Source organism: Chaetodon auriga, chromosome 1, assembly GCF_051107435.1.
Source record: "Chaetodon auriga isolate fChaAug3 chromosome 1, fChaAug3.hap1, whole genome shotgun sequence".
In the NCBI taxonomy this organism is placed as follows: Eukaryota; Metazoa; Chordata; class Actinopteri; order Chaetodontiformes; family Chaetodontidae; genus Chaetodon; species Chaetodon auriga.
In genome coordinates, this window is record NC_135074.1 from 20,041,439 (window position 1) to 20,163,334 (window position 121,896).

Here is a 121,896-nt window from a genome sequence, read left to right on the forward strand (position 1 = left end):
CTCTACTCACCGGTGTCTGACTTCGTGCCTGGCTTGATCTGCTCTGTGACGCTTGATTCTTCTGGCATCCGTCAAAACTTTATATGGCATGTTTTCTCCACAGGGCATTGGTTCAGACAATACACGCACAGAGTAACGTACCAGTCGGGTAGGGTGGTACTTGGGAGCCGATTCGATATGTATTGCGATTCTACATGTATTGCAATTGAATATCATAATTTAATGAGATTTATGTTTGCTTTGTTAAGACTAGAACATGAGAAAAAAGTTGAATCATACACTTCTACAGACTGTATAACATGAGTCATATTTCCAAAAACAGTGCACTTCACACGTCAGTCAGCCTTTCTGAGTTTTACTTCAGCAGCATCTCTTCTAAACTGCATATAAGAGTGGTAAATGAAATACTTTTTGAAGTATACTCCTCCAATTACCTATTCCTGCTTATAAAACTAGGGGCATAAGAAAATAATACATAAAATGGGAATGGACTGCATTTGGTAAAAGACCTGCATTTATATAGCACTTCTCTAGTCTTCCGACCACTCAAAGCACTTTTCAACATGCGCTACATTCACACACACGTGCACAGCCATTGACACATCAATCGCACATCCATCAGGAGCAATCTGGGGTTAAGAATCTCTTTATTTTTGCAGGTAATTGGACAAAGTGTTGGACGAAAGGAAATTTTGACCAGTGGATGGTGCAGTCAGTCAGGAGATTATTACTGTTATTACAATTCATCCTCTGGGGACTATGAATGTGTGCACCAAATTTCAAAGCTAGCATCTCATAGTTTTTAAGAAGAGCACAACATACAGCAGAAACCATCTTCTGGAAACCGAGACTGTCTGCACCAAAATATTGTGTCAATCCATGTACTACATGTTGAGATACAGTATGCGTGAAAATTCCTTTTCTATCATCAGCTATCACCAAAGTCAGTGGGGGTCATCAACTGGGGACCATGAATGTCGGAACAAAACTTCAAAGCAAGCCATCGAATGTTTGTTAAGAAATTTCAGTCTGAACCAAAGTTAATTCAGGACAATATTGAATATATTACATTAAGTGGGTATATGTGGGATTTAACCTCTCAAAATCTAAAAGCTGCTGATCATCTAAAAAATAAGTGATGTTGGTGTATTTTTGTTTCTGTATGCACGCTGTTTATTATACAACAGTCTGAACGAATAATGTGCCAGTATGTTCTCTACTCCTGAGCCATTATGCTGTCCTTCAAACAGACAGCTGTGACCTTACAGCCTCAGACACAAAGCTACAGCATTTGTTTTAAAATGTAGCAAATACAGTTGATCTTAAATAAATGAAAATATGAGCAGAGATGCTAACTGTGGTCAAGTGACTATTATTCCCCTTGAAAATAAACTGAATATCACACCCACTCAAAAACTCCAACATATGTTCCATTGATGCCTAATGGGCCTGCCTGTGCTATTTGCAAGAGACTGGAGAGGGCAATTAGTTGCATGTGGCTTTGATTAGCACCGATTCCACAACAGTGCTTGAAGGAATATAGAAAAACAAAATACTAAATTACTGCTGAAGCTCTTTTTGACAGAATGCAATGAAATGGAAGAAACTATTAAACTTCATGGTAATAACAGGTAAATGTGAAGACATTAACTATAGCATGGTGCCCATGGCTAAGATTATGCATATTCTACCTACAAACAGCCTGTGCCAAGCAATGCATATAAAACTGAAATAAATGGCTACAGATGCATGAACTTGCCCTGAAAGAGGTTTGCTTACTCTGTGATCTCATTCTTAAATGAAACCAATTTGCCTAGAAATTGGTTCTAAGGCCTAATGCTGAACTCTGTACATCAGCTCCACCACACACACACACACACACACACACACACACACACACACACACACACACACACACTTTGCTTTTACAAACGCACTTTCACAGTCACACTGCTTCCACCCCTTCCCTCGCTGCAAATCATGTTTGACTTTGAAGTGCTAATTTTGGAAGTTTAGCCAATTTTTATTTGCTGCTTTGAAATGTATCCCCTAAGCTGCTGCACCAGCAATGAAATATACAGACCTTTACAATGAGGGATAAGTGACCAAAATGAGAAGCGCCTGGTTTTCTTCCTAACATTATATAACTGTGAATAATCCCCACATAGCATTTTCTCCTGTGCAATCACTGCCTCAATTTATATTCAAAAATATTATGCAGACTTTTTACTCATTCCTCAATCCCTACCTAAAGTTTGAGCTAATTTAGGATATCTACAGCACAATGCTGCAGACAAAAACCCTAAAACATTTCTCACGCAGTTGGTAACAAAAACATCAAGTAAAATAAGTGGAGTAAGACAGTAATCGGAGTAGATGGTTTCACTTTGGCAGTCTGGATTTTGATGCCAAGATACCTGGTGGATGTCTGATATTTGGAACATTGCTTCATTAGCATACTGTATTTCTGTGCAGGTGAAGAAACAGTGCAGGTCTTCACTATACCATAGTGATTCAATTGAGTAATGTCTAAACTCTGAAGCAAGGTCCACATTGTCCCTTGGCTGCTGTTTGAAACACTAACCCAAACACAGAAAAAAAAAGACCTTGATAATATACATAGCAGCATTTACCACTGTAATGGATGCAAGGATGACCTCAATCACAATCCTTTCTTACAATATCTGCTTTGAGCGGGAGCTGGAGCATAATATAGCGAAATAAGTTGATCAGATTGGCTCCACACCAAGCAGCCCAGCTAATAACATGGAAAGCTAAGAGCTTGAGGGAGAGAAGATTTGGTATGTGGGCCCCTCCACTTTCCAGCACTGCTCTGCTTTAACACAGTCCTGGACTTGGCAATAAATTGCTTTGGTAATCAGCTTTTTGAAAAGCTTATTTACTGCTTGTTTTGTGTTTATTGTAGTTCTCAGAATGAAATACAAAATTGGATTTTATTACATGTGCAATTTTCTCCTCTCGTAAAGAATAGAGAGAGAGAAGGCGCATCACCTTGTTGAGTATGGATGATCCAGAGAGGATGTATACAGTATATTATTTTTGATTATCTCTGTTCTGATGCAGTCTCCTTGCGCTCCTAAGGATACACATGATGGGATTGGGTGGAAACATTCCATGTATAAAATGTCCAAAAAAAAAAGGCTGAGAGATCAAAAAGTCTACTAGCTACACTGGGGTATATATCTGTATGTATGAGTGTGTGAATGTGAGTGACAGTGAGAGAGGAATATGAGAGTGTTGAGTAGTTCGTGCTGTACATAAGCACCGAATCAGTTTTGTATTCTGCTGCAAGTGAACAAAGTAACTGCTCATTCACTGTAAAACACAAGATTAATTTATCCACAGCTGTACTTAAAAATGCCCAAACATGTGCTTACATTTACTTTCCACAGCTCCATCATTATGTACAACACAATGTACTGTGTAGGCCAAGCACTATAAAGTTAATGTAAAGCTAATATAAACACGGGTGATAGTGTAGCCTGGCCTCACCCCAGTGGTTCTTTCAGTCTTGGTTGTCAGCACTCAGAGGCCCTTTTGGTTTTCACTTCATCTTATTAAGCTTTGTGGATGTTTTGCCATGACAGCACTCTGAAAAAGGGCTCATACAAATAATTGTAATTAGCGTTTGTCTTTTTTTGCTTATTCATGCAACTATGATATGATAAATCAATAGTTTAATACATATGTTTTGAAGGAGAAGAGCTATTTAGTGGCACTGAACATTCGCACATAAATCCATTATAGGAACAAGATGACATCATGAAAGAGTGCCAGTCAAACCTCAAACGGTGGAAAATTAGGCGGAAATAGTGATTGAAATATATTTCTGTCAGGGCTATCCAACTGTTTTTATGTAAGTGAATGGAAATTCAACCAATCACTGCATCATTCGCAATAATTCACAATTCATTTTTCCAATCTCACAATATTAGGACAAATGTTTTATTTTTTTCCAAACACCACCATTGTATTCAGAAATTAATCTGTCCCAGCCACCATCATGAGCTCAGGTTTAAATTAATCTGATGTTACTCTCAACAAAAACAACTTTCCCTTGGCAACTCATCCACACAAAAAACATTTTAGCCATGGTTTTCAGTCATCATCCTCCTGCATGTCTGACAGAACCGCTATGTTTCTGTTTTAAACAATCCAGCTATCCACACAGACTGTGTAATGGCTCGTGTCACACTATACATGAATACACACAACGCAAAGTGTATTTCAACGCTTCAAATCTATTTTCTTCAGTTTGACGCATGTCACTACAGTGATTGTGTTGAGCTCTGAGAACTCCCAAAAGGTGACCTACACTCAATACTGTGTCTGTACAAATCTGATGAATCCACAGATGGAAGGTGAAGCTGCTGCTACGCGATGGGGGCATGATAGGCATTAGTACTTACAAGATCTCTCATATTAAACACATTTTGAATGAAATATATAGCTGGCATTAAACAACTTAACTATACTTCACTCGAGCAGACACAGATTAGTTTGAACCATCAATTTCTATGTCATGCCATGTTAAATAATCAGAATTGAAGGTAATTAGAGAAGGAAAGACTCCCACTGTCCCTGCAAGAAAGCAATCGAGTTGTTACTGAAGTCAAACAGCATCTCCAGCTGAGACAAGCTGCTGGGAGTTAAGTCCAATCAGATCGTGGCTCACTTGTAAACAGCCTCTCAGGGCCAATTGAGGACTCTGCTATCACACCTACATGCAGGCTGGTCCCGCCTACATTAGTTAACCCTTTGCTGGTTGCATTTGAGACCTTTGACGAAAACTGATTGTTATCGGGTTAGAAAAGTAAGATATATCCCATGAGTAACGATGACTCGATTATTTTTTGGGAGTAGTGAATGACTACTCAAATGCAGCAGTTGTGACTACCCCAGTTACATTAGGCACTGTTGATAAATATACACCATACTGATTAAGTCAGTGATGTATGAGGTCGGCTTGCAACGGTATGAGAATTTCACAGTACAATAACATCTCAGAAAATATCCCTGTCACAGTGCCTTCCACTCTCCTCCCTGCTACCTTGTCTTCTCATCTGTTCACCTGTGCTGTCAGTACTTTTCCACTGTCACGCCCCTGCCAGCCATGCCCACCTGCCCACTCACCTGAGATTCATTTCCAATCAGTCCAGTATTTCAGCTGCTCTCCCACACTCTCTCATTGCCAGACTGTTCGTCGCACTATGCAAGATTTTCCAGCATTCATGTTCGTACTGACCTTTCGTTACCGGACCTGCGTGCCTTTGACTTGGCCTGACTTTCTGTTCTCTAGTAAACACCTCTGCTTTCAGTATCTGACTCAGTGTTTCATCCTGCACTTAGTGGATCTCTGCCTATCAGTGACTGTTGAATGTTTGGTTCGCCAAACATTTCAAGAAACTCTCAATAGTTCTGAACGGGACATTGTTCAGTACTACGGCTTATCCGTCTGTGTCACTCCCGTGATCAAAGTCAGTGAAAGCGGCTTCTATGTTCTGGTGGTACTGCAATTTGGTCTTAAACCAACCCCTTACAATCACGGTATTACACAATTTATTATTAAATGCATGAAAAGAGGCTGTTTTTTTAAGCTGAAGAAACACTTTATTATAATTTCAGAAAATATTATGTCCAGTATCTTTAGCAACAGTAATACAGTAGAATTCAATATTCTTAATAAGATTTTATGGGGTATAATTTAATGCATTCTTCTAGGAACAATAATATGGCAGAGTTCAATACTGTAGATAAGCAAATGTACATTGTGTGGTTAGTCAGCTTTCATACCACTGTATACCATGAAACCGGTATATCGCTGCAACCCTAGATAAGGATTGTCAAACTTTCTCCATCCTCTGCAGCTGTGTTACTACACAGTCAGTCTTAAACTTACAGCAGCCTGTATATAGTCTGATCTGTTGTGTCTCCATGTGTATCCCTGAGTGTCTGTGTGTAGCCTCCTGTCTGTTCCCACTTTCTTCCTCAGTTTAACGTTGCATTTGGGAAAGTGGGACAAACAAGAAACACAACAGGAGAGAGAATCAACGACGGTTTCACATTTTCACACTGACAATTTCACACTGTATCTACTTTTGTAATCCTAGAATCGATAAACCCTAACAACTTTTCCACAATCCCATCAATCAGCTTGGTGTATGAAAGGCGAGATACAGAAATACAGAAAAGCGTGCACTGCCAACCAGAGATGTGTTTTGTTTTTTTTTTCATTGTGTTATTGGACTCGCTTTTACAACTGGGAAAATTCTACAACTTGACTGGTTCACACCTGCTGTCAGATTTGCATTTAACAGTTATTAGCAAATTTTTAGGCAGACTGAAGTGTCATGTTGTTCCATTTCATCTTTTGTTTGGTCCAAACCAATCAGCAGCAACTGACATATGTATCTCATCAGTGTCATTTTCAGTCGGCACAGAGGCTGCGGCAGTTATTAGTGGTTAATATTTTTCCTCATTGATCAAAGAAATACGACAATTTAGTTATGTTGAAATAGCAACCCTATGCTGAAAATTGCTATTTCTTGTACAGCAGCATCAATCTTATCCAAGCTTGTTGCCATTATTCATGAACGTGGATTGGTATATGTTAAAGCAACTTGGCTTCCTAAAATTTCTGCCAACAACAAAAACTGACCTTTACCCTGCTACAATGAAGCAGTAGTAAATTATACAATGCAGTAACAGTGGTTCATATTCAGTACATTATGTCCAGCATAACTTCTAAAGCTAGTCCTATTCATATTCAGCAATTATTCTGGTGGCACATAGTTACAATGAAATCCAAATGAGATCTCTGTAGCACTGACATACTTTCTGCTAGCAGGTACAGGAAGCCTCATATATGATTAATTAATTGCGGCAGCCTGCCATCTGTGTTTTAACTGATTAAATAGCTCACAAAGTGGGATGCACCTTTTGATGTGAACCTTTGGGGAACTGGCTCTGTCTTTGTATTTCTACCTTGATTAAGCACAATACTCCAGCACTTCCTCCAGCCCTCTATTTCAAAGTCTCTTTAATTTGGGAGGAAAGGACACAAAGGCATTTGGGGTGCTTTAAAATGTTGCCCATTTCCAGTAGTCAAGGGGCTGTCTCCCCCGTTCCCTGTTTTTGTTTTTTTATAAAGTGAATGTTTCACACAGGGCTCGGCCAGTGAGCAAGCATCGAGCTTTCGGATAAAAATTGATTCCAGTAAATTCTCACCTGAGATCCATCACGGTGAAAGGCTTTAAAAGGTCACACATGTAATAAGTTCCTATGGTCTCAGTCCTTCCAATAATAGGCCTTTAGTCTGCCATGGAAGGCTGGTATATAGAAATAATTGAGTAATCTGTGGACCATTCAATTCAATCGTGAGACTCAGTGACAGTGCAAGCCCTGCTGGGCTGCGAAGAGGGTGTTCTGGAGAGTCTTTCTGCTGGCAGGGAAATGGTTTGTCCCCTAAAGCTATGCACCTTCATATTTGCAACGGCACAGTGGATCACTGACATTTTAGAGGTTCTTCTAGGCCTAAATTGTATGCGATTGTGTCAGCATTTCAACCTAGAAAGAGGAAAGAATATGACACAACAGAAAGGTACGCCTGAGAGCACTAATTATATTAAAATCTTTCTTGGTATCCTAAGTTAACATGTACCCCCAACATATAGTAAAATTACTGAATGCTTCTGTATCTGGAATAAGTTGAAGGAACAAAATAAAAATTTCAAGCAGGGCTCTGTAGGGGTTTGTTTTTGCTAACACACAGAAGTATAACTTACCATTCGCTAAGCCCCAGACCCTGTGCTGTTGCTACAGCCTGTCAAGCTTTCCGTTCCTGCCTTGCACAAACACAGTTTACAATGATAACTGTGGCAGATTTACCACTGCAAACCTGCAGTAATTCTTGAAACAAAGGATCTTTGATTCCAGACAGAGGTCAACAAAAGCAGATATTATATTTATATGTTTCTAACCAGCAGCCATTTATTTTGCCAGCTGAGCTGACAATTGTAGCTAGTAGATTTGACCAGCTGTTGTCAAAGTGGGCAAAAATGAAGTTCGATTACTCCTTCTAAAAAGAAACACACAGGTTTGAACTATTTGAATCTCCATTTTTGCACATGACGTCCACAAGAGGGAAAACCAATGACATGAGAGACATACTACTTGTATATATTTTAACATTAGCATGTTCGTAAAAGATGTACAGAGCTACAGATTCCAACAGAGCTACAGATTCCAATGTTAGCTGATTGTTTCAGTTTGACCTACATTTTATTTTCGATCATTAAAAGTGACGCTGTGTGCAGCGTTTCCAATTGGTGCCTGTAAACGTGTCCTGAAGATTTCAATGTCACAGAAAAAGGGAGAAATTCCAGTCACATATCATCTGATTATGGACCCTATTTTCACATGTGTTTTTTGGGTCAAAGACACGAATGAAGACAACAATTTTTGAAATTGGTCCAGAATTGAACAAGAGCGCTGAAGCCGGCAGCCACAAAATGGGCTGCAATGTAATGCTTCCAGGTGTTCACGCACCATCAAAGTACGTCCACTAAGAAGTGTTTGTTTTTACCGCTGACAGGCTCAGATTGTTATTCTAGGTGTCTGACAACGTCATGGAAAGGATCCTACAGAGACAGACCTTTTTTGTTGAAGAGTAAGATCATTTTTGTTTAACCAGAAACAGCCGCTACATCCCTCTTGCCAAAACCACCAGACCGACAGATTTACAGAAATTAAGCAATTTTAGTATTTTATCATCATAAAACACTTCATTCAAACGCAACAGAACAAAATAAAACTCAACAAAACCTTCTTGGTTCATCGTTCACTGATCCAACAATCACCATCGCACACACAGATATTTTATGGGAAAAAAAAAAGGTTATTACCAGATAAACTCTGCTTTTGTGACTCCTGCCTGTCATGCAGTGTATTCAGTGCAGCTGCTACAGAGGTGCTACTTTTTTCTCCACAACTTAATATTAATCTTCACAACTGCATGTCCGGATTTTTTATAATTCCATTACATATTCAAATTCAGAATATTCGTTGACAGCTCTAATCAGCTGTAGCTAGCTAATTAAGCTAACAGTGGCTCCTCAACCTGGTTGAAACCACAGTCTCTGACTGACTGTTTAACATTTCAAGCTGACTCATTCTAAAATGAGAACCTTGTAAAGGTGTGAAAAATCATATGCACTTGATGGCTGCATACAAGAAAAAAGCTGCATGCCCCCGTCAAAATCAGCATCCTTACTGGTCGATGATTCAAGTCAGGGATAAAGAAACAATATAGGTCTTGTATTGTAGCTAGTTTGTTAATTTAGTCAACTGTGTGCATGCAAAGCTGACAGTTGTCTCGTGAAAACACTGAAAGGCCTGGTTAAACATAAGACACAATCCTTATGAATTAAGAAAGTCAGTAATTGACTATAAAGCAATGTCAGATCTCTCAGTTCCTTCTGATACTGTCTGGCAGTTGAATAATCTTTTCATATTGCAATTCAATATGAGGCTTCTTACAACCCCAGCCTTTGAGTGAACCACATTACTCATCATTCCATCTCTTTATCTGTCGTACCACACTGCAGTCTTTTTCTCTATCTTTAAATAGTATCTATGTATCTGTATCCTTCCAACTCTGAAGACAGAAAAAGGATGAACCTTCAGTCTTGAGTTACACTGCAAACTGCATTAAATGCTTGGGTGTCCTTTACTTAACTTCCATCAGACGCATAATTTGTTGACTACACAGAGTTGTCAATATAGCAGTATTCCCATGCAACTGATGCCAGGCAATGTAACATGGACCTCTGTCTTGAAAAGTCTACAAATTGCAATAGCATTTCCATGTAAGTCACGGATGTCACAATAGTCTTTACACATCATTTTATTTTCAGCAAAAAACTGTTCCCACCCATCAAAGACGCGTTCTCCACACATACACATACACACAACATGACAGATTTAGAAATATGACTTAAACCAGAACAGATGGCCCTTAAAAGTAAAACACAGTAATTCAATCTGGCTAATGGGAGGAAAGCCACAAACTGCTCCATTCTCATTTCTTTGACTGAGAAACTCGGCTGAATTGCTTCTCCAGCTTTGATGCTCAACCCCTCTATCATAGTGTGTTTCTGTGTTCCCCATGCATATTATAAGACATTTAAAAGGAAAACAGTGTATATTTACGAGACATGCCTTACCATGTGCACAGACAGGAGCTATTAGTGCCTAGACACAGGGGGAAATGCATTGTAATTGATTGTTACAAAAGATTACCCTCTTCAAGAAGCATCAAGCTATTTCAGAACTGCATTTGACGCCTTAGAGCGCTCTGCGAAGATGGCTCTTTCAGCACCACACATTCACACTGGCATGCAGTTTGCAAAACAATTACCATGTGCTGTTGTTTGATCTTTGTCCCCACTTTGGTTCTTTATAAGTGCGAGTACAACTCACTTGCCAGCCACAAGGGCAATCATGACTTCTATCAGGGGATGTCAGTTACTGGCAAATGCAATGCATATTCCCTACACATGTCCAAAAAACTGCAATAAGCAGTTGCTTTCACCACTAAAATTATGTAGTTAAAATGAAAATGAATTATCGGAATGTTGTGGCTGCACATGTTCTTCTGTTATTTAAATCTTACAATGAGTCTCCAGAATGTTGGTTCGTTTGAAATATTAAATCCTAAATGTGTTTGAAGTGCTCCAAAACATGCATTAGGTTTGGTGTGGAAAAGGATTCAAACAAGCCAACTTAATAGACAATATAACATCCAACTGCAGGATACAAAGTCTTTTTTTAGGGAGTCTGTGAGGTTAAGTGAACCGTGGTCTTAGCCTTATGAGGACAAAAAAATTGCCGTGTCTGGAGTCGATTTAATTTCACTCACTCACTGTACGCTTATGAAAAAATCTCTAGTTACAGAGGAGCTGAATTCTCTCTAATTGTCCACTGAATCTGACTCTAGATTTCAGCTTTACAAACAGATCAACTGTGCATTCGGTATAGAAATTATGACAGACTTAACAACTGATTTGATGGGAAACAAACCTATGTCGATTAAGGATAAGTAATGTGTGTAAACAGGGGATGGGTATTGAATCTGGAATTGCCAACTAGCAATAAATTGGTTTCTGTATAGTAGCAATATAGCTAGGAAACTTCTAGGCAGTCTTTGGAGGAAATATATTAACCTGCTGGGCCATGGGCACAAACTTTCCAACCTCATTGTTGACAGGTTTTATGAGCCTAATGCACTTTGTGATGTATAGCATAATAACCCAGTCTATGACTGTAGGGCCTTACTCTTAATATCAGCTGCCGAGTGGATCAGGCAAAATTATTGTAATGAGACAAAATTTCCATACAACAGCAAAATGAGTTCATTACTCTAAGTTATATTGGTGAAGTAACCAAAAGAAATTGATGGTTTTATTAAGCTGGAATTGAATTTCAGCCATAAACAGAATTACGCAAACATGCCAGCATGTGACAGCAAAATGTAATAATAATTACATTAGTGTTATCAAAAAGGTTATCAGAATGGCTCCTGCTGCTTCATATTCATTGCTTTAAAATAGAGGTACTGGTTCCTCCTCTAGGATAGCTCTAGTTTCCTGGTCTGAGACCAGTACAGTTGTCTGTCCAAATTCATCACAACCCTGTACACCGCTGGAAAAATGCAGGTGGAACTCAAACACTTGTGACTAGTCAATTCCAGTCTTAAGGAGAGAGACATGACCCACAGTATGTGGATCAGTGTAGCAGGAACCAGAGTATCTCATATGTCCTTTTCCTCTCAGCTCTCACAGCTTGCTCTTGCTTTACCTGGGGGATTCCCAGGCACTTCCAGAATAGCTGGGAGATGTAGTCCCTCCAGCACATCCTGGGGTCTGTCCTGGGGTCTCTCCCAACCTGATTGCTTTCTGTACATATCCAAAGGGAGGCGCTTATAGGCCGTCACTCCTGTACAGATTTGGGATTATTATTCAGATTACTTTATCTTCAAAACATTTTAAGATGAATTTGTGTTGAAATGGTGAAGTCTAGAAAACAAAACTGACCTTGGATAGAGTGATTACAGTGTTTTTTAAATAATACAGCATGGCTACACTATTTTAATTACAATGACATAATTAAGAACACAATCTGCTTTAGGTGATTCCTGAAGCTGCAGCCCATATCTTACGTATCCATTAAACAAAGTATCAGTAGTCATTCCTCCCAAGGTTACCATCTCTCTCAGTAGCTGGCTGTACTCTCCAGCTGTCCACTGAAGACTGCTTCAGTGCATCCTCTACATCAGCTGATTATGCTATCTATCAAGCCCAGCTGTCACTGCCCATTTAAACCTTTGTCAAGTCCTCCGTGCAATGCAGCCTGCAGTAAACCAAGTAATTGCACTTTTGTAATCCAACACCTGAACATTGCTTGCCCTGTATATTTCTAAAACAGATAAGCAAGATGGTGCATTTAAAGAGCAATATTTTGGGAGTTGTGTTACATTGACGGAGGCACGGGGAATAGTCTTGATGACAAAAAACACTGGTATCGAAGAGAACATTTTTCTGTTTTTGTTGTAGTTACAGCGAGCTAATAGAAGGAAAAACAGATGCCAGCCGCCTTTTTCTTGTTGCCAAGGCACAAACAGGATGCTGGCAGCTACAAAGATTCAATTATAAAAAGTACAGAAAATAATTAGAAAAAATAATAGCACTTGAAAAAAATTGCCCCTCCAGAAATTGCGCATAACAATAAATCCGTTAATTAGCTCATTAATATTCAATTGGGGTCAGTGGACTTAATGGAACCTTTTTCATGGGCCAAGGAAATGTTTAACACTCACTTTTCCTCTGCCTGTTCTCATTATCAACTATGCACAGGCAGGCCTTATCAGCCCTCCAGATGGTGAGGAACAATGCAGCACCATTATCGTCTTACAGCAGCGTGTGTGCCTTGTAACCGGTGTGTGCCTGGGACAGTGAAGTATAGATACTGAGGCATTTAGTGTAATTGATATGTGGTATATATCGTATTGTTTAGGCCTGTTTGTTTGCTCTGCTGGTATTCAAGGCGAGAGGAGAGGCGAAGATTGATTTTCACCGCAGCCATTCCCGCTCTCACCACAGGTCACAGATAACTTGTCAACGCAGGTTTTTGGGCTGGTGTAAAATGCATCAAGGCTAAACTCTCTCGGGCATAGTGGAGGATAGGGAGTTTCATCTCTGCAAACACAGGCCCTCTCTCATTGCCGTTAACCTGTGCATGAGACAGATGTTTAAGTAAACAAGTACATGGGATAGTGAAATGTCCGAGCAAAAGCCCTTTTGCATCTCTGCTCTGTAAAGTTCCTAGTCGCCAAGTCATTTTTCTGCCTTGCAAATACAAACAAAGGTCATTTACTGTATTGATAGATATACATTTATTTTTCAACTATAAAATGCCTCTGTATTTTGGTTCGACTTCTTTAAAAACTATGTTAAGGGATCCTTATCAAAACTGTTCATGTTATGCGTTCAGATGTTTTTAACTCTCAAATGTTATTGATATTGGTATCAATCTAAAAACATCCAGAATATAGCGAAGACTACTGTTTCAAGTTAATGTACTAAATGACAGTATGAGTAATACAAGTCCTAATATACTGTCTTCACTATTGCTCTTATGTTTTATTTGATGAATACATATATTTCCTTCTTCAAAGCAGCCTTCATCATTCATTTTATCAGGGTATCTTACAGCCCGTCAATGTGATATTGCTTACTTCATTAAAGACACCTTGTGTGGTGGCACAGAGGATCTGTAAACCTGCTAGGCCCCTCTGCACTCTCTCTTTATAAGCTTCTCAAAGATTCAGATGACTTCGAGCTATTTTCGCCAACGTGCGGCATCGGCCTATCATCAGAAAGCAGACCAAGACAGAACCACTCATGCATACACAATTGGGCAGGAAATGACTGTGTCAAAGCCTATGGTAAAGCCGAGTTTAATTAATGTAGGTATGATGAAAGCTAAGTTGTCACTATGGGGCATTTTAAACCAATGACATTTACATTGGCTTTGTTGGGATCACTCCCAGAAATCAAGAACACCAAGTAATATGCTAGCAAGGATTTCACAGTTCTGTGATTTTCTGAGCAGAGTAAATAATACAATCTGCTAAGAAATCTTCATTCACTGACAGTCAAAAGGGAAATTGATGCCACTTGTTACAAATATTCAGTACATTTATTTTTTATCAGTATTTTCCATAACACTGTGGATTAATGTGCCTCAATTCGGAAGATGAACCGTGACATCGTCATTTTCCATTAACGCGCCCCATCTCTTGTATCCATCATTATATCTACAATAGTTAAATGTCAACCTTTTGAAAGCCAACATTTTCGGTCTCATCCAGGGTTATCCCCCTTTCAAAAGTAAGGCAAACATGAAAGCAAATAGTTTGTTTTTGTCTCTGTTTGAAGACAAGGCTGTGGATTTTTACAGAGATAAAGGTTGTTGCACTTGTTCTTAACATGTCAGTTTATTGACACCATTCTCCCAGCGAAGGGAGATTATTAGAAATGATAGATTATGGCTGGAAAAAAGAACACTTTTGTATCAATTCAGTGGTGCAGAAAAATACAGGGCTGGACTGAATGACTTAAAGGAGATTTTCACACATCTTCTTGTCAGCTAAGTGAAACAAAAGAAGGTACAAAATAAAATTGAATTCACCTGACTGAAACAATGTAGGTGGGAGGCTTTAACAGTGAAAGCATTTCTAAACAAATAACTGACAATGTCATTCAGCTGTGAGAGCTAATAGAGCACAATGGCTTGGGCTGAATGTGCTGAATCTGCTAAGGCTATCCCACAAATAGAGGTGATCCTAAATCATGTGCTTAAAGGTTGCAGCTTGAGAGCTCAGGTGTCATGGATAATTCCTACTCAGATATCTATAGCCCTCACTATCTCACCCCATTCTCTCTCCTAGCTTAACTTCACCTCTGTCACTCTGTCAAACAGGCAAACTGCCATCCTATTGATCCCCCCCAACCTCCAAACGCCGACCCCCCTCCTCAGGCCCAGGCATAAGGGCAGTCGCTAAACCTGTGGGCAAAGGGAAAGAGGACACTCCCCACTGAGTGCAATTGGGATTTGAGAAAGTTAAACACTTCTCAAGCACAAAATTTCAGCCTGGGCAGCAGAGAGGGGATTCTGTCCTCAGGCCCCCTCATGCTCACCTGATCAGAAGGTCAGTCCCATCACCATCGTCCTTCTTGCCCATCTTGCACTCTCGCCGCCTTTTAGTAGCTCTGGAGGGGGCTCAGCTTTCTCATTAACTTCAAAGACTGCTGTCAACAGTTTTTGCTGCTGTCCTTGACTCTAAAATGATACCGGATTCATATTTTTGAGAATGACACACTGCGGGGGTGAAGGGCAAAGGCGCAAAAAGGATGAAGGGGGATAGCAGATGAGGTCTTGATCTCTGATGGACAACGCAAAGCCATAAATACATAAACAATTCTCAAAGGCCATAAAGCAACAAAATGGCGAGACAAAGTTGGACCAAAATTGGTCATTAAGGTAGCCCTCTTAGGCCATTTAGGGTTTTAAGCAAAGTAGTTGTCATTCCATCCAACAGAGTGAAGCAATACAGGTATTGGACACTGAAGGTATTTATATATTCAGTTGCATCCCAGTATTTATTTATCAGATCATACTGTACTCTTTTCACTACAGTTAGTGTTCTTGTCATTGGTCAGGTTAAAACCCGAAAAATTCATTATAACTCAAAATGAAAATTTGCTCAAGTGCTCTGACCACACCAGTCAGCATATGGCATACACATTCAAAGCATATGACCACACCAAAATCCTCACTTAATGCACGAAAGATGCATGTAATAAACTGTAGATGGTTGACTGAGTAAAACAAATGCTCCATCTTGTACTCAACATGAAATATATAAAACATAATAAAAAGATATGTTTATGACAAAAAATATCCAAAATCATGAGGGGGGTTTCAGTGTAGCATTCAACACAATTTCCCCCATAAAAGTGGAAACTTAACACATTGAGCCTGAGAACCACACTCACCAACCTGATATTGGACTTCCTCACATACAGACTCCAGACAGTGCTCAACACCGGAGCCTCCGAGGGCTCTGTGTTCACTCCCCTCCTGTTCACGCCGTGCACCCATGAACGCAAACCCTGACATATAGAGAACTCTGTTGTGAAGTCTCAGTCATAAAAAAATTGTTTGGTTTTTTTTTTGACTTCTTTATTCATTTATAAAAAATTTGTGAGGTAACATAAAAGGATTACAATGAGCATTGTGTTATACAACCCTCTGTTGCTGAATGATAAATAAATAAACCTCATACTTGAAGGGACAAGGACACGCAATCAAGTGTATGTAGTCCAATGCAGGAAGGAATGCACAGATTTGTATATCGGTGAAAATAAACAACTATAAAACAAAGCCATGGCTCAACACAGGAGGGCCAACTCCAACTCAGTGGTTCACATACAACTGAAGGGTAAGGGACACTGTTTCAAGGATAACAATGTGCATGTTTTGGATGGGGGGGCGTGATTTGAAAGACAAGTGAAGGAGGCTACTTCCATCAAACTAGAGAAACCCTCCCTTAACAGAGGAGGTGGTCTATGACACAACTTATCCCCACCATCCCAGTAGACTTAAGAACCATTTACAGTTGGCCTCATGTGATGACTCCAACGACTGTCGTTTATACTTGGCCTCAGGTGACTCCAACGACTATAAGGTCCACTGTTACATAACCAGGAGCACTAACGACCCAAGTTGTTTCAATGACCTTGATAATGATCCCATAGAGGTTAAATCTAGAATCTAAAACAAACTCCAGATTCAACCCTACTTGGTGAATGGACTACAATCAATTTATTATTCTATTAACAAATTCTAATGCATGATATTGTATAAGGCAAATTACAGAAAATTACGTCAGTTATTGGTATGCTGCCCTGTCATTTCACCACATGCACCATCCACAATAAATGTCATTTTTAGATAGCTTTGTTTAAAATCCTTGAAGATGGATCCATACTAAATGTAGCTCTACTGATAATGTTAACAAAAGGTGCCTTACAGGTTACACAAACCTGAACAAGACAAAATGAAGGGGATAGATGCCAGGAGAGCACACAATAACCATTAAATATTAAGAGACATCCACTATACAAAATAAGACACAAAAGTACCCAGGACAAAGACAGGATGGGATGGGACGCAAATTGGTCCAACAGTCGAAGCCCAAGCCAGTGACAATGCCCATCCTTTTCTTGTAACACAACTGTCAAACAGATGAGACCAGATGGGTCAACAGCAGGCTCCGTGGATTGACTACAATGACTACAAGAAGTTTGCTGGTCCCCACAAATACTCCTGAATCTGTAGTTGAAAGGTTTCCATTGGACTTCCTCTTTTCTTCTCTCTTTTTTTGTAGCTGACACCCATGTTACCCATGTGCCCTTTATCTATTGAGACCTGTGGGTCTCCTGTAATACAACCTGCAAGAGTGAAGGAGGGGTATTTAAGGCCATATCACCGCTACAAAAAGAGCTGCATGTTAACAAGAACAAGACAAGCACATTACGTTCAAACAATGCAGCACTGCCTCCAATCCTGTGCTCTCTTTCACTCACTACATCCCACCCCCTCGGGGTTAGCAGACCTTCCTTCATGTTCAAAGATTATCTGTTAATCCAAAATGTGCAGGAGCATGAGACGGCAGGAAAGGGACCAATACTCAGGGGGGAGGGATGGAGGGATGCATGGCTTTATTTGTTTGTTGGCTTTCATATTAATCCATTGGAACACAGTGCATTTTACCCCTCTTTTCCGGGCATGTGTAAATGTTTTAGAGCCATTAAATGGAAGATGGAATTTTCAATGGATAGCATGTAAAAGTATTAATTGTAAAGACCATTATTTGGTGTCCATGAGGCTGAATCAGCTTAGCCACTCCATTCCCCCATTTGCATACAAAATGCTTTATTTTGGCAATCAATGAAAGTGCTCCACTGTATGTGTGGCTTATCACATGCTTGCAGGAAATGGATTCCTTAGCCATCTCGTTAAATTCTGTTGATGCAGAACAATTTGAAACATGGCACAGGCAGCAATGACATTTAAAGATGCCTCGGCTTAATTATATTTTGCAAACATTTGGGCTGTTTGTCCTCGGGGATAAAGTGCCTCCACTACAAAGTTAACTTGTTAATAATTCAAAATGAATCTCTCTTTTTGTTGAGCACCAATCATTATCTCCTATTAGTGCTGGTTAAGGGCATTCAAGGTGCCTCTAACACACAGGGGAGACATGCTGCTATTTAATACTTAAAATGAAGCACACACATGCAGCACAATGATGAACTTTGTAAATTTCAGCAGAAAAACCCAACCACTAAAGTTTCTGGAACATTTTCAACCTTTAAGACAAAGCAGAGATGCCGATGTGCATAAAAACAAATAATTGAGAAAATAATCTAAAGGTGTAGTTCAGGATTATTTTAGGTGGGGTTGTATGAGGTATTTATCAATAGTCAATACATTACCTACAGTAGATGGTCGTGAGTACACCCCAGTTTGGAGATGCAGCAGAAGTACTGGTGTAGGTAGCTGAGTAAAACATATTTCAGCCACTTTTGTCCAAGGAGTCTGGTTTGGACCATAGCATTGGAGAGAGCTAGATCAACAGCAACAGTTTCCTGTTGGAAAGAGCCGTCTGACAGCAAGGCAAAGTGGTGAAAATACTCTAAATACAGCATACACTTTAACTAATTTTTTTGAGTTCAGCCTTTTTTTTTTAGGTAGCTATAGTACGTTTTGCTGCTGCCCCCTGCCTACAGCAGCACATTGTTCAGCTTCCAACACCAGCACTCCTGCTGCTTCTCCAAGCTTCTCCAGTAGATGCCCACTGCTGTCTGCTGTAGGCAATACACTGACATTGATAAGTACCTTGTACAATCCCACTTCAAATAATCCAAACTAACCCTTCAAACACACAAATACATACATACATCGATTTACAAAAAATGTTTGTGGAGTTTAGGCAACCTAGGGGTGAAAGGCCAGTGCACGCTTGAAAAAAACAGCTTGTGATGGGTTGTCCATCCACAAGTGTTTACAGCTGTTCTGAATGGGCACACTCAAAGGGAAGCAAAAAGCCTGCCGTCATTACAAGGGGTGAAACATCATGAACTGTTCAAATGGGGATATCAGTTTACACTTTAGGACAGTCTCAGCTTGAGGGCATTAATTCAATGTTTGTAGTGCTGAAACAATTGGTTGATAAATTAATTGGGATCTTGAAGTCGATTAAGAGAAAATTAATAGACAACTATTTTGATAATCATGTAAGTAATTTTTGTTTACCCAAAATTCAAAAACTTGTATCCAAAACTAACTAATGACAATTTGCTGCTTTTACTAACTGAATATCTTTGGATTTGGATTGTAATGGGCATTTTTCACTACTTTATGGCATTTTAGAGACCAAACAATTCATCAGTAAATCATGCTTTTCCATACACGCTGTATATGTGCAGTTATGAGGAAGAGCTCACATTTAAGCCTTCCACAGCATGGTGCGTGCATGTTTTGCTCATGATAGTCGATAGAAGCAACACAAATTTAAATTGCATCCCTTGAGATAGTGTCTGTCCTCCTGATACTAAAAATTAAAGTGTGCAGACTGGCAACCATGCGACTAAAAGACAGTCAAGGTCTGGCCTATATTGTAAAACATGTTTCGACTCCATTAATCCACCTCATTCCCTTTCACAACTGTCTTTCTACTATGAATATACAGGATACAAATTTGTGACAGTGTGTCCTTCATGACACTCAAAGCCAGGTGCATCCCCATCAATATCAGCAAAAGAGGAAAAAAATTAAACCTTCTCAAAATACATACTGTAGAAGTGCATTGATTTAATATACTGCCATAAGCCCTTGCTCCTACACTCGACATGCAATTTGGAAATAAATTGACTGATTTAGATAGAGGCACGGGGAGGAGTGGAGAAAAAAACCTGATGTAAACCTGGTCTGCTACAATTCAGTAAGGTGACATTGCGCAACAAATCACTTGCATGAATAGAGAAAGAAAACGATTTCTATTTAATATTGTTTGGGGAAGGTGCCTTGATTGCCATGTATGTGAATCTATTCCTCTCTCGACTCTAGGAGCATGAACATTTTATAACAGTCAATGTTATATTTTTCTGTTAGCATAATAATCAGAAAGGCCAGACTTTCATCCAAAGAATAACAGAATCTCATTTATTCCAAGTACATAATAGAAGGCCAACTGCAACAGCCTATCTCTCCCCTGCTTTGTATACTGCTGTGCAGGAGCAGAAATAGTTGACTTTTGCAGCAGCAGAGTCCATTGTGTTTTAATTGAGCCCAATGAAGAATAATTAAGTAATTAAAGGCTTGATAAGAGAGAGGCGCAGTAAACAGATAAAAGGCAAGTGCTGGTATTAACAATATGGTACACTGCAGAGTGAATTGGACATACCTCCAGTATGGCATCACTAAGAGAAGACAAAGCATCAAAGGCACCACCCAAAATGGTCCAACAGTCTGTATGTCATTTCTTAAAAGAGCTTGTGGCTGTGAATATGCACGTGGTCAGATTCAAAATTTAATACTTCCCAGCTGGATTTTTGGAATGGGAGTGCACTGTGATATTTTCACCACTCTGACATTAGCGGGTTTTATTTTTTGAGTAATTGCACAGCTTGATGTGTACTCAGGGGTTTCCATGAGAACGATGAAAGTCTTATTTCAACAATGCTGCAATTATGGGGAAATATGGGAATACATTTTGAGCCAGTTCACAGTTGAGTTGACTGGAATAATAGGAATAGAAAACAGAAACAGGGAGCAAGGGTGAAAATGGCAATTCAGAACTCAACTGTCTTTAAAATACCAGCCCATTATGAGACAAAATCCTTACAGCTAAAATCTCTAATACCCTCTATGTGTCAAATACTGCAGCACGTCCATATTACTTTGAAGCAGTCCATGGTGCCAAAATTTCCCAAACAGTGGTATCTGCTTTATTCAACATACAGCAGCCATAATCTCTGCTGGCATCATATGCTGGTTGGCAGTGATAATCTATAATCCATTCAGCCAGAGAGGGTACACAAATGCATATTTGTTTCCTAGGATTAAAAGCTTATAGAGGGTGTATGGCATGGCCAATAATGTTCATCCATGCCAGCTATGACAGAATGTTCAGCTGTATTGTGGATACAGGGTTGTTTTAAGTCACAAAGCAGTATCCCAAGTATTTGAACACAAAGTACAAACTAAAATGTTCCAATATTCTTTGGATGGAAAAATCAAAAGTAAACGTTCTGCCATGACAGTATCTCTTTTAATGATAATTTTACTATTCAGCGAATTTGCAGAAAAATCTTGAAGCAGTCTCTTGATACCCCCGTCTGCCAGCCTGCCTAGTGGTCAGCAAACCAATCTGTCACATGAAGGTCACCAGTTCATAGTTCAAGATTGAAAAGGTCTACAACCATTGTTTGACTGCAATGAAACCCTATATTGCTGCAGAAATGAGATACACTTAAGAAAATCCTTCTTTAAAAAAACAACTCATCGCTGATCTACAGAACATGTTCCTACAGTTGGAAAAATTCAGTATGTGTGTCTGTTGTCATACACATCAATTCACCACTTTCAAAATTAATGCTATGTCAAAAAAAAAAAGTCTGAAAAGTACAGCAAGAAAAACATATTGGTTCTCATGTGCAATTCATTGTTAAGAAGAATGATCAGAACACAACAGGCTTGTAGTTTCATTAGTATATTGCATACATAAAATGTGTTTCATCTCAAATATCCACCTTTGAGCAATGATTTGGTGTGCCTTTACATTTTTCACTTAGCTTAAAATCTCAGTTACAGTAAGAGCGTGAAGAGCTGTCTCCCTTAACAAGTTTTCAAAATATCAGTTGAGCTGCTCCATGAGTAGCAGACTAGAATGGTAGTAAGCACAGCTGTGAGTGTAATTTGAGTTTTATTTACAAGTTTCACTATTAGTTTGTTGCCTTCGGCTGTGTTTCAGGACAGTTAAACAACTTGTTACACCCGCCTCCCATTCAGATGGTGGCTTGCTACATATAAGAGCTGTCCTTAACTCATTGAACAAGGGACAAGCTGTTAGTAGGCTACCTCTGTATTCACAGAATTGGAGTTACATTGAGGTAACTACTATTTTGTATGAGTACAGACCTCCGCCCATTCAAAGTCATTGCTACTGTGGTAAACCATGGCCAACAGTTGTTAGGAAAATAGTGCACTCAAAACGTGGCCGGACGTGGCCGGACCACAACTTCCAGCCAAACTTCTCATTAAGTGAAAATTCTGTTTTTGGTAGAAGAGAACCAACCAACAGGGATTCTCACAACCCACAAATTATTGGAAGATAAAATAGAAAGTGGTGCCCCAAGTACCCCTCCTTTCACCTTCACAGGTCAGACAAAGGCCAAACAACATTCATCTCTCCACAACATATACCACCGGACAAACAAAAGATCTGCACATCATAATAGTTAGATGACACAAATGGAGTCATATTCAGATAGGGTATCAATGCCTGTCTACTCTTGAGGCTCAAATGTGCAGATTCAACTGGTGTACCAAGCAACAGACAATAGGCCTCAGCCACCAAAGCACCTCTTAACAACCATTTAACTACCAGATGGCTCCTCACTGTGAGGCATTCATTGCATTCCTGCTGCAATTGCCACCACAAATTTGTCTAACGTGGGGAAACACAACCTTTCTAAAGCACATCCTCAAGAGGTGTGTGACTGTATGGACTCTATAATGTACTAAGAGCTCAAAATCAATTCTAAAGGTAGCTAATGAATGAAGTGTTTGCTTTGTACCAGATGAATGTTTAGCTAATACAAGAGGCAATGATGGATTATTTTTCCCCAGTTTCAGAATACAGAGCATTACAGCAGGCTATGCAGAAAAGGATAAAAACAAAGACAAAAGGTTTCAGCAAAGATATAACTTATTCAATCTTGAACACAAGTGCATCACTTTTTTTTAACATGCCTGTCTAGGCAGGGCCACTGGGAAAATGAAAAAAGGTTTTCTGCAGTTATTGACAACATTGTGTGTGAGTTACTTGATGTAACTAATGAATTTATATTTCCATAAAAAATTACAAACATTTCAGTTTTATTTGCATCTAGCTGCAGGAAATATTGAGCCATCCACTTCTGAATGCCTCAGAGGTGGTTATGATGCCAGTCTAATCCCTGTGGGTTTTGAGAATTGCATAAGAGGTGGAGCTGCATATCATCTGCATAATAAAGAACACTGATGATATATCTATGCAACAGATGGCCTTAAGATGACATATAAACAGACAGATAACAGAACTGGACCTCAACATGACTACTGGGGCCTCTTCACAAGATTTAAGTGTGATTCTTAATCCTAAGACAGAAACTATGGCTGCTATGAACAAGGAGAGAAGTGTACCATGAAGAAGACAGATAGTAAAACATCAAAAGCCTATGACAATCCATATGATTGACAATGATCCGCGATGTACGGATATATCAAAATTGAGATGCATGAAACATAAAGTATGTATATGTAGGTCAACTCCTCGGAGGTATCAACGAAGCCTAAATACATATAGATGCGTAGATGAATTTTAAAGCAGTACCATCCTAATCTAATCACAAGGACTTCAAAGAACATACTGACAGGTTTGTAAAAATATTCTGACAGTTATCATTCAGAAAACTTTGTGTTTGCTTAGTTAACTACATACAGTTCCAAGTATCCCTTCATCTTGCTCCACTTTTCTTCAGTCTTCAACAGTCTCTAAAAATGTATGCCTACATTTCTTTCTGAATCAGTTTGCGCAATAGGTTGCACAACAGCTCGTCATCATTGTAACCGTATTTCCGATGTTTTGTTGCCTCGTGAATGCACAATGACAGATACTGCTTGTTGTTGGTTAGCCTGCAACCACGTGTCCGTGATGTACAATACACAGTACAAGGTGAATTATATTCCTCTATCAAAGCCAAGCTTTATACTTAAAATTTGATCACATGCATGTCATCAATTACATATCTGACCCCTGCACTTCTCTGAGGTTTTAACATATGGAGCACTGTTTCAAAAATACCTTTGGAGTCTTGATAAATATTCCATGAAAGATACATGTAGGAGTTATCATCTCTGCCATGGTCATTTTACTAATAAGTTCTCTAGTGGTCACCTACTTGACATTTGTGCATGCTGGTTTGAGCTTAAGTGCAAAACTGAACCACTGCACCTTTAAAATGGCACAATATGGCAGGAATAATAACGAATGCTTTGGTAAAAAAAAAAAAAAACATTTCAAACTCATTACAGTTTATCATATTATCGATTATCGCAGCAGAAAACAGGACTATCTGTGTAATAAGAATACTGAATATATAACCTTCTTACACATCTTTCACCAACTAAATCTTGCACTTGGCCACTCGAATAATTTTTGATTACCACATCAATGCCATGTGGTTTCTTAATTTTCTGTTCTTAATGTTTGTCTGTTTTTAAAACATTTTTTTACATTCCACATTGTAGACAATAAAGTTCTGGCTCACTAATTATCATTAAAACATATCATTACAATATTCCTTATATTGAGGCCCAAACAGGCGTCAGTTGAAGTACTGCCATAATAAAGCTTACCAAATGTGTGTCCTAATAGTGGACTAATACTAATAGCAACGCACATGAGCTGTACAGTTTCTAGAAAGCTTTGAATGTGGTAAACCTGAACATGCTCTTGGGAAGAGAAATACTAAACAAAAAATCCCTCTTAGTCACTAGATTCTAAAACTGTTAGACAAATCCACGCAACACCATAAATTACATGATGAGTTACTTGACTGTTGGGACTCTGAAGTCACAGGCCACATCTCTGTATCTGAGCCTGCACTGCCATCTGCTGCTCTTTGGTATGAAATACACACCAGAGGGGCTACAGAGTAGATGGGTTGATAGGTCATACGTTGCATTCAAGTGCTCATCGTAAATACCTAAATTGTAAATGCAAGTTGTGTATTCAGTGCCTTTGACTGGGAATAATTAATGAATCCCGTATTAATTATTTTTGGTGGATGTTGTCTGTTTTAGAAATCAAACAGCACAAAGCCAGTCCATCCAAAAGCAAAGGTATGTACAGAGAGACTTGTACATCAGGTGTAGTCTCTTAAAAGCGTTTTTATATAGTAAAAACTAAATTTTACCATGCTAATGTTAGATGGTGTTACAAAAGAAAAGAGGACACACACAGCAAGGGGCAAATTACACACTGGGTAGGGAAAGGGTCATCATGGCTTATCTCTGACATCTCCAACCATCTTAAGTTTCAGCATTTAGAAATATAATAACATAGTGGAAAACAATAAAACTGCTTGAGGAAAAAAAGGCAGTCATGCTCACTTTTTCACCACCTCTATGACACGCCACAAAACAACACTATGACAACTCCAATGACAGATGTCAACTAGAAGGAATAACAACACTAACCCAGCAAATGCAGCAATATCAAATGAGACCGGCACACCTGTGAAGCACTTACAACCTTACATCTGCTTTTCTCTTACAATTCATGCAGTGATGCATCCAAAGCCATCAGCCTCCCACTTTTATCAAACCTGAATTACAAATAGCTGGCTGGGAGCTGTCAATAAGTCGCACACTGGAATCCAACATCGTCTCACATGTCAGTCAGCACTGATCAGCCTGACAAATGCTTGTCATTAAACCAACCACAGCGCAAAGTAATATAGAGAGCTGCCTTACCTTAAACCAGGTGTTCCTTCCTCACCAGTCTCAGGGTAAAAGCATCCATGACTTTATTACGATTCAAGGTTCTGACTCCTTTTCCAGCTTCGGTGTGGTGCTGTAATGACTCTAGATCATGGCAAAAAAATAAAAAAGGCAATCAGTTTTCAAGATTTAATTTTTTAAATAAACTTTTGGATCTTTTGGTGCATCCTCCTTTTTTGACAGAACATTAAATTGACCCAAAGGAATCCAGGGGAACATTAATTTTCTTTCTAAAGTATTTGGCTTCATAACAGGAGCCGAAAAGTAAAGGTGGTGATAATAACAATCACAATCACAATCACAATCACAGTAACAATAATAAGAATAACAGCAATAACGCATGCACTAGGTCAGATGGTTCCCTCTGTGGGGATTTGTAGTCAATATTTCAAACAGCACTTGAAGGCAGCTGGTCTAATCTGGTCTAATCTGGGCAGGAACGTCACCAGATGAGAGATGACATCTGTAGGCACTGGCTTTCCTGTTCAAGTGAAATAAATGCTCGGCTGTCATTTTCTATGACAAAATGTCTATAACAACTTGCCAGAAGGTTACTCTGATATCATGCTCTGTTCTCTGTGTTTCTCTCTTCCTGCCCAGAATGCTTTTACCCAGAGGGAAAAAGGAGATGGGGCAGCCTGAGGGTAAGGCGGCTTATCAGATCATCATCCATCCATCCACCTCCATCCTGCTTCATCTCCGATGTCTTTTTGTTGTTGTTGTTGTTATTGCTGGCTGTTACTTTGAATATACCGAGTGCGTTAGGCCTAAGGCCCCATCATAGCGCACACATTCAATATAATGTTATATAACGGATAAGAAGGAAAAAAGAATATGTATTTTATCAGAATATGTGCATGATATATATTCTAAAAAAAAAAAATAAAAAACATGTGCAGTACTTATACCTGCACATTTGTACATGTTCAAATGCTTAGCCCTATTTTTTTTTTTTTATAATGTCTAAACTACATATTAAGTATCCTCTATATTAAAGAAAGTACTGTTACTGTAGGTTGTGTATTACTGTTATTTGATGGTTTTATATGTTCACTATGGGAGTACTGACACAGATTAAGCTGCTGTATTTGTTGAGTCAATCAGTCAGTCAGTCAGTCAAAATTTGCTTTGTGGAAAATGCTGATTTCTGCCATATTATGAAAAAAAATTGACTGTCTTTGTAACACCACTGTGATCATATGTAAACACACAAAACAACAATACTGCAGTCAAGACCAGAGAGATATTTCTGTGATCACACAGTCTTTGCAGAGTTGAGTCATTACGAATAACAGCAGTGTGAAGGATACTTTAAAAGCACGGCATCTCTATTTTTTACATCTCCTAATGCTGAAAATACAATTTTCAATGTTCACATCTGGGCAGTGGCTAAACTGTAAAAAGAATAACAATTCCATTTTCGGAGTTTTAATTAATTTTATCACTGCCTAGATGTAATTAAAATTTGCTCCAAGTTCACTGAATGGATGCTGCTTTGGTTAAAAGAAACATGCTAGCTGCTTCACACAAATTAAGCAGTACAGAACAGAAAATTACAAGCGTAACTAAACCATCAATAACCTATACAATGACCACAAACATAAAATGAGCAGAAATAATAGCATCTATTATGTTGACAAATAAAGTAAGATAACAAAAACAAAAAATGCTACAAACGTCACTTAACGCACGCATTTTAAAAACAAACATCTCTCGGAACTGTTACTCCCTCACAGTTACTGTCACCGACTGTATTTGAAGCTCAATATAAAATCTAGTTTCATGGCAGTTTCTTACCTTGTGACTCCACACAGAAGTCTCTCTTCTCTTGAGCCACGTCTCAAAGTCGAGGAGAATAGGACTGCTCCTGTGGCTCGTAGCATTCAAATGTTTGTCCATGCCAGTCAATTTACGTCTATATTCGTTGCTAGTAGCAGTATGCTAACATCCCCATATTACATTTATCTATTAACAAATGTCGCGTGTTTAACCTATAATTTCGGAGTTATGAACAATTGTTTGGGGTGTATCTCTCTGTTATATCGTGATAAAAACTGCTATTATTCGCTTATGGGCTATTTCAAACTTTTAACGACCACACTACACTTTTTCGCGGGCCAGCACGCCAAACAGGTGAGGAGACGCTTGTTAACTACCATTTCACTGCGTTAGCCTGGTCTGCGGGTTTGTAGGCGCTTGATTGTAATTGGTGGAACAGACCGTCAATCATAAGTAATAGCAAATGATTGGTGCAAAAAGGCGCCGAGGGCGGCAAAAGCACTTAACCAGGAAGTATGACGTCACTTGCTAACCAAAATAGTTTTCAAAACTTCGCCAATGTTTAGCGAAAGTGTTGTGATTTTGATAAGTGTTCTTTTCAAAGGATATACTAACATGATATGAAATGTAGAATACAGTAAAATAAAGCAGACTCATATTTCCAATATTGGATATATTGGATTCTCTTTCATCCAAAACGCCCAAATATTGACCTGATGCCAGTAAACGATTTAATAAGACCAAACAGGAAATCAATGTAATGTTAGGAAACTTGCAGCGCTGGCAACAAAAATAAATCAAAAATAATTATAAAAATAAATCAAAATAATTTACACACCAATCAATGGTGGATGGAAGTAGTTCCTGTATGTATGCTTTTACTACTTACATGATTAATTTGTAAAATGAGACTGATAAACTGATTTTTTTCTCCTCTAGTGGGACCTGGGTTCTACCCTCCTGTGACACATCAGCTGCCCTTGCCAGACGACCCAGAACGGTGGGCTTTGGACACTTCTTACTCCATGACGCACAGTGTTGAGGCCATGGCCAAAATGAAAGTCGTTGGACAAGGCAAAAAATACAACCTGATGGCTCAAGTGATACCCATATATGGCTTTGGGATTTTTCTTTATATCTTCTACATAATCTACAAGGTAATTGTTACATGGTAGGCAGGCTGTATGAATATGAAATACTATATTTTATATAGAGCACCATATATGAATATAAAGAGCAGCTATACACTATACAATTCTATAATGTGCTACACTAACTCTATGTGATATAAATACAGCATTATCAGAATATCATGGTGATTTCTGTGACAATACTGGCATGTGCATTTACTTCCCATGTGCGCAGTAGATTTTTTAAATTACCAGTCATTAATTGCTATGGTTTATTAATCTAATCATAATCATTTCTTTTTTGGGTTATGTAACCCTAACCCTAACAGTTGACATGTAAGGGGAAGACTACTAAATCCAGAACCTACATCACAGTAACCAATTCAAACGTGGAGAAAAAGATTAGTAAGTATCCTCAGCAATTTCAACTATATGTGGCACAGAGTGATTCCAAAAATGTTCTGCTGTCTTGTTACAGTTTAGCAGCCATAGGGATCCTGCTAATACTAAATATGTATGTATGTTTAACATTTGGCATTTTTTTAACACATAATCATTAATTGGTGCTATAAAGTTCAGTGAAAGAATAGTAAAAGTACAGTAGGAAAATACTTTTGTTATTGTTCTGCATTACAATTGAGCCACACACTCTCAAGATGTGTGTCAAAGCACAAAGCAAACTGTGCACACCTGCATGTAATCTGTGCACACACTGTTGATATAGAAATGCATTTTATTTTGATATTAAAACAATGTTTTCTCTTGTAAATCTTGCAGTAACTGATTATGAGCTTGCCAGGCTTCAGGCGAGACTACTGCAAACAGAAAAGATGATGGAGAGGATTGTCTCTGCAAAGAGTCGAGGTTCTGGGAGGCAAGACTTTTTTTTTTCTTACCATATACTTTTCACTGCCCACAGCATGGAAGAACCACAAAAATGACTTCATACTGGGATAAATCAGCTTAGACCTGGCATGGAAATGAAAGGGCTGAAAATGAAAGGGAATATGATTCAAAGGTGGAAAGGCCACAGGCATATTTTACTTAACAGCTACTGCTGCTACTTAATTTAAAAAAGTCCACAAGTCATATAATAGCATCAGTTGTATGAAGCAAACTGATGTGTAAGGAAAAGGAAAATGATCTAGTTGCTAGTTTGTTGTAAAATGCTCATGTCACTTTTTGATATACTGATGCCAAATAATTATTTTAACAAGCAAATAAAAATTCAATAATGTAATTGAAATGTTTTCTATTAATTTAAATGTATTGATACAGAAAACATCCCTAATCTGGGACTCTTCTCACTCACTAAGGGCTTTGAGAAAAAGAATCAGAACATTAGAGTGATGTACCAAAGCAATGCTATCTTGCCTGACTCTGCTTCTATATCTGTGTTGCTCTCCAGTGGCAGAAGGAGGAAGAGTAAAACTACAACATCAAAGAAGGAGGAGAAATTACTCAGGCAACTTAGACAGATCACACAGTTGATACAAGAGGGCCGGTTGGAGGGGGCCTCCCCGGAGATGGAAGCTGAGGAGGTCCCCTACGGTGCAGACTGGGACGGTACATGCCTAAATCTGAACCTTCAAGATTCTCAAATGATTTTACAAAAGTATATTGGTGGTACATTCTAGTAGCAGATTTTGTCTCGAGATCAACTACTGTATGTCAAATGATGTTGCAGGCTACCCAGAGGAGACCTACCCAGTGTATGATGAGCCCTGTGACAGACCGAGATTTGACACTATTGTGCTGGAGGAGCCACCACACCAGCCAACTGCCGAGGCCCTGGCAGAGAGGATGGAGCAAGAGGAGGAAGAGGTTATGGCAAGGAAACTATCCATAGTGCGAGAGGAGGATGAAGAGGAAGTAGAGGAGGAGGAGGACGGAGAGGAAGAGGAGGAGGAAGATGAGGACAAAGAGGAAGAAGTGGAGGAAGAGGAGGAGGAGGATGAGGAGGAAGAAGAAGAAGAAGAGGAAGAGGAGGCAGAGAAACGGAATTTGCTCAGTCTTCCTTCATCCCAGCCAGCTGCGGACAGAAAGCAGGAGAGAATTGGTTTGGAGGTGAGCAAAGAGCTACAGTGTTACAACGGAGGGAAGAAGCAAATAAGCTTCAGTGACCACAGAGATGTGTTCCACTACCCGAAAGAGGATACTTATGAAGAGGAGGAAGAAGAAAAGGAAGATGAGGTGGAGGAAGACGATGAGGGGACAGAGGTGGAAGAGGAGGAGGAGGCTGATGAAGATGATCCAGTGATGGAGGCAGAGAGCCTGCAGTTCAGCTGTGAGGGTTGTCCCAACCCGGAGGAAGAAGCGGAGGAGGATAATGAAGAGTATTTGTTGATGTCAGCGCCTGTGGAGGGTGATGGTGGTATCCATGCAGACATGCCTAAAGAAGTCACGGTGAGTGGGCTGAGGATGCGGAACAGGAGAGAGACATAAAGGACTTTTGCAATAACTTAAAATGGATTTTTAAACATATTGTTGAGTCAGTGTTTCAAACTGTAGCTTCTGATGCTTGTTATGTATATTTTCATGTACAACCTCTTCTATTTCCAGTTTAGATTTGTTATCTAGGATCAGGCTCAAGAAGAATTTGTAGTTTTCCATTCAGAGGGCTTCTCACATTTCCTTTTTCCGGTAAAACAGATTTGGAACATTTTTATGATATACATCACACTCAATGGCAGACTGTTCTTTAAAGGCCCTGCACAGTCATGGTCTACCCAACACAGCTGTTGTCACTCATATGCCAGATTATACCTCTTTTTAGGCCAGTCAAAGTGTGCACAAACTGCGCCTGACATCCCATCAGTCAGGTTAGTTTAAAACACCTGTGTGGGTTTACAGAGCCTTTGAAACAATTTCAAAATTATTATAAAGATAATGACTGCTCTTTTGTTTTTATAATCTAGAAAAGCTTTACAGACTGAAAATAAAGTCATTCTGTTGACCCGTGGAATGTTCATCCCAGATAATCTTTAAATGACACTATTGTTATTACCTTTGAATCAGAACATGTGTTCCGTGTCCCAAAGAAGCCATGTTGGGCTCACAGCAGGAACTGAGAATTGAGGCTACTACTTCAGAATATGAGGTGGTCTTTGAGTGAGCGGTGTGTAACACACACATGCAATATCTGGCTCCACCTGGTGGTCCAATATGGCGCCACTCTTGGGGATACTCCCTGTTGCAGTAATGCGGCATAACAGCTTACAATACACAGCGACATGATAAATAACATCCAGGGAGCATTGCAAATAGACCCCCAGAAAGAATAATCATAGAAATAAGAACCATCCAGTGTGCACGCAGACAAGAAGCAAAGCAGGTGGGGGCTGTGGTGGAGAAGGATTTTGAAAACTGGTGGCAGAGCAAACATGTTATTATACAGGGCATTTATAAAAACAGATCAGTGCGGTAAGATAGGAAGGATGTGGTAAAATAGATCTCAGCTGCCACAGACGTCAAGTGTCATGCCAACATTAAGTCATTAGCTGCTTTTTGCATTGCTGCCTCCGGTGATTGATGTGATTAAGTTACACTTTATTAAATGCTGAGGGGAAATCCGTCTTCTGCACTTGATCCATTTTCACTGTTTAGAAGCAGCAAACTGCCACAGCACAAGGGCCAGGGACTAACAGGCAACTGTGTGCCAAAGGCAATGAAATGTTTCAGTATTATTGGGGAAAACAAAATACTACACTTGTTGCATGTCAGACAAAAGTAATGACAATATGAACGGCCTCAATCTTCAATCAGCAGAAACGGAAGCTGATGTTAAAGGACTGTTACAATCAACATAAAGCAAAACATTTTAGCTTTCACTTGGCTGTTTGTTTACAGGACAGATTATGAGAAAAAGCTGTAATATTTCATTCAGTTTCTCTAAAAGAGTTTGTCAGCATCATAGTGCACATCATTCTCAACAGCCTCAGAGTTCTTGCAGCTAACATCTAACATACCCCTTTGACAAAGAGACCTTTCTCACTGCGGACATTTTGACAGGGGTAACTGGTAACAGTAACAATGGCTTCAGATCATTAAGATATTCCAGTTACAGAGCCCTCACATTGTGCATGTTTTCTCACTGGCCCAAACAGGCAATGCAACCTGTACTTCTTCTGGTACGACAACCCAAAATGTCAGCAGGAAAGGTCTACTTTCATTATTATTTTTTTTTAAAAAAAACATTTGTTAGGAATATTACATTGTCATTTTAAAATGGCTTTGAACATATATACACACACACACACACACACAGATATATACATGCATATATCTATATATATAAATATATTCTACTGTAGAGTATTTAGTACTTTTTTAGTTTAAAAGTTTAGGGTTACAGCAGTTACATATTTATTTCCTGAGACATCTTTGACATCTATCTCTGAACATGAGCAACGTTTAATGAATGTCTATCGTGTGCTATGTAGAACAAAAATGTCAAAGACTAACATCTTTAATGGTTACGACTCCCAAAAAAGAAAACGGAAACAAAAAACTTACTCGCAGTTGGAGATGATCACGGATAGACATAAAGGAAGGGATATCAAAACAGCTGAGTCAGAAGTTGAATCTTACTGTCAAGCAGTAACCTTCATGGTTTCTATGTGATTAAACAAAAAGGCAAAGCTGAAAATATGATCAGCAAAAGAAAGAAAGAAAGAAAGAGTCACAACAAATCTTGCAAAATGCAACTGTAACCAGCCAAAATAACATTCAGCGTTTGTCTGTCTCCAGCCCTGATTATCATACCAGACATCTCTGTAATGGTGGAACTGGTTTGTGTTGAGCGTAGCAGTGTCCTACTAAACATTGGATCCCGATTGCATATCACACTGCCACTCCTAAAGCATTATCTAGTTGGCAAGGTTGTAGGTGAACCAGTTACTCAAATTACTGCAAGGTACTGCATTTTTATAGTTATGCAACCTTTTTTGTTCATGTTGTTGTAAAAAATATCAGACTCACACAATAAAGACAGCATTGCTCCTCAACTTCAAATAAACTTTTTCTCTGTGTGTTTTATGTTCTTCTACTGCTTCCATGCACTGTAGGCTTGTAACTCTCCCCTGTAAACAATTCACAGGATTTGACAAAGCTAATTAAAATAAATGTTACATTAACCGCCTCAATTAGGAACCACAAGAAAGGCTCCGAACAAGGTGACCGATGTGAATTTCTGGGTCTTTTTTGGGGGGTGGTTTGCAAGAGAGAGAAGAGAAGCATATTTTGACTTACTGAAGTTTTATTTTTTCCATGATCAAAGACTGTGTCTATACCACCACAGTAAATTGTACACCATTTACTGTACATTACAACGAGAGCACTAAAAACAGAAAGTGAAAGAACCTTTGGTTCCTGGACACATGTATGAAAAGCAGACTTTACAGCGAGAGTATCAACAATTTTAAAATAGATATTTAAAATAGTTAGAACACAATTGAGTACAAGAATAGCACATTTGATAAAGATTTCCTCATAACCCACAGTAACAACAGCGGTATCAGAGATTGTTCTTTGCCTTCATTCAACATTTTTTTTTTTTTTAAAGGTCATAAAATACAAAATACTATCAGATATTTGAGAAAGGATACTGCCCCATAAGGAGCAAGAGGAATAATAGTTTGAGTAAAAATGTGAACAGCAATAAACCACATGATATAGAAACATACAGCCAGTCAGATGAGGAATGTACCAAACTGCACCTCAGTGGAGCATAAAATTAATCATAGATGTAAAGAGCAAGAGATGAAATATGCAAGTATTGAAGCTGTTTGCCGATTCAAACTGTTACTGTGTGTTTGCTGGCAGTAAGTCAATCTGTGTTCGGTTTAATTTTCCAGACAGGAGACATCAGAAGATATGAGCACAACTTGAAGCCTGAGTGCCTTAGATGTTATGTCTGTTGCCTGATCTACAGTACAATCTAAATAAATTCACCTCTTTACTGTAATTTGGTGTATGCCCTAAATGTACTTTAAATATATCTGGACAATTTGTCCAATGATGTGCACTTTGGATTATTATCTTCCGGAGGTTTTGCATCTCCAACTATTAATCAGTCTAAACACACCCCACATTAGGCGACTGGATTGAAAGTAGCTACAGAGAAATATCTACAATGCATGTGAGGACAGCAAGAATAGCAAAGACCAATTCAAGCTCAGCTCAATTTATGGCCAAAGCGTAACACTGGAATTAGTCTTCAAAGGCACGATAAAGTATGTACAACTATATCTCATCCACTACAGACTTCAAAGTAAAGTGTACCATCATCCTATACATTCACATACATGACACTGTGACACAATTTGTATACGGTACACAGCACAGTGTAACATGCCTCTGCCCTGGCCACGTCCAACGTCGCTAACTGCTTTGTGTGGATTCAAGAGATATTCCTTCTTGTGATGCTAATTCATGTGCTTGCAGCTCCATGGAGCTGTTACTGCTAAAATCATTGCGGATGACAACAGAAAACAAAATTAACATGTAATAAATACATAAATAACAAAATAAATATATCGTGGCGTGCATGTTATTTTTTAGTTCAGTAACTATATAAGCAGTACTCATGCTTGAGGAAGAGTGCGACATCGTGTTTTTTGTGTGGCAGATTACATAAATTCCAGTCAACTTTTAAAACTTACAGATGTGGAATTGTTAGTTATAATTTACAGATAAAGAAATGTTAAATTTCTCTAACTACTACAGAAAGGAACAGTGTTTGTTTTCATAATGCCAGTACAGTACAAAATGACTATAGTTATCAAAACAAACAATTGATTTTGAAAGTGGATTCCTCTTTGTGCTTGTTTTGTTCCACTGACCAAGACCATCCCGAGGCCCCACCCCCACCCCGCACCCCCCCACCCCAACCACACACACGCACACACGCACACACACACACACACACACACACACACACACACACACAAACACAAACACACAAAACTTGAAGCCCATGAAGCATTTTGGGATATGCAGGACTTCCAAGGTACTGGGTGATTTGGAGATCTCAAACCAGCCCCAGGGACGCATTACCAGCCCTTGTTGAGAGGACAGATGGATCAGTTCTCCACTGAACTTCAGGCTGGGAACTATTCACAGGCTAACTTGCTGTCAAAGCTGGAAAGCGCAATGGCAAAGGCTTGCAGGGCACACATTGGGTAATTATAGTCCATGGTGAAGACATCTTCTGCTACACGCCCAAACTGCATCACAATGTAATCAGCTGCAGAGGAGAAGAACCAGGAAACACATTTTGGACAAGCTGCTTCAAAACAATACCACACAGAACTTAATTATGGAGATCCAAAGCATTCAAAGTTAAATAAAAATAAGTTATTATGAAACAAATCATGAATCCACAGTGAATAACTACGGGCAGATTTTAGGATTTGAAACAAGGAAAAAGAAAAAAATGACTAATATACAGCTTTACCCTCCTCTATTTAAAATGTGTCACAAAACTCTCTTTTTGTATGCAATGCTTCATATCCCTCACCTTGAGGGTAATTCTTGTATTTTCAAACCTTGGCCCAATTTTTAGATGTTTTACTGTCTAACAACTATTTACACCCGGTATTAAAATGATATCTCTATCCAGATAAGTTATTCGCATAATGCACACTCCGACCTTGCCTTTGCGTTTACTCCTGGTATTTTTAATGTGTTCTCATTGTCTTCATTGAGATCAGATCCTGCCTGTCAAACTCACAGAGTTTTGTAAGTTAAGGGACACATAGATAAGTGCAACACACACCGTCGCACACAGTTATTTCTTCCTGTATATCATTCATTTCCCATCAGTATTTATTTCATTTTCACACAGTTCACTTGCCAGCATGTTGTACGGATTGTGTTCACATCTACCTAAGATCTGAACACCACGCGAGCCAGAACCTCCAGATGTGGTCAAACAGATCTGATCACATTCTGATTACGATGCTTTTACACCTTGCATGTTTTTTTTCTTCTCCGATTGGCATGTTCAGATACAGATCGCAATGGCTGTGGTGTAATCCTTGCAGCCAAATGCAGCTGTCAAAGTACACCCACTAAAAATGCTTGTTTTGGCCAATTATAGGCTCAGACTGTTTTTCTAAGTGTCTGACAACATTATTGAAAGGATTCCTACAGAAACAGACCTCGTTGTTAAAAAGATCCTTTTTGTTTAACCAGAAGCAGCCGTCACATCGCTCGGTTCAAAGCCACCCGACTCCTTTGACAAAAACAGTAATTCCACCTTGCAGAACACGGGAGTTGCTGCTCAGCCGCTCCCACGATTGAGTAGTCTGTTTGTGTGATTTTTTTTTGTTTGCTTGGGACTAAAAATTGCTTTAAAGAAAAAAAAATAATAAAAAGCTAAATCGTAATAGCTGATGTGTTCTGAGATTGTATGTCTGCTTCTTGTGCTTTCCACATGGACTGCATACTCTGATGCAACCAAAGCCACCTCAAATGTGATTGGTCAATAGTACTCAGACTACATTCGGACTACAAATGTAAACCAGAATGCTTCAAACTCCAAAAACTTGCCTACAGATTCTGCATTCACGTGCAGATACGGTATCTGGTTATAGAGATGAGGAGGCGTGGAACTCACGGTCATTGTCATGGATGATTTGGAAATTCTTGACGGAGGCCTGAGTGACTCTGCCGTGGAAGTTGAGCACATAGGATTGTGTGTCATCGTTCCACACGGGTGTCTTGTTGTGAAGTTCAATCACGCTCTCTGTGTTCTTGTTCTGCCACCTGGCCAGCAGTGACTCATGGTCCTGTAATGAAGAGGGGTACAATTTGGATCACAGACACCACAGACATCGGATCAATTATATGAGAATTAAAAGAGGCTGAATTGGTCAGCACAGATGTGGCTATTGAGCAAATGAGATAACACAAACATTTCGTGGGCGAATAGACACTCTCTCGTGGTCCATGTTCATTCCAGGAATGATGACGCTCATTTTGCGAGGTCCTTTGAATCCTAAGACATTGGTTTCCTAAATTGAACAGATGATAAACTGTACTGTAAGCATGTTCACCCAACAGATCTTTAATAACTAAATATAATACTTTCAAAACTGATTGAAATTGCATTACATCAACATTTTTTATCACAGCAGGAGACACATTTAGACTGATCAATACTAGTACTTGGTGTTACTGTAGACTATTGAAAGCTAAGGCCCCTCTCCTTTCTAAATATGCAAGTAGATTTATACAAGCATAGATGATAACTTGATATCAGCCTGATTATGGCAATGCTCTGACTCCTCAGTTTCTTGCATGGATGTCTTTATCTGATTATCTGAGTTGGTCTCTCTAAATGGAACTGTGCATTTCAAAGGCCAGCAGACACGTTAACCTGGATGCTGTATTTTCAAAGCAAATAAAATTACATAAGCAGTCGGTCATCTGCTTATTCCTTTAGACCTTAAGGATTAAATCTTTCCATGTTCAGTGGATTGTTAGAGAAATTACATTACTTCAAACCATGTAAGTCTTAATCAAGTTTTCTATCTCTATATATGCAGTCACACTGAATTATCTTATTGCCAACTCATAGCTTAACATTTGTATTCAAAGATACGAAAGTACAACTTGGGGTTAAGGAGCATTTTGACCAACTCACATAGCAAATGGCTGCTAGCTCTTGGCGCAGGTTGCTAGCTTCGAGGCTGGTGGTGCTCTTCATAGGGTTCAGACCGCTGTCGTATACAGTGAACTTGGTTCCCATGAGGTTAGACCTGCACAGAAAACGAAGCAGCATGAAGAGGTCTGATGCTGTGTGTGTGTCTCTGTTAGCATGGATGAGAGAAACAACATGTGAAGTGCACTGAAAGGGGCCTTTTCCACTGTGTCTCTGCATACCAAATCTGTATCCAGATTGTATAACATGATATTAGTCAATGCTGCAATGTCAACTGGTACAGTATATTACAACCACAAATAAACAGTAATAGTAGCCAACTTGTGATTAAACACCAGTTGACTGATTCCTCAGATAAATGCTTCACCCTCTTAAGCTGATGAAAGCATGTACAGCATGTAGCACGTTCTTGTAAAATGTTTCCTTTGAGTGCCACCCCTCTCCTTCATGCCACTCTGATTGCTGAACAGTTGTTGTGCTCTGATGCAGTTGTAGGATTCTGACTCAGCAGGGACTGATGGCCTGGTTTCCCAGCATGAGGAGCGGATCCTGATCCTGACAGTGACTCACTGCCTCACACAGGGAAGCGAGTGGGCAGTGGCTGCTGCTTTGCTTGTTAGTGACTCCTTAGCCTAGATGAAGATCATAACAGCTTGTTGATGACCATTTACATTTTGCTATGCTACGTGTACCTTTGTTGTGGAATTACATTGACGTATCTACTGTAAATAAAGGCCATACTGATCCTGTAACCTTAAATGCTAGACTTAAGATGTCTAATACTGCCTCTAGTGGGGAATATGCTGCTCTGTAACTCTGCTCATCTGTGTACTATATTGTACAAATGCTGCATTAGAAGCATTACTATGAAATGGTGCAACATCCTGCTGCTTTATGCACAGACTATATAAATAATTTACAATATCTGAATATATAGATTTATTAGCTGAGGATATGCTTCCCCGTACAGTGCACAGACATTTTCTACAAGTCTTTACACTTCCTGATGATTTCTCACAGTGCTATGTGACAGTATTTGCTGGTCATTTCTATAGTGCACACTAAATCTCATTTCTAGATGACAGGAGTCTTCACACAAGTGAGTTATTCTCATACCATGGCCCTTTGATCACATCATTTCTAGAAGGTTTTGTACGTTTAAAACAAAGCAGTAATATGATTCACCAAAAATGCCTGGGAGATATGATAGAGTTAGCAAAGCTCTGAAAAAGCAGAATCTGATGGCGGATCCGCACGATTGACACAACTGGATATTCAGGGTTTTTTGACCAGCTATACTTCCTGATATGAAATAAATTATCTTATTTTGCTCCGTTTGCATTTCTCAGTAGACTCATATTAAGAAAGTGACTGTGTGAGCTCCATATGTTTGTGTGCATTGTGGCTAAGTCGTATGGTTTTGCAATGGTTTTTCGAAGCCACAGCTTTGAACAGCTGACTGTTTACCTCTGATAGGCCATACGTCATTTAGTCCTTGAGGGGGACTCTTGAGAAGCACTTGATGAAAGGTCACTGTTCATTTAAATTTAGATCTCCATCAATCAACTGAGATTGTGATTGCAAAGGTTTGAGCAGTGCATCGACCAATGATCAGGCCAGCTCCGAAGATTAAAGGCTGCACAGAGCCATATTTGATTAAGCTCCCCAGGAGTTTCCATGGAGCCAATAACCCAGCCTTGAAGATGTCTCTAAAGATTATTTCACTATTCACTTCTTACCAATCTTGTTGGGGCCTTGCTGAAGTTTACAGCCAATGTATATTTATGAGGAATGTATATACATGGCATTTAAAAACTGAGTGGTGAATAACACAGATATGTGAATATTAATAGAAAGGTGCTGTTCACATATCCATTAATGAGCAGTTCTGCTTATCCTGATTTGTTCATGATTCATTCCTTAGCAGCTACACACTAAAGCTTCATGTGAAGTGTCATTCACACTGTTTTTAGGGCTCAAAAGCATTTAGAAATAAAGGAATGGGGCTGGACTCCAAATGTATTTCAATTATTTAGATGTGATTAAATATCCATTAAGTATGAAAACAAATAAAACAAGGCCTGAAACAAGGTTTTAGCAAATGTGGATAAATGTGTGGAATTAATACTTAAAGGAAAACTAAAATAGCAGTGACAGCACAAACGTTAAATAAAGGATCATGTACATCACTTAAAATTTCAAAAAAGTTGCACGCAGCATAAAGCACAAATAAAAACAGAATGCAGTCATTTGCAAACAAACTGTGTTTGCAGACAACGGACTTCCGAAGTGTTCCCGAGCTCTGAGTAGTAACATCCTTTATACAATCATGTATTCACAAAGTGGTGAACCTCGCTTCATCCTCACTTGTGAACGACTGAGCCTCACCTCAGTTTACCAATGAAGCTCTCTCCACCTCGGGACAGATCAGTGGGATCAATGGAGATGAGGTAATTTGATGTTTTACTCTTTTTCCTCTTCCTGCCAGCTAACAGGAACACCTGTGACGAGCAAAGTCAGAAAGCAAATAAGTGGAATCTGAGCTTCAACAGTACACTTAAAGACAATCAACTTATTTGCACACACACAGCTTGAAACTATACAAAATCTCCTTTGAATATTTTATGTCAAGCTCAGTGTTCCACAGACAAAAATCAGATGTGTCTTGACAAACTTTTTTCATTCATATATATTAACACACTACATTAAATGTCAGTGTTTAGTGTTACTATCGAGTTACGATACTCGACACGTAGGTGTTTGGATTGGCAAATACTTACAATTACCGTTTACAGCCACAATGTTTCCACTCCCAACTCACCTTCTTGCCATCCTCTCTCTCCAGGTGCAGGTAGTAGGTGGGATACATGCCTCTGTCCATGCCCTTCTTATCTCTGGTGATTCTGCACTTCACTCTGACCCCCTGAGGTGCAGGTCGGAGAGAAAACTCTTCAAGGTCATCCACATCGATGGCAGGCTCATTGACTGGCGGAGTGGGCGCTGACGCGACCTCCTGGAGGTGAAAACAGCCCACACGGGGCAAAACCCCTCATGAGATGGTGGACTGGTAAGTGATGCATTAGTGTTGACTTTCATTAGAACAGAGTAATGAGTCTGAAGATCAAATCACCCACTGGGACTCAGAATGAGCACACAGTGTCTAAAATAAGGACCTGGTACAAAGACGGAAGACTGAGCTGAGGGAAGGGAAAGATTAGAGTGGAATGAGGCGCGAGGAGAAATGATGGTTATCGTACGAACAATGCCTGAGTATAAAGGCTGGAGAAGAGGCTGTGTTTTTAAAGAGGGTTACACACCTGAAATTGAGGACAATTAAATCTGTAAATTCAAACATTAGATAATGCCGATCCAAGGCTCGCTGGATGGAAGTATGTGAAACAACAGCTGCTGAAGACTGATGAAAACTGCACGTATCATTCTACTTAATAGTATGTTTGATGACATAAACCACACATTAATGCTTACAGTAGGCCACCTAGGCAAGGCTCTCTGCCTCAGGTGTGTATCTTCTAAGCAAACAACAGGTTTTTCCTTTCTAACTCCTCGAGGCACATAAGGTGTCTGTCAGAGATTATTGTTCCACCACCTGCAAGCAGTATCACCTGCACTGTAACCTACACACCGAAATGACTTTGAGATGACGTGGGTGAATAAACGGTAGGCCAGAAATAGCAAAAATAATTCCAGCATGTTCATAGAAGAAAATGAAAAGCCGAAGGGCAACTGTGCTTTATTTGTAAGGTCTATTTCTATACTGTCAGCCATGAAACTTAAATAGAGTTTTAAGCAGAGTCCAGCTGAGCGAAAAAAATCAGTGGGTGCTGGGCAGAGTAAAGAGACATCATGCAAAGAGTGTAAACATGTGCTGTGAACTTCATTTTCACCTTGCATGACTTCTTGCTTGTGGCAGAGCCTGGTCTGGTATTGCTGTTGAGCTGTGAGGAACTGGAGCTAATTTCATCTTCATCGTCCTCCTCTTCATCAAAATTCATACTGCTGGATATACCTTTCACAGACGAAAAAAGAAAAGAGGCGTCACTGATTTCTCACTGCCGTTAATTGGTATCATGAAACGCTGCAGTAAATGTAGCCTCTGACAGCCTCTCTCACAGATCATTAATTTAGAGGTGGCTTGAAACTTAAAAAAAAAAAAAAAAAAACATCTTCACAGTTTGAGGTTTAAAAAGAATAACCAGCTCACATGTTTCTATGCAATGATCAATGAAGTCAGGTGTCAGAACTCAGTGGAAACACACTGGGGCTTTTAGTAAAATTCACATTTAAGACCAAAACCCAATATTTCACATTTTTTAACACATCTGTGAAGGATGCTGTAAGAACAGCTTGTGTCTTTTTTAAAATTGGTGGAAGACTTGCAAAGAAGAGGTGCGTTGTTGATAAATGTCTAAAATCTCAGTCTAGTGCTCCCTGTAGGCTAAAGTAGTCTGTGTTTATTATGTAAATAATGAATGAAAGCACTTGTTATCCATGTTTTCAGAAACAAAAAATATGGAGGCAGAAAAATATGTCAGCATCATACTTAAATGTCTGAATTATAGCATTCAGACACCGGGCCTTAAAATGACATTTCTATTTGCAGTTCCTAGTTCTAGCATGATTCAGTGTGTTTCACGCTCCTACCAACACGCCGCAGCAGTGGAGCAGAGTGCCGTGGGTGTGAATGTGGACTCATGGTTGTGCTGTTGCAGATGCAGTGACGGAACCGTTCTTGAACGGCGGCAGTACCTTTCTTGAGCATGGTGACGCGCAGGTCCTGTTTACTCTGGGACTGAGTGCAGCTCATGACAGGCTCTGCCTCGCCCTCCTCTGTGGTGCTGTGACCCACTGTCAGGATCTGGATCTGACCATCATCCTGCTGGGAAGCCAGGCCATCGATAGCTGCTGAGCCACAATCCCACAAGAACACGCTCCATCAGAATATGGCTGCACTAATAATCAGGATCTCACGTTAACATACAGTAAATGAGTGAGAGAAGTTGAACAAAGCAGGTATGTAGTCCACATTTGCCCGAGTAATTTCCACATCTCTGCTTTGATGAATGTGTGGATGGTCTCTACTCTATTCTCAGGTTTAAAGTAATTGTTTTGCTGACTGTTTTTACTGTTCAATTAGCTTCCATTGTGTAAGACGAAGACCATTATGATCATGCTGCTCCAGGCATTCAGCTGGTTTGTCATGTGGTCCCTTGTCCTTTTATACCTTTCCCCTCAATGGTGCGCATGTAGAAATCTAGTGTCTAATGAACAACATGTGGTATTCCTTTGGATCTGTTTTCATGTCTTCATTGTTGCAATTCAATCTAACTTACAGATTTAGCCACAGGTACATGGAGACATTGTACGATTTTTCAACATATTTCTGATTGATACTGAGAAGGTAGCCACTAGGATCAATGTGGGATCAATCAGTGCATGTTTAAACAGCTTGTGTATTTTATTCCATCATTAAATGCTGGAAGCCTGGCTTAGAACAGCTGTGCTTTGTTTAGATTGGGTTTTGTTCTGAATCCAAATGAATAGTATTTACTGGATATTTAATTTCACATGTAGATATTTTATTTATTTATGGAGCAGCTTGAATGACCTCAACAACCCGCAGTATTTTTATCTATTCTGCAGCCTTGATGCAGCTGATCTGTCAATGAGCGCATAGCAGCTTTGCGAAGCTCTCCTGATGCCGTGTGCTCACGCTTGAGACAGTCAGAGAGTGAGACGGAAGGGGGTGAGACAGGTCCATCAGTGGTGAGTTTGTTGCTACCGGCCTGATTAATCATTTACCCCTGTGAAATCCCATTAGCTTTTTTGATTTTTTTTCTGGGACAAATGCACTCCAAAGATGAGCATCTGCTGTGTTTCAGCTCCTTATTGTCCTCCTAAGTGTTTAAATCTTAATGGCAAATATTTCAAGTATTACACTGCATAGTGTTTAGCCTGCGGTGACATACTGTGACTGGGGAGAAAGGATAGGAGCAGGGGGGACCAAAGAAAGCACTCAGTATTTCCTCCACTTCCCTCTCAAGACTAATTGTGTCTCTACTTGTGGTGTGTCAGAAGGCTGACAGCACTCACACTGTCATTCATCATCACAGACAGTTCAGCTCTGATGAGCATAGCACCACAGCGGTGGCTAAGAGGCCAGCTTCACTGGCTGTGTTTGTTGCCAGATGTGCCTTGAAAAATCAGCGGTCGAGCCATTATCTGAGGATTGTGACGAGGTCCTGAATAGACAGTCGCAGCTGCTGCATCCTCAGTACTTTGCCTCTTTTCTTTTCATATGTGTCATAGTGCACTGCTTTTTGTGACTTCAATCAGCCCTGTTGGTGACATGAATATGCGAAGATCAAGAACAATATTTTTAAAAACAATATCCTAATTTTGCAGAAAATGATGACTGGTGTGTTTCTACTGTTCATATCTCCTGTTTATTTAGTCTTTTGTTTTTTACCCTTTGTGACCCCCTCCTCTCTAATTCAATCAGTCTTTCTTGCAGCATGTCTGTCCATTCACCTCAGGTCTATCTATTCTTCACTCTGCTGTCTGCCCATTTGTCTTAATACTGGCACGCTGACCTTTGTGCTTCCCCTTCCTCTCCTTCTTGTCGCTGCCTGTCTGCGGAGTGGAGCTGGCCGATGCTTTGCCCTTTTTGGCTGAGCGAGGCGGCTGTGTGTCCGCTATCACCTTCACCTCCTCCTGCTCAGCTTCTTGCACTGAGCGCAGTGGCACATGCAGGGTGAGCAGGACAGATGGGCAGAAATGGAGAGAAAAGGAAAAAAACATAAATGTAAGTTGACAAAAAACAGAAACAGAAACTTGATGCTTGGCAGAAACGTTATATGTCAGTATATAACAGTTAATACAGAGCACAGTTTTTCATCTGATAGGACAAGAAAGTTTTATTCAACTCTTGCATGAAATAATAATATTAAAATGTAAAATAATAAATGGCAAAAATGGTCACATAATTCTGTACAACAAATACATTTTTATTTCAAAGAGTTCAGATTCAGTAAATGTAAAAAAAACATTCACTTCCTGCTTGTGAATGAGCATGATGAGGTCATAGGGGGTGATGAGGTTGTGATCATCCTTCTATCCATAAAAATCTTGTGCAGAGACCTAGTTTGTCAATATATTTTCTTTTCTCTTTGCATGAAATATGTTGACAGTTTGTGGCCTTGAGCCCAGAAACTGGCCCCAAGAACTAGGGATTAGATGACTGCTGCTCTGGTCTTTGTGTGTAGATAAGAAGACCTCATCAATCTGCAGCCTAAAACCTCTTCTGCTCTCGAGTGGATAGAATCACAGCACAATGTAAGCGCCTGCAGTAGATGGTACAGTATGTTGTATTGCTTCTACATGGGCTCTAATTTAAAATGGTAATATTTGCAACAGTTTTGCAGTTCTTGTTTTTTTTATTATTCAATGATTTTGAAAGTTTGTTTTATATTACTGGTAGAATACAGTTCTAACTGGGAAAAGGAAGCTGCATAAGAATAAAATCTCTTTCAGAACAACAACAAATACTTCCTGTAAATAAGACAGACTCATCAAACAAACAGTCTGCCATCTGTATTTGTTCAATCTAGTGTTTCCTAAATGTTCTGTTTGAGCTTTCTGAATCAGCAGAGCTGCAGAGGAGCGCCGGCCTTACTTACCGTGGTAGATGGTGCTGCTGTTGCTGCTGAGGTAGGATTCCACCAGCGGAGCCTGTTCCTCGCTCTGTTTGGTCCGACGAGTGCGAGATCTCCCGTCCACATTAGACTGGACCATCAGAGGCTCCTGCCTCTTCTTCTTCTGCTTCTGTTCAAGGAGCGCTCGCTGTTGTGGAGGTTTCATGTATATGCGTGAATCCACACAAATGCCCAGACAGAAAGAAAGAAAATGAAGGCACGGTTTCAGCTATTATTATATATAATTATATAATGAAGTTCATTTCAATTCAATTCAAACCCTTTAGTTAAGCCTTGAAAATCAATGAGGTTTCCTCCATTTGCAGTGATGCTGAGATACAGAGAAAGATGCAGTTTTTAAAAATAAATAAATAAAGAAAATAAACTCAAAAGAGGACAATACTCAGTGAAAACAATTGCACAATAGGCGTAGCGAAGGCTGATCACGACAATGTGTTGTCGATAATTCATGTGTTTGATGCACAAAAGGTAAAGGCAAATTTTCAAAGTTCAGAATAAACCCGTGGGACTTCACATAAGACAGTTTGGTTGGCTCCTGTGATCCAGTTCAGCATAGATGTTAAATAGGGTGGCGAATGTCCAATAAGGGATTTACAGATGTGCCAAAGAGGACCAACCGGCGTTGTTATACAGAACACAATGTTGAGCATCGTCTCCCGTAATGAATCTGAGGGCAGAATGATAAACTGAGTTGAGGGGATTGAGAGTGGAAGCAGCAGCATGTCCGTAGATTATATCACCATAGTCAAGGACTCCACTCTTCCTACAATTCAAAGAGAAGACAACCTATAGTGGCACTGAAGTAAGCACCAATTACCACGTTTAAGAGCAATGTCTGTGTGTGTGTGACCACGTTTACCAAACATGTGATGTCTGAAACATTTTTGTACACAAGTACTGCACATGATAATCCACAATTTCCTCCCTGAATGACGATGTAATAATTTAGCTGTTAATTATTTATTACCTCAACTATGTTCAGTAAACCACGACAACATGTTCTTTATTCTCCCCTTCTCGTGAAAAGCAAAACTCCTCAGACATTTGTGGTGATCACTTAGGAGGCAGCACAGATTTTCTTGTAAGATATCTTCTTACTGTAGGCAGAGTGTTGGGTTTACAAGCAAGTGGCGATAACACAGTCTCAGATAAATCTGTTAAGCCAGGAGAAAGATCTGAAGACGTTTAAAGATGTGCTGCCTAAACCGCTCTGACCTGAGGCTGCATACAGCTCTTCATCTGGACTAACTGTCAGCTACATGCAAGTCTTCAAACCGGAGCTCATCAAATATTGAAGGTTTCTATTAGTGGAGTATTGAGGCTGCAGAGCAGGAGCTCTAGTTTATCCCAAGAAAAGCTCACATCTTTGCCAAGACAGCGATGGCCATAACAGCAGGTGCATTAACACAGTGCGTGGATTTGATAGTTAAGGCTTTGTTGTGTGGGTCAGGCACTTACCATAAACTCTTTGGTGTAAAAGGTTTGAAAAGCACTGCTACAGGAAAGCTCCACTCTCTTCGACTAATAACTTACTTCATAATAAAAATCTAAAAATGTTTTTACATGACACTATACTTTAAACCCTGCCGGAGTCTCCAAAATAACAAAATCCAGTTGAGTGAGGAGCAAAATTAAGATTAATACATTTTCATGCCTGAATAAGTCATTGATTCAAATATTTCTTGGCTTTATTGTTATCAATAAAACTACTGATCAGTAGTAATTTGTTTTATGATGTTTACATGCCTTAAGCTACATTAAGTGAGTGAGTAGGTTAAGATTAATCCATTCAAGCGTGGATGAAAAGCAGTTTACTTGCATGTGGAACAGACCACCTGCAAGGCCTTCCTATTGATTAATTAGGAAACGACTGCTAGCGCATTTGATCTGACTACAGCATAGAACATGAACGTTTGGATTAGAGAGTATAGAGAAAACACAGCGGGACTTCAGAGAGAGCAGCTTTCACTGTGCCAAGAGAGGAAGTGAAAAAGGCTGAATTGCAGCTGGGGCGTGTTTGTCTACAGTGTCGCTGACAACAAACAGTGACAGCAGCTACCACACAAAATCATGTGCTCTGTAGCTCTAAATCATCACTTTGCAAGAGTAGATCTTCGAAATGTGTGTGGCATTAATCCCAAATACAAAACCATTTTCAAAAATAATCATGTGCACCCGGGGGGAAAACGTGAAGAGCAGAGACTTTCACATACGATCAGCACATGAGATGTCTGTCAGAGAGAAGATGAATCTGCTCATCTAAGTTCACGCTTCAGTATAAAAGCTGCTGACAATCGTGTGTATGATGCTGGCTTTTTAATAAAACACTTGGTTTCATACGCTTAATAATGTTCAATACACAGTCAGTGAAATCGTGGACCTTAAACAGGACTCCACATCTGATGGTACAGTCTATGTTAATGTATGTCTCTTTTTTGACCTGTATGATTAACATTAAACACGCCTCTATTTTTCATCTAGTTGACCTTAAAAAAGTACCTGAGAATAGGGTTCAATCACAACATACAGTCTCAGTGTTATAATCTCCTGCATCTAGTCATCACTGTGTTTAATAGTTTGAAATGCAGATAGGTTGGTCGGGTACTGATGCAGCCATCTGTTTCCATTTTATTAGCATGAAATATATATCCAATATAGCAGTTACAATAGACAAGAATAAGGTCCAATCACAATGAACTATATTCTCAATCCCCTTCATCTGAACTTTGTAAGGCACTGCTTGAAAAATAAAAAGGTTTTGTACATGTAATTTACTGGACTTCAATCTGACAGGGCTTTAGAGACACCCTCTCATTAGAACTACACTCAGAGAGATAACAAGTCCATTTGTGGTCCCATGATGGAGCAGCACAGGAAGTTTGTGTCATGATAAAACTGTCCTGTTCTAATTGATTTTGCCTGTGTGTTACTCTATTATCATATCTGGAGGAAGAACAGCACAGGACTTACCTGTCTGTCCAGTTTCTGCTGTCGGAGGTTGGTGCCCTCGTCGTCTAAAGTGCTATAAAGAAAAGAACAAAGAGAGGAGGGAGACGGGTGTTAAAGTGCCGGAAAGCGCTCCTCAGCTGTTCGTGTTTATAATCTAACAATGACATTTTCCAAGATGCTTGAATTAATTCACTTGTTACTCTGAAATGGCAACAGATGGTTGCACACTTACAGTATGTGACTTTTAGCTTCATTTTCCAGAATATATATGGTAATGAAGTTTGTTGTGGACTTCAGGAAACTGCATTTGTTTCTGCTGCAAGACCTTTTGTTTTCACATTGAGATCTAAATTACCTTCATGCTCGTGTTTTCAACTGCACACTAAAACTACATTGGATCATTATTCCCTGAAAAACAAATTCAAAATCTGATCATCCGTGGAAAACAAACAACAAAATCTGCTTGTTTTCCATTAGTAGATTCTATAAATTGGATCATTTTCACAGCTTTATGCATTCTCATCTTGAACACAGCTTACTGTAATGTAGCAACACATTCATAGACTTTATTGTCTTGTGTTTTGGGGTGAATAACAAAAAGCCTTATCTTGTATGTATGCCCTTGATACTTACTACTGATTATGCATTCAAAGAATATACTGTGAAGTTCACTAATTTACTTTGTGTCCAAATGTTCAACTTCAGGTTAAAATATGCTTTTAAAAATGAAAATCTTAAAAATATACAGGACATTATGGACAAGACACACAGCAGAAAGGTGACAACATGGTTTCAGACACATAGTCCAACAATAAAAACACACCAATCAGCTCTAGAACGGGTGTAAAAGGGAGCAGGGCTGCTGAGCTAACAGTGTAATAGCATCTTAGATAAAGGTGTTTATATCTTCTCATCAAATAGGTGCTGAAGCAGTTTAATGAGAGCATGATAGATACAGGCTTTAAAACAAAAACTCCCCTTCAATAATAAGGGCAAGGGGGGCTGTGACAAAGCGGTCAGTCAGCTTCTTCTCAGTGAACGCAACAGGAACATAATCAGAGGCATCATTTGAACATGATGCTGTAACTGATGTCATAAAACATGTTATGAAGCTGGCTCAGATCTTTAGCGAGAGAATAAGAACAGTCTGGTTTGTGTTGCTGAGCTGATAGCAGCCAAGACGTCCTGTTTTTTTTTTGTTTTTTTTTTTACCAGAAAAGAGCTTCTTTGTCTCCCTTTATTTCCTTGAGACCCCTAATTTGGTTTTAGGATGCATCTTGTTTTTCCTTGCAGCGCAGACAAATTATGCAATTCTATATTGCCCCTTACATCCTCTGTAAATTAATCTGCATTTGCACAGCTTTAGAAAGCTGCAGCTGAGATTTGGAAAAGGTGACAGCGGCTGGAGGTGCACGTGCAGATCTCCTCCACTGTGTCAGCAGAGAGGAAGTTACACTGCAGCAAAAGACATTGTCGCTGTTTTCCTTAACACTTGTGCCAGTGAACATATGGACAGCGGCGTCTGTCACAAGGAAGGCAGAGACAGAGGGTCTCGCGATGGTGGCTGTCGTATGCTGTACAGATTGTAAAGCCGTTTGAGGCACATTTATGATTTTGGTCAATATAAACAACACCGGCTTCTCTTGACTTGACATTCCTTCATACAGAGTATTGAATGTTCACCCACTGTTGCAAGAAAGATGGCTGCTTCATACTTCCTTCATTCACCACGAGCAGCACCTGTGGTCAACCTTTTTTCACAAGGTGAAAAAGATCTAAACCCCTTCTGGAACCCCTCCTGCTGCACAGTCCACCTCTCTGCTGTCCATATGCTTGGTATGTTCTGAGCAACACTAACGTCCTATTGTGACGATGAGCTTTTCTTCACCTCCACACGTCACCTTTAAAGAGAGGATCTGATGAAAGAGACTGTGTGTGTACAGCACACATTAAATAGAGGGACTTCATTGTTAGCTCTCAGCCCCACTCTTGTAAGTCTTTCACCAGGTTATCCTGTTGGTGTTGCAGAGGAATGCGGCAGATGTGACAGATGTGACTATCCATGTGTGCACTGATTGTTTTTACATCCCTCAAAAGGATTCTTGTGTCCTTTGCATATACATTGATTATTCCTTCATCCCGTGTGGCCGAGCAGCTCAGAGGCCTCTGAGAAACCTCAACGGTTCCTAATCACAGGGCAATGAGATATTTTCTGCGGAAGAGTTGGAGAGAATGAGCTACAGCAGAAGAGAAAAGGGTGAAAGATGTCTGCTGATGAGTGAGAACTGACAAAATGATGTTTTTCCAGCACTCTCAACTATGACTGAAATATTTCACACAAGAAATGAAGATGTGTTTCCTTACACTTCTTATTCCTTCATATTCATTCTGCTTTTTAAAGGCCATTGCTTAAACATGTACAGCTTTTGACACAAGCACTTAATTATTTTCCTGTCTCTTATTTTACATTATCTTACCTTCTGAGAAAAAATGTGTAGGTTTAGCAGCCATGTTTTAAACTCAGTTAAAAAACATTCAATCATACTGCCTGAAGACGTATAAACAGTGTGACATCCAAATGATGAATGCCCATATCAGTGCACGTATGCATTTGCATAATCAATTCAGTTTATTACCCTGCGCTGACTAGTAATTGCAGAGCCGATGGTTATATTGCAAAAACAACGCATTTCCAATTTTGTATTTGACTTACAGTGTTCTATTTTTTACTTGTCAATTTGTTATTTCTCAGCTTGATTAATGGCAACTGCGGTCAATCTGTTTTCATTTCCCATTAAGTCTTACTGGCGCATGATAAATAAAGCCAACAGGTGGTTTGTCTGCATTGTTGGTGAGCACTTTATACTCTTCATGCCTCTGTCAAAAGACTGAACAGTGACAGTGGACAGTCAGTCCTGCAGCGACAGCATGCAAGATCAGTCAACGAGTATTCAGTCTACCTGTGTCTCTGCACTACCGCCTCTAGTTGGGCAACAAAGGCCCACACACATGCAATACAGATTTATTTGCCTCCCACTCTCTGTCAGACATACAGACAAACAAAGCACTCCATGTTTCCAATCAGAGTAATCAAGTGTGTGAATAGGCATCAGACAGGAAGATAATGACACAAACAGAGCTGTTTCAGCAGAGGTCAAACAGCTCGTTATTGTGAAGAGTCTCTGGTCACTCTTGTCCTCCAGCACGCCGAGGGGCAGGTTAACCAGAAGCTTTAAATTATTTTAAAAGGAACATAATCGTTTACTTTAAAGCATCTGAGAACTCAAAGTGGAAATGCTCTATGTAATGGGCAGGTATACAATGTCATCAACTGTGTCAACATCCAAAACTTCCCAGCTGAAATTCTAAAAATATTCACAGAAAAGAGCAGAAATTAAGAAGCAACACAAAGGTGCAAGACAGACGAAAACATCAAATATGAAGAGGGAAGGTTCTGCACACTTTGGTCCCTCACAAGTATTTATTGAACAATCCAAGATTTTGGTTACTAGACCTTCATCATCAGGTCTCTGCACTCTTGCCTTGGAGTGTGCAGAGCTTTCTTCTTCTATTATAACTGAGGATATAATTCAACTTCAGTGCTGTTGAACTATTTGGTTGCTATTTGATCTGAGCATGTTTGAAGGCAAATATTGTGATTCTTTGTACTGGATGCCCATATTTGTGTGAAAATGTTACTATTTTAAATGTTTTTTAACATTAAGAAAACAGAAAATAAGCCTTTGTATCGCTTTTTTAAAATCATAATGTAGTTGTGCTGTGACAGAGGCATTAAATTAACAGTTAACTGAGTTGGAGACAGCACTGTTTACAAGCTGAAGCTCTGAAATTCAGGGTTGGTATTGATCGCATCAGAATAGAATTAAATGTTGGCTGTTGTAAATTCAAGAAATTAATTTGTTCTGACGTGAAACTATTGAAAGTTTGATTTGAACATTTTTTTTTTTAATGTGTTTTTCATTAACTCAGTCAGCCACAAGTACTGGCACTCAGGGGAAAGAAGGATTTGACTGTTATCACTCAGTGTGACTCCTCTTCACACTTTTACAGAAGTTTCATGTGGCATCATTAGTTTTTTATGTGACAGTCATTGGTTGATGATTCTGCAGCAGCACCACAGGACAATCCAATATGCACACAAAGCATGTTTAATCTTCATTTGCATGGTGCAGTGCATGAAATTTGATTGCAAGACGATTAATCCGATGAGACCGACCCAAACAGACCTCGTAAGTAAAGAAAATAATAAAACGAATGATGACACAATGTGACAAGACTAATACAAATCATGGCTTTAAATGATCTATGTGGTGCATTAAGCGACCTCAGGGAAGATTTTCTGAAAAAAATAATGTAAAATAATTATTTCACCATTTCTTTTGTCAAGAGCTTAGAACGGCTGCTTTGCTGGCTGGGTTCCCACGTCGGAGAAGAACAGAAAAAACACGAGATTTGCACAAGTCTTCCACCACTGAAATGCTAATCTGGTGAATTTGCTCCCTACAGAGAAGAGCTGGTGTACAACTGCTGCCTCTTTGTGGATGTGTGTGTGAGATATGTCTCCTTCATTTTGTCAATTGCTGTGAATGCATGCACAGTATATATCTAATGAGATGAGAGAGCCACACAGTGCAGCTGTCTCCTCCAACTCTGCACAGAGGTCCATGCATTTTTCATGGCAGCTTCACGGGATGAGAAAAACTGCTCATTGAGAAACCACCAATCCCCCCCCACCCTCTCACTGACACTCAAGAGATTATTTTTGGATACTCATAGTGTCTTGTTTAAATTATTTTGTTGCCCACCACCCAAAATCAGCTTGTAGCACATCTTTGCAAAAGCAAAAAGTAAAGAGGTAAGAAGGCCAAAACTAAATACTGTTTGTTCTTCCCACTACTGCATCAGTCATGGAATAATTTTGCTTGTTTAAAACCCAATCTAAAGATTTAATGAACGTCTTGTGTATTAATCTTGCTATTTTATATGATTCCCAGAGATCTGTGGCCCTGCAGTCGTTTCCGGAAGTTTAAAATAAATTCCACACACATCACTTTCTGCTCTCGTCCTGATGCAGTCTCGTTCTGGAAACTCGTGGACTGCCACTGTAACTTATAGCAACCGTGAGCCAATGGCATCAAAGTAAGCAGGGAACCATGGCAATGGGTATTCAATCAGGGGAAAGAGCCAGCAGTGTTAGGACTGCACTTGAAATGATGGAAGCAGATACAGGCTTCATACCAAGAGGTCATAAATGCTCAAAAAAATACATTGCTAGAAATGATTGGGAATATATTCCCTGCATCATGCAATACAGAACATTTTTCACACATGCACATAAAACACACACACTCACACACAAAGGCAGGAACTTCCTCAGTGATTTTGAAAATGAAAATATGCACGATGTGACCCACATACTAAATTCATAATGACACTCCAGTGAGAGTACTACTCTGAATCCAGTAAAACAGCACTATCTGTTTTACTGCATCCACTTTCTGGATGAAATTATGGGCAGTTTTACACATGAACGGTGTATTTGTGCAAGGAAAGAGAATATTTTTCTCCCTGTTAACCAAATGGAGACCTCAATAGTTCATGCAGCTGAAATTCTGGGATTCACTTTTGCATTATTTATTTTTGTCTGTGGTACTCCTTTAACAAAAGAGCCTCAGTCTAGAATATAAGCAACATTTTCCCACTGAACATGTCCATATTAGTGAAAACAAGAATATTATGCCACCAAAGAAAAAAAATTCAGCTTCCAACCAAGGGGCTTGCTTTTATATTTGTTACTGCTATCAGTCTGATCTTGTCAGACACTCACATGACTGACTGACACCCGCTCAGACACACAAACATGCACACACAGCTTCACTAGATGAACGCTGTGCCCTTTCCTGTGTTCTCAGGAATGTGTTACTGTACCTGTAGGGGATCCAGTCGGAGGAGTGCTTGGAGCTCATTCTGTATCAATCACTCTGACTGCTGCTGCCTAACTGCGAGGCTAACGGCCTGCAACAGCACCAGTGCAAGTGGCTACGGGGTCTGAGGACGGCAATCACAGCCAGAGAGCCCACATCGCCTGTTCATCCTCTGCACACAGCCCTATATCCCCAGCCTGTTTCTTCGTATGTCCTCTAGCTGTGGGGCAGCAGATGACTGGCAATCCAGACAGCCACACTCCTCACTCATGCACACCGAGCACATGAAATAGCCGCTTTCTTCTCTCCCATGTGTACGCTTCCAGTCAATGCCTCTCCTCTTCTCTTCTCTTCTCTTCTCCCATCCACCGCCTCTGCTCCTGCTCAGTGCTGGCTCCCTTCCCTCGCTCTCACTCAGTAGACTCTATCTAAATCTCCCTCCGTTTCTTGCCCTTTAAATCTCCCCCTCCCCTCACCTTCCTTCCTTCCTCCCTGTCCAAATCTCGCTCGGTGCCTCTCTGTCCAATCTATCTCTCGTTATCTCTTGTGCAGCATCACCTACAGCAGCATCGAGTGCAAAGCCTTAAGCAAAAAAGGTGATAGAGATTCCCCTTTGTCTTGCCTCTTTGATGTTCCTTCTATGCTATTTCTGCACAGTACCACCCCCCCCCCCCCCTATGCACACTCTCTCTCTCTCCGACACACTCTCTGTGTCTATCTTGCCTGTGTTGCATGAGGCATGTAAAGCAGGGACTCAGATGTGTTTTCTGGACCATAATTTATTTATTCTCTCAGAGTAAGAGGCATTAGCATATGACTGTGCAGACTAGTGTTAACAGCCTTTAATTCAACACTCCCTACAGCCAGACAAAGGCACCCTGTGATAGTGCCACAGCTCTGAACCTCTCTCACACACATCTGCTTCCGCCCTCCGTCTGCCACCCCTCACTGTCACCACACAAACACACATCACTCACTGTGCTCCCAGGGTTATTCAGGAGTCCATCTATACACAGTTAAACCAAGCGGCCTCCTTGTGACAAAACTGCTCGACAAGGAGTCGATTCATTTCAACTCTTATCAACACGCAAACACCTCTAGCTTTAAGTGTGTGATCCATGCTGATTTTAGGAGAGTGAAATCATCTGAAACAATCCTGAGGATGATTCGGGGAAGAAAATCTATTGCTTGTGGGTACAGATGAAAGCGTCTTGCCATCTACTGACTCAAACAGCCTCCGGCAAAATTGTATTTGCTGTATTTCATCATCCGTGTGTTGCAACAATTCCTATTATATATTCAGATGGATTTAGGACAGTCAATGCACCAAACCACTCTGAAATACACAGATGCTTTCCAGCGCATGCACACGCACGCACGCACGCACGCACGCACGCACGCACGCACGCACGCACGCACGCACGCACGCACGCACGCACGCATGCACGCACGCACACACATTTATTATTGCAGAGGCATCTGTGATGTGTTGAAGCCTGCATTACACTTGCATTTTTCCAAGGTCAAAACTCAAATCATGTGCTGATCAGATTAGACACACTGTGCTGCATGGGAAAGCTGTAAAGCAGAATTCAGCACTGTGCACAGTGTTAGTTAAGCAGAAACAAGTCAAACAGTGGAGTCACTATTAAGTTCATTCAAGCATCTTCTCTCAATTATTTACTGCATGCCTAAAGAAAAGCATCACTGACAGAGTTTAGTGCAGACTGCCAAAGTAAACCAGGAAGAAAATGGAACCGCAGTGAAAGCCAAAAGAGAAACAGAGACATTTCTGTTTCAGTTATATGAAGTCAAAGCCTAAAACATGTTTTAAATTAAAGCCTGATGTGTTAGAGTAACCAAACCAAAGATATCGCAATTTACTGCACGATAAATAACAATGAATGACTAAACATCCTTCTCACTAAAATAGAAATTCTGAATCCACACTTGACTATTTGGCTCACATCACAATAGAAAAACACTTCAGCACAGAGCCCTCATCACAGCACCCGGTACAAAGTTTCTTACCTTATATTGTAACACTCAGTCGTCCCTCAGTGGCACTGCACCATACAAAGCAAAAAAGTCTTGTGTGTGGATTTTCATTTATTTTAATCTATAGCGTTTCAATATGTCCCTTTTAAATTGCTTTCCGGGAATATTGAAAGCATATGCTGTGAACACACTGACGATTAGCCTGAAATGGAAACAGCCAAACAATCAAAATCTTTTCTCCAGGTAAAATGGTCAATGTGCTGGAAGGCCCATCCAAAAACACATACGGCCCAGAAATGAGGCCCACAACTAGATTTTATTCTCCTCTAGAACGGAAAGCCCGCTGCAGCTGCTTTGCTGAAAATGTAATGAAACATTGATTGTAATCTCTAATGGCATGGCCTTTCAAAAATGTCAAGTCACAAAGGTGTTTCATTTTGACTCAAACAGTTAGAAAGTGTGGACAGAGCGGACAACAGCAAAATAAATCTGCTTTCATAAAATACCAAACTGATCGATCCCTCCCACAGTGTTTCTCCCACCACGTTGCAGACCACCAGTCATGTTTAAATAAAAAGCGGGACTGGGGAGTCAAGTGGATCACATTTTGTTTCGACTGTATTCCTTATATACTAATTTCTGTGGTGAATCTGGGTTCTGCACTGCCAACCTATTTAATAAAGAAGTGCTCTGTAAAAAGAGTCAAATTACTGAGTTACTGAGAAGCATGTTGACAACAGTTTGTATTCCACTGAAGTGGGCAGTAAAGTCAGATGTCCCTCCTACACAGCTCTGCTGCCGTTTCTTCTGTAAATTACAGAATCGTAATTCCACTACACCAGAAAAACCCTGGTCCTCTCCCACCGAACTCAGAGACACTGAAAGAGAGTTATTTGTGTCACGACCCAGGAGACCCATGTTCTTTTTGGCTTTTTGTAATTCATCCTATAATGCAATTATTGTGACTAGCATGAAAATTTGGTGAGGAAAAACAACCTGCATCATCAATCCTCCTCGGTGCAATTATCATCATATTTGAGATGCAGGAAGGCACAGTAATTATGTCAACAAGAATCAGCTCTGCCTATGCCCTTGACCAGGTCTATGATTCCCTCCTCCCTCTCACCAACACATGAAGTGGGGGGGGCAAGAGGGAACATATTTCTGTCCAGAGATTCATTAAGAGTGGCTATTACAAACGGAAGTTACTGAGAATTGGTAGTGAGACGAACGTAGATGACTGTCAATGAATGTAACTGACTGTCAAAGAGCCCCCCGTGGTTAATGGTGTGTACCCGGCATATCAGCGGGTGTGATGAAAGTGGAAGTAAATGGAACAAGCCACTCCACTGAGGAACAGGTGTAAGCACAGCATCCTGCTTAATATTTGATGGTGAAGGGAGGGCTTTGAAGTTTGGCTTTGGTCATGGGAGAGTTGGAAATGGGAAGGAGGCTGAGTTTCATACAATTTCACAGAAACAAATAACTATTCTCCTTCCTGGATGTAGTAAACATAGTGCTTTCTTCCTCTTCTTTCCCTCTGGCCTAATAGCCATTACAACATTAAACAACAAATGATAAGATCCTCTTGACAAATTAGATTTTTCAAGTCCAGAATTTGAGTTTTCCCAGAGGCATTTTACTGTTGGTAACAGGAGGCCAGCAGAATCAGTAATTATAATAATGGTCCTGGCACAGAAGGCACTCACTGATGTGAAAATGGATCTCTGGCTTGTGTCCGCATGTCTTAGTCACACTGGCTGAAACACAGCTGCAGAGCACATAGCCTTAATAATACAGCAGCCTGATCAGGCATGCACGACATGTGTCTGCTGATGAGTGGCATCTACTGTACTGTATTTTAATCACAAACAATTAAAAATAAAAATGTTGTTACACAGATGCCACAACTCCAGAAAACTTTCCTGCAAATCCTGATCAAGCCAAAAAAAACAAACTGATGTTTTTCTGATGTTCCAGCACAAGCATACAGTATATTACTTGTGTTTTAGGCATGACATAAGAGCGGCTTACTCTTTCTCCAGCTGCTGTTCCCCCACTTCAGTGATTCCCCCACCTCTGATTCACTCATTTCGCAGCAACTATGTGCTGCCATGCATCCCAATTCAGGGGCTCTGCCTTCGAAGGAACAGGCCTGTGAAGTTGGAGACTTTGGAGAATTGAAGGGTTGCTCCTCCTCCTCAAGTGCCTCCTTCTAAATTGCCATTTCCCAGCCCGAGATATCACCCTCACAGAGAGTAAAACTAATGGCACTTGGGCAGCTCTCCTCAACATGTAAAGCTGGAAATTCACAAGTTTACCCCTAAGAAGCTGCAGAAATGAGATGATAAATAGTAGTGGTAAAGTTTCAGGATGTCGGAGTTTATAATAAAAGTTGTGAGAGTGTATATAATGAACACTTGGAAAACATTTTACCAGGACGAAGGTTCACTGGTCACAGCGTGGGAAGGAATATTAGACTCAATGTAGCGACCGACAGTCTACCAAAGATGCTAAAAATGACAGTGTCTATTTCTTTGTCCAGTTAGTGTGATGTGCTATTTATCAGGTTTTTATGATTCATCACAAAAACCTGATAAATACAATGTGATCAGGTGACATTTCCCAACTTCCCAACTCAATGAATAAACCAGCTGTGTTCAGATTCAAGAGAAAGCTGCATTTTTCTGCTGCATTTGGAGAAGCCTTGCAATGGGACTGCCTCATCAAACTCTTATGCAGGACGTCGTAGGAGGCAATTAGGACAAAAGGAGTGAGTCACTGACTGGACGCACATTACGTCACATCAGGGTGCTGCACTTCAGAGACACTGGAGGTGAGCCAAGGGATCCTGTCAACAGTAAGTTGGTGGAAGCTAAAAAAGCCCTGTCTGCATCAGGATGGTGTTTAACAATTCTCACCTGTTAAATTATGCATATCAGAGGAATGAATGGACAACAGCTAATATCAGACGGTGCAACATGATGTTGGACAGAAATAAATTTAGATTTCTCAAGCTCAAACATGTATGCACCTCTGAGATACTGCAAAGCCCTTCTTTGAGAACAAAAGGAAACATGATCATGCCCTCTCAATGCATCAGCGTTTAGAGGGCATGATCATGATGGAAAAACAGAACTAAACAAACAGATTTTTTGCAGTGCATGTACTGGAAAGCCTTTCTAAAAAAACAAAACAAAAAAAAAAGCACTTGAAAAGGCGAGCAAGCTATTGTTCCCTCCTCTCGCTCAGGAACGTGGCCAGAAGCACAAACTGAGCTGCACATGGCTGCTACAAATGCCTTTCAAAACTGTGATTACATTGCATATTCAAACTTCTTCTGACAGCCTACTTGAGAGAGCATTTTCAAATCTCTGTCATAATCAGATAACATTTTATTGTCCGGTTCATAGCAGAGTGCCAGGCTGCAGCACCGCTTCATAATTTTACAGAATTAACTGAATTAACCCTGTAAGATACAATATAGGCAAAGTCTGATTACACATATGGACGGACTGATTAAAAGCCAGAAGCAGCCCACTGAAGATGCCCTCTGTGAATCAGCAGCAGTCTGACGTTCCAGCCACAATTCAGCAGATGATATCATTTATAGTTGGGGACCTCGAAAAATGTCTTTGTACAAATGTTCAAAGAAAGCTGTTCAACAGTGACAGTATGTGGCTTAAACCGAAAAGCCAGCCTCTGAAGGTTGCAGTGAGGCATAAAACAGTGGCATCTTTATTTTAAGGGGAGTTGTAAATCTTAGAATGCGAGAGCGAGAGAAACAGAGGGACTATGTGTGTTTGTGAGCGTGAGCGAAAAGTAAATCTCACAGCCCCAGAGACAGAGAGTGAGAGACTGTGTGTGAGCTTATGCATGGAAAGAATGAAAACTGAATGAGCATAATGGCTTGTGCCCTCTATTGATTGCCTCTAATGTCTGCAACGTGGTCTTTGCTGGGAACGACAAATTGTGGAAAATTTTGATTCATAATTCAGCTGCATTGGCAGGCACCACTTCATTTGTAATAGCATCACATCAGACCAGGTGCACCTGAGACTGCGCACATGTCTCAGGTGCACCGAACACGGGTAATTCAGTGGCCTTTCTTGTTAAATTATGAAGCTGGAACAATTTAATTTCCCTGTCATAGGATTAATAAAGTTTTTTTTATCTTATCTGGTCTTATCATGTCTTAGTTTCTCCCCTCAAGACTACAGGGCGGTGGGACACTATGCTACAGAACCAGCAGGTGGGTGACTGACACACATACACAGTCCTTGTATCAACAAAAATCCCTGTATCTCATCTCTCTGCGCCCCAGCAGAGGCCATGCATAAAACATGATTTGGATTAGAAAATGTCACGCTGGATGAAACAGTGTCCCAGTGTCCCAGTGAGGCAACCAGATGGACTGCTTCGATACACCAAAGTTCCTTTGCACCCTCCTTTCCATAGCACAGCTTTGTCTGTGTGTGTATGTACAGTACAGCCACCTGTAAACACCTCGCGAGCAGCAGAAAAGCTGACAACACACATTGGCATAAATGCTGATGACATTTTAGAAGTTCTCTTACACAGTAGCTTAATCTGATTTAAAGATAACACTGAAATCTGCAGAACTAAGATAATTTGTCTTCCCTTAAACAGCTTCAACTGTGTGTTGGAGTCCTGATTGATTACAGTATGTAAATTATCTGCATCTTGGATTACAGCACAATCATAAATCTACACCGGATGACATAGATTCTACTAATGTTCACATAAAACAAGCAAAAGTGCCTCGAAATCTGTGACTAATACCAAAAACTGCAGTGACAAATACAAGATGGTTGCAAGCTGAAGCTCACCAACAGAAACAGGCTCACATAAGTAACAAGATATTTGCTAAACAGTACAAACACACTGCTTTAATAACACCCAGAGATCTGAATCAGTCCCTCAGTGTGACAACCTGAGCAACAGCTATACATCCTGAGCTTTGCTAAATTGGTCTCCATGGCCAAGTTTCCATTTGTAAAGCACTTGTATCCACGGGCAACAGACAAAGATGCGTAGCTTAGTATAATAAGAGGCATAATCCCGAAATGGACTGATGAGTCATGTCCCACATTTTCCCTGTATATACAGATGTGTTTACATTTCTAGACAAGCAAATGATGCCTTAAAATTGCAATGTAATTTCCCAGCTGTTAAACGTGTCGTCATGACATCCTCAAACTTTCCTCAGCGGTGAACTGTGAAATGCAGGATTTTTCTATAACAAAATGAGGAGTGAATCTTTGTAATCACCAAAAATCATCAAATCTTCATTGTTATGAACATTGTTTGGAGTGTGCTGAATATCTACATTATTCATCAAAGAAGTTTGTGCCTCCACAGCACCGACAGCTAACAACAGGCAGGACTGAGTCTCTTCTAGGTCTGTGAATATTTTAGGCCTCGAGCTCACATGCTATCTTATATTTTGTATATTCCTTCAGATAAAAGGACATACTTCAACAAAACTGTATTTAAAACTCAATTTTACACCCTGACTCACAATACATTGACATATTTACAGCATATTGCAAAACTCCTTTTTCATGCAAACAGGTTTCATCCCGTTGTGCGGGCATTGACTGACCGGGAAAAGTAAAAGAATCAACAGCATAATTCGTCCTTTTCAGATGTCAGTGACCTGTGTTTGGTTCAAAGGGGGGATAAGAGCTATCATCCCACAGAGACTGACGCACACTCCTTGTGTGCCTCACACCCTGCTGACAGAAAGACAGCAGAGAGGCTGAGATGCTAAATGAGAGTGTCGTCTTGTCAGGTGCTGTACAGTGTGTGAGTCCTTTATCTATCTTTGGAGGATGATGTGCACGTGACTCACTGTTTCTAAGCTGTTTCTGCACTTATCTGTCTTCTTTATGCTTTATGTAGAGATCTCAAATGTTTTTTTTTTTGTTTCCAGTGCCACACACTCACAGCCATCATGTCTAGTTTGGAAACCTCCCAGTCATTACATACAATGAATGAGATGAGCAAATTGCTCCAGATAAAAGCAGGTAATTGTGAACATAGTGAACAAAATCAAATGGAAAAGGGTTGCAGCCTTTACTGTTGCACACTCTTACACCGCACATCAGCTGTTAACCAGCTTGTACACTATCAAGTCAAGGGGAATACCTTTTGGTGGAAAATGAAGCTGACATAGCACGTCATTCTGACTCTCATACCATTTCATGGATGGGCGAGCCGTGCTAATGAATGTTTTTAATTCCACAGACATACGCAGAGAGATGGTGGGAGCGCTGTGGTGCGAATGTGTGCAACCCTTGCATCCTAACATCTTTGCGAGGAGGCGACGGTCACGCTGCCTCCTCTGACACACTCTCCTCTGCCCGTGACCATGGCAACAGCAGAGACCAATTATCATTTAAAAGCTCACCGGTAGGCGATTCAACCGTGATATCTGCTTTAAGGGAAGACACACGTGCATAAAACACAAGCACAATCCCACCTTGCCAGTTGCTATAGCTGTGATTAATTAACATCTGGCTGTACCTGCAGCGTACAGTAACATCACGGTGTTGCTGCAGTGAAGTGGCAGTGTTTATTTTTCTTGCCCAACAGGGGGACTCACTGAACAGTGACAGAGATGTGTAGTGATGACTCATGGACACACGGAGGTGCTGTGCCATAGCACAAGATTTGCATTCCCGGCTTCACAATCCCACCAGTGACGGCTTCGCACGTCCTGTGAGGACAGGCAATTCACATGAACTGCACATGCACATATGCTACAAGAGCTTGCAGTGCCAGCTTGTATTCATTCACTCATGTATTTGTCATAGTGTTGTAAAGAGGAGTATCTTACAGTTACATGCATTTACAAAGATGTGTTTAAGCTTAATGTGCTAGACCATCTAAAACATGACCACAGAATCAGACATGGAGAGAACACAAGTCACCGAGAGTCGATCACACACCGACAGTCACAAGTCTTCTGAGCAGATCAGGAACGAGCCTTGCTCAAAAGTGCCCTGATGGTAATTTCTGTGGGAGTTAAAGCATTACCTCTTAATTATCCAACCTTAACTTTCTCTGCTGTGTGGGGGATAAAAGCCATCCTAACAGGCTTTCTACCATCGTGTATTATCATGTTTGTCACCTTAGCAATTATTGGCTCTTCCCTACTCGTTGCCATTCACAGGACAAACAAAGAGGACCTCATCATGGCCATAGAAAAACATGTTTGATAGACTGAAGATTAAGAAATATAGATATATAACAGAATGATTCCAGGCACACATGCTTTTGTTTTCACATGTTCTCGTCAGGCTGTGACAAAAATCTTTCATTCACTGAGTCATTACCAAACAGTCTGTTCTGTATTTTTGGACTTTGGTTATCAATTTATACAGTGAGAAGCTCATTAAATGTGCAGAAAGTGAAGCCAGAAGAGGACAAATTAGTTAAAGCACAATTTCAACTATTAAAATGAATTGTTTTAGTTGCAAAGCTGGAATATCAGTGAGCAGGTCACTAAAACAAAATTACTGGATGTTAAATTAGAGAACCGATGGTCACACCTGAAGCACTGACCAGTCATCTGGTCAAATACTGCTTTAAAAAACCCAAATTATACAGAAGAGAGCAGCCACAGCAGCTCTTCATTGTTCTTTCCATGCCAATGTGTGAGAGGCATAAATGACTATTCTGGCAAACTGTGAGGGCTAAATTAAAATCTAGTCTTCTATTATTCAGGCAAACTGTCTTCTGGAATAAAACACCACACTTCTTTTGTGAAAAACTGGTATATACTGGTTTTCATCACTGGTATGGTGAGTCCACAAACAAACTGTATGATGAGTCCTGTTCTTTATAGAAGTCCTTCTGCCTGGAATATGCTGCCCACCATCACACAGATCAAAAAAATATTCTTTCAAAGGGACAAAAAACGATGAATCTCACACGGAAATCATTTTGTTTTTACTGTTTTGGAGCCGTGTGTGTGTGAGAGTGTTGTTTTTGTTTCCATTATAACTTTATTTCACTTGCATTTTCCTGTTTTATTGATATTGTACGATTAGACAATTTTTGACTTGCTGTTTTTGTGTGGACCCCAGGAAGACTAGTGACCAGTTTATGGAAGCTAATGAGGATCCAAATGCAGAATAAAGTCTAGGAGGAGGAAACAAATGGGATCGGCACGCTGTAGTTGCATCTCTTTAGAAAGAGAGGAATGTTTTAATCTATATGTTGATGTTCAGAAGACCTTGGTAGGATCTCAGTTGGCACAGTGGGGATGGTGGGTGTATACAGATAAACAAACATTTAATAATCTTCATGCTCCCACCAGGTCATCAGTATTATAACTGAGGGACAGCCCAGTGTGAGTTAAGACAACGGTCAGATCACATGCCCACTCAGGGTTATGTGTTTACAGTTTCTAAACATTGCAAGCTTTGAAATAAATTCTTAATACGAAGATGAGTTTTAAAAATATATATTTGTATATTTTGCCCTTATTTATTCATATGATTATTTGCATAATGTATCATCAATTCATTTAATATTCCACGGTTGGGGTCCCCGAGGTCCTGATTATTTCTGCCTCAGTTTCCCTGCAAAAAAGCAAACTAATCGTTATCAGCTAATCAATGTGTTCAATATAGAGTGGTTTAAACCACTTGAATCCTGCAGCAGCATCTCTCAGACCCAGCAAGACAACAGCATGACGCTCATTCTCCTCCATGCCATGAAGTGACAGTGGGAGATAAGACAGCATGCTCACACTTACAGTCTGCTCATGGATGGGAGATACATAATTACACACACGTGTGCGCGCACACACACACACACAACCTTATTTCTCAAAAACTTAATGCCACTTCTCAGTTTTACACCATGATGTTTCACCATAGCAACCAGCTCCAGAGGCATGTCCCACACACATCCACCAGGGGCACAGAGCTACGGAGGAGAGGATGGAGACAGATAAAAGAATAGCGAAATGGAACATAATGAACGTGTTTTAGATTTATGGATCTTTTCAAAAGAGTACTCACAAAATCCTTCAAGAATCCAATAAAAATATAAAACCCATAAATTTAAAAACAAGGTAAAATCCACAGTAAAAAGATTAAATGCACTTTACCTGAGACACTAAAAACTAATTCTAATGAGTGACTTGAAATAAGATCCAAATCTCCTGCCAGCCCTGTGAGCGTCCGTACATTTCGGATGAGACTTCACCTGCAGACCGAGGCTAACTGTCTTCATGTATGATGTATAGTCCTCGGTAATGCAGGCTGAAACAGGAATATCCTGTGATGACTGCAGGCTAGAGAATAAAATTCAGTAATAAAGGACAATGAAAGGGAACCAGAAGTGAGAAGTGAGTCCAAGAGAGAGCGAGATGAGTTTATTAACGGCACTTAAATATGAATAAATGAGGAAAGGGGAATGGTCTTGGTGTAATTATTCTACAATATCTTAACACTTATCGGTGCCAAGTGTCCAACACATCATAGTGTCACACCTGGTGCTCTGCAGTGATTTCTCCTCACATTGACCCATATTTAGCTGTTTTGCTAGTTAGTTTCAAAATCTACTCATTTTCTGTGAGGTACAGCAGTATCCTTGAATGCAGTTAGTTAATTGTCCAAATGTACATATCAGTCAGGGGCCAAAATGCTGTCCCGCATCAAATTAAACCTTGAAATGAAGACTGCAAAATGATAATGTATATATTGTCCGTTCTAAAAATGTTTTACAAGAAATAAAAAGATGGCACAACGCAGAAAATAAAATCCCTAAACTTGAACGGGCAGAAAACACAATGTTGTTATGCTGAACATGTTACCAAACATATCCAGTGGACATGGAGCAACGTTAGCATTAATTTGAAGTCATGTTTCTGAATGTAAGTCCAATAATCACTCTCCTTTGAGCTCTGTGGCTGCTGAGCTCATCGCAATGCTCACCAATTATTCAGACTTTTTATCTGTCTGCCTTTAGCTTCAGTTATCACTAAGTTTATCAGACAAGTGTGCGGGGAGCAGGGTTGATGAGAGCAGTGAGAATGAATCAAAACGGTAAAGCAGTGGGCTGTAAAACCAAAACAATCAGCTAAAAGAGGCTATAAAACACTTGGCAGAGCAACAAGCTAGCCCTTTTACTTTACACAATTGATCCATTGTTTGTATGAAAAATAATCAACGCAATGCTTTGCTTTTGTGTCAGCAAGCATGACATGTGTGTATATGCACCAGGACTTCTTTATGTATGAGCATCAAAATGACTGCGCCCACATGTGTATGTCAGGTCCCACATAAACGTATGACCTTCACCTTCACAGATATGTCTGTGACACAACAGTCCGTTACACGTAGCCTCAGCACAGACTGGAGGCAGGAGGCTGTGGTGCATACCAAACATACAGTTTTTTACATATGAGACAAATGATCTCCCCGTAAAAACTTCATTAAGAATAAACTGTCAATAAATCTCAAATGTCTGAACAAGAAAATAACAGAACTACTGATGGAAAAAATGAACATTCACTTGCCCAGTGACTGCTCTGCTATCACACATCGGATTCATAATATGAAATTAAATGTGGCCAGCTGTGTTCATCTTGGTAAATGGGGAAAGGAAAAGGGTCCTCATTTAGACAAGGTCATATAAAGAGGAAGCGCTCTGCAGTACAGTATTTGTCATCACTTCTTAATGCTTTTTTTCTTGGAGTAGTCATCTGTAAGGAACAAGGGCACAGCTGGGTTGTCACGCTGCTCCAGACTCTTGATCCAAAGGCACACCTGCTGCTGAAAGGGTCGTTCAACTCAAATCCACTTTGATGTGGAGAATCAACAATGTACAACAAAGCATGGAGGCTACAAGCAATGTCATGCCACTCATACGTATAGTGATTATGATTTCTGAACAGGAGTGATGCGATTCCTTTCAGAAAACTGCCTTTGCAAGTCTGAAAGTAGAGGATTTGGTAAGAAATGGCAGGCTGAGAAGAAAATCACCTTTAATGATGGCATGAAATGAAAAACCTTGATTTCACATCAGCTGGTGCAGATTTGAAAATGAAAAATCTTTCCACTGACTGGCATTTAATATATTTGATGATTTTCACAGCAGGCTCTTTTCTTTCCACCAAATTCGAAAGCATTTGAGTCGTGTGTGATGCTATTATGTGCAGACGTTTCTGCTGCCTTTGAAAAACCTTGGACGTAGAGACAAAGCCCACTCAAAATTCAAGGCTGCTTGTAAGTCACGCCTGCCAACAAGCCGGGAACAAGTGCAATCATTAGGGATTGACAATAAGGCACTAATATCCATTTCTTGTCACAGCAGATATGCAATACTAAGAAACTCATGAAGTCTTGGAAGACTGGCCTCACAAACACCTCTCCACCTCTAAACTGCATCTGTCAGCACTTCAAACGTCATCTCATAATCATCAAGTGTCACTGGAGGACATTTAAAAGGCTCTGTCCTCGACTGCGGGGCTGATTGTCCTGTTTCTCATTTGCATCTGAAATGTACGTAAAGAGAACGACAAAAATAACAATTCTTTATTACAATTTTAACAACGGCTTTTTGTGTTTGCTTGTTGGACACACATACATCATCTGCATCCCATGATATCGAGCACCAGGCCTTCAATCAATGCCATCAATAACCACCTGAGTGCAATTTAATCAGACGATAAGCTGGCAAATCTGCTGGGACGCCGACTGGATTTATTCTGTTTGAAGTTATAAAAGTGTATCCATTTAATTTATATTTGAAAAACAGATATTTGAATAATATATAAAGAGAATGTATACACATGTTGGACTGTCACATTTTTCTTTTGTTTACAATCAATCATGAATTTCAGTAGGACCATTAATTTCTGCACAAGGGAAGGATTGCTTCAATAGCTTTAAAGCTAACTGCTCCGTTCCCAAAGACATTAATATTAGAACAATTAGAACAATTACTGGGGCTTTTTCAGCAAAACAGCAGAAAACAAAGAATCATTAATCATACTCATTTTAAGGAATACATAAGTAATGACTTTTAATTTTAAAGTGACTTTTTTGTTCCTTTAAAAATGGTTGCACTACCACAGAAAGAACTGACTGTGTGCTTACAATGAGTGCCAGCAAATGGAAATGAGCATCTCATCTAGAAATCACCAAAACTGCCAGTTCTCCTCCAGCCTGCCAACATCGCCACCACAGCAGACACCGGTCACTCTCCCCCCCCCCCCCCCTCACAGCACAGAGGGAGATGTCAGAGAGGAAGCTTCTCCACCTCTGCACCTGATGTCAGTTCCTACGTGTCGGCAACATTATAAGAGATGCAGCTTCAAACCACAGAGGCAGGTCAGCAGGCTGACAGGCGGGCTGCCTTTCTGCCATGACACCCTCACAAACTCCCTCTGATCTCCACCTGAAAAATCTTTGAGCTTCGCCTCAGTGGATCCTGAAGCACCAAACCCCTTTCCCTCCTTACCTCACATCTGCTCACTAAACTCACCTCTATCTGTCCACTATTTATTGTCTTGTCTGGCTTTGTTGCTAAACGATGTTCCCAATGAAACAAGTGGCTTTGTGTCCAAAATGTATGCTAAGAGGCTGTGCAATGATTTTACCAAATAATGTCATTTTGTAGAAATAAGTATATTTTATCAGAAATAAATATGTTTTTATGTACTATGATAAACATATATGTATGCATGCATATGTTAGTATATTTTATATCATTCAAAAATACATAGAAAATCTGGCATCGGGTATAAATCAGTATTCACATCATGTACTCTGTTCTCTACCATATAATACTGCTATACTACAAAATCTACATTCAGTTGCAGGTCTGGTCATTATCTCTCTTGATAATATTTTAGAAAAAGAAAACTGTAGAGGAGCTTAGCATTGTCAGGCCAGCCTGCAAACCAGACAAATCTGTGAGCTCATGTTTAGTTCCAGCGATGCCAAGCTATTAGTTCAGCTATCAGGTATTTGTTTTGCGTTTGCGCTAACTTTTGCTACAGGTTTATGTCTCTGTGACAGGTGATGTGGACAGTTCAAGTAAACGCCAGCTCCTCTGCTTCTGATAACCAAAGACCATTTCTATGGAAACATGTGACATTCAGTTTTTGCAGTTTCTTTGCTTAATACCCTGATGGAAGACACACAGAGAGGTGTAACGCACTGAAATCTCTCACAACCTGACCATGGTTGCTGCTGCTACAAATCATCTCAGGCATTGCTAAAACAAAAGGTGTAGCAGCACAGATAAAAGCCTAAAGGCGTTGTTTGGTACCTTGCTTTTTCTACTTGTGGTTACTACAGAAACAGGTAGACAGTTACTACAGAAACAGGTAGACAGTGACAAAGCTATGAAATGCATAATGACTGTGGTGCAGCGGGAGGGTAATTGAGAGTTAGGAGGTCAGATGAGCAAGACATGACAGGCCACATCACCAGAAACTATGACGGGTAGGAAGCTGCATTTTCTTGAGCTTAGTTTAGCTTATTTTTGTTCACAGTTCTCTTAAGATGTGTCATGCCAGGGAGCTGAATCCTCTAAAGTCAATCGGGGTAAGGTTTGTGGACAGGCTCTCACATTAGGCGGACTGGATGTTCTGACACTGTCTGGACATAGCTGTGACTTCAGCTGCTCTCCTGCACTGCACTGTAGCAGCCATATAGACAACTGTAGCTCAAGCCTTCTTTTCCAGGCTCATCTCTCCCATAATGCTGTGCAAGAGTCGTCGCTGCAATCCAAAACCTAAATTTCTACTTGCACAGACACAGCACTAAAACAAATCAAATTTTATATAACTCACTTGTTTCACTTATATTAAGGCTTAAACTTGTGCATAATTATGGACATGGCTGCTTTGAGTGACAAGCAACCAGGCTTCATTCAACCCCCCTCGGCTCCACCCACACTCCACCTGTGCCAAATGTTGGATTAGCCGGGAGTTTAGCAGAGCCAGAGACTGCCAAGATGATGACGGCCGGATCCACCAACACTGAGCTTCACAGTGGTGAAATCAGAGGTTATGTCCAGGTTTTATAGAGTCCACGGTCTGGAGGTGTATTTCCGGCTGTACAAACACTGCTGAATGATCATAGAAATATTGGGAATAATACAGGAAAACTGCAGGCAACAGTGCCTTTCTATGATCGTCTCGCTCTTCTGCGACTGCTACTTGTCACTTTGATCCTGAAGCTGACACTACTCCATAGAGTATATAGACTACAATAAAGTAAAGAATTGAGTATTTATAGTATGTAATTCCATATCTGTCTGCTTCAGCGCCATGGATTTATCAACACACAGCACAGTTAGGTTATTAATATTTCAAAGCCATGATTGGGGACATTCTAACTTATACAAAGCTCAGTCAGATAAAGGATTAACAAATCAGGCAGACTAGACAAACAAATTCAACTAAAGAACCCGTGTGTCCCGGCCCTCTTTGGTTGGAAAACACACATTTAGAAACAACAATTTCTGTTGTTCAGTCCATCTGTCAGTTTGTCTGATATGTTAATTCAGAGCAGAATCTCTCTCCAAACTCAGATCAGTTCAGACTGTCATGACAACCACATTCAACTTTTTCTCTCCACTCTGCATCTGGCCCACTCTCATCTCTGATGTTTCTATTTTCTTGACCAGGAAAATGTAGTTTCTTACATCATGGAGGAAAACAGTTTCTTTGCATGGAGACAGAAGAATCGGTCTCAGACATTTTGTTTGGTTTTGTGCAGTGTCCAGCTAAGGTACATGTTTTTTTTGTTTTTTTTTTGTTGTGACTCATTTTAATGCCACCCACAATGGCCCCAGACACACAATGGATTCCCACTTCAGGAGCTTGGTATGTAGCTGATGACCAGTGTTAGAAATACACTGACAACATACCCTCTAACAGGTTACAGCTTATGTAAGGCAATTGAGCGTATACACATACACACACTGTCAAGTTGCTGTGCCAATTCACACCTGCATCACAAGCTGAACCGACACGAGCACACCTCAGATCAACCCATCTAATGTGAAGCCAGAGTCACACATAGTAGTTATTCAGAAGTGTAAAACAATATTCCATGAAAGCACAATTTATTGAAGCTTCTAGCTGCATGCCTAAATCAACGGTTGAATGTCTTATAGTCAGGAGATCATTCCAGTGTCTTCACGAAGCTGCACAGATTCCAAACGAGCACAGCTGAAATTCAAAGACAATAACACAGACTTGACAACATGGCCACTGAGCAAACAATGCAAAGCCTCCCAACAAACACAGACTGAAACTACTTCCATACCAAGCCAGCAAAGTCTAGAAGCACTGAATGCATCGCAACATCACAACAGTAGGGCAATTGTGCATAGATGAGAACATTTTCTTTTCACAGCTCAGCTGGTTAAACCCTCTGAGCTTCATATTCACCTACACGGTTTTAATACAGCTGACCTCACAGTTTTGCGCTTCTCATTTATATACATACTTCTGTTGTGAAACAGCTGAACCGGTGTAAAACAGTGCTTTGGTCGCTGCTCACAAAGAACACCTGTTAACTACACTTTCCTGCATTGAAACGTGGATCAAATCGCTAATTTCTGACAACGAAGACAAAATCAATATAAATCCAGGTGCTGTATGATCAGCATTTTAAAATAAGTCATCACAGACAGAAAGTTTAAGTTCATTGCTGCACAGCCCTCGATGGTGTCTTTGTTTTCCAAGAAGTTCAGTTTTTTTTCATCCTTCTTAAAACGCCAGATCAGTGTTTTCAGTTTCATCCACTTAACAGACTGAAAAGCTGAGGTTTTTGGCCATAAAAAATGCCAGCGTAGTGTAAATGAACGGCCAAAGCAGAGTGACACAGAGACTGTGAGAAAAGATGTTCTCTTACATTTATGCAGATGGAATAGTCCACTGTGTCGCTCTCAGCTGTCTGTCACATAAATCACTGGCCGGAGTGGCATCAGCACAAGCCTGCAGCCTTTATGTGAAACCAAAACTAGTGAGGAGATTCACTTTTTTTTTCTCTTCTCTTTGACACTTAAAGTTCCAAACAAAGAGTAAATCCTCCATCTTGGTGGAGACATGGCAGGCAGGAAATAAACAAGACTCAGGAGAAATGAGCTTTTGAAGTTTCATTTGATTTCCTTCTGCAATATCATCCTGCAGACGAGCAGGGATGTTTCTAATTGATGGAGGGTTTGTGACATATCGCATTTTATAATACCCACAGTTAGGCCTCAGGTGTCTTTAATCATCAGGTCCCATGACGAAGCATGAGAAATTAAGGAGAAACTTACTATGCACAAGTTCCACAGCTTCCTCTCTTTTTACCCGTTTATCCAATGCGGTTTGATGGGGGGAACACAATGTACACGAGGACATTAATACAAACATTTGTCTTTGATTAGAAACAGAGAACCTGTGCTGAGCTCTACAGGCTCTCAATTGTATCTTGTCAGCCCACCTTGGCCCTCCATCTCTAGGCTACAGTGTTTACTGAGTGGGTGCCAGGAGGACACAGTGTGATTGAACATATATTGCAGGTACAAGTACAAACAGGCTGTGCCATGAATTACAATGCCTGCAAAAACACATAAGTAAGACATTGCTATACTCAAAACTGTCAGAGAGGCTTTGAGCATGAATAGGCTTATTCATGTTAGATCACTCTCTGCAGATCATCCAGGGTCAAAAGAAAACAGGAAACAACAAGTATTCAGATTGGGCTCGAGTAAGGCCAGGACCGATTACTGATTCATTCAAGATTTGAGCTTTACTTTCAAAGTTTCATTATGATCAAGTTTTGTTTACAAAGTTCGACAAGGGACTTGTTTTCCAGCTTTAGTAAAGCCAAAGAGCATCCAGTTTCTAATGCTTAACTGGCAACTATCAGCAGAAATAACACAATTTACTGTCAAACCTCATCAGCTGTTGCTAATTCCATGAGCTAGCCAAACCGCTAAATGAAACCAGGCTAATAAACTCACTGTGTTTGGCAGTACTCATAACACTGAGTTAGCAGATAGCTCCTGTTCAGGAGAGTTCTGGGTCTGTCTCATCTACTGTGTGACATCTCAAACAGGCTGTGGTTGAAATCCACAAATTTGACTTTTAGCAATTTAATATCTCTGACATGCACACTGACATCATTGCTGTCATAACAGAACAACCGCTTTTGAAAAACAGGACAAATTGTAAACGACTACAATGGCTGAGTTCACCACTGTTTGACTTCAAGGCCCTGAACACCCAACGGCGTTCTCACCTATTCTAGCTAATCTGCTCAGGTGGATGTCAGGTGGAGCTATGCTGGAATTACAGAACATGAGGCCGCCAAAGTTCAACCAATAACAAAGGTAAAGCTAACAGGTGCTACTAAACTAATAAGAGGGTCAGAGAAGCACAGCCTGCACACCCACACAGTCCTGAGATGAGGTTTAATCAGGCAAAATAAGCGAAGACAGCTGTGTGGGTGGACCAGAGGTGTCCACAGCCTTTAATGTGTCAGGGTAATAGTCATCATGGATATTGCTTTGGGGCCCTGTATGGAGAAACAGACGTGTGTGTGTGTGTGTGTGTGTCTGTGTGTGTGTGTGTGTGTGTGTGTGTCTGTATTTCAGCCTGTATGTACTCACCCTCCAATTTAAGTGCTACCTCATGCAGAAGAGATGCCATTTTTCTCATTTTCACTCCTGCCCCTCAGAGAGTCTGTGCACGTCATTGGAAACCTAACTGCTCTTTGTCAAGAATCTGCATCTGTGCATCTCTTTTTTACGTCCCTACATATTACAGATTGGCTGCCAGAGGCGAGAGACAGGAAAGAATGATTGAGCTTCCAGCCTGGAAATTAGAATTCTTCTCTCATGTCACATTGCATTTTGTGTGTGTTAGTGTAGAGAAGTGACCTAAATTTGACCCCTGAAGCGTGTCACGTTAACATCACAGTTCAGTCTGTGTCAGATTGATTTTGGACATGACAAAGAGTTCGTAAATCTCTCTGAATGGTCAGTTCTAACTTGGCCTCCTCCAGTATGACTGTCAATCTGTTGAAGCAGGACATTAGCAGAGAGGATGCTTATGTCACACCCAAAACAATCTGCTCACTTGTATGAGGAAAAAACTGGGATGTGAATCTTAAACTTAAGTTAATGGTTTTCTGAAGGAATAATATTCTATGATGTTTCTGTACAAGCAAACAACACTCCTCATTTAGTGCACACACCCTGGCAACTCTTAACGGCCTTGAAGTGGCTGCACACAGTAAACATTATTTAGCACTGTGAGATATCTTAGGACTCTAAGAGACCACTGGCTCTGGCAGCAGTCTCTTGGGAAGTCCAAGCACAGATTCGGAATACCAATTATACTGTGTGAGCCAACACATACAGTGTACAGTGTCAGAGTAAAACCTCCTCTCCTGATACAGCAACAGTATCTCCAACCATGCATTGTAGTCCAAATTGTTGGCCGAGTATGACTAAGGAAGAATTGGTTTTGGCTGCATTATACTATCCATGATTCTACATACTTGAGTGTACTTTAAGAACAGTTCCTCCGTGTTCAAGTCATTTTCTCTAGTCATGGCCATTCAAACACACTGACTCATTCACACTTATGTCTGACATTGTGTGGATGACATCACACACTCGCAAAATGGACATTTTGTTCATTGACGTTACTTATTCATGAAATGCAAATGTGTCACAAATCACTCCTCGCAAAACAATCCTCCGCCTGCTCATATTTTCAAAGCCGTCTCCAAAAAGAAAAAAAAAAAAATTTGCATTCAGAACGGCAGCTACTGTCAAGCTGAGGACCACCATGGCCGGGGTGGTTTTATCATCTATGCTCTGTGTTCGCACTCCACACGCCTGCTTTAATTTGTATTAAAATGTGAGGTTTTGATCCCAGTCAGCACTGCTGAGACACAGCCTGCCAACTTCCTGCCTAATGAGTCCAGGTCTGTGATTGAAGCAGCGTTTAGGTTGTACACACAGATAGTCTCACCACTGTGCTGATGATTTGAAGTCTATACAGTAATTAAACATTGTCAAATATCCAGCATGTAAAACTTTTAGTATAAAATGTGAAGTGATCAATGGATAGATGGATTAACCTATTGAGTATGATGGTACTGACTGCAGCAGCACCATGAGGAACATAAACACTCGTTGCTTTGGGAATGTTTTGGTGATGGTGGGCTGTCTAGGAGGAGGTCTGTGGACACACCATGGACGTTAAAACAGAGGGGAACCCACACTTCTGCCAGCAGACACAATATGATGCTTAAGCTACTTAATACACTCTCTCATTTCCAAATCCGCTGCACCTGTCAACTAATTACGCAGGGGAGGGGGCTCCCACCGAGCTGCAGCCTCAAGCTTCACAACATCGGCCTAGGATGACAACACAAACGAAGACTAAGAGCAAAACTAGCGTTTTACCACGTCCCCTTCCCGTGATGGCAAATCTGGCTTACCTGTCATAACTCCATCTACTGTAGGACATGCTCCTGTTGCTGCTGACTCCCTCCATGTCTCCGGCGAACTGGAAGGACTGGACGAGGGATGGCGAGAAATAAAATCGTAAACGCGTCTCTCTCCGTCTCCTTTATCTCACTAATGCAAACACGTACTAAAGGAATCGCCGTGGAGTGAATGAGCAGAGAGGCTGTGCGGAGCCAGACGCTCTCTTATGGGCTATACCACTACAGAGAGGGGAGCGCGAGCCGTCAGCCCGCGGTGCACGCGCGGATGCTGTTTATTTATTTATTTATTTATTTATTTATTTATTTGCTCGTTTGTTTGTTTTTGTTTGTTTCGTTTTTCAATCACGCGGACCTGCAACGCCGATTAATTTTGCTGACGAACTCCTGAAAGAGAGGGTGTCAATTGCCAGACAGACTGATTAAACAAGCCGAATCAATGGATGAAAGTGTGATTTTTTTTATTTTCATTATTGGCATGTGATGACTGCTTCATAGCCAACAGCAAACACTGAACATTTTCAATCACATGCTGATCAATGCATGAAGGCTGATAGTAGCTATGCTATAGCTCTCTCTCTCTCTCTCTCTCTCTCTCTCTCTCTCTCTCTCTCTCTCTCTCTCTCTCTCTCTCTCATACACACACAGTTCAGGTCTTCTATTCTTCAAATGCTGAATATACTTGGATGAGCATATGTGCACTCTCTAATTTCCCGTTGAATGTCATTTAATGCAAATTAGAGTTGGTCAGATTTTCCTGTTTTTCACAGGATCAGGCACAGCTCATGCATGCAAGCTCAGACTGCTGCTTCTCTAAGGTCATGAAGTGGATGTCTGCACAGCTGCAATTTTGTGCAAACATGGAGATGCTTTAATACAAGCTATCATTAGGTGAACCAATCCAGAGAGAAAAGGTGGAAATGAGGGGAAAAGGCATGCAGGAAACCCTCTTGTGCTTTCATTTCAATACTGTGAACCCCATATCTGCAATCTAATGTCTTTCACTGAAGCCAGTGAATGAACATAAAGGATGCTGGAGCTGTGGAGGTGCTTCAACCTTCCCACACTTATCTCATTTTCTCTTCTATATTATGTTATGTCGTTACCGCAGCCACGGCTGGAGGGCACCTGAATTCCTCTAATGAATACATTTTCTATGATTTGATGAACATTATATATGATTTTGAAAATCTTGAGAATTAAGTCCAGTCATGACAAGCCAACACAGGCTGCGTACGCTCACAAAACAATGGCCTGTATACCAGTGATAGAACATAAATCTTACTGATTGACATGCTGATAATGATGAGTGCATAGGCATTGTTTGTATCTCCTTTACACTTAATCATCATCACTACAGGCCAGATGATATCTTCATACCCACAAGACAACGTTCACTGAAACAGGAGTCTGTCGCAGATACAGCTGGATTCAGTGTCTGCAGGCAACATTTGATTGTACAAAAGTTGCAAATGCACACGGTCCTCTATATAAAGCACTTTTCTAAATGCAAAATCAGTCACATAGGATTAAAAGCATGTCACAGCTGTAGAGAGGAGTGATCTGCTCTGTCAGAGAAAGACAGGCGCATACAGAGAAGCCCTATTTTCACAGGGAGGGTGGCTGTCAAAATTGCACATATTGTAAGGGATAACTGGGACATTACTCAGAGCGATGACGGCCTTTGTGATGTGTTTACTGAACCATCTGAGTGAGTTTTAGACATTCACCTACAATAAAAGAGAGTAGTCAGGATTTACTATTAATGGCTTGATGAAAATGAGGTGAATCTTATGCTTCAGACCTCATAGTCTAGGTCTCAAACAGTCAGACAGTGCTCTCCGCCACCATTGTGTGAGCTTTTCCTTCAGTAGAGACTTGCAGAAACACCTCGCTACAAGTCTTTATGGTGCATGCTCTTCTTTTAATTCGTCACCCATCTGCGTGTGTCCATGTTATGTGTTCTTGTCTTTCAACCCCTAGTGGTTCCAGCATTTAATGACAGTTCCTTAGTCAAAACAACCCCCTTGTGGTCAAATGTGTGCATGCATGTTTTGGCTTCACCTTGATGTAGGTACATACAGTATGTGTGAATTACACGGCTTGTTGGTTAAGGTTCATCGTGGGTCAAGTCGCCTTGAGGAAGGCAAGTGTTAGACACTTGTTAGACATCCACTTGAAAGCATGAATTTTTTCTCTTTATGAACACTCACAGTAATATTGTGCTGATGTAATGCAATGTCTGCATTTTGTAAGCATTTTGATATCATTTTTATCAAACTCTGTAGCTCCTGGGGGGATTAATGAATCAGTATCTGTTAGTAACGTCAGTAATCAGACTGCATGTGTATTTTCAGTGTCCACTGTTGCTCTCAGAGGCTTCAACTTGGGAGAAGCAGAGAGACTATAGGTGGGCACTGTAGTTTGAGGCTAAGGCCAACATGGAGCAGAACACACACACACACACACACACACACACACACACACACACACACACACACACACATATGTATATATATATATATATATATATATATATATATACACACACACACACACACACACATATATATATATATATATATATATATATATATATATAAACTTCTGCTGTGATTTGGTGCTACATAAATAAAACTGATACAGTAGACCTATGATTTAGTCGCCATATTCAACAATACAGTCAAAAGTCTTTCAGAAATACCAATAAATGGGGTCCCAAAATAAAAATAAAATAGAACAGTTTATGTGCAACTTACACCCAAGTAGATGAAAGCAGATCTGGACTAACCAACGAGACTGTCAAAAGATGGTCCAAATATGTGATCAAATCCAGTATTTCACAAAGTCCTGATTAGATCCAGTTGGAGTCATGCTGTGAACAACAATGGGATCCTGCATCACAGATGGACTTTAGTGTTAAAGCCACTGACACAAGGCTCAGTGTGTAAGACTGTGCAGCTTTTTGAAGCTAAAAGAAAGATTCTCTACCCCATCTGGCTCAATGACAGATTTTATTTTAGCACCAAAAGCTACACACAGGGCAAAAGACACGGATATGGAAGAAAAAGAAACAAAAACAGGATGATTTGGGTGTACACTAGGATTTGCAAGAAGATGGGAAGTGGGTATTTCAAATCTCAGTGATTATAATATTCATTCGTGTGGTTTAAAGCTCCCAGAATCGTTTCTAAAACCCTCTCCCACCTGACCTGGCGTGTCACACTCTGAGCTGGTGGTGGACACCTCAAGATAAATATTTTCTCTGTTACTAAGCCCCAATAAGAAAAAAAAACAAAACATTCTTGGTCACATCTGGGTGAAGAGTCCAATTTAGAGAATTTGGGCCAACAGTCATCTTCAGTTTAAGATCATCAAGAGAATTAAATATTCCTCTTTACATATACACACAGCTGTGCTGTGCATGTGTATTCACTTATAAACATATAAAAATACTTGTCAACTAGTTTGATAAGAAAATAATGTATAAAAGTAGAGTAGAAACATTTAATCAAGTCCATTACTTCCATCATCTGATTTTCTTTTTGTTTATATTACAAGATGATGATATGAAAAACAAACTGCAGTACTTCATTTGTATGCCTGAACAGAAGTACAGAGGTGGAAAGGGAAGGCAGAAGAGTATTCTGTGTCTGTGGCGATGATAGCTCCACAGGTGGCAGGTCCGCTGAGTTCATGTCCCATTGGAGAACGGCTGTTTTACGATGTGCGTCTTCCACTTGTCCTGGTTTTCCAGCTGACAAATCATTGGGGGGGAAAAAAGAGTTTTGGAACAGAATAATTCAAGGACACGAAACAAATACATTGCCACTGTGTTATTGGAATGATATAACAGTTATTTGATCTAAATTGTAGACGAGGTGTTTGACAGAGAAGATGCATTACACTGGAATGATCTGAACCGAACGGAGCTCTGAAAGCTTCTGGATTTGCAACAGATGGATTAGTTAACATCACTTGTTGAAAGTTGAATAGAGAGGATACAGCGTCCAGTGTTTGGAGCGGAAATCATTTAGTTGTCAAAGATACACAATGCGCTACCGATAAATTTATCTACTGCTTCTTAGAAATCTGAAACAATCCAATTTTGACTGAATCGCCACCTTTGAGGAAGGAAATTCTGCCAAAATCTGCTACTTTCGGTACACTGAGGAGATGGCGTGGGATAAGAACCCTTCAATCTATAAGACTTTTAAAACATCGATTACAGTAGACTCTTCATATTTGGCAAGTGAGATGAAAGCAGAAACCACAGACAAAGTAAAGAATCCACTGCAGAATGGCAAAAAGTTCTATCATTGTAGCTTTAAGGGCTGTCTAGGCATTATATTTATATACATACTTATATATTCACTTTCATATATGTAAAACCAAACTCAACCTCACACACTGTACTGTGGTGATTTAATGGGTCATTAGAAATACACTTTGAAAATCACAACAAATGTCACATATGTACAGCAGATTAGCACATGGGAGTAAAGGTGGATATGGCACAACATACACAAAGCTTCATAAGATAATCTCTCTGCTCTGGTCAGACACTGGAAACTAAAGAAACTCATTAACATTCTGGATATATAGTTTTCATTCAATCTCGGTAGCAAGTACAAATGTCACTACAAGGCAAGAGAAGTCCTTCAGAGTACAAAACATTAATTTGTCAGGCTGATTTAGAAGGCAATGTTTAGTGTTGGGACTCTCTCGTGTGAATTAGATTACGGCTGAAGGTAGAGTGGTGTTAAAATTTGGCATTGTCAGTTGTCCATAGTGATGTCCTGGGGACAGCAGTTCCTGGTCCAAGTATCTCAGAAAAGGCTGTCTGAAGTCATGCACGTGGAGAAGGCAGCGGTCAGTCATCCACTGAGGATGTGATGTCAGGCAGAGTGGGTGGGGTGGTAGAGAGTAGCTGCATGAGTTACAGTGATAAGGCCGACTCAGACGATCACACAATGACAGCCGCTCTTGTCTTTCTCTTTCCTTGTAGGTTCTGGCGATGGTGGACATTCCTGTTCTTGGAATTTCCTGGGAGTTGGGAAGAAACTATCATGAGACACTGGACAGTGTACTGCATCTTTTTCTTTAAAAAAAAACAACACAAACAAGAAAAGGAAAAGCCGCATGATGTCTTCTATTTAAAATATCAAGTCTGACTGTTGTTCAATGAGTGAGTGTGAAACGGGGAATGACATGCGACAGAGGTCCCTGTCTGCACGTCAAAGTAGCAATTCAGGGTCAATGTATGTGCAACATGTACAAAACCTTCGCTGTAAATCTGAATTTTATCGGAATTATTAACAGTCATTAAAGGAGTGGATGGTAATCTTTTGAGCCACTGAACGCTCCTTTATAAATGACCTACCTGATTACTCTAACCAGCTCGTGGAAAGCCTGGTCTACGTTCATACGGATTTTGGCTGAAGCCTCCATATATGTGACCTTCAGTTGTCTGGCCAGCTGCTGGCCCTCTTCCTGGGTTACCTGAGGCAAAAGGAAGAGGAGAATAATGACGGGCTCACACTTGAATGTAAATTGAGGTCCAGCTCTTGTAGAAACATTTCCCACAACCCCTCTAAACAAAGCATGTTTTTATGAAGCGCTGATATCATCTCCTGACAGGAAGAGATGAAGCTAAGTGAAGTTAAGTGGAAACAGATGTCATATAAATGTAAAATGTGAGGTTGAGAGGTAACGTATGCTGTTTGTGCACACAGTCATCTTTAATGTAGGTTACAAACAGTGGCTGAACTGAATCTGGACTAAATGTTATGGTGAAAGTCAAAGTGGGCCTCTGACTAAACAAGTGTCCACGCGTTAAATCCGATCGTTGAAGGCTTCCTGTTGACCTTAAAACGTAAAACGTTGTTAGAAGAACTTTCTTATTTTCCAGTGTAGCTTATTTTCTCACAAACACATTTTTTGTATACATGCATTCATTTTCTAATTTCTCAAGAGTAAACTCACTACACACTCAAATTAGTCTGTGTGTATCTGGGGCACAGCTGGAATCTGCCTCCACACGCTTCTTTAAACAGCTGTGCAAATTATCTGGACCCCAAAAATCCAGAAAGTAATTATGTCCAAAGCTAAACTATATTCCTCTTATAACAATAGACCAGTGAACAAATAACGTCAAATAGTGACCAACTTTTGAAGAAGTTGATGTTTAATGGCTATCAGTGATATGAGGAACATGTACTAATGTGTTCGTCAGATTGATTGAAGTTCAAAAAATCTATTCAGGGTTAATATACCATTACTTAAAGTGTTATTATGTCTTATGTTTAGGCTCCTATCACAGAGCTACCATCAAGCTAAGCAGGAAATGTGTAGTACATTATTATCTCTAATGCTTTCAGATATGATGTCTCTAGCATCTACACCTCTCAAATTAATAGAATAAATAAGAATTAATACACAAGCTCATATCCCATGAGGCCTTAAATGCTGGTTTCAGTGACTAAAACCCATTGATTCAAGACACGTGCCTGTAAGGCTCCGTTTCACCATAAGGGGGCGGTGTGGCTTCACTGCAGGAAGTGACGAGCCACTGCATACCAACAGCCAGAAAATTCATCATTTCATCACACTCCCTTTTCTCTCCATCCATCCTCCCCTCCTGACACCACCGTCTCTGCAGCCGCTCTATTATTCTTTCACTCACATCCTGTTGTATCTTAGCAGCTAGCTGCAGCTGCAACGCTTGCTTCCACTTTCAAATATGCAAATGTGACTCCTCCAGACTGGCTGATATTATCTCTACAGATGATCAGGGGACATGTTTGTCAGTCAGCGGGTTCAGATCTCTGCCATCGGTTGGACTTACTTGTCTCTGTAGTTCCAGGTCTGCTTTATTTCCTACAAGGATCATGGGGAATTCATCTCTGTCTTTCACTCGGAGAATTTGTCTTTGGAATTTGTAGATTTCTTCAAAGCTGTAAAACATATCACGCTGTGTTATGAGGTGTTGTCTGCGCAAACAGGTTATGTAATGTTTTTACATATATTCATCTAAAAATACACGTGCACCCGAGCAAATGAACCCCACCCACACAGACAAATTCATCACCCAGAAGTTGGGGTCATCACCACTGTGTATCAGACTGAAGGGGTGAGCATGTCAGCAGAAGGAAGCAAGAGGAAAAAGTCAACCACATTTACTACAAAACATAAAAATATCTTTGGTATTTGTGAGGCTCTGTGCACTGACCTGACTGCCGTCCCACTATAATACAAATGACATGTGCACTTTTTCAACCAAACAGTAAATAAAAATGTCAGTCTGGAGGGGAAAAGGAGGCATAATGCAACCACAAAGCCAGGACAGCATTCGAGCCACGAGCCCACAGACAGCTTGGTGAGCACATAGTAAATCTGGAAAGACTTGACTAATATAAATGGAGGAAGGAAAGACTGTTTACAATATAAACATTGGGAGGGGGCTGTGGGTGGGGGCAGGGGAATGCAGCTGACTGCACTGCTGGGCAGGGACACAAAGACAGGGAGGATGGGGTGTGACAGGCTGACTACATGAAGAATACTAAACAGTGGAATCTGAAACATAGTTAAAAGGTGACATAAGTTCTGATAAATCACACAGCAGTAAAATCACAGAACATTTGGACCCTTTTTAATCGAGCTTTCACAATTTTCAAGAAATCAAACCTAATTTTGATACTATTTGTGGCTGGTATTTGCTCTGCAGAAGACAATTACAGTATTTACACAGTAAATTTCTCTCTATATAGCAGTTTTTACTGCTCTTAGCGGTCGTGGCATCATTCTCGTGCTGCATTCAGACCATAAGAAAATACATGCATGTAATCCATTGCCATTTGATCTCATTGATAACAGCCTCACTGTATTCTGTCCACTCTATTTACTTACTTAAAACAACCTGAGTGTGTTTGGTTGTGCTGTAAACAGACACACCAGTTGCTTTTCTGTGGTGGCTCCATCAAAGTAGCAGCTGGAGGAGCTGCAGCCTTGAATCGCACAGGTGTCACTACATCAAGCAGCACTGAAACCTTAAGCATCCACGCTGTTTGATAGTATCATATACTGTACTTGTATATTCTGTATTGGCTTGTTCCACAAGCAAGTTGATGTTTGCACTGAGTGAAAATCTCCAACACAAGTTTTATGTGACTGCGCCATCACATCAAGTGGAAACATTCTAGATATGAGCTTTAAATAGAAGCTAAGGTGCACGAATAAGTGAATTCAAGAGAACAGGATGAGGGAGGAAGCATTGAGAACAAAAGAAAATGACAACAAGAACAACAGCGAGAGGCTCCGGAAGTAGCCTACAAGCAGCAACAATTGAGAGTATCGGTGCAAGATTTATGGTTTTAGTAGAGCGAGAGGCAGAGGGGGGGAGAAAGAGAGTGAGTGTGTAATTGTGAACAGTAAACAGAGGCGTGCAAACAGAAAGAAGGAGGTGAAGAGAAGCGAGCGTGTGAGTTCGCACATGACGAGAACTGTCACTCACCTTCCTCTGTCAGTGACTGAGAAGACGAGCAGGAAGCCCTCCCCTGTCCTCATGTATTGTTCTCTCATGGCTCCAAACTCTTCCTGTCCAGCCGTGTCGAGGACTGGAGAGAGCGCACACACACACACACATCGACACAAATCACACACGCACAATAACTTGCAGCAAAACAGACCTTTGCAATCAATTCCTCGAGTACAATGCAACAGAAACATGCACATAGCACAGACGTGTGTCTTGTGTGTGTGTGTGTGTGTGTGTGTGTGTATTTGTTGTTTGTTCAGCAAAGCGCACTTACTGTCGAGCCTGGCCGCCCTTTCGTCAATCACACACTGCTTGGTGTAGGAGTCCTCAATCGTGGGGTCATAGTCAGTGACAAAGTACGACTGCAGGACAAAAGAGAGAGGAGAAACTGAGAATATGTCTGGGGTCTATACATGATGTCAGGTTGAGACACAAACTGTGTCCCTGTTACGTACTAACTGTGCGCAGTATTCACTTTGTACTGATCTCTGAGAACAATGTGTTTTACTGTTTTATACTACCAGGAGGCAAACATCAAACGGTGCCGATTACACTTAAAAAAGCAAAAGGCAACTAAATGTTTTCCAAAAGTTTATTACTATTATTTTTTTTCTTGAGGTGTTCTTGGAGTTGATTCTCTGCCATCCATAATTAATTTTTTTGCAGCTGCGAGCAGCTCTTCTATTTCCTTTGTGCATGGCACGGGGTGTGAACGGTGTCCATCGACAGCTGACTCAAAAATCAAAAAGCTTTTAGTCTGCTGCACTACATACAACGCAGTGCATTTAACATAGTTATTCTTCAACACGTCACTGTCCATCCTGGAATCTTGCTCGGAATGAGTGTGTACTGCAGACCAGAGAGCAAACAGCCACTCTGTCCTTGTGTTTTTGGTTGAAACAGCCTCGCCGACCTCTGCCTTTACTACCAGCCTGCAGACAGGAGGCAAACACAGCGTCTGCAGACACTTGCACAGAAAAATGCCCTCACACAACAACCTCTGCTTGGGTTTCGGCAGCAGGCTGGGCTTTCATGCTAATAACACATTTACAAGACGTTCCCTCAGTTGCAGCAGTCGCACCGCTCACTCCTGAAGGCTTTGATTCTTTCATTCTGGGCCCAATATCTGGTCTCCTAGTAACCCAAACTGGAAGGGTGGGGCCGGGGGGCAGGGAACCGGGAGGAGGAGGAGGAGTCATGCATTTTTTACATTTTTCCCATGTTTTGTAGTTCTCTCTGTCCTCGGGGACCAGTTAAGTGGTGACAGCTGAGGGGAGTGCTCCAGGGCTGTCAAACCAACACCCTAAAACATGAGCGATCACCAGAACTCAAATCCAGACACGATTCGCTCTCGTTCTGACAACGAGCTAAATTAAACTTTTACAGTTACAGTCATGTTGTTTGTGTGTGGGGCTGTGTTGTTTCACACTGTAACACAGGCCTCGCGTATCCGCTGTTCTTTGCCTGCCAGGGACACAAGAGAGCGCTTGCATTATGTGTAATGAATGTCACATCTCATCTGACGGAGTAAAACACAGACTGCAGATGCAGCTCAGACAAAAAAAAAAAAAGCAGCAGCCAAATCACTTCCTTAATTCAGACTAGAGCCCGACTGATACGTCTGCATGATCAATACCATCGACCGATTTCAGCTTATGACAGATATCCGTATGGATTTATGTGCTGGCTGATGAGTAACACGTAATTGAGGTAATTTAGAAGCTGTGTCACCATTTCTGACTTCAAGCAACAATTCATTATCTTCATTATTGATTCATTTTCTCCATTAGCTGTTTCGTCTGTAAAATGTCAGAAAGTGAGAAAAATGATTGTTATATATAAACAATGGTTAGATGTGCTTCTGTGGTTTATGTGTTTCATTTGCTTTCTACTCTATTGGAAATTAGTTTCAGGATCAGCTTGTTATGTTTGTGTGCAGCACTTTGTAATGTGGGCTTCGAAAAGTGCTCTATAAATAAAGATGATTATTATTACTTTCACACAGCCCAAGGTGATGGATTCAAATTGTTTGCTTTATTTAACTAACAGTGCAAAATCCAGAACTATTAACAATCATATATGCAAAGAGAGACATCAAGTCCTCTGATTTGAGCGGGTGGAACATGCAAATGTTTGCCATATTTGCCTGAAAAGCAAATAAATTGATTACGCTTTCTCAAAATAGCTCTATGATTGACTAATTCTTGCAGCTGTATCAGCATTACATACTGTTTTCCAAAAGGCACTGACTGACTCTATCCTGGCCCAGATGTATGTGATCGAAAACATTTGTGTTAAGCGATTTTTTTTAATGCTCAAATATCAAAATCAATAATGGCCTCCAGTGGTCTAATATGTGAATGTTTATAATTCCAGCTCCTGTATCCTCTGCATCCAGATTCTGTCTTCTCACCTGCAGCTCTCTGTCGCTGCAGGTAGTCTCTCCCTTTCACTCGCCTGTCGCTCTGCAGCATGCAAGTATGTCGGCCTGTGTCACATCCACTCGCCACTGTTCAATAATTCATCAGTATTACTGTGTATCCTAGAACGTGCTTCACTGCACTGCACTGCCAGTGTGCCTTCAGATGACCAGACAGAGACAGAGAGAGAGGGGAAAAAAAAAAAAAAAAAGCTGCTTGTGTTTCTTGTCCCTCCCACCACCACCACCACCACCACCCCTCTCCCCGCCATAGCTTCAGCACGTGACCCCGGCTTCCCGTCAACCTCTTATTCCTATTCTGTCAACCTCGGGCAGCCGCATTGAGCACCGCACTCCTCCGGTTATTCCTCCCCTCCCTCCACATGCATGGGCAGTGTAGCTGCTGAGCTCTGTTCTGCCTGAGCTGATTCTCTGAGAGCCGTTCCCCGTGATAGATGAGGCTGTTTTGCAGTGCCAGCAGTGCCAGAGCCAGCACTAACAGGGCTGTAGCTCGGCCTGGCTTCAGCTGGGCGGCGATAGAGCGATGGGCTAGGTGAGGGAGTGCACCATGACTCAGGAGGACTACCAATAACTGTGTGACATAAGCCAGCCTGAGTCATGTCCAGTAATATGACCTATAAATCCATGACCTCATCATATGTAACAGGCCCATCAAGCAGAATGAATCAGGCTGTATGAGTCAAGAAGAGCTGCTCCTGACCCACAAGGTACTACTACATCCAACTAGGGCCGGGCATCAAACCTCAGCACCGCTTCACCGCCGGCTAGTGTGTGTCAAGTTTCAAAAACAGTTTCTACACATTCTTTCATCAGGTATTTCTTGATTTAAGTCATAACTTTGCCCATCTGCTATGTTTTTATGTGGCGATTAATAGACTGAATGCAAGCAGGAATAAGTACAAAGAATACAATGATGAACAAATAATGGATAAATGACTGAAGGACCAAAGGACCATCGGAGCAGATCGAGCGTGATATCTTAAAGAAATGTGTTAATTAGTGGAAACACAAAAGAACAAAAGGATGAAATCTTTTGGGATTAAACACTGAAATTCATTAAAGTTGCTGTTCAACAGCTGAGAGGGACTGGAAGTCGTTCAATATTCTAACTTCCTCATTTTTAGCGGATTATAGCTGTTTTATACAAGTAACTGATTAGTTGCTTAGAGTGACATCTTCAGTGGTGTTGTCTTGTTTGGTCAAACGTCCAAAACCCAAAGATGTGTTCAGTTTATAATGATATAAAATGGAGGGGGGAAAGAAAATCCTCACATTTGAGAAGCTGAGACCAGAGAATCCCTGAATTACTCATCATACTGAGATAAATGAGGAAAAAATGCGGATGATATCCAGCATGTTTTTAAGATAAGCTGTGACGTCAGTGTTCTCGCTGTTATCTGCCAAACTACATCACAGGTATGTACGGAGGGGACAGACGGCGTCCTGCACGGATTTCCATGAAAACACTGGACGGCTGTCATGAGGAGACAGCTGACGCTAACAGTGGGTCCAACAGTTCAATTCTTAAAGTGTGAGTGTAGTTTGGACTGTACACACACACACAAACACACACACACACACTCCAACACACAGAGATGGTCCACAGTGGCTTGTGTGCAAGAGATCTTTAAACATTCACCACTAAATGTCCTCCTCTCAGATAAATTATCTAACTGCAGCGCAAGCTACTGAGGCATTTACAGCAGAAGTGGTCTGCAGCAGCTTTGCAAAGCTGAGGTAAATTACTATTTAAACAGAGCCAACTTGCTGTATAACACTTTGTACTTTGCATGGAGTATGGAATGATGCTAAAAAAAACCTGAGAACAAGCTCAAGCTCCACTTAGGCAATCATTAGGCCAGTGCTGACATGACCACCATCCAGGGCGTGTGTATCTGTGAGCTGTAAAACCAGGATTATTAACATCCTTGGATTTTCTGCTCGGCAGCAAAGTCAAGTTTCCTTAAAGCGGACGATCAACCCAAGATGTCCCAACTTGACAGCGCACAAGGAAAGCAGTGCACTGTACAAAGAAGCGAAACTGATCGATGGTTAGAAATAAAGATAACACGAGGAAACAAAAGCCTGCAGAACCGAGCTGCAGTCCAGTTTAGATGCTGGTGGCAAGGTGGGTCAGGCCGCACTCGGCCCCGGTCAGCTCAGCAGGAAGGAAACTCCACCTCTGCAGCAGGCAGCTGGCTGGGGCCGAGCCTTGGGGCGGTGGTGATGTCACAGACGACATGTTCCCCACCCACCTAACTTAAGTCCAAACCTGTCACTCAGTTCCCCTCCAGCATTCCAGCCATACATCCCAGCCCTCCACCCACGCACAGCACATGCACGCTCACACCAGGAAAACATTAGAGGCCTGTTTTCACCGTGAACACAGGGCCGGTGGATGAGGCTCAGCTGCAGCTTTTTATGGCGGGCTGGTCTGTATCTGGATGCTTTGTGAAACACAGACGTACGAATGAGTCAAGAAACTAGAAGCGGAACTGATGATTATTTTCATTATCGATTTATCGTCTTGATTATTAGATTGATCTGCTGACCAAAAGGCCACAAAAAAAGCAGAAAAAGCAAATACATACACCAAAAAGCTGATGTCTTATCAGAAGATTTTGTCCAGGCAACAGTCAGTAGCCAAAACTAATTCAACTGACAAATAAAATGCAATATAGAGCAGCAAGTCATCACATTTGAACCAGGAAGTATTCAGCATTTCTGCTTGAGAGATGACTTAAACAACAAGTGATCAATGATCAAATTTCTTGAATGGATGGATGTGAAGAATACTTTAAGAAAATTAGCCATGCTTTGTACAAAGAAGTGACTACCATCAGTGAAGAAGATGGCTAGAATTGGACAAATCATTGCCAAATGAGAAATCAGCGTGGAGGTGTATTTGTCTTCTAAACAGCCTCGCTGTTCAATATACAAACGCTGAATATATAAATCCATTTGTTTCAAGCACCTGGTCAGGTTTCTTTTGAGCTGACTGCTCCTCAGTCGAGACATAAAGCAATAAATCCTGTCTCTTGCCTCAAGGAAAGCAAGAATGGCTGATATGTGTAGGCGTGTAATGAACATCATGCTTGCACTATGCACCCACTTCCTCTCCACACAAACAGCTTTACGAACACTAAATATAGATCCTTTTCCATCTCCTGTCAGTTATCCTACTTGTTTGGTTAGAGCCACCTCTTTTACTGTTAACCAATAGAGCGTCATTAACTGCAAAGAGCACAAAAACCTCAGGCGATTAATTACCAAAAACACGCTGCACCTACACAGATGAGGGGAGATTGCGCCAGCCTACTAGATTGTCATAATGAGAGGGAATGCTGAGGTAAAACAAATAGTCATCAACACGGTTAGGAGTTAATTACCTTCTGCATATGGCCCGATGCCCTATGAGAATTCACAGACCTTGACTTGAAAATCATCAGCCGTAGTTACTCTTTAATTAAAGGAAAATGTAGAATGAACGCCATTAAATTGTGTTATTCTAGGAAAAATTCTGCATGCATGTGCAGATTTATAATATTCCCCAACCTCCTCATTCCTCGCACCAACACACCACAGCCTACACTTTTTTTTTTTGCGAAAGCCAATGCATGCCACAAGAGATTTTGTAATATGGAATTGTGGGAGTAGGATCTATCCATCTATCTATCGACCCTCACCCTAACCCAGCAATCCCCAAACCGTTCACACTTAAACGCACTCATTTTGTGCAGAATGTGGACTAACACAAGTTTAAAAGCAGTAAGAATAGCTCTGGATGGTGGAGTGGGTGTGAAAATGAGATGAGCGTGGTTTCATGCATTTTGCAAAAGGAAGCAAAGGTGAGCAACAACATTCTCAAGACTCATGCTGTTGTTTGTGCAAGTTTAATCCGTAAGCTTTGTTCATGAAGAACCGAAGACATGATCGTTATGTTGTTGTGCTTTTTTAATCGCGTCATTGTGACTCAGCTGTGATCGGCTATTGATGGTTGGTTGACGGAGACGCCCCGTGAAATAATCAAACTTTTGAAACAACACATATTTGCTTAATTTAAAGATTTTAACAAGATAAAACCAAATCAGAAACACATGATTAGTCAAGTACAGTGTCATATGGACATCTTAAAATGTGTCTGGAGGCGAAGCTTCAACAAACTGGTCCTGGCGTTTAGCTCTGCTGACAGAACAAAACAAAACCGCTATGTAGACTGAGACATCAGCACCAAGAGGTTCGACAGGATTGGCCAAAACACGCGGGTGGGGTTGGGTAGGGGAAGGTCCAGCTGACAGGTGAAACATGCCATTTGTAAGACTTGTTCAGCGGGCCAGAGCCAAGTGCAGCAATTTCAATTAAGGACACAAACTTCACGCCAGACAGTCTGGAGCCTGCCAAGTCGCACACTCAGCCATAGACAGCAGCAGAATGTGGCAGCTTGTGATGATCCACTTCTGATAGCACACCATCACACGATGAGACGAACTCACGTGCATGCTTAGAAAACTGTATAATGGTATAACTTCTCATGCCTTTCTTTCTTTTCTAGGATTTGAAGGTACACTCATATTCATAGAACCATTGTACCCTCATACTTGGAGCCTTGAAAGATAATCTCCCTGACTGTCAAAGCACTACGCACCAAAGCAGAGCAGCATGGGGCGCTGATCTCAGAAAAGAGAAATTTGACTGGGGGCATCTGCGTATCACTTCCTGTCCCCAAACAAGCGCAGGTTTAACCTTTGCCGAACCTCTGGGGCTGGACTCTGAGCAGCTGTCGGTAATCAAATAGCCACCATGAGGATTTAATGTTAAACAGATGGAAGTGAAGACCAATTCCTTTGCATTTTTGCACTGTCCGCCCTCCAACATCATCGGCTTTCTTCTCATGCTTCACAGGGTTTCACACAAGTGACACAGGAATGCGTGTGAGGAGCACTGTTTTGTTGAGTGCTTAAGAGTGCTTGAAGTGAGAAATAGTGGAAAAAATAAGGCAGAATGAAAGGTTTGAGGGGGAGGGAGACTGTAGGCTACATGGAGAGGGAGAGCAAGAGAAAAAGAGGGGGAGGGAAAGGCATTAACTTCCTGTGGAAACACCCACTTTTCCCATGAGCTCATACAAACCAGAAAGGTCACTTATTCAATACCTAATACACAAGGAGAGAAAGAGAGCACACAATGTGTCTACGGCCTTAAAGGGCCACTGGGGAGCATTCTGTTAAAGCTGGGAAAGCTTTAAGACGCGACATATTGCTGCAGAGAACTACTTGAAAATAACAAAAAGTTTTGATTGACAACTCTTTGAAAACTCTTAAAGCGCCGCCGCAAAGGCAAATCCACAGTAATAACACTTTCACTGAATGTTTACAGTTAGAGAACGCTGTCTGGAGGGTACCACTGAACCTCGGCTCGATGCCGAATTAAATGAACCCATGCACATCACTCCTACAAGCTCTCTTCCTGCTAATGCGCAACAGATCAATAGCCTGTCCCTTTAATCATTGCCTTGTCCTTAAATGCCGGCAGACCAGTGAAACTCTGCCCCACAAGATAAACCTTGGCATAACGCTCACATCCATCCCGAACCATGATCTCACTGGAAACGCAGATCCGGCCGCTCTGAAGTTAAATAATTATTCCCTTTTTTATTATAAGCAACAGAAATGATGGTCAGGACTATGAAAATAAGGTCAAAGCTGTTAAAAGGAAAAACGAACAATCCCTTCAATGGATCTTATATTGTCTTTCTAATCAATGAAGGAGAGTTCTGTAATCTTTGGACTTTTTGAGCAGTTGGGAGATGTACGGTGTCGGGCAACAACAAGCTGCACAAACAAGCTGTCACAAACACAGACAGCGCCTTCACGCTGCTGTCTTGTTCCGAGTGTTTCTCAGCATTTGACCACAAATGGTCCTCCACACGTCCCAGCTTTGTCCTTGATATACGGTCTTAGTGCTGTAACACCCCTAAAATAATTACATTTGAGGTTCCATGACCCCTAATGATGTTCAATACTCATTATTACGAATACTTATACATATTAAATGTTGAGTACACTGATTACTTCTTTATTTTCCTTACATTTTGTATGAAAAGCTATATGACGTCTGGTAGACTGATTCTAATCAATCTCATCACAGACTACCTCCGGACTGGATCTTTTTCTTATCATTTAATATTGTAAATATTCTCATTTGATGAGCTGACATGCATTCTGCTGCCTTTAAACAGTATGTCCTATTAAGTGACAATAATTTGACGTTTGGCCTTCATTTTAGCTGGTTATGACAATATTTTACCTCATTGTGGAGATATGGGGACGCAGCCACATCGCTTTAATGATGCGTCCAGTAGGACTCCAGCGCTCAGGTGATCAAACAGGTTGTGAGCAAATCCCCTGCTTTGACTTTTATTTAAAAGTGAGAACAAAGGTTAAAGTTACAACTAATGCACCTAATTAATCTGGTGAATCATTTCCTAATAAGTCTATTGTGGTTTTGTCTATAGAATGTCACAAAATGTCAAGAAATAGTGATACATTATGATCATTTCCTGAAGTCTGAGGTGGCATTTTAAAATTCCTTGTTTTATCCAACCTACTGTCTTAACCTCCTGACTACCAGGAAAATAAATATTGTCCAATCTCATTTTTTTTAATTCCCCAATCTTTGTAAGGTAATTAGAATACTGAAAACATTTTTTTTTTTTTTTTTTTAGGACACTTTTTAAACACTTAAATACTAAGCTAAAATACAGTTAAAATAATTCAGACAATGTTTTAATGTGTTGTTAAGAGACTTATCTAAAATATGGCAACAACATTTCAAGCCAAAATTTGCTCAATAAAAAGTATTATGCACTTACTTTTCCCTCCTCCCATGAAATGCGCTTGCGCTGATGGACGCCATTTTCCTTAATGCGAAAGAGAAAGGTACCACTGCCCCACCCCTTCACATTTGGTATCATTGAAAAGCCCTAAATGTCCTCTGCAGATAGCAGAAGGAGTTAACTCAGTAGTATGCAGGGGGGTGGGAGATATTCAGGTTTACAAATGTCCTCCACATAGGACAAATTTGAACTACTGGTAGTCAGGACACAATCAACAAATATTTACATTTGAGGAGCTAAAAAAGAGTGTTGACCATTTTGCTTGAAAGGACTAGTCAATAATCAAAATCACTGCAGATTAATGTTGGGGAAATGGGCTAATTGATTGATCGACTAATTGTTTTAGCTCCAGTAGAGTCATTATAAATTTGATTTTGCAGTGTTGCTCCCTGGTTTGGCCGACTGTGCTCAGAGTGACGTTGCATGCATGCAGTTTTTCAGTGCAGTCAAAGATTGAAATGAACATACCTGCAGTATTCACCTTTAATCTTCACTTCCAGATATTGACTGTTCATGATTTGGGTTAAACCGGTTGGATTGTAGCTATTGACATTTTGTACATTCATATTTAGAGTCCATTTTAATTCAAGTTTCCATGAATCACACAACACTATGCTGGACATACTGGTGTTTTACAACAAAAACTAGTTACATTCAGTACATGCTGAATGATCCAGCCGGCACTCGAGGCTGCAGAGTCGGGGATAGCACTCATGCAGAGAATAAAGCAGAGGATAAATGTCCCACCAAGTAGGGCAGCTCCTGGCACAGTCAACCCCCTGCTCTCCTCTAACCTCTCTGGCATTAAGACTTCAATCGCCCTGCTAAATATCAATGTGTGCTGGACTCTGAACTCTTTTGAACCCGCTCAAAGACGCAGAATCAAAGAGGTGCCATTTAAAGGCAGTTTTCCACCAGATCACTGGGCTGAAAGCCGCCTCTTTGCTCTGTAGTGGTCACACTATAAACTATTTCTTTGTCTCCATTTCATGACTCCATTTCGTTGAATTATAAGTGGAGACCTGTGTAAATACTTCAGAAGCCCACAAACTGATTAAACAGAACAACACAAAGAAGGGGAACTGTGTGAACCGCCCTTATTGTTCTAGCTGATCATGTGACATCACTAATGTTCCCCTTCCCTGCATTAAGCCTCCCCTAAGCCCAGCCATTGATGGGTTATCGATGCAGTTTTCTCTACGGCCCTTCCTTGTTTTTCTTGGGGGGACTGAAAATACAGACTTATTGAGACAAGAGTTAACTCTCTAAAACGACACGTTGAGTTTTGCTCTGGTGAATCTTTATCAATGCCTGTTTTTGTGGAAGAGGGAAAACCTTGGGCCATGTGACCACATATCAAAATGTACAATCGAAGTGGAATAGATGTAGCAAGGCGCTGACAGAACACTGAGTCATGTAGCTGTGAAGTTTGGGAGCGAGGATTAGAAGATAAACAGATACAGCAAAGGACAAAAAGCAATACCTGCAGCCTCTGAAGTCGACCCAGAACGCTCATTGTCTTCCTAACTCTTAAAACATATGGTGATTTACTGAGACTCTCAAGCCATTGTCTCAGCCCTATAGTGCCTGCATATGTTTTTGTTTCATTCCAGGCTTTAACTCTTCTTCCCTGCTTGTCTTTGTGCAGAAGTAGTACTGCACACACTGACGTCAACAGAGCGTTACTGTGATGCTTCAGCGAGAGGACACCAGCTACTGCAGTGGCTGTGTGGACAGAGAAACTACTGTGTGACTTTCAAAAACCCATACAAAGTCATTCAATGGAGTGAGGCTCACGGTCTACAGTCTGTGGTTTTTGGGAAAACCGTATGACCGAACAAGTAATGAGATACTGAAAATAAACAACAGTCAGATGATCCAAAGGGTTGGTTTACCAATTAATATGAAAGAAGACTAATTATTTATAAATAAAAAAAACTGTACATGCCCATAACTGACTTATGACTTCTGTGCTACATACTTTAAAATGATCAATTCTCTCCAAACACAGATTTAACTGTGCAGCACCTGCAGGGATGTCATCTTCCTCACCATCTTCCCTCTCCCCTCTGGTGCAACTGCTGAGTGTGTATTTCTGCACCAGTGTGCTCCTGCTGCTGCAGACTATAATTCTTAGCATGGGGTGATATGTCAAAGGAAATGGGGCCACTTCACCGGCATCATGTCAGATACACAGCGTCATTACTGTTGTGTGCTTTTAGGCCGGCAGTCCTGCGACACAGGCAGCAGAAATGTTATTACTTTAGTAGACAACTCCTCATAAATAAGACTTAATGGACACATGTTCTCTTCCCTGTCTGATGGTCTCTCCCTCCCTGTCGCTACCATTAAAAGTCCTTTTCCTTGGGTTTAGAAAATTGCATATGGCACAATTACATTTTCTTGCAACACAGATGCATAAAAAAATTAGAAGGAAAAACCTGAATAAATGAATGGAGAAACTTGCAGATGCGGGACATGAGTAGAAATATGATGTCATTCGTATGCTTGGCTGAAAGGCACCGGATCTGAACCCTGTTGTAGTGGACTGACGTGTGAAGGCCAGTAAAATCAAACAGCAAGATTAATTTATGCCCAATCATGTGGCGAAAGCTGGCGTGCAAATGTGTGCTGCTGACCAGTATTGAGCTGCTATCTGACAGTTAGCAAGCTTGCTAACTGAGACAGCTTTCCCCCCGATTCAATAACTCTTTGAATGAAATGATGCACAATCCTGAGAACAAAATGCCAGAGAAAATAGACAGAAGGCCACGCGAGCGTTGTCCCAGCTCACTATCTTGTTAGCTCTTAGCTTGCCTGCCAGTAGTCGCTACGTCACCAAGTTAGTGAGACCAAACAAAAACACAAGGGTCAATTTTGTGGTGCCACTCTCTGCTGTGACCGTGCCTTCAGACGTGACAATGATGTTCACTCCTCCAGCAGAGACGTGTAAAATCTGCACCAAGGAGCAGTGAAGCTGTGCTCCACATGCTTTAACTAGCATCCAGAAAGGTCTGGCTGTGGGAGGACGCTGGTTTGGTTAGACAAACACACTTTTAAGGCAGCTGTTGACTTGCCGTGCATTGCCGTGTGCCAATTTCAAATTCTGCATCGGATTTGCCGACACCAACTGCTGCCGAAGACACGGTCACATTTGCTGCGTGTGTTAGATCAGTATAGCAGTCACACGACAGCTGTGTCAGTGACTCAACCAGACTCAGATATCTCTAAATGTTTCTACACATGTACCTGCCGCTGACTGAACAGACTTTCTGATTAAGATCTGGTGTCTTATCAGTGGCAGAGAGACTCAGAAGCTCATTTGTTGAAGTCACACTTGGCCATTGTCGTCAGCACATTTGGACACAGAGTCGTGCTGCGCTGTCACCTGTTGAGGGGTTGTCTCATTCCATGCCTCACCTCCCCCTGATGGACAGCAGGTGCCCCACAGGCCTCTGGACAGTGTCTGCATGAGACATGCCAAATGTCCACCAGCTGCCTGGCAGGCAGTTCAGGGCCCAGCATCAGCGACAAGCACAGACATATAAAAAGAGCCATTCATAGTGTTCTTTCAACTAAGTTGCATGAAAAGTGTGGGCAGCACCGCTTTAATTAACAGCATAGGCACAGTTCAAAAAGGGACACGTCAATGACAGAACACTGCGTATAATCCACACTAGCATCAGTCGTACTGAATAAATATAGGCTGATGTAAAAAACAACAAAAAAAAACACATACATTTGAAATGCTAGACGTTAGAAGGTGGTGGGAATGGGTTGCTAAAATAAGCAGCATGTCATTTTCCCATAGCCAGAGTTGTTGTTACATGACTCTGAGATGCTAGACCTGATACTGTGGCCAGTTATTCTGAAACAGACAGATGTGTGAATACAGAACAATAGCCAAAAAACAACACAGAGGAACCCGCTGCCCCCTCTCACTGTCTGACTATCAGAGAGGCAGTGACCGGAAAACAAAGGGGGGGTATCGCAGGTGAATATAGGTTTGGAAAGGAAAGGGAAAAGTGCACATAAACAATTGCTCTACGCTTCATAGTACTGTCATTAAAATGTAAATTTGTATGGCAAGATGCATGAAATTGAACCTCAGAAGACAATTTCTTAGCTGCTAGTCACATTTAGCATATACTGGCTTTATACAATTATATAATATGAGGTATAAAATTGAAAAGCAGCATGTGACGATCTGCTCAGATTGGCTTCAAAGAGAGAAGATTGTTTCCAGAAAACAGCAACAGAATCAGTTATTCATTATCATCATTTTGTTTCCTATTAACAGAACTGGAGGCTTGCTGGAGGTGACTCTGCAGTTGTCAGATATTCGCAAGAGATTTGGGTTTATTTTCATTGGTGCACTGTTGTATTGAGTCCCAAACTGTGTATTTTTGTTTGCTGCCTGGTATCCTGAAGAGGATAAAGAGTTTTTTGTTGAGATAAGGACTCATTCATTGGTCATTGAACTGTGGGTTTTGTGTTGAGCGCTGACTGACTCCTTGGTGGAGGTTCTGGAACTTTCTAGTGAAATATCCAGTTATCAATATGGAGAGTTTGTTCATGATGATGTAGACTAAAAATAACATAACCTTTGTTACAAACTGACAATATTAAACAATAAAGGCTTACTAGGCCCAAATAAGTGTAATTAGCTTTTAAAGTCTGCTTAGAAAACTCTGGCCCTTGGGAAAATGTCGTTGAGGACCCTTACCACCAATACCGCCACAATATGTTACGAAGTGTAATGTAACATTCAGTGTAGCTGGAGCTCATTCACAGCTGTCCTGCTCCAGGTGAATGTGATCTGAATGTGCTTTCTTTCCCTGTTGTTGACATCACTGTCATGCCGACTTCACACATTAACGTTACACCCATGAAGCTGCTACCAGCTGTTAAAATTACAGATACAGAACGTGTCTAAATGTAGTTGTAAGAATATATCTGAGTCATCATTACACACACACACACACACACACACACACACTCGCACACAGATCTTCTGTTGCTGCTCGAGACTTGCCGGACCTCTTTGGACAGATCCTCCCATGTTTTCTATGTACACTACATACATGTATATAGAGGAAGCGTAGCTTTGAGGGGAAATTTGAGACAAACCAAAATGACAGAGCAGAAAGCATCTATCACGCAGTTGAACAATAAACAAGTGTGGCTCTACTGAAACATGACACAGTCTTATTTTCTCATTAAATTCAGGTGGACATGGCTGCCAACATGCCAACATCCATGATGACGTATGTAAGTGTTTCCATGTTATTGATGCATTTTTACCAGCATCATGTTCTAGTTTGAGAATCAGGTCCACAAGTCATTGGTCTGACCTGTAGGCCATGATGACGTGGCAATATTAAAGTTTTAGTACTACATAAGTAAACAAGATTATAAACATGCACAGACATTCGAGGCCAGCCTTCAGTACAGTTTCCGATGCTATCTTCAAAATGCAAAGACACATTCTCCTGATTATTATGTTAATCTCTGCAGCTTTGGAGTCACTTTTTTGTACACAGGATTAATCAATCGACCCATGAGTAATAATATGTATGAAAGAAGTACCTGCAGTCTGGATTCAACATCTTCATCCTCCACCGCAGACTTTAGTTTCTTTAGAATCTGCATATTACTGCAATGTGTCATTCTGAGTAACTTCTACAGTCATATCATTCAGATAGTTGTCGCCTCCTTCCTGTTATTAGTCATCCCCAAGAAGACAAGTTGAGCCCTAACTTCCTTGTAATTTATGAAGATTATGGTGTAAAACCTCACCAATTTAATAGGCTGCAGAAGGGAATGCTGCAAAACAAATGAATGAAAATCATTTTAAAGTAAATGAAGTCAAATGCGCATGAACTACTGGGTAAGTTAATCCTTTACTGACATGCAATCCCTGTCAAACAATCTCATTACTTACTTTTAATATTACTGTAGTAATGTATGTATATAGGCCTAAAGAAATTGCATGGTTTTATCACCCACTAAAACACAATTAGTCAACTCTGCCATGACTACAAGATGTCTTTTTAGTCCATGATTATGAAAGATACAGCTCTTTGCTCTTTTGTTAGTTTCTCACTTACTGACTTGTACACACACGCTACAGTATTTACTGGTGTTACTTTTCCTTGTGGTTGTTGCAGAGCGATAGAGAGACAGAGAGGCAGAGAGATAGGAGCGGCTGAAATCATCATCTGACCTCAGATCTGTAATGTCTGGTAGGCAACATACTGGATCACACCCTCGCCTGCAGCTAACAACTCTTACTTTACACGGCAGAGGAGGTGCTTCAGACAAGATGACGGGGAGCGAGAGCATCTGATCACTGACACCATACAGTTTACCATCATTTTTCCTTCTCGAAAGAATACATGCTTTTGATATGAGCACCGTAAATGAAAATAGTTTCCTGAGCGTCGAAGGAGTCAGGGTGTGAGCGGATGAGCTGGATGGATAAATTCTAACAATTACTGGAATTTCTCTTGACTTGAGGAGGGCGTCATATGTTCACCCCTGTCACATAATAAATATGGTACAGCCCCCAAGTAAAGTTCTTCTTTCGCTGAACAAGGAAAGCATTGTATAAAAAACGTAATGTAACCTAATTCTTCAACACCAAAAAAAAAAAAAAAAAAAACACTGACAAAAACACGAACGATAATCAATACAGAGAGGAACCACGCAGAATTCAGAAGCACAATCATAAAGGAAGGTGAGCGATATTCATTGTTTTTTGGGGTTTTAACTCTTGGTGTGTGTGTGTGTGTGTGGGTGGGTGTGTGGACAAACATGCACATGGATCCAAGCCAGCTTTAGTCAACAGGTATAAACAGGTAAAGGCCATTGAAATTCACACAGTAAGCCGACGTAAAGGAGAGAGAATTGGTAATGAACTATCTATTAGTTCCTCTAATTGACAATGGATCCTCTCTACTGTTAGTATGACTACTAAACACTGCTGCACCATGTGTAATCAGACTGAAATCAACCACAAAAACATACAGTAATCAGTTGTGCCTCACGTTGTAATAGCTGCACCTTTCGCTATTGCTGATGAAGAGTAGTCTTGCTCCCTGGGTAGTCATTAGTTTCTCGTTAGCCCGGAGCGAATGGGATGACCTACGAGTCTCCTGAGCATTCCCAGATGGGTGGGAGTGTCTTCACAGATCCCGAACTCCCTTTTACGTGGACATTCCTGCGGTGCGCTGCTCGGCATTTTGCCAGATTCAAGTAAATTACCGGAGCAACAGGATTGAATTTATCCACACACTTAAACAAGACGACAAACACACAGCCTCACTCGGTGCTGCAGCGTTCATCACATCCCACAACACAAAAGTGTTTGTGGATGGTGCAAACAGTGTCCTGATGTGACATCTGCTAGAACAAATTGGCATCTAGCTATTTGTAGAACTTTTGGGTGAAAAACGATAAAATTTGCTCTCAAGCTGAGGATTTGCCTCCTTAGAAGCACGAATGTACTCACATGAGGCTGCACATCACATTATAAGAGACCTTGTGAACGAAGCCCGAGGGTGAGTTTCAATTTAAAATGGTTCATCTTCTGGGAAGCACGAATGTTCTCAGTATATATCATGGACACGGCACACTTGAGATTTCAGGCTATGGATACAAAAGATTTAGATCATGCTTATGCACAAATATATATGTTGATGGTGGTGCTGCAGGAAACATCTCACAGCCACAAAAACATCAGGATGAACCCTCTGGGAACAATGAATAATCATGGCAAACTTTCTGTGTTTCTTCAGCGCAGGTGTCAGACAGCCAATATCTCCACTGTTACACCCTGCCAACACCATTTAAATACACAATACAGGTGCCATCAAATTAAGAATAAATAGGATCCAACTTCCACACACTTAGAAAGCCTGACCATACAGTTGACTAACAAAGGAAAAATTGGCTTCTGTAGACTTATGCATGCTTTTAGACTTTTGTTTGCTTCAGTGTTGCACAGGCACCAACCACACCGCCCGCTGAATTCATATGTGACTGGTCACACAAAGCACAAATGAGGCTATATCTGGCAAGAGCTTGATGTATAATTAAGAATGCACACTTGCATGTTGACATGCATGGATGCACAAAGGACACGGAGAGTACAAAATGGTCACTCAAGGCCGGTCGGTGATTTAATTTCCAAAAGTTTCAGAATGTCGTGATCTGCAACCTCACCAGTAGATGCCACACAAGTTATCACTGGAGTACGCTCATGAGTGCCGCACTGGACCCTTCAGCTCAACTGAATCTGAAGACCTCTACTATCATCAGTATTTGACTTTCAGCTGTGATGTTACACACACAGAAGCTGTTTATAGAGGCATGCAGAACACATTTTCTTTCATTTTTGCGCACATTGATATCAACCGGACGGGTGATTCACAGCCAAAGTGACTGTGAAACCATTCACAAAACTAGCAGGTCTACACACAGTGCAGTTGAAATTTGTGTCACAGTAATTCACCACTATTTTTTTTTTCTGTAGGCGGCAAGGTGCTGATATGTGACAACCAATGAAGGGCTTATTTGGTCTAATTGTGGTTGAGCTCTGTGAGAAATGAACAGGTGACCCTCCTGCAGAGCTAAACAAACAACGTTCTCTCATCACCTGCCCTCACACATACACACACACACACACACACACACACACACACACACACACACACACCTGCCACAGCTGCAAACCCTCCTCTAAGAACGACCCGACTATCATACGGTTCAGCCTCTCATTTCAAAGAAAAGATATGAACTCCCTTAAAGGAGATGAAGAAACAGCGGTCAGAATATAAATGGAATTGTTTGCGCTCAGTGGTATGGAACGTGACAAAACACTGAGCCAGACAGAAAGTCACAAACGCGCATGTATCCAAAAATGGGCTGAGTATGCCGTGTGAAGTGTTAGATGTGTCAAAAAGTTCAAAACTATAAGACAAAAGCAAAAAAAAAGTGCCGCTGCGAACGCTTCGTCTAACCACCTGCGGCTGTTTCTGAGAAATGCACATGAAATGGCGCCCACTGCATTCAGCTCCAACACTACTATCATCGCCACACCTTGCCTCCACATGCCCGAGGAGGGCTGCCCTTATAATCCATGTTTATTCTATTGAATTTCTTCTTATGGCAACATTCCTCCTAAATGACCTCATATCTAAGTAATCAAAACCATGCTAGAAAAATATGTGAGATATGTGGAGAGGGAGTAGGAGTAAACGGGAGAACGAGAGAGGTCGCTTCTGCACTTTAGCTGAAAATCCAGCTGAGGTCTACAGAAATCTTCAACTAATCTGTCTGGACTTGATCAGTCGGGATGTTTTGCTCTTGTGCATGAATCTCTACTGCCGAGGGCAGCCGCCGCACTAATATTAGCAAGCATGTGAGCAAGCAACACCATGCTTTTCAGCCGGCAATCAGATCCCTCAACATCCCATCATTCCAGTAGCTTCTTTGGTTGCTCTGTAAATCACGTGTTTTTTTTTTTTTATGTGCCATTATGTCTGGGATAAGAACAAACCTACAGACACACGCAGCTTCACATGGCCAATGAGTCATGTTTTCCCTTACTTGGGACGCCTCATCCCTCACACACGTCACATTAAACAACACACAGCGCTCCACAACTTTTGTCAGATGACTCAATGTTATGTCATCCCGATGCTATTTCAGCTTGAGTCAACTGCTTGGCATTAGGGTGGCCAGCAGCTCAGGGACCTGCCACTCTGTTATTGCTGGCGACATCATGTTTTATCTTCTGACTCCCAAAAATCCCTACTTCAGCACAGCAGTCCGTTTTTTTTTGTTTTTTTTTGTTTTTTTTGTCTAAGACTCTGCCCAGCACCCTCCGGAAGATTAGGAGTGGCATCGCACCTCAGTGCTTTAGAAAAATGACTAAAATGACTGTGTCGAAAACTGCCATCAGATGATTCATCGCCCTGTTTGCTCATTTGGTCACATAGTTCTTTTTTTTGTGGCCATTTTTTTTTGCACAGTTGCGTGTGTTAAGGCAACTTGAAGCACAAATGCACCGAAGAGTTTGGCACATTTTAAATCTAAATGCACTTATTTTTAACAGGGTTTTGTTTAGAACAGGTTCATATTTGTCAAAATAAGGCATTTAAACCGTTATTCTGGTACAAGTGCAAAAACTCAAACTTTTAAATGAGTTGGTTTATGTTTCATGGTCACTCCCAGCCAGCCCCGACACACACACACACACACACACACACACACTCCTGCACACAAAAAGTAATAACATATGATGCTACAAAAAGACCCACGTGGATATTCAAACTGTGGGAACTCTTCTCCTACATTAAATGAGAGCAGAAGAAGACCATAAGCAGCCTGTTCCTAATGGTAACTACTTTACTTGATGACAGGATATCAGATGAGTGTCTCACCAGCAGCTTAGTACACAACACTAAATCATTTTTCCACTTATCCATAAGAAAACGTGTTGCAGGAGGGCTTGTCCGCTAACCGATAAAAGACAAGTTTCAGGGTTAAAACAAGACTTTTGACACGTTGGTTTATTTAGATGAGCACTCAGAGCAGGTCTGGTCTACACTTTAAAATGTTTTCATATTTTATGACGTGCAATAAAAGTAATTCTGCAGTATTTCTTGGTGAAACACACATCAAGTACTTAATATTTTTGACAAAACACGGAACACTGAATCAAATGTCCTGTCAAGATTTACACACACACACACGCGAGCACACACACGCGAGCACACACACGCATGGCTCCAGTGATTCAGGAAGCAGGTCATGTTTTTCCATACAAAACTAGAAGGCCCTAAGAGCAGCAGTAGAGGGACTTCCTCTGCCAAAGGGCCAAATTCCACATGGTCCATGACCATTAACCCACCCAAGCTGACTCAGACCCCCCACCCCACCAACCTCCCAACACTCGACATATTCTGGGGAAAGCCTCAACTTCACAACCAGCTGTTAGGTCTTTTCCCTTGGCAGGCGACTTGCAGAGACTTCTGAAGAGGATGTAGGTCCTCCTCCTGCTGTCAACATCTCAATCTCTCTCACTTTCACGCCACCAGATATGCCAGCGAGAACAGCGAGAGAGGAAATCAACCGCGGGTCACGCTGAATACAAAATACATCCAAATGCTGTAGCAAAATCCCACATCAACGCCTGAAAGAGATGATGGAACACACTGTTTACTTCCCAGATTAAATTTATGGCAAGAGCACGATGCAGACAGCTCGAAAATACCTTGTAAGAAACTGTAACAGGTAGCGCTGAGCTCACTGACCTAAGAGAAATAACACGCTTCAGGTAATTCAAGAATGAGCTTTGAATTAGTCGATCACTGGCGTGACTGTCCATTATTCTGGCAGGAGACTTCTCGAGACTCTCCTGCAGCTTTAGTGCTACATCTCTGTTTTAGCATCCTTAACGCAATGATGAAACAAGGCTTGAAAGATCTGTGAAGAGTTCCTTGAAGAGCAGACATCAAGTGCGATCACTAATCTACAAACGCTGACATTTTCCAGATCATTCTGCTGTTATCAGCGACAGCGTGTGGTGATTTTACACTACAAACGAGAAACCTCGTGACGACAATGATGTGTCACCACAATCACAATAAATCAAGTGAAATGTCCTGTGTGTGTGCGTGTGTGTGCGTGTGTTGTCATATTCAGCTTTAATGCGTCCTTACTTCAGGTCAGCAGGGTCAGTAGGCTAAAAAATCTGTGCCACAGCTATCTGATCCCTTTTTACTTGGTATGCAGTTAATGAGCTTTTTGAACCCTCATTAGACACAACTCCCCCAACACACTCACACACACACACACACACACACACACACACTCTTAAGCTTTTAACCCCCACTCTGAAACGTGTGCCAGCCCACTATTGTCTGACAGTGTGGAGACATGCAGCTGCCTGCAGTCTGGTCAGAAACACACTAACACGAGGGGGAAACACACAAGGCAAAGGGCAAAGTTTGTCATCTCTTTCATACTGTGTGTGTGTGTGTGTGTGTGTGTGTGTGTGTGTGTGTGTGGAGGGGCTTTTCAGAAAAGGAGCCCTTGCCTAAAATGACCACTGTGAAGGCCTGGAAGGTCAAAGCAAGGCAGGCTTGTGTCTGCAGTGTGCTGGAATGCAACCAGGGAGAGACGGGAGGCAAACTGTTTACATTTATATGTGACACCATGAGCGCTCAAGTGGGCTGCTGTAAAAACTGAGGACGACATTGTCTCTCAGGGGGAGGAAGTAAAGTTTTATTTCAAAGAGGACCCATATTAGTGTAGCTGTTTGCCTTGGGTTACTGGAAGCGCTTTGAATGAGGTTACCCAGCAGCTCGAACACAAAAGTTAATCATCCTTCAATGGACATTTTTCTGCTGCTGACTTTACAGTCGGTCAACCGTAACAGATTTCTTCTCACGCTGACACGTTTCTACAAGATCTTGGAACAGTTTAGAGGCTCCAAAAAAACTGAATTTTGAAGCACTCTGTGAGGGGATCATGGCACTCTCGCAGGGACGAATGGGATTTTTTTGGTGCAACTTTTCTCTGCACCGTTGTCTCCTACTGGAAGTTTCAGGCTTGGCAGGCCATTGCAGACTAAATCTTAAAGCTGTGGCAACTCCAAATCCGCTCCTTTTCTTACTAATAAAATAGGACAACCCAGGAGCTCCGTAGACCCACTTTCCTTTCTCTTTAGACCAGCGGCTATAAACTGCAAAGTGGAAGTGGATCTCTCGGAAATCGTCGAGTTAAAGTGACAGCAGTCCTTCCTCGTTTGATCGGCAGAACGAGGCTCCCACACCTCACCCTAACATCTACGAACAAGCCCTCGGTAAGTACTTGTAGGCCTCGGCAAAGTCTCCGAGAAGAAAACAGACCCCGGTATCCGCTTGCGGGGTTCCCGTGTCTGGCCTCCCCCTCCCTCCCTCCCTCTCTCTCTCTTTCGCCGTGTTTTCGGATAAGCAGGGAAATCAAAGCAAGGGCTAAATTCAAGGAAAGGCTGGGCGCGTACTGACCTGGATGAACTGGATGGTGAGGGCTGATTTCCCGACACCTCCGCCTCCGACCACAACCAGCCGATACTTCTCCTGCACCGAGCCGTCCTTCCAGCCTGCCATCGAGGACACTTCGCTGCGCTCGCCGCCGCCGCCGCCGCTGCCGGAACACCAGTGAGCAGCAAACACCCACTTTTTTCCTGTAAACTGACGAGGCCCTGCGGTGGAGAGAGCGGAGCGCAGGAGAGGGCGCAGATGGGTGCCAAAAAAAAAAATAGCCCGAGTCGTAGTCCGTGTAGTGCGCGGAGAGGTGAGAGACTGGGGTCCCGGAGCTACGCGCGCCTCTCCATACGCCTGACCGTGTTTCAGCCTCGATAACACTGCGATGATCGAGCTGTGGAGCCAATAGTAGGAGTAATCAGCCAGGCCAGTACTAATGTCTGGCGCTAGGGGCTCTTCTACAGGCTGTGTGTGTGTGACTGCCTCAGCTCCCCCCCGTCACTGCACACACACACACACACAAGCTCAACCACACACACGCAGTCCTAACCCACCCTGCAGCCCTGTCCTGAGACTAATATCACACACCCCTGCAGTCACATTCCTGTCCTCAAACACAGCCTGCCTGCACACACACACACACGCGCGCGCTTACTGTAATTACAAGCACTTGCACAGTGATAATAAAGGTGGCCTGCAGCTCCCATCAGAATGCAAACTGTTAGTCTTTATTCACATTTCTTATAGACCAGTTTTCACAACATGCTGTCTCTGCTCTCACTGTGTCTCACTCTCTCTCACATGTACAAACCAAGCAAAAAAAAGAAATGTCCAGGATGGAAATATCACATCTTATATCGCTATTTCCACCATTTTGGCAGATAATGACAAGGATATTTGTCTTTCTCCAATTAAAGAGACACTTTTTGAGGATGCTGGTGCCTAAAAGTCAATGCCTCCTTGTTGTTTATCACACCACATGGAGTCCAAGTGTCTGCATGGCTCAGTGAGACGAGCACACACTGATGCAACACGTTCTGAAAACATCTCACATTTCAAAGGTATTTTTTCTACATCAGGTGCTTCCCGGTAAGGGCCAGGAATTACTGCTCATAGCAAAAATGGTAAAGCGCACACATGAAAACCATCATATCATCAAACAGTGAAAATAGTGAAAGAGATACAAAACGGCTAAAAAGGTTCATAAAAATATGTCTGCAAAAAATCTTGTAAAAATATACAATATAGACTTCATGTTAAACTCACTTTTGTTTTGTTTTGTTAAGTCATGGCAGTGACTTCTTATTCAAAGGTCTCCTTTACGAAGGCTTTGTTGTTCTAATCATGTGTATCATAAAGATGGTGAAGGTGATGTTTATCTCCTGCTTTGAAGTGGTGTCCTGAAAACTCATCACTGACATAACAAAAAGTAATGATTCTGATTTTCTCTCACTGAATAAATGGCAGATTAAAACCGTTTGTCTGAAATGACAACCATTACTTCAGAGACTTGCGTTATGCCGACATGTCAATTATACTATATGTCATGCTATGACAAATCTCACTACAAGATAACACTATGCGGAATACTACCGCTGTGTACTTTGGCAACTGTGGCGCCACCTAGTGTCAAAAGAAAGGGGCTGGCCCTGAAACTGGGCCCATCAGTGTTGGTCAAAGTCTTGATAAAACCATTAAAATCAAATAAAAATGGTTTCAGACATCCATATTCATAATTAATTCAAATACACAGCACTGATAGTGTTGTCAAAACTTCAGTCTCACCTGTCTGGGTCTTAAGTACTGAGGACAAGGTTGTTTGCATCTTACAAAAATAATTGCTGCAGCAGTTGTTGTAATAAAATGCAGGATAGGCATCTATAAAAACAGCACAGTATCCAAAGAAATGCAATATTACACAGACACCTTGTTGAAGAGGATTTTCTGCCTATGCGATAGTTTTTAATGAGGAAATCATTACAGAAACACAGGGCGCCAGTTCTCAGATTATCTGGTTATGGAGTTTAGCTGTGGCTGCAGTAACTGTATCTACTCTGAATCCACAGAGGCTGCACACTGCACACAGTCGCTTGGCTGTGATAGTGCAGCCAACTGTTTACTTTCACAGCTGAAGCTTTGACCTCAAAGCCACCTTTCAGCCTTTATCTAACCCCCTGGAGAGACAGATTTCACTGATGTTGCAAATGCATGACCGGAGGTTGCGACCCTTTAATCTGGCATATTCCCAGAAACGTCCCTTTACTCATAAATTATAAACAGGAGGGCAAGTGGAATATGTAGGTCCGCGCCAGCACTAATCCATCTCCATCTCATTATCACAGTGACAGTAAAAACTTGCAGACGGCTTTGAGAGCACCTTTGAAATCACAGCAATATATCATCCGAGGTGAAAAGAAATCACATCCCGGCCTGGGATATGTATGTATCTTCGAGTCTTCATGTCATTTTCAATTTAGGGTGCTGACAGAACAAAATCCAATCATTTTCACACTGTGCAAGATATCACAAGGCTGTCAAAGGAATTCTAATTAGAGCCTGAGGCTGTGGAGCTGGACAGAGCAGGAGCTCCAGGCAGGAGTCCCTTCACTTTAGGACACAGCACCAACTCTCTTTGAAATCTCTCTAAACATCCATCATGTCAAATGTCCAGTGCAAATGTCCAAGAGAAAGCTGTTCATGGCAGAGTATTTATAAAGTCACTATTCAAACAGTCCTTTAATGATGAGTGGCACATGAAACATTTTGCTTGGTGATATTTCCACATATGGAAAGTGGCCAGAAACACCCTCTCGTTCCCCTCATCCCCACCTCCCTTATTAAAAGTGTCTTTTAATTGTCTTCAAATGTATATGGCAGGATGTCGAGTTCAGTTCTATCATCAAAATTTAATGTCACACTTCACATGAATCAATTAAAAGATTTAAATAGGAACTCGGGCACAAAGTAACTATTAATTGTCCAGAGCGACTGTGGATTTTCATCTAAACTGCACAATTTAGTTGGAAAAGGAAGAAATCAGTGAAGCTGACAAAATGACAATACTCCACGTTGTCTTTATTTCAAAAATCAAATCATGTGACCTGTAACGAATGAAATAAGTATAAAGTGGAAAGTGTCCAAAATTAGAAGAACAGCATATGACTCAATGAATACAGCAAAGTTGGAGCAAAGTTTTCTCATTCTTTTAATACATATGTTCATCGAAAATTTAACAGGACAGGGAAAGAACATGACTGAGTTTTCAGACAGAGGAGATGTAAAAAAAAAAAAAAGAAGAAGAAGCAACTGACCACGTAGAGAGTTCTTAATTTGCTGTGATGAAAAGGCTGTGAGATGATGGGAGATACGAGAGAACAGCAGGTGACTTTTACAAAGTCAGAGGGATCAGCTGGATCACTTGTCTCAGATATTTGTCTTTTTTTGAGAGAGGTTGATCTTGTCGCCGAGGCTCAAGGCCATCCCCTGTGAAATGAAAGAGGGAGGATTCACTGTAAAAGACTCCATACATTAACAGACGTGATACACACAGGTGAGAGCATTAAGCTTCAGTGCAACATCACATGTAATGGATTACTTCATGTATTCACTTCGGTCCAATTCGTTCAAGGAGGTATTAAATGTTATCCTTCCAAAAGATTCATTCACTGCTTTAAAGCAAATAAATTCAACCAAGCCTTTACTTCTCAGATGCATAAGGGTTCACGGTGCAGCAGCTGTGACCCACCTGACTTTTGGCTCTAATGCGTATGTGTCCGTTGACAGGTGCCTCAGGCCCCAGGTGGATGGGCTTCTCGATGCTGACATTAGCCAGGGCGTCTTCTCCAAAGATAGAACGAGCATAAAGGTTGGCAGCCATGAAGCCACAGAAGCCAGACAGAGCCTGGTTTGTAAGACAAAAAGAAAAGAGTTGAGAATATTACACACCAACAACACAGCGTGACACACTTCATCTAACAGGGAGGGCTTGGTCATGGCTTATGCTTGGTTACAGACATTTAGTCACAACAAAAAAATATGTACCAGACAGTTAAATGGGACCACAAGAGGTTGTTCCCAAGATGCACCAGCTCAAAAAGTTTAACCTCTTTTGCTTTCTTTGCTCTGCTGTTCATACCAACCTTCTCAGGAGTCAGACACTTCATGTTGGTGGATTTGAGGATATGCTGGAGATAATCGTTCAGATCAGTGATGTTGGTGTTTACTGTCACCTACAACAAAGACAGGACCATCTTCAGTGTTCACACTTTTTATACGTTTTCTTAAATATTCTTATTGATTAGTTAATTAGAGAACGACACAACAACAAACCTTAGAAACATGTCTGACTCACTGCGCCCAGCAAAGCAGAGCTGCGAAGCTTACCTTGTTTTCCCACTCAAACTCTGCCCACATCTGTCTGAATTCTGCATCGGTGCAGGAAGCCGGCTGGATGTAGTCCATGATGTCGATGTGGATGTCGCTGAGGACGACGCAGTTTCTGTCGCTAGCAGCTCCCGACACATCGTACACTGGGAAGAAAGAATCGAACGTCCCCAAAATGAGAAAACATGCTCAAAACAAACAAACTGAATTATGATGGTCAGCGCACGCAAAAAGATTTTCCTTACCGATGTTGCCAAATATAATGCCATTCTCAGTAGAGGCCACCTTGACGTTGGCCTTGATGTTAGCAAAATCGTGAGGAGCCAGAGTTAGAGGCGAAGGCTTCTCGACCAACTTGAGGTCACCTAAAGTGGCCAGCTCAAGGGTGCAGTTCTGGAGAGTATCACTGGTCTGGTTGACCACCAGCACGTCCAACACAATGTCGTACTGGTTGACATGAACGTAGGCTTCAGCATACACCGGGTCTGAGAAGCCTGTCAGCTGGGTCACCTAGATCGGACAAAAATGACATTTAATAATCAGTGAGAGTACAACTTAATACAATACATATTCCCTCACAGTAAGCGATGGAGAGATGTTTTTTGCCATTCACTTTCTAACAGGGTTTCTACAGCAGTGCCTGTGCACGACAAGGAATTCAGCAGCAGTTCAGCAGCAGTTCAGCGGGATGAAAATGACTCAGAGCTGTGCATCCTTGTATGAAAAACAATTATACCCATCAGCAAATAAAAATGAGACTCAAATAAATTACACTAAATAGGTCAGATCCCACAGTTAAATAGTAGAGAACAAGAACAACTTTCCTACTGTGCAAGTAAAAACAACATCATCCTGAGGCAGAAAATGTCAATCTGATATGAACAGTATATTTAATTTGTCTGTAATTTCCAGCTCTTGCATGGTGCGACTTCTGTGGTGTACCTTGTTGAGTTTTGAAGCCAGGGGATCAGCAGCCTCCTTCCTCTGAGTGTTTCCCATAGCAGCCAGCAGACTGAGCTGGAACTGGTCCTCCTTAGAGGTCATTTCGTTTTTGGCTGTCAGCTGCATGAAGGAGATTGGGTCGTCTGCCTGCACCGTTACGTTACGTTTCTCAGACTCTTTCTGTGGTCAGAATAAGAAGCATACGATTAGGTGGATAACCCGAACCCCAACAGAGTCAACAAACCAAAAACACCTACGATAGTGAGATAAGGTGTAAAAGCAAAAGGGTGTCAGAAATAATTTAAATCAGTTAAAGATTTAAAGAGCAACTCATAAGCTCCAAAACAGCTTCCAAACAAAACTTATTGGGCTTCTAACTATCTTCTACTATCATATGTTCTACAAATACAAACAGGGATGATGCCTGAGGTGTGCCCATCTGTCACGAGGTTAAGTGCTGAGTTCAGCCCTCTGAGTCAACGGCTGTTACCTTCTGTGACAGCTTCTCTTCCTCCAGTCTGACGGTCAGCATATGTGACAGGGATTTGCGGCACTCCTTGTTGAAAATGTCATTCATAAGCGGTGAGCACTCTGACAGCACCTTGAGGCACAGCGAGATGCGGTCCACATCATCGTCTGTAATTGGCTTCTTGGGCAGAGAGGACTTGCCCAGGTGCAGCACAGTCACCATGATCAGCATGGCCTCCGCAACAAAGGACTGGAAGGGACGGCAAGACAGCGGGGATTAGAGGGACAGGCAGCTGGTTTGATGGTTTTTACAAAGGTGTTGCCTTTCCGTGAAGTGAGGACCAACTTACATTTTGTTTCTTTTTGTCTTGAACAATAGCAACGTAGCGTAAGGCCACTTTGGTCAGTGTGGTGGCCAAGGAAGCTGCCACATAGAAGTCTCCATCCATCAGGAAGCCTCTGAGTGGAGGCCTGGAACAACAAGGTCAGTGTTCGTTGAGTGGTAAGAAAAGATAAAACTTTACTGATCCCACAGAGACATTTACATGCTACAGACAACAAGAATTAAAGGAGAGGTGGAGAAAGAACAAATAGACAGTGAAAAGGATGCAAAACAAAATCAACCATCTACGGAAAATACATACACGGGTGTATAAAAAAATAACACTGAAAAGATAAACAAAACTGTATATAATCAAACATCACAGGAAAATAGCGACCCCCCCCCCCCCAAACCATGTGCAATTTTGTTTACCTATCCTCTTCTTTCTTCGAAGGCCTGGAGGAGCTGAGGGCACTCTGTGTCACATAGGTGCCCATCTCTGTCACCAGCTTCTGGGCTGGAGCTGCACTCACTTCATCCTCTGGTTTCACCTCTCCGGTCTCTTTCTTTATCTCATTTTCTACAATCGGGATCTGTCCGAGCAAGAAACAGATGTCAAAGATTTGCGACAACTTCAGTGAAGTTGGGACTGACGGATAAGTTTGTGTTACAAAAACTTCCCACGGCAATGTGAAACGCACCTCTCCCAACGACCTGCGCACTTCTGTCATCACACTCTGGATGTCTTCCTTGGTGCTGCAGTATTCTCCCAAGATCCACAAGGCTCCTCTGTAGATCCTGAACCATGACAATGGTAAAAAAACCATGAGCATTCAGTGCTGCGTTCTCCCGTACTGATTCTACGCAGCCCGAATGACAAAACCCGGTCAAATCTGCTGTACTCTGTGCAATGAAAATAAAGAATTTTTTTCTACTTTACACTATATATTCCTCCTCAACATGCTTATAACGCCTTACTTGACAGTTTTGATGGCGTGAAAGACTTCCAGCATCTTCTCGATGACGAGGGGTCTCAAGTTGTCGAATCTCTGAATAGCCTCCCGTACGAACTCCAGCACATCTGCAGCTGCTGCCTCGTTAGTGTCACTTAGGAACTCCATCAGCTGTAAATCAAGTCAACACACAGAAACGTCTTAATATATTCTTGTTACATATACAGTATAAACCACCATTTGGGTCTCCTTCTTTTTGATGTTCTTAAACTCACCACAGGTATGACATTGGCCGCCATGTCAGGGAAGCGCACGCTGCAGGAGTGGAGGGTGCGCACCAACAGCTGCCTGTACTTATCAGTGTCTTCATGCTCTGTTACATTGTTTGTCTTGATCACCTCTTTCTTCAAAACAATCACCAACTGGAAAACAAATAGATGTCACTATATTTGGTGTCTAGTCTATTTTTTACTCTGCGTCCATGCTTGGACATGGAAACAACCACAAAAGCGTGGATACGCTGTGCACGTCGCTCACCTCTTCTACATTGCGAGATGAAACAAGGTCCAGTGCCAGCTGCAAGGTCTTCTTTCTGACTTCCAGGTCAGGAGTGCTGAGAACACGCAGGATGTCCATAACAAGGTCCTGGATTAAAAAAAAGCATCCAAATTAAGCCTGAACAAAGTTGATTCACTGTAGAAGCAGAGAACTCATACTGTCTGATGATAAACTGCTGCTTTTGACTTCATAAACTGGACTAAATAAAACTTAGTTCTGTCATAAATACTCCAACACTCTAACAGTTTTTTTCTGTTTTTAGCAGGACTGAAATGCTTAATAAACCTTTTAAGGTAGAGGGTAATGATCTTTGCGGTTAATGAGACACACATTCTGTGTGTTAACTTCAACAAAAACTGACCACAGCCATAATTGAACGTACCTGGAGTACACGCTCATGAGTGGGGTGCTCCTTCAGCTCAATCAGACGATCAAGAACAATCAGCTTCACATTGTTGTCGCTCTCCTTGATGATCAAATCGATGTAGCACTGGGCAGCAGCCTGGAGTCCAACAAAGCACACAATGCATAAGAGACTGTACAAGACCAATGACATCACTGCTGGGTCAAGTGTAGTACAATATCAGTACAGGACAAACAGTATGAGACATACACAAGATCGCTAACCTTAATGGCTGTGGGGGCACTGGAGAGGGTTACAAGAGTGCCAGCAGCCTCATACTTAACAGCTGGACTGGAGGACTGCAGCAGGTTGTAGATGCAGCGGATAAAGCGGGCACGCTCAGATGGGTTAGCGTGGCAAACCTAACAGACAGAGAACATAAACAGCATTAAAGGAGCTCTTCTGGTTGTAGGCTGTTGTGCTACGACGCTTAAATCAGGCAAAAAAAAGGCCTCGACTCACTTTGTAAATCAGCTCCACAATGACCAGCTGAAGAATGTCGCCAAAAGTGTGAACTTGGTCAATACAAGTGCTGAGGTAATCCAGAGCTCGATCCTGTAAGACACGTGAATGACATGATGTAAATAGATAGATATTTGGTGGCACAGAAAAGTAGAAAAAGTAAGAAAAGTACAATATGCTACAGACCTGATCTGCATGAATGAGCATCATGAAGGCATTTCTCTTACAACTGGCATCTTTCTCATTGACAAGAAAATCATGGATCAACTCTGGAGCATCAGGGATGAGATGTTCAAAGTTCCTGAAACAAATGAAAGTAATCAGCTGCTTGCTCTTCACTAATGAATGGAGTACAGAACACAGACATGTTGAAAGGCAGCTGAACATAAAGTAGTTTGTACCTATAGATGGTGTAAATGGCCAGGACAGCATTGCGGCGCACATAGCTGTGACGGTGCTCCAGGCAGGCCCGGATCGCTGGCATGAGAGGCTCAAGCAGCTCGGACTCCTTCAGCTTGCACAGGAAACGCAGAGTGGAGCCACGGATGAACTCGTTGGGATGCTGCAGGTCCTGAAAGTGAAAGAAATTTCACACAAGGATTTAAAATCAACATATTCTAGACAAGTTACTGTTTCAACAGATATATTATTATTGCATTATGGATAAATAAGCACAATATTCAGCTGTTGGACCAGGAAGTAGTGGAGGTTTACTAGACATGATGTTGATTTAGCAGTGGCACCATCCGGCCAACCTGGCATTCAGCCACTTCTTCAGATGTGTGCATCTCATTTGACCGATTCAGTGTATGTCAAAAATCTGCTGACTTTCTTTTCACCACTGTTACATAGTGTATTACGATGAAATGAACACCTTATTCAAAAATACACAGATGTACAGATTGAGTCAATGAATCTTATCAGTCAAACACAAGCTTTAGTGTCGGTGAGCTTACCTTTCTGTAGGCGTCACACACCAGGATCATCTCCTGAAGCAGCTTGCCATCTGGGGTTGTTTTGGGAACGATCTCCCAAAACACCAGCAGCAGCTTTTTGATGGTGTGGTCTTGAAGTGGCAGCACGAAGCGGATGATGGTCATCAGCAGTCCTGGCAACTTCTCACCATTGAGGATCATGATGATGACCTTCTTCAGGGCCTCAGTCTTTGCCTTGATCTCCCCCTTTTCTGTAGAAGGATTATTATCATCATTATTGCTCTGTGATCAGCAAGGCTGCAAATTAAATCACCTCCACTGCAGTGAGATGGACAGTGTTAGAAATGAATACCTCCCCTCTGCACAGTTTATTAAGGTGAAGAAATCTGTTCAGTAACATGGCTTCGCAAGTCAACGTTAAGAATAGTTACCTAGATCAGCTTTTAGGCTGACTTCAGAGGGGGGCTCTGAGTCAGATGTAACATTGATCAGAGTGTAACAAACATTCTCTGCAGCTGTCATTTTGCTGCTGGGCTTGTATCCGCTTCGCAGAATCCCAATGAATGTCACTCACTGGATAGTATCTGTAAGAAACACAAAAACAACAGATTTAGTAAATGTAAATGACATTTACATAAAAACATAAATATAAGTGCACCAAATGTGTTGTACGACTACAAAGATGTCCATCTAGACTGACCAAAGTCTACACTGACTGCAGAGACAAAACAGATCTACTGTGCAGCATCATGTGCGTACAACAAGATACAGCACCGCAGGGTCATATTTCATTTCCTGTGCAGCAGCTGAAGAAGGCGTGGATAACTGTTCCAGCCCTCCAACTGCTTATGAGCTTTTCAAAACCCAGAGCAGTCATCCAGGTATCAATCACAGGGCTTACATTTACATAACTGTCAATAACGGAGCTAATGCAGTCTACAAAGTAAGATATCCCAAATATATAGAGATGAACCCAAATGTTCAACTGTTTGGATATTTGTTCGTACGGTAGGTATTCGGTTTTCAATTTTGGGATTCAGATATTCTTTATTTTTTCATTTTTCAATAAAGCGTACAACACAAGCAAACTAACCAATTGAGGCAGCAGTAGGGCAGCAACTTTCGTGTCCAATGAAGTAAATTACTGTTTTCGTCAAATGAGTGGTGGCTTTGGAGAGTGTGATTTCATGGCTTCAGTTCTCTATCAAAAAGGGCTGTCTGACACAAGGTAAAGCAGTGAAAATACTCTAAATATAGCATACACTTAAATGACATTGATATTTTTTAGTGGACCCAAGGTTCTTCCAAAGCTGCTGCAGTACCAGTAGTAGTAGTAGTAGTAGTAGTAGTAGCAGCAGCAGCAGCAGCAAAGAAGTCTTCTCAGATTTCTTAATTCCTGGTGTATATTAACACACTGATCCAGCTTTGTGAACTTTGACCCTCGTCACTGACATCTGAAGCACATTAGGAAGGGATCTATAAATGGCCAGTATGAGCAGGAGGAACGATCACACCAAACACCTGCTACAGAGTACATATGGACATCTGACTATTGTTTTAAACACACGTTGTCAACCTATCCTTTAAAAGACCAGTGTGTGGGATTTAGTGGCATATAGTGGTGAGGTGACAGATTGCCAGCAGTTGAACACCCCTCCCCGCACGCTCCCCTTCCACATGTGTAGGAGAAACTGCGGTGGTCGCTGAAAACACAAATAATGTGAAAGGCCCTCTCTTGAGCCAAAGTTTGGTTTGTCTGTTCTGGACTACTGTAGAAACATGGCAGTGCAACATGGTGGACTGTGTGGAAAAGGACCCACTCCCTCTGTAGATATAAAGGGCCCATTATAAGCTCACGAAAACACGATTCTTAATTTGAGGTGATTATACTCTAATGAAAACACAGTTATGAATATTATATCCCTTTTCTGCCAATAGACCCCCCCAAATCCCACACATTGAACCTTTAAAGTTAAAGGGTTGCTAAGGCTCGTGCACACCAAATTGTAAACAATCTTACACCCTAACCTAAAAAGGCCTTTTTAGTAATTCAGAACACACTGCGTTAAAGCCATTTGGTCGAACATTTAAAAACAAATTATTTCATATCATCAACGCAGCAATGATTTATATTCTATTACTTAATGCCTATGTTGCAACTGATTAAAAAAAAACTACAATTGTTCAAATTCAAACTTATTTTGGTAGCATCAATTAATTGAAAATGTAAGCTGATTAGCAGATCTCCTGTACGCTGCTGATACCTGTGAACAATACATACAGGTCGGTGTGCTGCAGTTGGAAGTCTAGCAAACATTCTCACATGAATTTGGTAATTTATTTATTTTTTTTTTTATGAGGAGAAATAAAATACAAGGCGGCTTTTCTTGATTGAATCGCGGCTCTAGATCTAACAGAAGGAGGAGCTGTATTGTTGCTGAGCTGCCGTTGACTAGGTACCTAAGCTTCATATGAAAAGGTCACGTTTACAAGGTTCAGGTATCTTCGTGACATTTTCTGCTGTTTTTGACTGTAAAAACTAGACTGCTGTCATCAAAATAAGGCAGGCGAGAGTCGTCATTGTGAAAGCAAAACGTTAATAACCTAATGTTACGTTAGGTTATTAACGTTAGAGCAAGTCAGGAAAGTGTGACACGCAGCGCTAACACTGCAGCTAACTGCTGTTATTGAGTTAATGGCGTTACCTGCGTTAGCACCAACAGCTGTGCACAAAAACCTCAATATAACGCAAACATCACGGAATCAGTCGACTATTCAATTGGTTCGATTAAGTAAAGACATATAAACATTTGCCAACTATTGAACGTTAGCTAACGCTAGCTTAGCTTTTGCCCAGGCTACCAATGAAATGGAGGACAGTAATGTTAGCTAGCTAACTTCACACTTACCACCGATCAGACAAAACAGACAAAACATCTCTCATGTTATTTAAAACTAAGTTACATAACGTACCTAATTGCACGACTATAACCTTCCGAAATGGCCTTCGGTGTCCAGGTTTGGATATTTACATCTGTAAAGAGGTTCCCTATGGCGAGCTGTCTCTTCGGCTCTCCACCACTTCCTTGTGACGTGGAAGATTATTTTCTGAGCCACATCACTGGTACGGTGCGCCGGAGGGGACAAACATCAGCGCAACAACACGGACGTGATACTTCCAGGATGATCCTGAATATTTCCTTACACATTACTTGGGTAGTTTGAAGATTTAGACAATAAATTAAGACTAAGTAAAACTTGCAATGCGTTTGTAAGTGACCATTAAAATTACCTGTGACTCCCTTTTCAAAAAATGAATGAATAATTTTTATTTATAATGAATAATGAATAGTGATCATTGCAGTAGTTATGAGGAAGACTAAATATACATTCAAAACACGGTATATAGCTGGAAAATACGAAAAAGTGCTACATATTTTAATGGTGATGCAGCACCCTCCAGTGGAAACGTAGCCTCAGTGACATAGTGCAAAAGCAAACAGCACAAATACCACTGGAGTATTTTGTTTAGCCCCCAACACTGAAAGTTTATTCGTGTTAATTTTGCAAACTAACTACACTGTCTGTTGTATTATATTGTATGACTGCAAACACCACAACAAACTACAGTCATTCTTACACTGATTAACTCCCACTTCCATGCAAGTCTGTACACAGGCATACATATTCAAATTGCTAATGATAAGCAGGGTTTATGGTTTAAGTCAAGAGCAAAGTATTTGTTTATGTCACAGAGCGACAATGGCTACACACGTGCTTTTATCTACTCTACGTGCTTACTATTAAAATTATTGCTTGCCATAGTATTCTCATTTAAATTTAGTGAAAAGATCCTGGTCTATAGGATTAGTTTCATCTTAGAATAGGATGATTATATTGTAACACATCATTCAGATCCCTTTAAATTAAAAAAAAATATATAAAAGAAGACTGACTGTCAATTTCGTAGAATAATACGACACAAAAAATGTTGTTATGGTTGTCCACAGAATACAAGCATTGACTTTAGGCCAACCTGAAGTCTCTAAATGTTAACATCACTGTCACTAATAAATAAAAGAAAAAAAAAGATTTTCTCCTCATGGAACAGATAAGTAATAAGTGATTATAATAAGTAATATAAGTAATTCTTCTTCTTCTTTATCTTGTATATGGAACAAAAGGAGAAGTAAGTTTATTTAGTAATAATGGGTAACAGGCAGCAATGTTAAGATACCATCAGTAAACACTGACTGTGAGTTTCAACACTTCAACTGACAATGCCATCAGGTGTTTATGTTTAAGAAACATGTCAGATGACACCTCTTTACAGTCTGTGGTGACGCACTTTTAGTGGCACGGGCTCATAGAGTTCTTTGAGGTATTTCATCCAAGCTTGCTTTTCATGAATGCAAGCGGGCCTTCCATCCGTACATTTATAGTGTCAGTCAGAGAATGTGTCATACATATAGTATATGCATAGTGTCTTTTGTGACCTCAGACAACTGTGCCCAGTTTCAGAAAACTGAAAACCTTTACATTTTCACAGGCTTGATAGATTATCAGGCCATCATAAGTAACTCTCTGTTTGTATGTGTATGTGTGTTTGTGGTTAGTGTGTATAGGGTGGATTCAGGGTTTGTCAGTTTCTTGTAGAGGACGGGTGTTCTCTTTTTCTTTGCTGTGCTTTGATGAAACTGCGTAGCCTTTCCATGGACTGTTTTCACAGCGCACATTTTGACTTGTCATAGCAGCAGAGACACAGGTGTAATAAATTACATTAAAGATGGCTCTGTTGTGTTTAAGGGTTCCAGTAAGCCAGCACGCACGATGCAAGTGCTCTGGAATTGGCAAAACAGTCATCGTTAATATTATT

At 41.0% G+C, this 121,896-nt stretch overlaps 4 protein-coding genes across 7 annotated transcripts; 1 reads left to right on the forward strand and 3 right to left on the reverse strand.

Annotated features, from left to right (window-relative positions):
• The first annotated feature begins 26,440 nt into the window (after window positions 1-26,440).
• On the forward strand, window positions 26,441-33,124 carry ric3a (RIC3 acetylcholine receptor chaperone a). The gene is made up of 6 exons (XM_076737900.1): window positions 26,441-26,618; window positions 28,693-28,910; window positions 29,213-29,288; window positions 29,661-29,757; window positions 30,292-30,449; window positions 30,571-33,124. Exons 1-6 carry the CDS (start codon window positions 26,501-26,503, stop codon window positions 31,326-31,328), a joined length of 1,425 nt encoding a protein of 474 aa, XP_076594015.1. The 5' UTR covers window positions 26,441-26,500; the 3' UTR covers window positions 31,329-33,124.
• A 998-nt stretch (window positions 33,125-34,122) lies between these two features.
• On the reverse strand, window positions 34,123-76,974 carry tub (TUB bipartite transcription factor). Of its 4 annotated transcripts, none has more exons than XM_076728833.1 (12): window positions 76,684-76,974; window positions 49,254-49,305; window positions 46,248-46,410; window positions 45,162-45,299; window positions 43,318-43,470; window positions 42,456-42,577; window positions 41,372-41,563; window positions 40,939-41,051; window positions 38,533-38,647; window positions 37,802-37,900; window positions 37,504-37,675; window positions 34,123-36,129 (listed from the first exon to the last, which is right to left on the reverse strand). In XM_076728833.1, exons 1-12 carry the CDS (start codon window positions 76,737-76,739, stop codon window positions 35,996-35,998), a joined length of 1,509 nt encoding a protein of 502 aa, XP_076584948.1. In that variant the 5' UTR covers window positions 76,740-76,974; the 3' UTR covers window positions 34,123-35,995. The 4 variants fall into 4 exon arrangements, with proteins under 4 accessions (XP_076584948.1, XP_076584939.1, XP_076584964.1 ...); XM_076728824.1 differs by having other exon boundaries at window positions 43,318-43,473; window positions 76,684-76,884; XM_076728849.1 differs by lacking the exon at window positions 76,684-76,974 and adding an exon at window positions 55,182-55,596.
• A 2,712-nt stretch (window positions 76,975-79,686) lies between these two features.
• Window positions 79,687-108,078, reverse strand: rras2 (RAS related 2). The gene is made up of 6 exons (XM_076728864.1): window positions 107,616-108,078; window positions 85,500-85,587; window positions 85,202-85,304; window positions 83,537-83,645; window positions 82,073-82,191; window positions 79,687-81,735 (listed from the first exon to the last, which is right to left on the reverse strand). Exons 1-6 carry the CDS (start codon window positions 107,715-107,717, stop codon window positions 81,648-81,650), a joined length of 609 nt encoding a protein of 202 aa, XP_076584979.1. The 5' UTR covers window positions 107,718-108,078; the 3' UTR covers window positions 79,687-81,647.
• A 2,572-nt stretch (window positions 108,079-110,650) lies between these two features.
• copb1 (COPI coat complex subunit beta 1) lies at window positions 110,651-120,123 on the reverse strand. Its single transcript, XM_076728876.1, has 21 exons — window positions 119,994-120,123; window positions 117,452-117,604; window positions 117,042-117,271; window positions 116,487-116,656; window positions 116,272-116,386; window positions 116,086-116,178; window positions 115,848-115,985; window positions 115,603-115,722; window positions 115,200-115,307; window positions 114,938-115,084; window positions 114,688-114,833; window positions 114,411-114,507; window positions 114,142-114,302; window positions 113,738-113,858; window positions 113,410-113,637; window positions 112,920-113,099; window positions 112,223-112,487; window positions 111,978-112,123; window positions 111,734-111,823; window positions 111,340-111,495; window positions 110,651-111,077 (listed from the first exon to the last, which is right to left on the reverse strand). Exons 2-21 carry the CDS (start codon window positions 117,540-117,542, stop codon window positions 111,018-111,020), a joined length of 2,862 nt encoding a protein of 953 aa, XP_076584991.1. The 5' UTR covers window positions 117,543-117,604; window positions 119,994-120,123; the 3' UTR covers window positions 110,651-111,017.
• Window positions 120,124-121,896: the final 1,773 nt, after the last annotated feature.

Coding starts and splice junctions, on each gene's coding strand:
- ric3a (XM_076737900.1), top strand. CDS start 26,501: ATGTCTATAACAACTTGCCAGAAGGTTACTCTGATATCATGCTCTGTT. Junction 26,619..28,692: donor GGAGATGGGGCAGCCTGAGG/GTAAGGCGGCTT, acceptor TTTCTCCTCTAG/TGGGACCTGGGTTCTACCCT. Junction 29,289..29,660: donor AAACGTGGAGAAAAAGATTA/GTAAGTATCCTC, acceptor TAAATCTTGCAG/TAACTGATTATGAGCTTGCC.
- tub (XM_076728824.1), bottom strand. CDS start 76,739: ATGGAGGGAGTCAGCAGCAACAGGAGCATGTCCTACAGTAGATGGAGT. Junction 43,474..45,161: donor GAGGAAGGGGAAGCACAAAG/GTCAGCGTGCCA, acceptor ATTGTGGCTCAG/CAGCTATCGATGGCCTGGCT. Junction 42,578..43,317: donor CGTCACCATGCTCAAGAAAG/GTACTGCCGCCG, acceptor CGTCTGTGAAAG/GTATATCCAGCAGTATGAAT.
- rras2 (XM_076728864.1), bottom strand. CDS start 107,717: ATGGCAGGCTGGAAGGACGGCTCGGTGCAGGAGAAGTATCGGCTGGTT. Junction 83,646..85,201: donor TCAGTCACTGACAGAGGAAG/GTGAGTGACAGT, acceptor TATGTTTTACAG/CTTTGAAGAAATCTACAAAT. Junction 81,736..82,072: donor GAGCTGGTTAGAGTAATCAG/GTAGGTCATTTA, acceptor CCCAACTCCCAG/GAAATTCCAAGAACAGGAAT.
- copb1 (XM_076728876.1), bottom strand. CDS start 117,542: ATGACAGCTGCAGAGAATGTTTGTTACACTCTGATCAATGTTACATCT. Junction 113,638..113,737: donor AAGACAAAAAGAAACAAAAT/GTAAGTTGGTCC, acceptor CGTCCCTTCCAG/TCCTTTGTTGCGGAGGCCAT. Junction 113,100..113,409: donor AAGAGAAGCTGTCACAGAAG/GTAACAGCCGTT, acceptor TTCTGACCACAG/AAAGAGTCTGAGAAACGTAA.